Source organism: Poeciliopsis prolifica, unplaced genomic scaffold (genome assembly GCF_027474105.1).
Source record: "Poeciliopsis prolifica strain line A6 unplaced genomic scaffold, Auburn_PproV2 SCAFFOLD018, whole genome shotgun sequence".
Lineage (NCBI taxonomy): Eukaryota > Metazoa > Chordata > Actinopteri > Cyprinodontiformes > Poeciliidae > Poeciliopsis > Poeciliopsis prolifica.
In genome coordinates this window covers 7,077,213-7,185,166 of record NW_026562393.1, presented here as the reverse complement: position 1 = coordinate 7,185,166, position 107,954 = coordinate 7,077,213, and the positions used below count along the sequence as shown (strand labels likewise).

At 37.1% G+C, this 107,954-nt stretch overlaps 4 protein-coding genes and 1 long non-coding RNA gene across 7 annotated transcripts; 4 read left to right on the top strand and 1 right to left on the bottom strand.

Annotated features, from left to right (window-relative positions):
* Positions 1-25,881: 25,881 nt before the first annotated feature.
* LOC129368150 (melanopsin-A-like) lies at positions 25,882-56,886 on the top strand. The gene is made up of 11 exons (XM_055043009.1): positions 25,882-26,736; positions 36,853-36,995; positions 37,086-37,219; positions 39,725-39,928; positions 40,410-40,581; positions 40,697-40,858; positions 43,413-43,520; positions 44,925-45,096; positions 45,197-45,388; positions 52,351-52,422; positions 53,327-56,886. The coding sequence occupies exons 1-11, from the start codon at positions 26,614-26,616 to the stop codon at positions 53,525-53,527; spliced, it is 1,683 nt and encodes a 560-aa protein (XP_054898984.1). The 5' UTR covers positions 25,882-26,613; the 3' UTR covers positions 53,528-56,886.
* A 1,438-nt stretch (positions 56,887-58,324) lies between these two features.
* Positions 58,325-75,426, top strand: ldb3b (LIM domain binding 3b). Of its 2 annotated transcripts, XM_055043170.1 has the most exons (9): positions 58,326-58,620; positions 62,875-63,026; positions 65,024-65,099; positions 69,923-69,945; positions 70,766-70,963; positions 72,533-72,556; positions 73,988-74,157; positions 74,253-74,289; positions 74,836-75,426. In XM_055043170.1, exons 1-9 carry the CDS (start codon positions 58,525-58,527, stop codon positions 74,930-74,932), a joined length of 873 nt encoding a protein of 290 aa, XP_054899145.1. In that variant the 5' UTR covers positions 58,326-58,524; the 3' UTR covers positions 74,933-75,426. The 2 variants fall into 2 exon arrangements, with proteins under 2 accessions (XP_054899146.1, XP_054899145.1); XM_055043171.1 differs by lacking the exon at positions 72,533-72,556 and having other exon boundaries at positions 58,325-58,620.
* Positions 75,427-76,758: 1,332 nt separating this feature from the next.
* sncgb (synuclein, gamma b (breast cancer-specific protein 1)) lies at positions 76,759-88,904 on the top strand. 2 transcript variants are annotated; one of them, XM_055043172.1, is made up of 6 exons: positions 76,759-77,184; positions 81,489-81,530; positions 82,585-82,712; positions 84,526-84,543; positions 85,422-85,463; positions 86,772-88,904. In XM_055043172.1, the coding sequence occupies exons 1-6, from the start codon at positions 77,064-77,066 to the stop codon at positions 86,778-86,780; spliced, it is 360 nt and encodes a 119-aa protein (XP_054899147.1). In that variant the 5' UTR covers positions 76,759-77,063; the 3' UTR covers positions 86,781-88,904. The 2 variants fall into 2 exon arrangements, with proteins under 2 accessions (XP_054899147.1, XP_054899148.1); XM_055043173.1 differs by lacking the exon at positions 84,526-84,543 and having other exon boundaries at positions 76,763-77,184.
* Positions 88,905-89,624: 720 nt separating this feature from the next.
* glud1b (glutamate dehydrogenase 1b) lies at positions 89,625-107,502 on the bottom strand. The gene is made up of 13 exons (XM_055043169.1): positions 106,948-107,502; positions 100,543-100,623; positions 100,325-100,380; positions 99,878-99,941; positions 98,904-98,998; positions 97,532-97,711; positions 94,811-94,948; positions 94,581-94,718; positions 94,411-94,491; positions 93,724-93,847; positions 91,882-91,973; positions 91,603-91,665; positions 89,625-90,491 (listed from the first exon to the last, which is right to left on the bottom strand). The coding sequence occupies exons 1-13, from the start codon at positions 107,342-107,344 to the stop codon at positions 90,372-90,374; spliced, it is 1,629 nt and encodes a 542-aa protein (XP_054899144.1). The 5' UTR covers positions 107,345-107,502; the 3' UTR covers positions 89,625-90,371.
* Positions 92,450-93,732, top strand: LOC129368267 (uncharacterized). Its single transcript, XR_008606829.1, has 3 exons — positions 92,450-92,490; positions 92,940-93,021; positions 93,212-93,732. It is a non-coding gene; the product is annotated as an uncharacterized LOC129368267 (long non-coding RNA).
* Positions 107,503-107,954: the final 452 nt, after the last annotated feature.

The window sequence follows — 107,954 nt, the reverse complement described above, 5'->3', positions numbered from 1 at the left end:
ATGCTTCTTTCTATTGTTTCACTCTTATTCCACCATGTCTCACACCCATATCTTTTGACGTTTATCATCCTCCCTCTCACTCTTCAGGTATTACATTTGATGGAAAATATGAGACCAGATTACAGTGACTGCTAATCAATATCACAAATAAAGGGCTTTTTATGCTTAGTTCCTCCAATATTTCTCTGAGCTTCTACTTTCGTCTTTCATTTCTTCACTTTCTACCTCTTCATTCCATCATTTTGCCGTCTCCTTGAGATTTGAGGTATTTTCCATCATTTCTCAGTCCTATCTATTTGTCTCCTTGATGTTCTGCTCGCTTTCAAATATCTGCTTTGTCTTTTTCCTCTCCAACATCTCATATCTTTTATCTTTATCCCTTGGGATCAGTTGGCTTAACTGTTCCCTGTCATTTGTGTGACACCCTCAGCCAGAGGATACAAAATTATTATTTTACTGAAGCCGTAGCCTAAAGTCTTATCAAAACGGACTACTAATGGCATTTTAACGCCAGACAGTATGAGTAGGCATGTCAGGTGGCACCAAAAAGTCAATGTGATTATTAAAAACTAGAATTCAACACCACGAGTTGAATTAGTAAACCCAAAATGTGAGAGTGTTGTGCTTTAATATATTTTATGAATAATCATTTTAATTTCCTGTCTTCCCTTTAGTTTAAGCCTGTATTGGTTAGAGTTTAACATAATCAGATAAGTCAGCTGGTGACTAAAAATCAGATGATTTCCAGCTTTATTTTGTTTTCTTTTTTAATCAGAGAAGGCTTCATGAGTAAATAAAACCATGTCAAGCTGTCAACAACACTCTTTGGTGTGGAAGTTGAGGGCTCAACATCATCTAGAGTTTTAAATTGCAGTGATGTAGGAAAGTCTTTAAGAGTTAAAATTTGTTTTCTACGACATGTCAGAATATGTCTGCACTTTCATTCAGTAAGAGAGAGAGACTTCAAACATAAACAGCAAAGCTGCTTCTTCTTCTGCATTTCAGATTTAGAAATCTTGGTAAGAATACATTCTCTGGGGAATACATAAATACAAATATTGCTCTTTGGCATTTTATTTTAGGAATCACTGCACCCGATGTATATAGGATTTCCAATTTATGGAAGAAGATTAGGAACACAAAAAAAGGATTGTAACTTTAATGCTGATGGGGATTTGAGAACAACCAGCTTCATCGACTGAGAAGTGAGTTGTGCAGGAGGAGAACTAACTTTCTGTAGGAACATGTCGGATTTAAGTGATGTTTTATGTGGCTGATTAAAGTCAACATTTAGAGAGTGAATCTAGCTATTTCGTCTTCAGTTTCCATAATCCTCTTTTACACTGAAAATAGTTTAAAAAGGCAACTTTGTAAAGATTTAGATTTTTAGAAACTGGGATTTAAAAAAAAAAATTGTTTCCATTTTCTGCACATCACTTCTGCTTCTAATACAAGAGTTAAGCTCTCAGCGTGAAGACTCAATGAGGTGTTGTTCCTGCATCTAATTATAAATAGATTATAATATTGAAAAGTTTAAAAAGTGATAACCTTATTGGCAAAACATTTTTCTATTAGACAGACTTGACTTACAGATAATGAAAATCCAAAATCGAGTTTCTCTGTGAATTGTACTATTTCTGTTGAATTTATAACCAATTTCTGACCAGATCACAAAACAGTTGTGTTGCCACACAAAAAACTCTTTAATCTCAAATGATGTGTCGAGGAAAAGCTGCACGAAAAGAATGGCCTGTTTCTCCATTACAACATTGAGAGAGAGAAGAAATAATCTGTCTTTTTCTTACATTCATGCGCTTCGATAAAACATTCTGTCGGCTTCTTCAGCAATAGACTTTTGTCGTTGAACCTCCTTGTGGATCGTGTCAATGACTCTTTTGGACAGCTGTAAATGTCATATTATAGGAAATAGCATGGCAATAATATTTCTATGTTACTAATCCTTCTTTTTGGGTTTTTGCTAAGTTCTAGAAACTGTGTTAGAAGTAATCAGCAAAACTCATCAGAAAGTAAAACACAAGCTACACTTTTTAAATTTAATCTCTTAAATAAATTTTTTTTATATATAATAATCTGATTTATTGACATGCAGCTATGTTGAAGCTTTTAAAGACAAATCAGAATGAATCATAGTTCAAGGTTTCACCCAGAAAACTTGCTAAGCCTGGTGGCTGGGTGCTAAGACAGTCATTCATCCAGCAGTCCGTCGTGTTTTTGAGTTAAAAAATGTTTGAGGTTGACAGGAAAATTGAAAATATCATTTGATAATTATGTGCTATTGAAAGATTGGAAAATTAATATCGGGAGACCAACTAAAGCCTGAAAAAATGCAAACATTTTAAAAAGACTTAAATAAATAAGCACCAGGCACAAGTAAAGCCTGGTGGCCCACCAGGCTTTTAATACACGGGGGAAACCCTGTGTATTATAAGCCAGGGTAGTTGGATAAAGTTATAATATAAACATCCTAATTATTGTCAACATATTCTAAATACCTTTTCTTTCTAAGCTGTTTTAACCACATTATGAAAAATAATAAAAATATTTTATAGGACTGAAAAAAGAAAAAAAAAGTTCATAATGTCATTGCTTCAGATAAGTTATGCATCTTCATTCAACAAATGACATCACTTTCTCTTTTGATGGTCTCATCATCCTGAGGCTGCCAGGAGTCGGTGACACTTCCAGCTGGCTGCTTGCATCAGATAACTCCTTCTGCGTTGAAACACTTTTGCTCTGTTGTGGTTTGGATGTGAAACTGCCAGTCAGCCACAGCATGAGCTGGACGCACGCAGAAATTGGAGACATGAACCAACTGAACAGCTGGTTCACCAGTTTCAAAATGTAGATGAGATACGGACGGTCATGGCTGCTAGTTTTGTTTAAATTTTGTATGAAATTTGTTGCTTTCTTGACTCACTGTGGTCTTCAGGCTCAACATTAGCCCATGACTAATAATCTACTACTACGCTTTTTTGTAAATTTTTTGTAGATATTTGAGACCAAACTATGGAGACAGAGGCACAAGTTTTTCTTTAGTTTTTATTAAACAAATTACAACAATTTATTGAAGTTATTTCCACTCTTTCAGTGAAAATGTTGCACATATCAAACGTGGAAGAGGTTGTTTTGACTTGTTTGAATCAGCCCACTGAGTTTGATGGGTGAAGTTTGAAGATTTAAATTAATTGATGATGTGATTCAACACAGGAACATACAATAATTTGTAAAATCATAAAATAATTACATCTAATTTTTAAAATGAAATCAACACATTTAATTGAGGCATATATAACTACTTCTGTACTTAATAAATTTTGTCTCCTTTTATTTCTGGTTTAAGTTTTTAGGTATTAGGCCGACGCTAATGTTTATTTTCTTGGGATGGCCCTAATACTCTATCATATATAAAAAAAAACCTAACATTTAAATAACTGTTTTATAAGTTATTCTATCAATAGATCTATAAATCAATAGCATTAGATGGGTGAGGAATCCCTCATGGACTTGCTGCTCCTGCAGCATGAACTTGTTTAACTTTACCGCTCACTGCTGGCATGTCTGTGATCATTTTGAAATCATTTCACCAGCAAATGCATTCAGGACTTGTACAATATCCAGCATTTCCATACATGACCAAAAAACAATACATGTTATGACTCTTAGCTGTTTTTCTATCAGCGGCAGTAAGTTATGGATTTGCACCCTGCAGGAAGGTTTTATCCCTCATCTTTATCTGAGTCACTACCCCTCCCAGTTACCATTTTCTATTAGGAGAGAGATTTATCTCTCTGCCTTGATCCTTCATCTTCCCCCCCAACTTTGCTGACCAGCTGAAGTGGCCTCATCTCAAAATATTAATTGAATGAACAGTAGGCACCATCAGGACTGGACATGAGTCCCTCGGCAGCATACAGACCTCACACAGAGACTTACTATGACCTAAATAATCTCAAAACATCTTTGTTTAGGGAGGATGCAGTTGTGACGTCTTCTCTTAAATTACAAACTAATAATTGGGAATCTCTCTTTTCTTACTTTCAGATGTGTCATCCAAACCCCGTGCTATCTTTTATGATTTTTAGCTCAACTTTCCGTAACTGACTTTAATGGTCAGATTTACCCAAAGGGACTCAGGGATTCTGGCAGACTTCACCCACGCATTATCTCAACTTATTACGTAACGATGCACGAGGAACCTTCAGTGTCACGTTTCTAAGGCGAGGGACGATCTTTCACTTCATTTCTGCGGTCACGGAACTCCCTTCTCACCACATCGGATGAGAAGTTTAGGGTTGCTTAATATCTGCGTTTGGAGAATGTGTTTGTGGAGGTTGAAGGTCAGATAGGGACTAACTTCAGTTAAAAAGTAGAAACTGTAACTTAGGATTTTCTCACAGTTTTTCAGTTGTTCTGTCACTGTTTGGTCAATCTCAAAGAACCCAGCAGCACAGAAAGAGGAATCAAAGTAAAGTTTATGTCCTGACATTCAAAAGAGTTCACACCCTTTGAACTTCAGTTTTCCAGTGTAGTCATAGATTCCCTATTGGACTTAGGATTGTGCTTTGATAGTCTAAAATCCAATCCAAATATCTTTCCTTTCTTACTTTCCAATCTGTCATTCGAACTACATGTTATCGTTTATGATTTTTAGCTCAATTTCCATACAAGATATTCCTCTTTAATCATCAGCTTTGCCCAAGGGCATTCAGGATTCTAGCTTGTATGTTAGAATGCTGGGCCATTCTAGCATCTAAATATCCATTTGACCCAGTCAAGGACTGCACAATATTGAATGAAACTGACATTGCGATTTTTTTTCTAACCATTTTGATATTGCGATATGACTTTTCAGGAGATTACTTTGATGACATATTATGTTGCAATCTTGTTGACCTATGCTGATCTTAACTCTTTTGGTGATCTTTGTCAGTATTTGAGAGTTACTTTGATTATCAGGGCTGTACAGTATTAGAAAATATGTTTATTTTTGACTTTCTCTGTCTCCTCTCGTTCTCATGTGTGCATCTGTCACTCTGTGACCTTTAGCATTTTGAGGCAATGTTACTGTCCAATGTAAGCCTTCGCTTACATCTGTCCACCTGGTAAAATATTGCATTAGTATGGAAAATGCAAGTTCATAACATGTGGAATGTAGTAGATAGTTATTGCACTGCACAGTGTCCTTTGAAATGTGAATATTTCAGACGATGAAGGTTTGATGCTACATTCAGCGTTTCCCCCTGTGTATGAAAAGCCTGGCGGGCCACCAGACTTTACTTGTGCCCCCACCAGCCTTAGCATTGTTTATTTAAAAAATAAATAAATGAATTCATTAAATGTTTGCATTTTTTAAGACTTTATGGTTGGTGTTCAGATATTAATCATCCAATGACACATAATTACCCAGTGATATCTTCAAATTTAACTCAAAAACACGGCAGGCTGCTGGATGAATGACTGCTGAGCGCCCAACCTCTGGGCTGAGCAAGTTTTCTGCTTGCACATATTACACTTAGGGAAACCCTGTATATGTTTACTGTGGTTTTCCTGCCATGTATTATTGTGTTTTCATGCAGATGTTTTGTTATTTCAAATGTTTGTTTTGCCTCCTTTTTGTCTTGTAGAAAACTTTGAACATTACTTCTTACAGGCTTTACTTTTAAGCATAGCTTTCATCATTCCATTCTTCAATAAAAGTCAGATTAGAATCAGAGTGAAGAGGGCTAAATACATATGTATGCCACATTTTCACACAAAAAGTGTTAAATCTTGTGTCCCTGCTTTTCGCTTCACATTCAAAGCATTAACTTTTGGTTAATCGTTGACATTAATAAAGATAAAACGCACTGAAATTTGTAGTTTCAATATTGTAGAGTGTCGAAAAGTTCAAGGGGCAGCGATGATTCAGCAAGGGTTTCTTCATTATGGAGCCAATAATATCAGCTCTTTTAGCACACACTCCTGAGTCAACCTCAGAAAAATCAGTCCCATGCAACATTTAAATGTTAACAGGCAGAGGTATTGATTCGCTATTGTAAAAGACAGCCTTACTTTTAGAATCAATGCACCTGAGGTTCAACAAACCTTTTAATATCGTGATATTAAAATAAAAAATGCAGTTCGGATCAAGTAACTAATATGCTTTTAACATAAGTAATAAGGTTTTACTCAAGTGAGAGTGGCGATACTTCATAGTAACATTACTCAAGTACAGAGTATAGCGTAGTAAAACTACTAAACAAATTTTTTCAAAAAGTTATTCAGTATGAGAAGGATGCATAAAAGGATGGAATATTTTATCTTTAGTGTTATTTAAACCATAGCCAAAACACTTTGACCTGATTTGTAGAAACCTTGTTTGACAAATTGTTCTTTAAAAGTAACACAGTAGATCACCTTTAAACTGGGAGTTTTTGATTTACCGAACAACTAATTGCAACCTGGAAATTGTTCACCCAACCTGATATTAATGTCTCACAGTAAAAAAGGTTAAAGTGTCTGCTTTAAAAGTTGTGAGGCATGGCTGCACACTGAGATCATCTCACTACATTAACCTCCTCTGAGTCAGTTATAATTCTTCTCTTTCCTCAATATTGGTTGATTTTAATCCACGCCTGGATAGTCTGAGTCACCATCTGAGTTGTTTTAAAGTTTGATTTGCAACATACCGTCTGGAAAAACACAAAAGATGCCATTGATTCTTTGTGGCTCTACCTGCAGCCGTCATCTGATTTGACTGTTTTCTCTCTTTTGTCCTCATCCACCTCCACACTGCAGGATTTTTTTACTGGGATGCTGTCAGTTTTGTGATGCCTGACTTCTGTGTCCCTGCCATCAATCACTTCAAACAGCTCTTGACCTTCATTTTGTTGCCTGCGCCATCTTCACAGAAACGCGAATGTCTGCTACTTCAAGGCTTCCTTTGTGAGCTCTCAATTACTCTCACACCTCCCCATTTGAAACCAGAGAGGAAGATACGCTGTTGCATCCCCACTTACCTCAGATTTAAATGGCATGTCAGTGTGATTATTTTCATAGATGAATCCATTCCACATACTGGATTTATTTATTTTTTAAACATCAGCCATCACTGAGCGTTGATACATAAGGAGGCTCATTGGTGGGCAGGAGGGTTTTGCAGTGGCTGCAGATAATAAAAGTGTGAAACATGTCACACTCCTTCCCTGTGTCAATGTAAGAGCTGCAGTCGGACCCCAGAGGATCAGCAGGATGCCGATGAGGTTATTGTCTGTGCAGCGGAGGCTGGATATGAGTGAGAAGGAGTAAAACTCCTGCAGATGCTGCACATATTAGGAAATCCACTCACTGGCCACTTCAATTGTTTGGTAAAACAAATAGTGAATCAGCAATCACTAAGCAGCAGCTCCATGCGTTTAGGTATCTGAATGGGGGAAGAAGACTTTCTGAAGTTTAAACCAAGCATGAGAATGGAGGATGCGAGTGCCTTTTGCATCTGTGGGGATAAAATTTATCTACATTTATGCGCCATACAGTACATATTCCTTCCATTTTCTGGACAAACTCATTCTTACGGTGGGTTCACACCAAATGCGTCATGCATGCCGAAAACCATTCTGACATTTCTGAAAAACAACCTTATGGTGCATTCACACCAAACATGTTTGGAGCATCTGGTTTCCATTTGAAGCCAAACGTGGAGCGCTTGGCGCTCGACGCATCAAACCTTAAAAGGTTCAAATCGCGCCGCGCTAGACGCTCATAACACGCTGCAACGGCCCTCCACGTGCCTCTGCACAACACGTTTGTTGTGAACACACCATAAGGTTGTTTTTACACCTGATGGTTCAGTAGACTCATATCAACTGGGGACCAAAATTGCAAGATTTGTTATATTTTCAACTCGTGTGGTTCGCGTTCACGCTGCATTCTCTCAAACAAACCAAACTCTGAAAAAGTTGTTTACCATCCTCGCCTGGCCTTGCACCAAGAATTACTGAATGAAACGACATGGAAATGTAAAAAAATACATCAGCTTTTAGCGGTTGTAGGATTGTTCTTTTGTCTTTGGCAAAAGACCAGGAGCTATTTCTCGAGGGCTGGTGTAAATCCATCTATAGATAATTAGATTTTATTCAGATCAGTTCTGCCCCTGAACTCTGTGTTTACACAAAGTTTTACAATTATTAACCTTTAGTATTTGTGCTTAAAGCAATTGAGCAACGATCATAAATTGTTTCTGCATGGCCAAAAACTGGTTGCAAGTCATAAACATTTCTTTAACTTTTATTGCTCTGGTGTTTTAAACTGCGACCCGTTCTCACTCCCTACAGCAGCTGTGTTGTTGTGGTTGTAGCAACTGGATAATAAACACAAACAATAAATGCAGAATTTGTACCAGAGAAGATTTTGTTTGTCCCAGAATGATGCAGGAGAACAAATAGTTGCATTTGTTATTCTCATACAAAAATATTCCTTGCATTATATTCCTGCTTGTAAAAAAAATACCGTGCCGATGATCCTTTCTGCTTTGACCGAATTACTTTGTTCATCAGTCCCACTCCGGCTTTATGTGTTGAAGGAGATTTTGTTATGTTTTGCTTCTGTAGTCGTCAGAAAAGAAAATGGAACAAACAGTTATTTTTAAATCATGAGGAAGTTTGAAAAGTCTTTTGTTGCTTCTAACAAGCTAATTTCTTTCATCGCTAATTTTGAATTTAGATATCTGTGCCAAACATCTGTGTTGTGTTGTCTGTAAGTCGCACCTGCGAGTGCTGTTTTCTCTCACTCTTTTATATTTAATGATTGCACCAAAACATGAACAAGATGCCTAAACTATGGTGGATATACGAGTGTATTTTTGATGTAGAAAAAAATGTCAGTCCTTCACATCACAAGCAAAGATGTTCTGAGCTTAAAGTTTGGCAAAATGTGAAAATCCACAAGATCAAAATAGCACCTCAATAAGACCCAGAAGTGGTTTCTGCTTTTGTTTTCTACCACAAATGTTAAATATTTTATTGACGGCGAGGCTGAAACAGAAGGAAAGCATCCAGTGGCTCTGACCAAAAGAAGCATCTGCCTTCTAATGTTACCTACTAAGACATGGACAAAAGTGTCAGTAATTTCTTTTCAAATGCTGTGCGGTCAGCACTTTTCTCCAGGGTCTTGTAAAAATTTTCACTCTCCTTGAATTAGTTCACATTACGTCAAATTACAGCCACAAACTTTTATGGATTCTGTTGGGATTTAATATGCAAGGCAACAAAACAGTCCAGGGATATCATGTGGAAGAAAAATGCTACGTGGGTATAAACAGTTTTATTTAAATAAAAATTCTTAATGGTGCGGCTGGTACCTGTGCTGGGCTCTGAGGTTACAGATACGAGTCCATGGGAGTATTTCTCTTCCAAAGCAGAAATGTTCTTATTTGCAGAATCACTCAATCTCAGTCAAGTTGAACTGAGAGCATTTTTAAACTTTCATTTTCAAGCCATGCCACATAATATCAAATGGATTAAGGTTTGGACTTTGACTGGGACGTGGTAACACAGTCATATGCTTTCATCTAAAATGGCAGTGTTTAACTCATCTCCTCAAGAGCCGGTGTTGTTTATGTCTGAAACATTTCCATCTGACACACCAGAACCAATTTACCTTCTCAGCAAGTAATGCAACTTTGGACACTAATCTGGTGTCCAAACATCACATTTTGTGAAAACGTTTCACATATCTGAACTGTTCACTGTTTGTTTTAAGTTAGGAGTTTTAGATTTTTATTTATAAAGCAAATTTAAAGCCACGTCCTCTCCCATTTCGCAAAGATGCTACTTTGTGTCAATCCATCAGCAAAACACATGGAAGTTGGTGTTTCTAACAATGTGACCAAATTTAAAAACTTCCTCGGTGTACGAATATTTTTGAAAGGTAAAATTAGGACGAAATCTTTTGTAAATTTATCACATCGTTAAAATGTTTGGACCAATTTTAGCTGCCGTGTCTCAGGAACTGGGTCATTACCAGCTGTTTGTTGTAAAACCGGTTATTTTGGAGCAACTCCAGCTCCTAGAGCGGCTTTGTGGTGTCAGCCTCCACCTTCTGCCTCTGCCAGATGTTTTACACAACCAGAGTAATCACAAGAAACTCAGCAGCAACCTGCCGCAGTTTGGCCTCACTGTTCAACAATCAACAATGGACTGAAAGTTTTAATGTAGAACGAAATGACTGTGCTTCAAACATCCACGATGGATTTCTAAAGCTTGAACTTCAGCACACGTTTTCGACCCAGACTGAGGACGGCATTCAGAAAAATGTCAGATTCAGCTTTTATTTGTAGCCTATAATTAGTGCATGATCCCTAAAGTCCCAAATAACTGAACCAATCCCTCTCACTGCTTTGCATGTGATAAATATACAGTGGCTGTTGCATGAAAATCTGTCCTAATTCAGGGTCCTAACTCAGCACTCTCCAACAGCCTGACTTGCTTTGTGCAAATCTGATTAAAATCAGATTTAATAACAAATCTGAAAATACAGTTTTAGCATAAAACTACTTTAAAAAGACAGTTGCAAGTAAAGTTAAATAAGCTACAAATATATATATAAAAATTAAAAATCTTTTTTTTTTCTACATTTACTCTGATGTGAAAAATGTATTCTTAGACTATTTGCTTGGGATTTAATAATATATAAAATAATATATTATTAAACAAAAAAATGATTAAAGTTGAGAGAAAATGTCAAGATATTATTTAATAGTTACGCGTTATTGAAAGATTAATATCTGCACACCAACTATAAAGTCTTAAAAAATGCAAATATTTAAAAAGAAAACTTAAATAGACAAAATTGGTTTCAGTCAACTCGACTGGTTTGTGCAACAAAAATTTTTATTTATGCTGCTTTGGCTTTGAAGATATTAATAAAAGTTTAAAGGTCAAAAGGTCAACCAGCCTCTTCGCTTTTACAAAATCAAAATGACCTTTAAACTTTAATTCATATCTTCAAAGTCAAAGCGACGCAAATAAAAAAATTTGCCACACAAACGACGCTTATTTTAAAATGATGACAGCACAAACAAAACTTAATCTTTTGACACCATTTATGTGATTTGAAGAAGGCGGGGGGCCAACTTCACTCAGGTCGTGCAATGTTGTCTTACTTCACAGCTTTTGCTTCTGAATAAAATAATATATTATTAAACAAATGAGGGGATACAAAGACACAAATAAACGTATTGTCACGAGGTAAAAAAAACAAACAGCCAAGTATTTAAAATTGCTCCCTGCAGTGCAGCTACACATTAACTACAGTATATTGTTCGATAGGCGACATACATAGACGCTGTGCATTTTCGTAGCGCCATGCTATAAACCTTTTGCAGCAGCTTTCTGTACACATGCAGCTCCTGGGGATCTGGGGAAATCCCCGGCACAGAGCCATCCGTTTTCACTGTCAGCTCCTTCAGTTTCTCTAAGCTGAAGCCGCTGCCCCCAAAGGATGACTATGAATACAAAGTGAACTTCCTGACTTTTTTTCCTCATTAACATGTCTCACCACTATAACAAAATGTTACAATAAACTTAAAACTCATGTTAACTGACAGGTCATGACTCATTTGAGCTGTTCTGGTGTTTGTTTTGGATTATGCTTCGGTCTTATTTGGCGCTCTTTGGATTTGGTTGGCATAAATTGAACATAATAAAAACACAAGATGTTCTCTTTAAAATCAGCCCCTGGCAAAATGCACGCCTAACTTCTCCACTCACACCCTGCTGTGTTAGCTTCAACTTGTGTGTCTCTTCTTCACGCTCTGTTTGTGACAACAGGCGGGAAAAAAATCAATGTCCTGCTGCCATCCACAACAATAAAATTATCATAAAGTCTTGAAAAGCTAAAGTCATTTAATGTGGATGACAGGAGATGCACGAAACTATGCATGGGTTTGGAAAACAGGACATACATTGTTAAACTTGTAATTTATTTTGAGATGATTGTATAACTTTTCTTACTTTTTTAAATTATGTATATAATAAAATGATCTGTAACTAAAGGTTATTAAATGTAACATCATGTTTGCAGAAACACAATTGATTATACTGTATTATTAAATATGAGGAGAAAATAAATATGTTATTTTTTCTTCCATATGTTGTAAAAAGGGAAGTAGCTTCCATGTGCTACTAATTAAAACTCAACAGGTGTCGGACTAATAAATAATAACCTTTGTGAAATGCTGATCTGATGCACATGGAAGGAAAAACACCAAAAACGACGTTATAGAAGCAGTTGGTGCTGATTGTCAACCAATTTCTAAATAACTTGAAGTCTGTTATGAATTGGAGAGAAAAGTTATTCACAAGTAGAAACATTTTAAGGCCTTTTACCTTCCCGAGAAAAACATTTCTGCAAATTCCCTCCAAGGACAGTCTGTGAAATCCTCAAAGACATTGGGAAAAACCCCAGAGCTTTATCTCCGTTAGCATGTTAAATGTTGAGCCGCAAAAGGACTGAACGCGTTCACCGAGTGAAATCTGATAAAAGATTTACTTTGAATATCAAGATTTCACTTGGTGTCACTTTATTTTAAGCTGACTAAATAAAAGAATTGGCTGTAGTGACGTTCATAAGACTCAGGAAATGGATGAAAACATGCAGCAAATTTCCATGATTCGGGAATTAAAACCAGGATGGCAGCGTTGAAGACCAACTGCCCTAAACCAGGCACTGGTACCATACCAGTAACAGCTCAAAATAGTTTAATGAATGGTTGAAATGCCCTTCTTTCTAAAAATCAATTTGGTAGTTCTGAATGTTTGATATTGGTAAGAAAAAGAACAAAAACAACTCACTGGTGTGCTGGAAGTAAAGAGAGCGGTGAACAAACAAATGCCTGCAAACATCTGTAAACTAAAGTAAAACTGTGAAAAGAAGAATGGACCGAAACTCCCCAACAGCGATCATAGACGCTGATAGAGTCATGACTTCTGAGATTTATCGCCGCTAATCTTTGTTTTACAAATTACTGAATCATGGGGGTGAACTTAGATCTTTCCATGCTTTCTTGTGTGTGTGTGTGTGTGTGTGTTGAGGGAGCAAAGACTTCTCCTTCAGTACAGAATCATAGGGGATTATTTTTTATGTTGATTTAAAAAGGTGGTGGATGAGAACTGATGTGGCTGTGGATTTCACGTCAAGCCGTTTTTAGAACCAAGTAAAGACCAGAGGAGGTTTATTATGTCCTGATCCAAAGGAGTAATTATTAAGAACGTCATTAGTTTTGCTATTTAAATTCTTTCACTTTCCCCCAAAATGTTTGGTTATTCTCTTACAGAGAAAAACGGTAAACAAATTTACATTCAACAAACTTAAACTTAATGGCATCAATGTGGCTTTCTGAATAAGCTTTAGGACATTTTCTCTCAACACAAACGTCCAGATAGACATCATTTCTAAAGTGACTCAAAACCACAATTACAGACCGAAGCAAAAACATCATTGTAGATTCAGACAGTTTACAAAGGCATCAAACATGCCAGACAGACATCTGCAATTCAACCAATACAATATGAATAGCATTTGGGGAAAATTGGCTTGCAGGAAATGAGTGATTGGTTATTTTAGACTGTCATACATTCATCAAAGACAAGTCTGAAACACTAATCTGGTTCGTTTCCTCTGCAGAGACGAACTCTGTATATAAAACATCTCGTGTCTGTGTGGGTCTTTATGAACCTGAATTATCAACCTTTTCCATGAAATTATGTATTTTAAAACCAGAAATGATGTTTTGTCTCTAAGCTGGTAAAGAGAACAGGTCGACTCATTTGACCTGCAACATGAACCTGAACTTTCAGCCTGGTGCATCAGCAGCCGTTTCTTAGAAAATAGGCCTTTTATATTTCTATACCCATTTATTTATTTATTTATCTTTTATCACCAAGGCAACCACTGCAATATTTTGATGTTGCAGCAACAAAATGACAGTTCAAAGTCATGCAATGAAAGGCTTTACATTGCAAAGGAGAGATGGATCTTTTTTCCTTCGTCTTATTTGGTTGTTTAGGGTTAAGTTATAAAACCATTTCAAATGCCTTGAACATCTCACAATGCTCTGCTGTTACTTTGGATGAATGGTGATGGCAGCATCATGCTGTGGGAATTCTCTTTTCAGCAAAGACAGGAAATATGGTCAGAGCTGGAACAAATCTGCTTGATGTGTGACGGCATCTTGTTTGAACTGAACATTAATTGAACCAAATAATAGTTTTACGTAACTGCATATTTATTAACTCTGTTGACCAAAATAATTTTTTACATAATTTAACTGGGGTTTTTTTGGCAAAAAAACAAACTATTTTAGGAAGGAGGTGATATGAAAGAAAGGAGTCAGGTTGAGCTATGTTTATACTTCTGTCTGCCTCTTTTTCTAACAAATAGTCGTCCAAATTTATATCATGGCATTTGAATTGTTAATGAAACTTAATATGCCATAATTATCATTTTGAAAATCCAGGGGTAAAAACAAATTATAACTGGAATTTTTTTTCAGAGGACAGACAAAAAAAAAATCAAGCGCAGTTATTTGTCTAAATGTCAAAGGTTTTGTTTGTGCCTCAATGAAAGCAATGGAGAGAGAGAGTGAGAGAGAGTCAGGCAAGAGAGAGAGAGAGCGATGTCACTAACAGGTTCATCATGAATGTCTGGTGGGATAAGATGATTTCAGGGCAGGGCCAAAAAGTACGGGGGGCAAATGGGGCCTGTAGCACTTCACTCAACAAAATAACAATAAATACAAGGGTTGAAGATTCTCTGACTTTTTAATAGCTTTTATTTTGTAATCCTTAACGTCCTGTTCCATACATACAGCCTGTTCAATATGGGAAAGAAAAGAGAACATTTGAGAACATTTTGTTCAGATAAAGCAAGTCATGAAATGGCTACAAGAAAATAGCTACTGGTCTAAAGTTGTTCAGTTCTACAGTGAGACGAGTAATTAAAAAAACTGGTGATAGTATGATAAACAGTTTAAATGATTTTTTGTTTTGTTTTTGTCCATATGAGGACAATATTGGTGATTTTATGTTTCAGTAGAAACATAAAGTGAAGACTATATTGAAATGTTAGTAATAGCAGAGCATCTAGTCTAAACTGTGGTTAAGAAAGAGAACCTACATCTGCACTAAAATTTCATTTATTTCTCCGCTTTTCTATCCTCTGTTAAGATTTTTGTTGTCCTGTTCATGACTTCTCCCCAAGCCCTAACTAAAACAAAACCATACAACCAAGACATTATTAAAAAAGAAAATAGACATAATGGGTTGGTGACAGCAAACGGGCCTGATTCAAAAGCAGAAAACTGCTTTGAACCACCAAACAATAAAAAAAATGTCCTGCATTTGAATGAGATCCAGTTTGTTGGGATAATTTCACACCTTATGGATGTTAATTTTACACCTTATGGATGTTAATTTTACACCTTATGCATGTTAGTTTTACACCGTTTGCATGTTAATTTTACACCTTATGCATGTTAATTTTACACCTTATGCATGTTAGTTTTACACCTTATGCATGTTAATTTTACACCTTATGCATGTTAGTTTTACACCTTATGCATGTTAGTTTTACACCTTTTGCATGTTAGTTTTACACCTTTTGCATGTTAATTTTACACCTCATGCATGTTAGTTTTACACCTTATGCATGTTAGTTTTACACCTTTTGCATGTTAGTTTTACACCTTATGCATGTTAGTTTTACACCTTATGCATGTTAGTTTTACACCTTATGCATGTTAGCTTTACACCTTATGCATGTTAGTTTTACACCTTATGCATGTTAGTTTTACACCTTTTGCATGTTAATTTTACACCTTATGCATGTTAGTTTTACACCTTATGCATGTTAGTTTTACACCTTATGCATGTTAGCTTTACACCTTATGCATGTTAGTTTTACACCTTATGCATGTTAGTTTTACACCTTTTGCATGTTAATTTTACACCTTATGCATGTTAGTTTTACACCTTATGCATGTTAGTTTTACACCTTTTGCATGTTAGTTTTACACCTTATGCATGTTAGTTTTACACCTTATGCATGTTAGTTTTACACCTTATGCATGTTAGTTTTACACCTTATGCATGTTAATTTTACACCTTATGTATGTTAGTTTTACACCTTTTGCATGTTAATTTTACACCTTATGCATGTTAATTTTACACCTTATGCATGTTAGTTTTACACCTTATGCATGTTAATTTTACACCTTATGCATGTTAATTTTACACCTTATGCATGTTAGTTTTACACCTTTTGCATGTTAATTTTACACCTTATGCATGTTAGTTTTACACCTTATGCATGTTAGTTTTACACCTTATGCATGTTAGTTTTACACCTTATGCATGTTAGTTTTACACCTTATGCATGTTAGCTTTACACCTTATGCATGTTAGTTTTACACCTTATGCATGTTAGTTTTACACCTTTTGCATGTTAATTTTACACCTTATGCATGTTAGTTTTACACCTTATGCATGTTAGTTTTACACCTTATGCATGTTAGCTTTACACCTTATGCATGTTAGTTTTACACCTTATGCATGTTAGTTTTACACCTTATGCATGTTAGTTTTACACCTTATGCATGTTAGCTTTACACCTTATGCATGTTAGTTTTACACCTTATGCATGTTAGCTTTACACCTTATGCATGTTAATTTTACACCTTATGCATGTTAGTTTTACACCTTTTGCATGTTAATTTTACACCTTATGCATGTTAGTTTTACACCTTATGCATGTTAGTTTTACACCTTATGCATGTTAGTTTTACACCTTATGCATGTTAGTTTTACACCTTATGCATGTTAGTTTTACACCTTATGCATGTTAATTTTACACCTTATGCATGTTAATTTTACACCTTATGCATGTTAGTTTTACACCTTATGCATGTTAGTTTTACACCTTATGCATGTTAGTTTTACACCTTATGCATGTTAATTTTACACCTTATGCATGTTAGTTTTACTCCTTTTGCATGTTAATTTTACACCTTATGCATGTTAGTTTTACACCTTATGGATGTTAGTTTTACACCTTATGCATGTTAGTTTTACACCTTATGCATGTTAATTTTACACCTTATGCATGTTAGTTTTACACCTTATGGATGTTAGTTTTACACCTTATGCATGTTAGTTTTACACCTTATGCATGTTAGTTTTACACCTTTTGCATGTTAGTTTTACACCTTATGCATGTTAGTTTTACACCTTATGCATGTTAATTTTACACCTTATGCATGTTAGTTTTACACCTTTTGCATGTTAGTTTTACACCTTATGCATGTTAGTTTTACACCTTATGCATGTTAATTTTACACCTTATGCATGTTAGTTTTACACCTTATGCATGTTAGTTTTACACCTTATGCATGTTAGTTTTACACCTTATGCATGTTAGTTTTACACCTTATGCATGTTAGCTTTACACCTTATGCATGTTAGTTTTACACCTTATGCATGTTAGTTTTACACCTTTTGCATGTTAATTTTACACCTTATGCATGTTAGTTTTACACCTTATGCATGTTAGTTTTACACCTTATGCATGTTAGCTTTACACCTTATGCATGTTAGTTTTACACCTTATGCATGTTAGTTTTACACCTTATGCATGTTAGTTTTACACCTTATGCATGTTAGCTTTACACCTTATGCATGTTAGTTTTACACCTTATGCATGTTAGCTTTACACCTTATGCATGTTAATTTTACACCTTATGCATGTTAGTTTTACACCTTTTGCATGTTAATTTTACACCTTATGCATGTTAGTTTTACACCTTATGCATGTTAGTTTTACACCTTATGCATGTTAGTTTTACACCTTATGCATGTTAGTTTTACACCTTATGCATGTTAGTTTTACACCTTATGCATGTTAATTTTACACCTTATGCATGTTAATTTTACACCTTATGCATGTTAGTTTTACACCTTATGCATGTTAGTTTTACACCTTATGCATGTTAGTTTTACACCTTATGCATGTTAATTTTACACCTTATGCATGTTAGTTTTACTCCTTTTGCATGTTAATTTTACACCTTATGCATGTTAGTTTTACACCTTATGGATGTTAGTTTTACACCTTATGCATGTTAGTTTTACACCTTATGCATGTTAATTTTACACCTTATGCATGTTAGTTTTACACCTTATGGATGTTAGTTTTACACCTTATGCATGTTAGTTTTACACCTTATGCATGTTAGTTTTACACCTTTTGCATGTTAGTTTTACACCTTATGCATGTTAGTTTTACACCTTATGCATGTTAATTTTACACCTTATGCATGTTAGTTTTACACCTTTTGCATGTTAGTTTTACACCTTATGCATGTTAGTTTTACACCTTATGCATGTTAATTTTACACCTTATGCATGTTAGTTTTACACCTTATGCATGTTAGTTTTACACCTTATGCATGTTAGTTTTACACCTTATGCATGTTAATTTTACACCTTATGCATGTTAGGTTTACACCTTATGCATGTTAATTTTACACCTTATGCATGTTAGTTTTACACCTTATGCATGTTAGTTTTACACCTTATGCATGTTAGTTTTACACCTTATGCATGTTAATTTTACACCTTATGCATGTTAGTTTTACACCTTTTGCATGTTAGGTTTACACCTTATGCATGTTAATTTTACACCTTATGCATGTTAGTTTTACACCTTATGCATGTTAATTTTACACCTTATGCATGTTAGTTTTACACCTTTTGTATGTTAATTTTACACCTTATGCATGTTAGTTTTACACCTTATGCATGTTAGTTTTACACCTTATGCATGTTAATTTTACACCTTATGCATGTTAGTTTTACACCTTATGCATGTTAGTTTTACACCTTATGCATGTTAGTTTTACACCTTATGCATGTTAATTTTACACCTTATGCATGTTAGGTTTACACCTTATGCATGTTAATTTTACACCTTATGCATGTTAGTTTTACACCTTATGCATGTTAGTTTTACACCTTATGCATGTTAATTTTACACCTTATGCATGTTAGTTTTACACCTTTTGCATGTTAATTTTACACCTTATGCATGTTAGTTTTACACCTTATGCATGTTAGTTTTACACCTTATGCATGTTAGTTTTACACCTTATGCATGTTAGTTTTACACCTTTTGCATGTTAATTTTACACTTTATGCATGTTAGTTTTACACCTTATGCATGTTAATTTTACACCTTATGCATGTTAGTTTTACACCTTTTGCATGTTAATTTTACACCTTATGCATGTTAGTTTTACACCTTATGCATGTTAATTTTACACCTTATGCATGTTAGTTTTACACCTTTTGCATGTTAATTTTACACCTTATGCATGTTAGTTTTACACCTTATGCATGTTAGTTTTACACCTTATGCATGTTAGTTTTACACCTTATGCATGTTAGTTTTACACCTTTTGCATGTTAATTTTACACTTTATGCATGTTAGTTTTACACCTTATGGATGTTAGTTTTACACCTTATGCATGTTAGTTTTACACCTTATGCATGTTAGTTTTACACCTTTTGCATGTTAATTTTACACCTTATGCATGTTAGTTTTACACCTTTTGCATGTTAATTTTACACCTTATGCATGTTAATTTTACACCTTATGCATGTTAGTTTTACACCTTATGCATGTTAGTTTTACACCTTATGCATGTTAGTTTTACACCTTATGCATGTTAATTTTACACCTTATGCATGTTAGTTTTACACCTTTTGCATGTTAATTTTACACCTTATGCATGTTAGTTTTACACCTTATGCATGTTAGTTTTACACCTTATGCATGTTAGTTTTACACCTTATGCATGTTAGTTTTACACCTTTTGCATGTTAATTTTACACTTTATGCATGTTAGTTTTACACCTTATGGATGTTAGTTTTACACCTTATGCATGTTAGTTTTACACCTTATGCATGTTAGTTTTACACCTTTTGCATGTTAGTTTTACACCTTATGGATGTTAGTTTTACACCTTATGCATGTTAGTTTTACACCTTATGGATGTTAGTTTTACACCTTATGCATGTTAGTTTTACACCTTATGCATGTTAGTTTTATACCTTTCGCATGTTAGTTAATGTGTCTGAATTGTTGGCTCTGATTTGTTGAACATGCATTGAAATGACATGTGAAATGTCAAGTATCGTGCTAATTATACACCATGTCATATCAAATTAAAAGCGCTGGCATTGCCCTCACAGCTGTTTTCTCTCGCCGTAATAATGGACACAAAATGGCATAAAGGCCTCTCAATGGATAGGAAAAATCAGTGGAGTCGAGGGAACAAAACCTTTTCTGAAAACAAACCAAAAAAAAGTAAGTCACGAGGCAGGATAGTCATCAGAAAGTGTCATTTTTTTGGCGTCAATATCCTTTAAAAACTGACGTTTCACTCGCAGGAACCAGAGCATTTGAAATCAGAACAAGCGGCTGATCTTTATTTTATCAGGCAGAACCAGCTCACACTGTTGTAAATGAGCCAGACACCCTGTCTACGTTTAAAGGGCAGGATTAAAACCTTCCTTTACCATGTTTTCTCACTCAGATATATCCATGGTGCCGTAGGCTCAGACTTAACTTCCTTTATTCTCCATTTCTTTTATTTCCAATCTTTGCTACCAATAAATTTGCATCGTCTATCTGGGTTTTTTCTTAGTACTTCTGACCAAGAGCAACTGCTTGACTTTGTTCCTCCGCTTTGCCTCTCGACCGACGCGTTCCCAAATTTCAAAGGTTAGAGTCACTATACTGGAAAAAGAAGAGAAGCAGCAAAATGTTGCTCTTGTAGGTAAGAATTGATCCTTAGGTGGTTTAAGAAGTATTAGGGCAATACGAAGGAAAAATAAAAAGTAAAAAAACTCATTTATGTCATAAATTTTAGCCATAAAATTATACAAACTCAGCCATTGCAATATGAGAATGAAGTCATAGTATCATAAGACTACAGTCGAAAAATACAAGCATAAACTTGTATTATGAGAAAAAGGTTTTACTGCAACTTTATTCTGGTGATAGTATGATTTTATTTCACTGTAGTGAAGTCCAGAAGTAGTTTGCACCGTTTTACATTTGGGAAAAGCTTAACATGAAACAACCAGAAACGCTGCGGTGCAAAATGGCGTTTTGATGAAACAGAGTTCTCTTCTTTCTTTTTAGCGCAACTAAAAGTGCTTCATCAAACTTGAAAATAAAGAGAATTTGTATTTCCAAGAAAATGGTGCAAAGTTTTAAAGAACCAGTGGCTGTTTCTCCGGTTCCCTTCTTATTCAGAGGGCAGCCGACGCCATCTGTACATTTAAATTAAATCACGTTAAAGCCGATGTCATTGAATTAATGGAAACTAAATTATGTATCTTATATATTTCTGCCAACAGCATGTTCGCCAGTGTCAGAAAAAGAACTTCAAACTTGATTAGTGTTATTGGTATTCTCTGCACCCTCTGATGCTCTGGTGAAGAGCGAGTGTTTAAGCCCAAATAGTGTTGAAGAGGATTCTGTTTTTGCTGAATCACTTCACAGCATTTAAGAGGAACCAATTATGCTTCCTTGACCAGGTTAGGATGAGTCTATGGTCTGTGCAAAACATGCTAATTAAATTGTTTGTACAAAGTCATTCATAGATAATGACCTTTTAGTTCTGGTCAGTTCTGCCTATTATGAGCTTGTTTCTGAATGAACTGCTTTAGGGGCTCTTGTCACTTTAGATCCAAATAATTCAACATTTCCACTCGCACATAAAAATGGATTCAAACAGACGCACTAGTTTACAACTCTACACCTTTAAAAAGCAGAAGTGGAGGCTCCTGCACAACCTACAAGAATGTAGCAAGCAGTTTCCAAACGGTAAGCCAATCATGCAGCCCATCTTCTTCTAATCAGACAAAAAGTTTTTCAAACGTTTATGCAGCAAAACTTTTTGTTTGTGCCGCCGTCATTTTAAAGATTGTTAGAATGCTCTCTTCTTCAAATCAGACAGAGTTGGTGTGAATCAACTCGACTACAGTTGTGCAGCTTTGGCTTTGAAGATATTAATGAAAATGTAAAAGTCAACCGGCTCCACGACTTTCACAAAATCAAAATGACCTTCAAACTTTCATTAATGTCTTCGAAGCCAAAGCAGCAAAAATGGAGTTGAGTTGATTGACACCAACTCTGTCTGATTTGAAGAAGGTGGGGCGGCTGGTTGACCTTTCATAACCTCTGGAAACATTTCTCACTATCTTTAAAATGATAGCTGCAGAAACGTTTGGCAAAGTTTTGTCTGATTTGAAGAAGGTGAGAGCTTCACTCAGGTCAACCCCTTTAATATTTTGCCAAAAAGTGGCTTGGTGTTTGTATTCAAGCAGTTGAGTTTGTTTTAGAAGCTGTTGAGACCCACTTGGAGGAACAAAAACATGTAAAATGTGATTTTTTATTTTATTTTTTATTTTTAATAATGGGTTCCATTTAAGAGATCTCATCTGGCATTCAGCTGGATCATTCCTCCAGGCTTTGGTTTGTTCAGCCACAAATATTTGTGTGTTTTCATTGTGTCAACATACATTCTCTGAGGAATGTTGTTCTATCAGCTTCTTGCACCGTTCCAGTGGATATAAGGTGTTTATTGACATGTGAAACGACAAGCAAACATAAAACATCCTGTACAAAATGAACAACTCGGCCTGAAGGAGCTCGGCCCAGTTGGGTGAAACCTGGACAGCCCAGACCAGGAATCAGGAACGACGAGTGAAAGGACAGGAAGGATCATTCCACACAGAGTGGCATTGTTTTCTTCTTTGTATTAGTTGTTCTGTTTGTATAATGCTTGTTAAGTCCAGACCCAGATTCTGATCCTCTTAATATCAGCCAGAACGCGGCATCATGGGACCAGTTACACCGCGGGTCTCTCTGCTGCAGCTTTGTAAAAAATGTCTTAACAAATGCACAGCAGCAATGCAGGAAGGACGGGTTTGTTAGTTAAAGTGACGTAAACGAAGAACGAAGCGAACATCAATCTGTTGTGTGTTTGACTCATGATTGTTGTGACAGAAGCAAAGCTGCAATGTCTCGTCTTTGAATTCCTGTTTTAACACAGAGCAAGAAACTGATTTCCCACTGGGTTCAATTTAATCCACTGTTAGTTTTTCAGACCCAAGTCATCGCGACTGAATTTAAAGCAGCAATGGAGACATTTTTACACTGCCTTACAAAAGGATCACTTTTTCTCACTTTGTCTCATTACAACCAGAAATGTTCAAGTATTTAGTGAATTACATATAAAATGTAGATGCGCATGTGTATGAATCCAACTTTATGTGGTGAGAGAAGGACAAAATGCAGACAGGATATTGGGAGGTTTAACTACAGAAGCAGAAAACTCACAGATCTTGCATAAGGAAAGCTGGACATGCAACCAACTAGTCAAGCACAATGGAAACCAGTGAGTTTAAACACTGCTGGGAGAGTGCAGAGTGACATGGAATGCAGGTTAACTAATCAGGGGAATGTGGAGCAGCTCAGAGCAGAAGCACTGAGGACGCAGCCTTCATCCTGCATGTTTCTGATGTTCCTCTGCTCCAACACAGCTGATTTAACGGCTGGATTACCTCATCAGTAAATCATGAAGGTTTTTTTTTCAGAGACCTTGTAATCTGCTATTTATTGCATTGAAGTGTGTTGAGTTGGGGAACATTTAAAAACGCAGGACGCTGCCGATTAACGCAGCGTGGAATTGATCACCGTTTAGCTAAAACAATCATATTCATGTGTTTGACTGGCCCAGATGTAATTTTAACTGAGTATGTAAAAAAGAAATAAAAACACGTTTCAGAATTTTTTTTCCCCCCAAAATATTAAAAAATAAATTTCCTTCCCCTGCACAATTGTCTGTAACAAAATCATTCACATTGTGCTAGCTACAAAGGATAGAAATGCTTTTGCAAAACTGTGCTTGCTTTAAAATTGACCTGTAAGCTTCATGAGAGCGTTTGAGCTTTTGAGAGACTAAAAGTAAGTGGACATTTTGGATGGCTTGATGTAAGTAGAGGTTTATGTGTCACAATGTGCAAACAACAACAACCAAAAAGATAAATGGAAGTAGGCCATGAGTTTGTGACTTCGAACAACACCCAACAGGATGGTCATGCTTACGTTCTTTAAGAACGACTGGGAAACATCAGGGGCGAAATGATTCTCTGACACTTAAATTAGTAGATTATTGGTCTTTCTGTCCAGCAGAGGGGATTGAGCATGTTGAATTTAATAAATTTTTCACTGTTGCTTTCTAATTCATTTATTGTAGGCAACAAAAAACTTTAACTAGAAAAAAACACTGAGTTATATGTATAATTACCACATATTTAAAATGTGACCATTTGTGTAAAGTTGAGTGAACATGCGTGTGTGTGTTGGTCTTTCTGCTACGTTGTCATTTGGTTTTATGTGCAGATCTGGCACAAACTTCTAGAAAACAGTAAAGCAGCTGAAACACTGAGTTCCTTTAAATCTAGACTGAAAACCCGCCTGTTTTGGATTTGCTATTGAGCCACAATAAAGGAAACGCTCACCAACATTTTGATTAGTAACAATCGCACTTGGCAAAATGTAATGTTTTACTTTTTGGGTTTGTATTTTTGTGTTTTTGTGACATAAAGCCCTTTGTTGCTGAAATGTTCCATAAAAATAAACTTGATTGGTTGATTGATGTATCAGTGTGTAGTCACATAAAAAAAAGAAAAAACATTTGTGTCGTTTTGCTCTAAAATCAGAACCCGTCTTCCGTGCATTTCACCTGGTCCATGTTTCCTCTGTAAAATAGACAAGCTCCATCTCTGCCTGTTTTTCTTTAAGCTCGATGCTTTATATAGTTCATTTGCATGGCTGATTATGTGTGTTTTCAAAGTATTTTGTATTATTATTATTATCATTATTATTCTGTGTTTGTAATTTTATTGTTTTTATGTTTTCTGTGCGGCATTTTGGTCTGTTTGGGATAAAAACACTTATTTTCTTTTGCTAGTTCGTGGTAACACTTTATTTGAAGTGGTGTGCATGAGGCTGGCATGACACAGTTATAAACTGACATAAGACCTGATATGAACATGAAGGAGTCGGTGTTGTCATTGGGTAAACAATGACACTCATATGAATACTTTTTGAAGACTCCTTTATGTTCGTAACAGGTGTTATGTCATGTTTATGACGATGTCATGACAGTCTTATTCACAACCCGTCAAATGAAATGTTACCAATATTTCTAAGCTGTGAGAGTGATGTGTAGAATTAGTCTGCATTGAAAATAAGTGCTGTGAAAAGGAAACTCCTGTTTCCTTTCCCATGTCCACTTAGAATCATTGTTTTTTCGAAAGAGACGACATGGAAACAATATCTTGAGTTCTGCATTTCTGTTAATACCTCCTTCACTCTGTTATCCCTTTTCCAACTCTTTTCCTCATCATCTCTGTTATTGTGTGGGATTAGAATATTAGATGCACATCATCTCAAAATCTGTCTAAATCAAGCCTGAAGTACAAACTCTAATCCTTCCTCTACAATCCATTTCTTAAGCTGTGTCGCTGCGCCTCAGATGCATCTCAAACTTATCTCTGTCACAAGTCTTTCCTTTAAACATTTCCATGAACTGTTGCCATGTTCATGACATACCTGAATAGATTGTGTTTGGATTTAAGTTATCAGGTTAACCCAAAGTCGTGTACGGCTGCAGAGTCGAAGGAAAACGACGCTTTTTATTTCATAATTGAAGCTAAAAAGAGTGGCATGTCAAATATCTTGAACTTTGTTTGAAAAGAAAGTGTAAACTTATTTAATCATGCCCTCTTTCTTTTATGTCTTACTTTTTAGACACTATTCTTTAAAGAAAATTTAAAAATATGCAAGCGTATTAGAAAACAGTAGCCAACTTGTCAGTTTAGATGAATGTCCATGTCCTGAGCCACATAATTGATCAGATGTTTATAGAGTTTGGGATATTTGTTTATAACCCAACCACTGCATGCCTTGGTGGCGTCTCAGCAGATTTGACATAAACATGCAGCATACTTTTCAGATTATAGATTTATTTTTTCCTGACCATGGATCTACGGATCAATGGGGATGTTTGTAAATTGATCAGCAGGGTTTGGACAGTCAGGGATGAAATTGTGGCACAAATCAAGAAAGAACTGCTGATTTCTTCAAAGTCCAATGAAACAAATAAACAGGACAAAGGTTAGATCTATTTGTGCACACAGCACAGGGACCCACTAACAGTCTGAGGATTCCCCGGAGCGGGTAGAGGATGAGAAACGGAGGAAGAGACAGACGTAGAGAGAGAGGAGGAGAGAGGAGGAGAGAGAGAGCGCGCAGTGTTTCCCGCCGCTGCACAGCTGTTGCGCTCCAGTTTCTCTGAGGAGGATGTAGGAGCCGGATGGAGAGGATGACCGGCCGCTCGGACTCCTGAAAGACAAGCTCAAAACATCTCAAATAAACTTCTCTTGCACATTTAGAGGCTCTACCATTGTTTGGTCCGCGGATGGACTCCAGGCTCCATATCGGACCGGTGGTTCCGACACCGGACCCGACCGGCAGCGCGCCTTGGAATATCAGCTCCATCAACCCGCACCGGCTCATGGAGGTGTCTCCGGAGGCTCCAGCTGTAAGTGTCTGTTTCCTGTTTCCAGCCGATTTGAACGCAACAGCTGCCTGCGTGACCGGAGAGCCGCTGTGCGCCTCTGAAATGCGCATCAGAATCTGATCCAGAGCTGCCAAGTCCAGCTCAACACAGCTGGAAGAACCTGGGGAAATGTTTCGTATTGATAACATTTTGTAAAATATTTTACTATTATTGCAAGAACACAATCAGAATTTCGAACTGATCATATAGAAAGTGTAGGAATAACCAGAGTGGATGAATGGATACTTGAATGATTGACGGATCTTCCTTTTCATTCATAACCGCAGCTGAATGGAGGCAGGATGCGGGTGGTTCCTCCATGTCTTGGAAAAAAAAAAAAAACAACAAACAGAAAAAAAGCTGTCATGTCTGCGTGCAGTTATGCGTGACTTACGTTCCCGAAGAGCGCATTTCCACACACACTCTCTGTTTTGTCTGCTGTAACTGATAACCTTTTGTTTGTCTGCATGTCTGAAGTTCATTGAAGAGAGATAAGTGACACAACACAAGCCTGATAATCATTTGGAAGCATAAAGAAGTGAAACAGGGATGAGAAATTGTAAATTGTCTTAATGTTTTTGGTCAATTTAAACCATTTTGCTTTTTCTACCTTCGGATCCTGTCAATAACTCTCCATTACTACCAGCTATGAGTTTAAAACTTTAAAATGTCATAATTTTTATTTATCAGCGTTTAAGACATTTATAAACCTTTTTAATTTAACCTTTTGACATTGAATTCATCATGAAAAATAGTGCTATATTTTGAACATGGTCACATTTATCCATGTAGAAATGAGGATTTGAGTTCCAGGAGCAAAAAGTGTTGAATTTTCAGAATAAATCCCACAAGCTGACTTTTATTTAGTTATTGTAATGAATCTATGTTATCATATTGTCTTGATACTGAACTACATAGTTTTGAGTTTTATTTCTTTCTACTATGCAGAAGAGTTTTAACAATGTTTTGCCATAAATCTACATTTTAAAACATTGTTTTGAACATTAAGCATGTTTAATGTTTTAGACTTTTGTAATTTGAGCCGTGGTGAGTGAGGCACAGCGTAGTGAGTTATATATCTGAATAAAGAGCACAAGGTGTGCTTTTAAATTTCATAATATACGTTAAATGATGCAGCTAGCTTTGCAGCAGGAGATGTGGAAGGCAGTAATTTAAACATATTATTTCAGAGTAAAATATGTGCATACATCACAATTCCTGTCTGTAATTAATTTCACTATTAATTATTTGAAGAAAAGCTTGTTTATAAGACTAGAGTCTACAAACTACAAGTGTATCTCGAGCCACAAGCCTTTCAGTCACAAGGTTTAGTCAAGTCTGAAGTTTTTAGTTTTGCACAGCAACTTGAGACCTAACCTCTCCATCTGTCTGTGACTGACATTTTCAGAATACACCGACTAGAGGGAGATTTTGAAGCACTTTGACAGCAGATGATCTGTTTTTCAGGGTCCACTGTTTTAAAAAAAAAAAGCTGCTCTTTGACACCAATAAAATCTATTTTATTACAAGAACTCATTTTGTCTTAATCAAGGCTCATAACCTCACACATTTCCTAAAATCTGACAGCTCCAAATGCAGATTGAAATCCAAATAGTTGGAAGCAGAGAATAACACAAAGCTTTCATTTGGGTGCATGTGAGATGTGGGTATTTTTTTAACCATTGAAGGCCATGATTTATAAAAATACTTGATTAAAACTAAAAATACACCCTGGTTTGAGTTCATGGGTTCACAATTGTTTGTTTGCATGAGAGAAAAGACAGAAGGGAGCAGCAAAATATGAATGTGTATCTCTGAAGAGGAGATCTGAAAGGCAAACTGACCAGGAGCCAAATACAAAATGGCTGATCAAATGGGAAAACATTAGTTGAGTTCCCAAATCTTTGCTTTTTCTGAATCAGGAATAATATTTTGCTTCCAAAAGTAACACCTGGTTTTCTTTCGTTCTTCCCATGATGCATCTTGGCGCCAGGTTTTCCCCATTTAAACCGAGTACGCAGCTCCAGCTGCGAAAGAAAACCAGAACAACTTTTACTTTCTTACCTCTTCTGGTTTCCACAAACCCTTTGTTGGTGTTTTAGGTGGTGGAGACTGTTATGATTTTGTGATCATTTTGTCGGCTCCCATTGCTGAATATCTTTAAAGTCGATCAATGGATCGCTCCATTCATTATGCTGGTCAACGACCAAAGAATTGTCTGGTTTTCAACTGTTTGACGGTCATTTTGATGGGCTGAATCCAAAAATCATGTTGGTTTTGCTCAATCGGGTCAACTTTCTGAACAAAGCTACGTATTAGTTTGGGATCCAGTCATGATGGCTGATTACTGGAGGAAGACATTTCTTCTGCCGTTCAAAGAAACAGAAGCTCATGCTCTGAATTTTGCACAATGAAGACGTAATGTTCAATTTACACGTACTTACCATTACCTCTGTTTATTACCCAAATTATAGCTGCGACAGACTGACGACCTGTCCAGGGTGAACCCCGCCTCTCGCCCGGAACGCAGCTGGAGATGGGCACCAGCACCTCCTGACCCCGTTAGGGAGAATGGTGAACAGAAAATGGATGGATGGATGTATCAGTTAGAAAAACAAATTTTTTTCTCCTAAAACCTTTTTGGGATGAGAAATCTTAACGGAAATTAACTGGTAATGTCACAAAAATGTCATGAATTTAGTCAGAAGATCAGATTTCTCTAAATCAAATTAGAATAAAAACCTGACCCGATTGAGAAAAATGGATGTCAGTTTTGGATTTGGTGGTGCAAAAGAGTCCTAATTCAGTTATGAAAAAACAAAGACAACTTCCAAAAATGTTTTTTTGTAACCAATGTTTTTACTTCTGCAAACAACGAGCTGTTGTCACCGTTCCACTGCGTGTGCAAGTTGTCTTTTTCTAAATCGTTCACACAGAAGTCTGACTGTGGTCACTTTTAGTTAGTCGTTTGAAAGACAAGGCAAAAAACAAAAAAGCAAATCTCCAAACTGAGCATCAAGACCTGCTAAGTGAACAATCTGCTTCCAAAATGTGACTCAAGATGAATTCTTAAACTTTTCCAAGCCAACCAGCGTTAACGCCTTCAGCGATCAGCCCGACGGCAGGATCAGGCCATGCTGGCCAGCCTTCAGTCCCCATTAGCAACAATTAACCTTTGACCTTGCCGTTGGTTCAACACTGTTCCTTTTCTGGGCAGCAGCAGGCTGGGAACTCCCCTTAAGAGCTGCAGTTTTCAGAGACACTCTGACTATTCTGGCTTTCACAATTCGGCTCCTTTCACTCGAATCTTTATGGATTCCCATTTCCTGGTTGAGCACATTAAATTTGATGACATAATGAACTTAATTAAGCTCTGATGTTATTCATGTCACCTCTCACTGGTCATAATGTCATCAATAATTGGTGTATTTTTATAGACTAAATAAAGACAAAATAGTCCTAGAAAATATGTCCATGATATTTATTATTAGACCAATAAGGGAAAATATCAAATGTTTGCTGAGCAGGAGCCCAGACACACATCACATATGAGACAGATATAATTTTCACTGCAACTTCTTTAAGGACAAGTTTGTATCTTTTCACAATCCACTTTCAGGCCGGACTCTATCCACAGCGCAAGAAGAGAGTTCAATAAAATATATATGGGGTTTTCAAAATCTATGTTACTGTAATGTTGTATTTTTAGCATTTCAGCACATTTCCCGCTCTAAGGACTAAAAAATTAACTTGAACTTGAGGTCTGGGACTTGAGTCTTCAATGTAATCAGAGTGAAACAGTGAATGGCTGCAAAGAGCTAATCAAAAAATACTGGTTACCCATCATTAATTTTTAATTTAAAGGGGACCTATTGTTCAAAAATTTAAATTTTTTTTATGTTTTCATGCTTCCATTTGAGTCCCAACTTTGGCTGATAACTGAATCCTTTTTTGTTTCTGAAAAATGAGCCGTTTCACAAACCTCCAGGATGTGACGTCACAAATCAGCAGACGCATCTCTGTTACCTAGCAACCCCAGCAGAGCTCAGCTCTGTTACCTAGCAACCGAAGCGGCGCCGCAGCCCGTTTGGTCGGTTGGTTTCACCGCTGTATGCGCTGCTCAGCTGGTGCTGGAAAAGTGTTTTGTTGACTTACCATCTAAAAAAACTGCTTGCAGCATTCTTGTTGGCTGTGCAGAAGGCTATACTTATGCTTTTCAAAGATGTATGGTTGCGTAGCTGTACATCTGGTTGCAGCCATTTTCATGTGTGAGTGTAAATGTTGAGTTGGCGGCGTAGCTAGGAAGAAATGACCAGACTAAAATCTCACTATCTGAGAATGATTCTCTACAAAAAATGCTTTGTGTAGTTCATAAACTAATTCTAACCTGATTGAAGAAGCATATAGGTTGCATTTAAGACATGGACGTGGAGTCAAAACTTAATTTCTGCCCAATTCGATTAACCCACAGTTACCAGTTCGATAATGAATCATGTCATTTCTGAAAACTTCAGTCTTTTCTTTCTGCCGTACAGGTTGGCTACTTTAGGCCTTGCATTCAAGGAGTGGCTGATTCTGTGGTCATTGGGAGAGCAGCTCATACACTATTCATTACCCTTAATGAGACAAATGAAGAACACGGGAGATTAATATATGGAGAGAACAGAAACGGGATGGAAACTGCAGGGATGGCTGTAGCATCCATTCTGAACAACATAGTTGTTCTTTAAAAGAATGAAATAATTACCAAAAAAAGCTTTTATCAGACGACCACTTTGCTGCTGGTACTCCAGAATTTCCCTTCTGAGGAACAACAAAGGGTATTTCTGTTTTATTCAAATAGTTCAGGCTAATAGATTTCTTAAAAGTCTCCATTTTCACCCCTTTAGGTTTATTCTTCTATGTCTGCATTCCTCCCATTTCAAACAAGCAACCCACACTGAATGAGTGCACCACTCAGAGAGACCTCTAGTGGCTAAGTTAGGAAGTGCATGCAAAGTTATTGATAGATTTGCTCAGAAACAAATAGGGATGTGTGACATGTGATTATTCAAATTTAACTGTAAAGTCTTTTAACATCATTTATTAGTGGGGCACCTTCTTTTTAAGTTGGCAGCTCCTCAACTCAGAAACATTGTGTGAAGTTAAGTGTTTCTCTAGTCAGAGTCCAGCATTTGTGGCATTTGAAGCTTTTCAAACAGCGACTGGACGCAAAAGAGTGGGGAAAGACTGTCATCGCAAAGCGTCATTTACTCTTTTAATGCAAAGTTGACACTTTTAGCAGACTTTTAATTCAGTATTATGTCAGTCTTATGGACATCCTTTCAAATGAAGTGTTGCACTGCTCCTTAATACATTTTTTGGGAGTTGTTTTTATCTGCATTCAACAGGCAGAGAAGTGAACTCTTCATGCTAGAAACAATTGAAAATGTGAGATTTTAACTGAGCTGAGGAAGTCAAACAAAATCTTGACTGTGTGTATTTTACTACTCAGAAGTTATTTTTTCCCATCCGTGTTAAAGATGATCTGGATATTAACCACATATTTGTTGGCACTGCTTCATTTCACCCATGCCAAAAATCCCAGAATTTTATCCGATTAGCTTTCTGGACAGTTTTAATTTAAATGTCTGAATCAAAACATTACTGCGAGTGTTTGACATGAGTGAAAATCAGTTATAGATGTGATTTTCCAAGCAGACAGTTACATGATGACAAGCCACAAGAAACAGCCTGAAAATGTAAGTTTTCTCAGAGGATGTGAGCAACGGCTTCTTGAATTGAAGCCGTGTTCAAATGTCGCTGGGAGAAATTATTATTTGCATAGTTATTAGATTGCAACATTGTGGTTTTAGAAAGACAGTGACAAACCTTTAGAAAGACAGGTTTGTCACTGACAGCTCGTCAGAAAGGAGAGGAACCACCAACATTTTTCAGATGAGAAAAAAAGAAGAAAGAGAAGGTCTAAGCTTGAAAACACTCTTAGAGGAAATTATGGCGCAGCTGATTGAAAGATGTTCACTTGGGTTCATGCTTTCTATTTTTAATCAATCAGGATGAATCTGATGGAGTCCTTTCATTTGACCTTCATCTTAAGATTACATTTGGTTTCTTTTTGGTCAGCATTGGTTCTGGTTTGGAGGTTTGCCATTCTGGGTCAATTGCTAAAACTTGTACTTTGACCTTAATAGAGGCAAGTTTAGAGGTTGTTCTGGTTTTGTGACCTTCTGGTTGAATCGTTGATGAGCTCTTGGAGTAATTTTAGTTCATTTCTCCGGTTGTGGATTATGAATCTCTGGCTGGTTCCCCGTGTGCCAAAGTTTTAGGGTGTTTTCACACCTGATAGTCCAGTAGAGTCGGGTTGATTGGGGACCAGAATTGCAACATTTGCTACATTTTCAGCTGCTGGGGTTTGCGTTAAATGATGCAAACCCTTTGAAAAACCTGTCCCTCCCCTTCCCTGTGGTGGCGCCACACCAAGAACTACTGAAGGAAACAACACAAAAACCACAGAAGAAGACATTGAGCTCAACTTCCTTTTTCATAAAATGTGAACAAAATGGAGAAGAGTCTGATTTTAGAAGTTATAGGGGTTTCCTCTCTTGTTGTTGGTAAACAAGCACAAACCATTTCTCTCTCACATCTTTGTTTTAGTTGTATTTACCCAGAATGCAATTCTTTTTAGCCCTCTTCCTGATTTTGGAACTGTTGATGGTCCACTTCGCAGACACAAATGCATTCGAACTGCAGCAGAGTTCACTTCAACCTGACGGTAACGTTGGGTTTAGGTGGACCAGAGTTCGATTACGAATTCACACCTTCCCCAGATGAACCGGACTTTCTAGACAAGTGGACTAGAGTTTGACTAAATCGCACTGAACCGGACGGGAGAGAATGCTCATTTAGAAATAACTTTGTAAACTTTTCCAGATTTTTAGACATCAATGACTTTTTGTGTTGACAGTTTATTATTTGGATGATGTTGCATTTTGAGGTCTTTTAACTAATTGCTAACGAGTTGTTAACTTTTTTTGCATTTCATTCAGTAGATCAAACAATAATCTGACAGCGGCTATATTATCTCTGTTTGAAAAAAATTTGCTTATTGATCTGAATTATTTCAGTTTGATACAAAAATAAGGAAAAAAATCTGTACATCATGGGTATATACTTTTTCACAGAACTATATCTCACTAAAACAACCCCCTCAAACTGAAATACTATCATCTTTGCATCACCTTTAGCAAATAAGCCTGTTCATTAGTGTAATTACTCAGCTGTGTTCTGTGTTTTCAGGAGTCAAAATAGTGTCTGAGTGACAACAGACTGTGATAATGAGGCCAAGTTGTCTAAATAAATCAGAATATAATCAGGACTGTTCTCAATTAGAAATGTCCCTTCAGCTATACAGCTGGGTCAAAACATTTCCATATGCAAGAAAAAGACAATAAACACATTACTGTAGACTGAATATGACCTTTATTGGTCAACTAGGGAAATTATGTCTATTTACACAGACATAAAGATTGACGAAGAGAGCGGTTGTAGACTGAGATTTCAATCCCTGTAAATGATTTGGGAAAGCTGAGGTGACGATGTTATGGCTTTGAAGCTTCTGACAACTTTTAAAGGGGGAAATTTGACGCTTTTTCACCTTCAATCATTTTTACAATGTTATTCCCTCCTCAGAAACATTCCTGTCAGTTGCTTTGACTCATTCATGGTTGTTTGTTTGAGAAATCCTTGAACAAACTGAGATTTTTTTATGAGGCTGTCTTGTGGTATTTGGCCAAAATGATCAATGTTACATTTTAGCAAATAGGGCGTCGTTTGCAAACCTGGGAGCACCATCCCAGCTGTGAAGCATGAGAGAGGCAGCATCATGATGTGGGGCCGTTTTGCTGAAGGAGAAACTGATGAAAACATGTGAAAAATAAACTGAACTTCATCCAGTTCAGTTTATTCCATGACAAATGTCATCGCAATACAATGAAAAAAAAAAATTGTTCAATTGAATTACACATTTCAATTAATCATAGCATTAAATTAATTATACTTTTTCTTATTTCTTAAATGTTTTTTTAAATATTTTTTGCAATATTTGCACTTATTTATGTCAGCAAATGCAACTTTTTATTTCTTGCTGTGTTGATAGTGGACAGATACAAACTGCATTAAGTTTATTGATAAAATATTTAGAGTTCAGACTAGAACCGACAAACTGGTCCGCCATCACAAGCCATGGCGGACCAGGTTTGGCCCACAGGCCTTGAGTTTGACACATGTGAAATAGACTTACAAAAGTTACAAAATGGAGTGTAAAAATGTAAATGTTTCCCTTGATCTCAGTCCCAAAAGGCAGGGAGAGCAGCGAAGCTTACAGCCGTTCTGTCTGAAACAATTTGTCAAAATTTCAGAAAATTGAAAAATGTGAGAAATGTATGGAGTTAAACCCAAAAGATTTGACGTATTTGAATTACATTAAATACTAAGAAAATGTATGGAAACTTTTGAATCTGAAGGAAATTTAAAAATCCTGTAAGTATTTCTCTATAAGATCGCTTTCTAGTTTATATTTGCTTTAATTCATTTATGTCGCCTCATGTTTTCTCTCATCCTCTTGTCAATATTTAATCTTCACCATCTTTCTTATCTTATTTGTTTATCCTTGTCTGTTTTAATGTCACTGTGCATTAAACATCAACCAGATCATTTATATTCAAATTACAAGAGGCAACCCCACCCCCAGAAAACATAGCGGGACATTACTTCCCACCATTTTCTTCAAATCCCACAGAAAACAGAGAGGATTTCACCCTTTCCGCCGCGTCTGCCGTGTGATCGGAGTTAATCTGGTCCTTAACTGCTGGAGCTGAGGCAACAGGAGAGAGGAAGCTGAGGTAGAGCAGAGAGAGAAAGAGATTTCAGTGGAAAAGCTAGGAAATCATCTGGAAAACCAAAAGATAAAGAGATCAAGCAGGACGAGTTGTTTATATTCAACACACGGAAACAACATAAATTTAAAACTTGTTCTTTCTTTCCCTACAGCATCCCATGACCTTTTCACTCCCTGGCTCACACAACCTGCTACTAAATGCCCTCTTTACGCTGTGTGCATGATGGTGAAACTCTAGAGACGTAGGACTGCTGAAACAGATGTCAAACACAGAAATCATGGCGAATGCATCCAGGATTAAGCAGACAATCTGTGTGTGTGTGTGGGTGTGTGTGTGTGTGTGTGTGTGTGGGTGTGTGAGTTCCCGTTAAACACCGGGCCCAGCTCAGGTAGTCTTGGTGATGATGTGTGACTGACTGTATGTGTGGGTGGCTGAGCATCTGCCTGAAACGAGCTCAGTGAAAGACAAAAGAAAAGCAGTCAAGGATATAACATTGTGATGCCTTCAGGTGAAGCGACTCAGCTGGAAAAAGCAACTTCCTGTTAGAGGGCAACCCTGCCCTCTGATATGGTATAAATAAATGTCATAAATGTTTTTCCTAAATGTCAACTTTAAACAGGAAGTGACATAAAGGTGGTAGAAACAACGCATTGCTGCTCTGAGCTGGTTTATCAAATAAAGTCTGAAGTCTATGTCAGCAAATGTATCTATCAAAAAAAGGGACAGTTGAGCTCAGAGCACCAGACTGAAGATTTGTATTATTCAGAGAAAGCAATAAATCAAGAATTATTGATCGATTAATTAATTTATTGTTTATTTTGACGGGCCTATTCATAATTCATTATCACTTTAAGAAAGAAAATTGTTGGGTTTTCGGGTAACACTTCGTTTGACGGATGTGGATAAGCCTAAATAACACCTGTCATCAAGATGAGGGAGTTTTATGAATGTTTACGTTATAAAGTGTCACTCTGTAAACAATGACACTTTTAACAAAAACTTGAATTAAAATGATCAACTTTCCATTAAAAGTGACATTATTAACCGAAGCATCCTCCGAGGGTGCCTTGGTAACTCCATGCAGAAAGACGCCGGGCCGGGAATCGAACCCAGGACTTTCTACCCTCAAAGCGGCAGCTGCCAACTGCACCACTCACTGTCACTTTATATTTCCTTAAATCTCTGGTTTCTCTTTGAGCAGGACCAGGACGCCATCGTCCCAGCCCACGCGTTTCCGACGGTAAACGTCCCCGCACACGCACACTACACCATAGGCGTCGTCATCCTGGCTGTAGGAATCACAGGCATGCTGGGAAACTTCCTGGTCATTTACGCTTTCAGCAGGTATTCGAGGCTTTTTCATCCCTGATGAATATTGTCCAATGAGCTAATAATTAGAGGTGCATTTCAACCACTCTGCGTGTGTGTGTGCAGAAGTCGGAGCCTTCGGACGCCGTCCAACATCTTCATAATCAACCTGGCAGTCACAGACTTCCTGATGTGTCTCACACAGACGCCCATCTTCTTCATCACCAGCATGCATAAACACTGGATCTTTGGGAAAAAAGGTGATGTTTGTTCACGACACTCTCAGAAATTCATCTTTAATTTCCAGCAGCGTAAAAAAATTAAAAACAATCCAACTGGATAGGACATTTAATCATTTTGAGATCAATTCAAATGAAGCTTTTCAGCAAATCTGATTATGTTGGAAACTTTTCAAATTAAAATCCTAAAGTCACTGATTGTAGGTAAACTCCTAACTGGAGAGTAGTAGGAGAAATAAACAGTCAAATCTTATAAAATATAAATTTTTTAAAGGGATTCTCTGTGAATTTGTGAGAATTAAATTAATTTCTTAGCATATGAGTTTCTATGGAAAAACAGCAAAAGAAAATAAAGAATCTGTTTCTCAGGTTTTAGTGTGAGATGCCTCTTTACCCAGGGCACAAATAATTATAAAAAGTGTATCATTTTATAGAAATTACATATTTTATTCTAAAACTTAAGAAGATCCACCTGATAAACTTGAAACACAATACAAGATTGTATTTTAAAACTCGGTGTGAGAGCAATATCGCAAAAATATCATATTATGTTATAATATATTATATTATATTAATATCCTGTACTTTTAACAAAGAAATTCAAAATTACAATATGATCACAAATTTTCTACAGTTCTAGAAAAAAATAAGACTTTAAATGATCAGTTTCTCTAATTTTACTTTTTCTAGTTTTTATTCTATGATCTACTGACATGTCTCTGAAATTCAAACAAAAATTTGATATTCATTTGTAGAAAATGAGAAATTGTCAAAATAATAAAAAAGATGAAGTGTTTTCAGACCTCAAATAATGCAAATAAAACAAGTTTATGTCCACTTAGAAACAACAAAACTAATGTTTTAACTCTGGAGTTCAGAGATCAATATTTGGTGGAAGAACCAGGAGGATTTCACTGGGGTTCAGTGCATCAATGTATCTAAATGTATGTAAAATATGAAACATTTTCTTCAACAGGGCCAGAATAAAAATCCTCAGGCAGCCAGTCCCACCCACACTTAAAGATAAAAATGAATGAATCAATAAAAAAGAGTCAACATTAATGAAACGTGGGGTTTGTTCTGGAATAACAAGTTCTCAGTGTCTCGTATCGTTTAGCATTTTGTTTGTGTTCCAGCCATCATGGAGAGTAAGACTGTGTCACAAAGAGCCGCGATTAGTGCTGACATTTTCGGATGAATCTGTAAATGCCATTTCCATATTTGTGATATTGGGGCATCTCTGCAAGGATCCTGAGATTAGTAATGGGGTTTTAGTTGTCAAACTGTCTCCCTGCTCTGTGATCCTCCACAGAATCTAAAATAAAGCTGACAAAGGACCAAAAATGTATTCAAAAAGTATTTACATGGTGAAATGATGCGACACAGATCTGGTATTGTTAATAGTTCTGTTTTAGGACCAGGAAGGAACTGGTTTTAACCATGGAAAGAAACGCTTTGAACATTTAGATTAAAAAAAAAACAACAACTATATTGTTGCACTGTTCCATCTGTGCAATTTTCACTTCTTCTGTCAAATTCAAGACATGTGCATTCAGTCTGAAACGCAAAGAGTGCATTTTTATTTAAAAGTTAAATCAGACGAACAAACCTGAGAGATTTAAAGTGAAAACATGAAGGTCAGCAGAATGTTCAATTAACCTTCTCCTTTTCTGTCTGACCTGATTTAATGAATATTCTCCAGACCAACCAAGAAACCAGATCCATCTGCCTCAGAAAACAAGTATATTTGTTGAGAATATATTGCAATGTGGCTCATTAAACACATTTAAACTCTTGTTTGGCCTTGATGCATTTCTGAGCTGCTTCAGGATCTTTAATAACCTCTGCAGGCATCTTTAAGGTATCTGTCCTTTTGAAAAATACGAATGTGTTTAAATACCGTCTTCTTCTTAACTACCAGATCCAACCTTCCAGATGTGATTAAGGTTCTTTTCAATCAACCACGTTAAAGTGTTTAAAGCTGCTTTGAACATTTTGCTGTTTCAGGAATGTTCATTGTTTCCAGTTTTCATTTCCCCCAGCAGGATTTTGAATCACAGACAATTAAAGCTCAGCATTGTAAAACATTTGAAAATAAAACTCCACATGCTGAAAATGCAATTTATGTCCACAACAAAATTGTGTCAAAATCTTTGTGCTTTTTTAATTTCTTTACATACATTTTCTCTTCTTTAGGATTGATTTTATGTTTATCTTTATTTTAAATCCTACAAAGTAGAAATAAAAATGGGGCCATTTTAAAAATAACACAAATTTCCTATAGTAGATATTTGTCTGCAATTCTTAGTGGTTTTTCATCAAAAAGTTTTGTGACATTTGCACTTTTATTTTGCGTGGTTTGGGTGAAAATGCTCTTTAGGTTGTAAAGATTGCAAAGCCCTGAGACGGAGAAATAAATAAACAGAACATAATATGGGGAAAAAAAGTCACTGTTTAAAGCAGTAAATTCTTAGTACTGTGATTTATTCCAACATTTTCTCTTCTGTTGTCTTCCTCTCTTCCCAGGGTGTGAACTGTACGCTTTCTGTGGCGCACTGTTTGGCATCTGCAGCATGATGACACTGATGGTGATCGCAGTGGACCGGTACGTTGTCATCACCCGGCCGCTGGCCTCTCTGGGAGTCATGTCTCACAGGAAAGCTCTGTGCTTCGTGGCCGCTGCCTGGCTCTACTCCGTGGGCTGGAGCCTTCCCCCGTTCTTCGGCTGGAGTGAGTAGAAACACAGACAGACGGCTGGAAACGTTTCCTCTGGAAGCTGGAGGAGAGTCAGGATGAAGCTACAGGGGCTGTTTAGGTCATAATGAACCTGTCTGTCTGTCTTACATTTTTACGCATTTTTATCTCTCTGTACATTTATCAAAATTTTTATCAATCTATATCTTTGTATCTAATTTTTTATTTGTGAAAATAAAAATATAAACATTTCTTTTGCTTTTAGACACTGGGCACACAAAATCCAATCCATAAACAGATGCAAAAATCAAGCAATTATTCAATCAATCAAGTTTATTTGTTGAGCAAATTTCAGTAACAAGGCAGTTCGAAGAGCTTTATGTCATAAAATCATTAAACCTTTAATGTTCAGGAACTGGCATATCGAAGGCAAAATGTCTCATGTATTCAACTTAAAGTTCTTGAAAATAATAAATCTGATCATATAAAAACCAAATTGGTGTTTTTCCTCTCGCAGGTGCCTACGTCCCTGAGGGTCTGATGACTTCCTGCTCTTGGGACTACATGACCTTTACCCCTTCGGTGCGCTCCTACACCATGTTGCTCTTTACTTTTGTTTTCTTCATTCCTCTCTTCATCATCATCTTCTGCTACTGCGGCATCTTCAGAGCCATCCGCCACACAACACGGTTGGTACATCTGCATTTCTTCACGGTCAGCACCAACATCCTCCCACAGAGACAAACTCCTGTTTGGATTACTCAAAAAATACAGCAAAAAATGTTAATCTTGTGTGGTTGGCAGAGCGATAACAAAGATCAACTGTGAAGGAAGAAGAGACTCTGCAAAGAGGTTCCATAAAATGAGGAGTGAATGGAAAATGGCTAAAATCGCCTTAATCGTCATTTTGCTGTTTGTCATCTCCTGGGCTCCGTACTCCTGTGCAGCCCTCACTGCATTTGCAGGGTAAGTGCCTGGATGTGTGCACATTTCTGCTTAAGAGAAATTATTTACTATGTTGCAGGACTCAGACTCAGTGAAGCACTACATTTGTGGTGTTTTTTTTTTTATAATAAAGCAGTCTGGACATCAACTAAGATGTAAAAAATATCAGTAAAGCTGCTTCATGCGTCATCCTGTTTTTTACTGACTGTCATTGTAAAAAGCAGTATCAGTAAGTGAAATGATATTTCCATAAATATTAAGTCAAGATAATGCACTTCTTGAAATATTTGCTGAAGTTTCAAGTCTCTGCCTGCTTGCCTTTTTTCTCATAACACATAAATCTTCTAGATTCAGTAAAAGGTATTGAAGATTTTCTAACCATTAAAGTTACAGCAACATTAACTTTCTCAAGCTCTTTCTTCTGTGTATTGATTAGCTTGGTTCTTGTCTAATTATTTAATCTGTTTAAATAATTAAACATTAATCATTTAAACAAATTAGTGTTTAAATAATTTGCATAAAGCAGATATTTTATGTTTTCGAACAAATGAAATGGGGCAATTCTTCCCTGTTTATTAATTTATTCATCCAAATAAATTTGTAAAGGTTACATGGTAGATATGTGAGCAAAAAAAAAAAAAGAAATCACTGCGACAGCGGGATAATGCTCCCTACGGTTAACCTTTAACACTCTGTCACATGAAATAAATAAAGCTCTGTTGTTTCCAGCAGCTGCACTGCAGCAAATTTAGAAAATCTGCAGCTTTCATCACAAAACTACATCCAGATACATCTAATGAAATTTCCCAATAAATATGTAGAGTTTCTGCAAGAACCTTGATGGGTTTCAGTACGAATGTGAAGGAGAAAACAGCGTCAGTGTTTTGGTTTTATACCAGCACCATAAGAAAATGAATATACGTGGTTTTCTGTGTTCCCACAAATCGTGCTGCTCTGTTTTTGTTTTCTCAAACTGATTTCTTTTCATCTCTAAGTACAATGTCACGGTTTCTCTCAGACATTGGTGTGGCTACGTTTTTAATTTGAACTGAAACCTGAAGCGCTTCCCCTTTGTCCCCAAGTGTACTAGTACATGCGCAATTTGGAGGTGAGTGCTTCAAATCAGGAAACAAATTTGAGAAGGAGAGAAGCTGACACCCCACCCACGTGAAAAATTGGTTAGTGCTCCATTACTGCAAGTTTGTGCCGTTAAAGTTTTCGTTTGTGCTGTTTTGGTTTCTGAGAAATAAAGTTATTTTTTAGGTTGTCTAGAGGTCACCAGTCCCCCCATCTCGCTCCAAAATAAACCCCCTGGGCTACTTTTTTATTGCAGGTTTGTGCTGTTAAAATATTTGTTTCGCTGGAGTTAATTATTGTGGAGAGAGCTTAAAATATTGGTGAGAAAGATAACATTACCTTCTAAAAACATTATTTGAAATGAGACAAAGTCCTTCCTGTTCTAAATCTTTGTTGAAGTGCGAAACAAAAGGAGGCACACATTGTACAACAGCTGCAAAATCCGCCAAATTTAACCTCCACGATAGCATACGAAATGAATAACTGCTGCTTTGTGGTGCTGATGTCCAGCGCAGACCACCGACGTCATCAGTTTAGGTGGAGTCAGTTATCGCCTGAAGAAAAATGATGAAAGATCTCAAAAACAAAAGCTGCATAAATGACTGTTTGAACCTGCACTAACCTGCATCCGGCTATTTGGTGGGTTTTTTCATGTGGGTGAGAATGCAACCAGATAGCAGCACTAATGTCAATTATCACAGCAGATTTGCTTGTTTGGAGCATCATGAGCAGCTTTTCGTCTTGGCATAAGATGATTTATTTATTTTATTCATTCTGTTGATTTCAGTTTTATGACTCCTCTTTCTTCTTGACATTGTTTAAATCACTGATATCTTAAATGTTATTTCAAAATGTTCACAACCTACAAATACAAAACTCACACACTCTGAAATGTACACACTGTAATCTCTTTAGTTTTTGTTCCTTTTGCTTCTTTTCTTTGGATATTTCTCATCTCTTTCTTCGCCTGCAAATTGTCCCACATTTTTTCTCTTGTTGCTGAGAAAAATGCTTTTATTTTCAAAAGAAAGCAAGAAAGAAAATTATTGCAAAAAAGGTCAAATGTATCTTTTCTTGGGGTGTAAATTCTTTAGTGAAACAGGATCCTGTTTTGCCTATTTTACAAGCACAAGGGAATCACGTTTGTTGTTTTTTTTTACTTTGCATGAAATTGTTTTTGTGATTGTATTTCAGGTCAAGAAAAATGACTCGCCAACAGAGAAAGAAAATGTTGCTTTATTATCTTAGCCACGTCCTCACTAAAAAATTCAACTGTTATTTTTTCCTCTCAACAAAACTGTCATAAATGTCAGCCAGTCGGATAAATAAAAAAGCTGATATAACGTATGAAAACGTGAAAAGGACCAGAGTTTAAGCATTATGTAAAAAGTTTCAGGTCTTTTGCTCTTTTTAATAACTCCCATCATTCACTTGGTCCTCATTTCCTGCTCTCATTCTTCTCCCTGTCGCCTCACGCGTCTCATTGTTTCTCTCCCAGGTACGCCGACTTACTGACTCCTTACTTGAATACAGTTCCTGCTGTGATCGCCAAAGCTTCAGCCATTCACAACCCCATCATATACGCCATCACGCATCCGAAATACAGGTAGGATGTGAGTCGATGCTGTTTCTCTTCCTCAGATTATAAAACAGAAATACAGCCGAACTTTAAGGTTTCTTTTGTTTTGAGTTTTTAATTAAGAAACTTCTGCATGTCTGTTTGAAGAATGCAGCACAATAAAACAGTTATTTTATTTTTTAGTCATCAGGAAAACATTTTAGTTTCACACTGAGAAAAGAAAAATAATTTTCAAAACGATTCATCATGGTTTTCATTCATTTAAAACATCGATAGGAGAAATAAAAACATGCTTAGATGTCATTTTCAGTTCTGGAAAATGGCATTTTGCAAAAATTCACATTTTCCACAGTACTTGATAAAAAATGTTTAACAAATTGCCTGTATTAGTAACCATTGTAACTATATAGCTTTCAATCCCGTTTCGTTTATCTGTAATTACCATCATGCTGCACATATGAAGCTGGTTGATAAGTGTCAGAAATAGATCATGAGTTGCTGGCTGTCAGATTTAATGAAGACCTGATGAATTAGATCTAATATCGAATATAACACTGTAATTTCAAGGAACATAAGGTTGTAATTCTGCAGGTTTTGTCAGATGTTTCTTTTCAGTAACAATGACTGGTTGCTAAAAAGTGCAAAAAACGCTTTAAAATACAAATAAATTTTCATCTTTCCTTAATTTACAGTCATAGTTCCTACAAAAGGTCAGTTTTTGGAAAAGTCACAAATGTAAAAACTAGTCAATTTGATCAACAATAAAATAATCATTGATAACAAACAGCTGTAACTGTATCAAAAATGTTCTACTTTTTCTGGATTCTTTGTTTGGCAATTGCAAACATGCTTCCTTGTAGCTTCACTAAAGCTAAATGTACTAAAGCACAGCTTCACAAGTTGAATTGGATTTCTCATAAAATTACTGCTTTATTCTCACTATATTTACTGTGTTCTATTAACATTATGACTTTATTCTTGTACCGTAATTTAAAAATAAATGGGACTAATATTACATTATATTTGACCTTAATTCAAAGACTAAATGAACAGAAGCATTTAGGCAAAAACGAAAATAAGCCTTAAACGCGCTGACGTCGCTCTAAACCTTGGAAACCAACGGAGTGCTTTAGTGGGAAAAAAATTCCAGATTTTCCAAAAATAAAATCTTCAAAATCAAAAAGATTCTGCTTCAACTTTACGGCTGGACATTTTTGCTCATTTTAATTGTACACAGTCTTTTAAATGTCCTGTGAGTAAATATATATTTACCCATTTATCCATAACAACTGGATCTTTAAATATCTAGGAAGTTATTTTTGTAATTTATCGTCTGTTTCCAAACCGAACGATGAAATCGTGTCGATAAAATCGTGTCCTTAAAGTGAAGTTGCCTCCTGAGCGTGTTACCTGCGTCTCTTTCTGACTCAGATCGGCCATCAGCAGATACGTACCGTATCTGGGCATGTTGCTGTGCATCGCCGGCAGGGACCGCTACAGCAGCAGCAGCCTGCAGTCCACGCGCCGATCGACGCTGACCAGCCAATCAGAGTGCAAAGGCCCCGGCAGGCACCGCGCCTCGTCCCAGTCCGAGAGCGAATCAGTGAGTGTACCTCATGTCTCATCTGGTATGTCTGTCTCACTCCTCCATCCACAAAGCCTTCCAGTCGCAAGTCACTCATTTCGGAACCGAATCGTCACAGGCGCACTTCTCGGACACCGAGGAGGATTGCTCGTCTCGGACGCCTGCCGGTCGCCTCTTGTCCGCTGACGTCAAACAGGTGCGCCATGCCAGCCAGAGGTCAAAGGTGAGTGGTCACAGCGCAGGAGCGTTTGAGAGAACCGCTGCCCTCAACCCCACTGACCCGGCCATTTGTCACCTTTCACAGCTCACCGTGAGTACACGAGGATGACCCATATCCATACAGAGCACATTAAATGTACATGTGAATCACACATTCTGCACATTCTCAACAAAACGCCTCTAGTTTTGTTGAGTTTTATCTCATACCTGTGGTTTCAGATTCTTTTCTTGAAATTACGTCCTTCTGTTTTGTCATTATGTCAAAGTTCATTTAGATTTTGCTGAATTGAAAAGCGAGGTCATATTGGCTGAAGGAGACATAATGTGCAAATATTAATATTTTTCTCAATGTTCTACTTTCTTTTGAGTTTCTACTGCTTCTAAAAAAAACACTGAAGTTTTTTGGCAATAAGTTAATGTTTTCTTTGGCGTCTGGTAAATGAGCCGTTTCAAAAATCTATCAGCAGGCACCGCCATGACCTGGCAACCCCAGCAAAGCTCAGTCTGTTACCTCGCAACCCAACCAGAGTTCCAGCAGATTTAGTCAGCTGTTTTTTTCTGCTGAATGCTCCGTACAATGGCTGCTGGAAAAGATTGTTGACTTACCAGTCAGAAATCCTTTGTTGCTTGTGCAGGGGACCCTACTTATGCTTTTCAAAGATGTTCAGTTGCATAATAGTGCATCTGTTTGCAGCCATTTTTGTGCGTTTTGTATAAATGCTAATTTTGGGAGGCGTGGCCAGCAGCTTATTTGGATTTAAAGTGACAAGAGACCCTAAAACATCTCAATCTGAAAGGAGCTCAAAATAGGCAGAATGATTATCAAAAATTGTGCTGAACATGTTTTGTATCCTTACCTGTTCGTAGAAGCATAATAGGTCACTTTTAAAGTCAATAGATGGTATTTTTTCTTCTTGAAACCATAAAGAAACAGTTTTAGGAGTGCTTCTTTGTCTTTGTAGCTAATTTGCTATTAATAAGAATATCTTAGACTAAGATCAAATCTTAGACTCTCTTTGTTAAGCAATGTTCACTTTCTGGAGAAATACTCAACATCTCATTAAACGGCTCCTGTTATGCCCTTACTGAGAAGTCTGGTCAGCCACTCTAAGCACTTGGGATGATAAAGACATAAAATGTTCATTGGTACATACAGAGTGGCTGCATACCTTAGCATGAAATCAAATAATTACAGTGTAACCGTGCCTGTTTGGTTAATTTGTGAATTCACCTATTTGTGAATTATTTGTTGGAGGAAATTCCAAATGTTTGCGGTTCACAGATTATATATATTTTTTATAGAGCAAAGAAAATGCAGATTGGAAGCTGAAATACTTAGACACCATGCTACTTGACATGCTGTTTGTTGGCATTTGCAAAACAACCTGACATTTTTCTTGACCCTGATTTGCTGAACCTCAAAGAGCAGAAATAAGGAAGATCATGAATGTTAGCTTCTATGCTAACACAGTTTACACTGTACATGTTGATGCATGTTAAGGTATATTTGGTGTCTGAACTTATTCATGGATTTTGGCATTTTCCTGGTGAGTCATTGTTGTGACGTTTGAGTAGCCACATGTTAAATTGTGCAAATGTAGAGCAACAAAAACTCAGGAGTTCAACAAGCTTGTATTCTTGCAACATCCAAGTGGAGCTTAATGGACTGTGAAATCACCCAGATCACAGAATTGCTTAAAAGTGCTAAAACAAATATAAAATTGACTCCAAACCTCATCCCCTGTAGACCAGTTCATGTCTTAAAAGCAAAAAGTCAGATGTAGGTTAGAGCGCTGGCGCTTCAAGGGTAGAGTCATCAGAGCCACAGTGTGCGAATGTGTCTATAGCTACATCATGTGTGCGAATGTGTCTAATGCTACATCATCCTCTGCAACAAGGAGGGAGACAGAAACAATCTCCTAAATATCACAGAGCCCCACCAGCGAGGGTCACCTCAGCAAGTTTGGACACATGTGCGTTTTTATGCACCATTACCTGGAGAAAGGTCACCAGCAGGGGAACATCTGCTCACAACATGTGGAGGAGTTAGCTTGAAGTGAGATGACTAAAGTGGATCTCACCTGCTGGTCGTGGCCGCCCAGTTTGGGGTACCAGCAGGAATTATTACCAGAAGGTTAAGATTTTAACCTCAGCAGTTCAGTTGCACTGCTGAATTTAAGGTGAACAATTTTGTCTTTTAAAAATCTAATTACTTATAACTCTCTAATTTCAAATGTCACTCTGAATATTTTTGTTTATTTTAGTTGTACGTAGTTATTTACATGTACTGTGAGTAAATATATTTGCTCATTTATCCATAACTACGAGGCCTTTCAATATCTAGCAAGTTATTTTTGTAATTTACCATCTATTAAAAGAGAGTTTCATCAAATTAATCCAACTCGCTGCAATGGCGGGGGTGAAATTACCGTAATAACCCGACATTGGCTGGAAAGCGCAACGTCTCCCCTTTAAGAAACCGCTGGAATTTTCCAGAAATGTTGCAGAATTACGCCTCTGTAAATTTGGCTTCGTTTGGTCTGAAAGGGTTAAATATCCATCCAGAAATCCTCACTGCTTTATTCAAAAGTACTTCCCAAAAACCAGAATATCCCTCCAATGGTTGAATTCTGATCCATTTTCAGAGTTGTGCAACAGATGCGATTTCAAACAGGGCATAGATCGTCATCCGCTTAGACCTAAAAGTGTTTTGGCATTCGCCTTAAAAATAAGGAGTAGCAGCCATCGATGAAGCATATTTATATGTAATATATTTAAATAGGTTTCATTTAAATAATTCTAATAAACATTGAATTTAATTTATGCAAATAACAGCATTTGAGTGGGTGGTTCTGATGATATTATTATTTATACATTGCTTGCTTTGTTATTACCATCTTCACTCTGCATTATCCCCTCCAGTGTTGCCTTGAGAAACTGTTTAAATCCCCTGAACTGAAATACGATCGAGAATCTGATAATATCTAATAATTTATCTGTACAAACCAGCATTTTATAACTTGATTTTTAAAACAGATTAACAGTATGTGCTGCAGAAACTTAATTTTGTTGGCTTAAGTTCAGTTTTATAACTCAATTAGTAGCATTTAATCAAGATTGCTCAGTCTGTGATTCTCAAAAGAAAAATTAGAATCAGAATAAAAGGTTTTATTTTTGTTTTTAATACGAGAATAGAGTTTCAATAATGAGAGAATTAAGTTGTAGTTTAGTATTTCTATGCAATTTCTTTGACAACACTATTCCAAACTCCTTTGAGGAAAACTGAGCTTCTGGTAAAGTTATGGTTGGTTTTATAAATTAACATATGCGAGCCGTAGGACTTCAAGCGACTAGAATCATTTAAGATAAACATACAAGTCAAATCTTGATAACTCCATTGAAACATTTTCCTCCTACCACATCCACTTTTTAACACTATTTAGAGCAAATTAAAGAGGTTCGAACGTTTTCTGTAAATGAAACAAACCAATCCTGTTATTTTGTCTGTCTTAGATAAAACTTTTCAAGCAGGAATAAAAACTCATCAGATGCTCCACTTCTTAATTTGCTTTCTGAGAAATTAAAGTGCCTGGAAAACATTGTGGAACAGATATAAAGCATTTCTGTCCGTCTGTAATCATGTGTAAAAAAGAATAAAGTGCGAATAACCTATTTAGATTGTCACACAGACTCTCACAGATGGGCTGCCTGCCATTCAGGTCAGGTTTACCAAGGAGTCCATTGCAGAGAGACCGAGCGCTAATCCAGTAATCTGGGACTTTCAGTTTTAATCCACAGTGTGCATGATGTAATTTCATGTTTCAGCATACGGCAGCAACTGATAGATGAAGGCGCTTGGTTCTTTAATCTCCACAGCAGATGACGAGGATAGATTTTTTCCTTGAATTCAAAATCCGGATTGTCATTTCACAAACTATAAACTTCTACACCTAAAGTTTTTTTTTTTATAGATTCACATTAAAAATTCACATTTTGCATGTTTTTGTACTTCCATTTGGATCTCAGCTGCTTCTAAAAACATCCCAGGCGCTTAGAAAAAACACAAAAACACCCAGCTGTTTTTTTTTTCTTTTATTTCTGTAAAAGGAGCCGTTTCAAAAACTTTCCGAATTTAACGTGACAAATCAGCAGGAGCTTCCTGTTAACTAGCAACCCCAGCACATTTGGGCAGCTGGTTTTATCGCTGTATGCCCCTTACAATGGCTGCTGGAAAAGGCGAGTGTTTTATTGTTGACTTACCATCCAGAAGCAACTTTCTGCCTCCGTGTTTGTTGCACAGCAGGCTCCGCTTCTGCTTTTCAAAGATGAATGGTTGTATAGAAGCACTTCTGTTTGCAGCCATTTTCACATGCGAGTGCAAACGTTGAATTGGACGTGGCCAATAGCAGCTTATTTGGATTTAAAGTGAAAGGGGCCTCTAAAACGTCTCATTTTGAAAGGAAGTGGAAATCGACTGAAATCTCATTACCTAAGAGTAATTTTGTGCAAAAAATCTACCCTAACCTGTTCAAGGAAGCAAAGTAGGTCGCCTTTAGGAGTGACGTCAGTAGAATAATATCTGCAACAAACCTAAACAGGTCAGATTACAAATCAGATGAACACCTTCACTGGGAAACAGAAGTGTGAGAAAAGGTTGTTTGGGGTCAGTGCAGACACCTGAGGCTTACAGCTGCTGAGAAAACATGCAGCAGAGGCATTTTGATCTGTCACAGAAATCTGTACAGAGTGTTTGAGATTCAGCCAAAGGTTTTTATCACAGAGGCGTAAAAAATGAAACAACTTATAAATTGACAAGGCAATTAACCCAGAGCCTTGTTGGTTTTGATAACTTTTATGCCTGTGTAAAATTGTTAACTATTCTAGAGCTGCTCCTGTGTATTCAGGTTATCTGGGACTTATATGTACATTTTGTTATCGCCTTAAAAATGTAAGTGTGATTAAAGAACAGAAACATAAAAAAAAATCTATGAATTCACCACCCAATATTTGTTCACCAACCTTTCAGAATTTTTTTTTAGAAATAAATACCATTTAATATCATTGCATAATAGGGAAATATTTTAAGCTGAAGGTTTAAAGTACATGACTCAACACTGGCTACAAATAGCTAAATGTAACTCATTTGTGTAAATTTATGTTAATGTTTGCCTTTTAAATTGTTTTCATTGTTGTGTCTCCCGTTTCTCTCCACTCTGCTTTTTTTCTGTAAATTGCCATTACTTTATGCCTTTTTTATGCTTTTAGGATCCTCAGCCTGCTAATGTAACACAGATGTAGCAAAGTTCAGATGGCATCTAAAAGTGTCAATTTTCAAATTAAAGCTAAAACTGCAGGAGCATTGTATTAGTTTAGTAAAAAAGACAATGTGAAGCAAACCATCAGCCCAGCAGGCAACAACGAACAAACTACAGTGACAGTAACACTATTGACATTTTTTACAAAATTTTTCACCTTTACCTTTTAGATTCCACTCAGGAAGGCTGCAGTATGTGTTGTTTGTCAGTAGGTGGCGACATTATCAACAACTTCAAATTTCAATAGAAGAAGCTTCTCAGCACGGCTAAAGCAGATCTGGGTCAAATAACGCAACATAGATATTGTAGCTGGTGTTTTTTTCCCCTTTCTGTCGCTTTTTCAGTCTAATGGAAACAAAGTCAATAAAAAGCAAAAAAATATGTTGAAATTCACTTTTGGGGTTTCTAGTGTATAATATCAGGATGGATATCTGAAAAATGGACATCTGATTATTTGTTTTTAGTTGTCTTTGAGTATCTATTCCACACATAAGCACCAAAAGACAAGAGTTTTTTTATATATATATTTATTTTTAAAGGCATTAAAACAAATTTTATGAGTGTAAATATTGTTTAAACTTGTTCTGATATATATCTGTGTTTGTGTGGATTCAAATCAAACAAACAAAACATCTGAGAGGAGGTGGAACTAAACCAAACTACCCAACGTAAAAAACAAGAAAAACAAACAAAAGGCTCCCAGAATCTCTCGCATCATGAACACAGTAAACATAATTTCTCGTCATCAGCAGAAACTATCCTTCCTTTGAACAAAAGGAGCCGCATGGTTTGCCTCGTAGTGCTGTTTCCCACATATCAAAGTGTTTTGTGATGGCAGACAGGAAAGGAAACACAAAAATGGAAAACACAACTGTGACAAATTGCTGTCACATTTCTTTCCTCCTCTTCCTTCCATGTCTGCAAACGCATTCCAGAGTTGTATTTGCAGACAAAACTTGCGATATCGCTGCAGTGCATGACATTTTATGACCCTCATCTTTTTTTTTCAATTAAACCCAAAGTTTGCTTTTCTTAAGTTGCATCTGATTATGTAAACATTTGTTCAGAGAAATTTCAGCACAAAAGTTGCTAGAGTTTCTATTGTACTTGAATATGAACTTATCAGCTGCGTGTGAAAGAATATGTACACAGGATTCAGTAATAAATGCAGCCAAAAATCAATTAGAAATAGAAGTGTCACACTGCTTGTAGATGTTTAGGTCATTTTTGGGGAGCAGTGCTGGTCAGAGTGTCGCAAATATGTAAAAAACAACAACATATTTTATAAACGTTACAACAGTTTTAATACAAACAGGAAGAATCGGGACAATAACAAATATCTATTTCTTTTCATTAATTAATGTTGCCTGACTTTAATGTGTTTTCTAAACTCTCGCAAGTTTAAAAAGTTAAACAAATTCAAGTGCAGAAATATGAGGAAAGTCCTGCTTCTTTTACTTATTCATGTAATCTAGCACTGTATTTCTTTAGTTTTCCATTTTAACAGACTTGTTTGTTTTCCAGTTAAAAACATGAAAAAAACTAAATTTTTGGATTATCACTAAAACTGTGTAGACTTTTTATATATCAAATTTGCTGTAGGTGAGAATCCGAGTTGAAACATTTTGAGCTTTGCATGCTGATTTCCCCTAAATGAAGCAGGTTTCTGTCTGATCCTGACTTGGAGCCACAGAACATCGTTTGACACTGAAACTGTTTTTATTTACGTGTTGTTCAGACTCTGACGGAGCCTGAAGACATCTGCATGCTGGAGATCAGCCGGCCGCCGACCAGCCATCTGCCTGCTACTGTAAGAATCCACTAATTGTTCATGACAGACATTAAAATAACTAAATCATCAACAGATTCACGCTGCTTATGCTCACACAACGATGATCATCAGATATAGTTTAACTTTTGCTTTTGTCTCTGTCCTGAGAAATTTCTGTTTTTATTTCATATTTTACATTTCATGGTTGCATGCAAAATTATTTAATTCATACTCTGTTTTATCGAATTACAGCACATATTACAGGACGTTGTTTGTTAGTAAAGAAGTTAAATTTAAAGTACATTGCTGTATGAGATGTAAATACATGCTGTTCTGTTTGCAAGAAAATGCTGAAGCATTAAATTTCTAATTTATATAAGAATAAGTGACACTTTTAAAAACAATATTTATAATAATTAACTGCATGCACTTGGTTCATCACAAAAAAAACATTTTAAAGACACTTAAGTCTTTTATTTTGTCTTCATTTAATTCCAACCAGTCCTTAAATGTCTGCTGTTTATATTGAAATGTTTTAACTGCTGCTGCACCAAAAAAAAAAAAAAATCTGTTTCCACTTCAGTTCATGTTCCTCTTGATTTTACAGCCAGACACAGCAGAGTTTCCTCCCATCAGTCAAAAAAAGGTGTGAAGTGGTTGTGTTTAAGATCTGCTTCAGTTTGGAAACAATAATGATAATAAATAATAAATACTCTCTGATATGGAGAGTTGGATCTTAAACTAAAACTTTTCCTTCAGTATTAACGAATTATTGACTTTAAAAAAAGCCTCAATTTCTTGCTAAAAATTACTTGTACGACAGTTTTGTCTTATTTCAAATGTACTAAGATATTTGCACTAGAAACTAGACTTGGTAAGATTTTTTTTGCAGTGCAATCACCGCCTCTCCTTTATAAAGTTTAGTTTACCTAATCATCCACAGCTGGACAGCATGACGAGGGAACCGGGACCAAAGACGGCGTCCAAGAACCCGTCGTCCATCATCGTCACCTCCATATCCACCCCGTCCATCCTGCACAGTCCTCCCGGTTTCCACGGCAGCCTCAAAGTTGCCAAAACCGTCACTCCGGTTAGTAAGGAGCTGCTCGACATCGCCAGACTGGAGACGACGGCGTTACCGTGAACGTCTTACTACTGCGTCACCACGTCTTCCTTCTGAGGAGTGACCTGTACCAGCATGCTGTCTGATCGTTATGGCTCCCTTTGCATGCAATGAAAATATGTGAGCCTGAATTCCCAGAAGATTTAGGTGATGTGTGTTCGAGCCGGTCTTAATGAATCAACGCCACGGTTTTTAAAAGCCACTAAACTCGCCGTCTTGTTGTTGAAACTCAAGGATCGTCTTGGGGTTTCTCTGTTTGTTTGAGCCGCTTTCTCGCCCAGCTGTTGCTGCAACCTTCAGTATTAAAGTCAAGTTTTCAAGAGGCGCCGCAAACAAAGTCTGTGGGCGTCGCCATGTTGAATTTCCCGCTTCTAACTACGTCGCCGTTACCTCGGGTGTGACGTCATATCCTCATCCTCACCTGCTTGGACAGTTTTTACCTTAAAGGTGTCTAATTTCTTACAAAAACTTCAGAAAAAAATACAAATTAAAGTCTAGTGAAGTCGATTTTAAGCAAAGTGATAGTAAACACTCATTTACAGGAAGTGGCTGTAGTCTTATAATGGAAAATGTACAGGAATATTTAATGAATTAGAATAATTTTAAATTTAAAATGTTTTAAATACCTCAATTCACTAAAGTGGATAAATAATTAATCTAAGTATAGATTAATTATCTACAGATTGAGGTTTTAAGCTTTAATTTCTGTTCTAGTTAATGAAGATTTGAATGTTACATCAGACCAATAAAAATTAATTTAATACAGAAATATGGGCTTAAAGAAAAGTACGCTCATTATCTGCTTAAAGGTTATTTTCAGTCCTCATCAGAACTAATTTATTTAATTTTGCTGCATCATTCTGTGATTTTATAAGAGTATTTATGTTCATATGATTAAAGCAAAGCATCTAGTTCATAATATTTCTCTTTGTTGTATTGTTTTTCTTAGTTCTGATTATTTTTGTGCATCGTTTTGCACACATCGGCCCATTTGCAGGAAGGTGGTTTTCATGTCATTGAAGATGATTTACCTCAAAGAGGAAAGGAACAAAATAGCCTTAAAATCACTGTGTCGAGTATTGTGAAAAATGTTATTTAAACATGGAGTTATTTAACGAGTGATGCATTTCTCTACTAGTTTTATTTTTTTCAGATTATGTTTCCTGTATATAAACTGAGTGGCTGTTAAAGGTTTTTTTTGTGGAGTTTTTTGGTAGGAAACATAATTTGATAAATAAAAATCTGAAATCCGATCATAAGTTTTGCACACAGTTCATGACCTGAACTTTATATGAATTTTCTAGCTATGTACTTAAATATTAACATAAAAATATGCAGTATTTCCATAAAAAATAAGCAAAAAGTTATGTAATTTCCAAAAGCAACTAATGTTCTCAAGCCAAACTTTTATTTTGCATAATTTTAATGACAAAATGTCAAATATAAACGGAAGATAATAATACTTTAAAAACACTACAACTGAAATACGAACAGTACTTCAACTGCAAAACAAATAAATGAAGATAAAACATAAATTTCCATTTATTTAATAATGAAATATGAAATTGTGGCAAACAATCAAAATGTATCACTAACAGTATTGGCATAAAAATTTAATGAAAGTAAACAAATTCAAAATACAATAGAACTAAGCAGAAATAAACTTGAATTTTCCACATTATTCAAAGTAAAGAAGATGAAATTACATTACATTTGGTGTGAAACGGCAGTAAATAAACAGAAAGCGTATATTTCACAGCAAACATCCACGTAAAACCAGTTTTTATTGCTTTGTTTTGTCAAACAAACTGACATTAAAACAAAATCAACTCTTGGCTTAAACTGTTGATAATGTTAAATGCTTGATCGTAAATTTGGACCAGTAAAAATTGAAAGTGTTTTTTATTAATTCCCCAATAACTTTAATGCTATTTGCTGGTGGATTAAGGCCTTAAAACTCCTTGAAGTGTTGAAAATATATTGTGCACACATTTCTTTTCTAAGCCAATAATAATTTTGTTTTGCACATTTTGTGCAGCTCCTTTGGCTCCAGAATGTAAACGTGTGCCAACAGACGTGGAAAAGTTCCCATTACGATCAATTATGACAGGTTTGAATTGAAACTGAGTCTGTTTATCTGCCTTCTCTGTGAGACCAAACTTGTGTTATTACCTAAATGGATTTTTTTTTTGACATTTAAGTTTTCAGTAACACTTTATTTGAAGGGGTGTCATAAACATTCCTGTTATGAACATGAAGGAGTCTTCATGAATGCTCATTGCTGTTGTCAAAAAGTGTCATTCAGTAAATAATGACACTTATTTTGCATTAAAAGAGTCATTATTTACTGAATAATGCAAATTTAACACTTTTAATCAACTTTTAATGCAATGGCTGCCTGTTTCATATTGAATAGATTATGAAATTCTTTTAACGACCTACAAAGTTTTAAAGCTCCTCCTTATCTTCTGGATCTTTTTGAAATTTAATTCTTTGTCTAGAACTTTAAGGTCAAATATTCGGCTGCTACTGAAAGTCCCTCGGACTCGATAGAAAAGTGATCGACCTTTCTCTGTTGTTGCTCCTATTCTCTGGAATAATCCAGATTAGATCTGCCCACAGCATGGATCATTTTAAATCGCTTCTTAAAACTCATTTTTATTATTTGGCATTCAATTGAGGCCTGATACTGTAGCTCTTCTCTTATTATCTTAATACATACAGATTGCTTTCTTGTATTATTTCTCTTTTTCTTTTCATCAACTTACTTTATTAATATTTTACAGCACTTTGGTGCAGTTTTACACCTGCTTTTAAATGCTATATAAATAAATTTGACATTGTCAGCTTTTAGTATACCTTTGCATTAAAAGTGTTGTTATTTAACGTTATATAACATTTCAATCATGTCATAACAGGAGTTGCATCATGTTGATGTCAGTCTTATGCAAATCTCTTAAAATAAAGAGTTACCTAGTTTTCTTTCTTTTCTTAATTCAGTTCAGGTTCAACATTTCGAAGCTTTTTATCTCCACTAATGTACATTTACATGGACGTCTTTGACTATGATTGTATTGTAATTGTTTTCTTCATACATGATGATAAAATCAAATATTATATTGACACTGTGGTAAAACAATGATCAAACTTTTATCCCACTTGTTGCTTTTTTTAAAAGCATTTTATCAGTAAATCTGTAAAAATAAAAATAAAAAAGAAAAGCATATATTATGAGCATTACTGGTAAATTATTGTCAAATTAAGTATTAGTGTTTTAGATGTGTTGAATTTAAATTCTGCTTTACTGAAGTGATGATTTCTGTGATTTTGTTGTCTTTGTATAAAATGTTTGTGTTTCTATTTATTTTTTTATAAAAGGAAAATGATGCCAAACTCTGCAGTGTTGTTGGAGTCTTTATGTAGGTTTTCATATTATTCAGATTGTTTACAAAAAGCAGCGGTGCTTTCTGATACGGCGGTTACCCAGGGCAGCATCAGAAAGGGGGGCTATCACAGTAAGTGCTCTGTTGGTTTTATGTTTGCATGTCTTTGGTTGTTGATACTGAGGATAATCAGAACGGCCACTGTTAGCTTCAGAGCAGGAAATGTGTTGTTGAGTGTGACGTGTCTTAGAAATGATGGAGCCATTTTCACCATTTCTGTCCCATCTTGACCCCGGTGCATTTACTTCCTGTCCTTTTAATGTCTGGATTTACCAAATTTACCAGGTAGAGTTAATTGGCAGGAGATTCTGGAAGTATTTTTATTAATTTGCCTCATATTTGAATTGGCAAACGTTGTTTCTTTAGTGTTTTGGTCCAAAATTAGAAGAGTTAAATCACCGAAGAGAAGTTTTGGGTCTTTGTCCTTCAACTTTGCTCTGGTAGAAGAAAAAATGTAGCAAAAGTCAAAAGCTATTATTATCTTCTTTGTTCTGTATTTATATTGGAATATAAAGAGCTGAAAATCAAAAGCATAAAAAAATCTGATTCACAACATCACACCTTTGCACAGCCTTTGATTTTAAATGTGTGGCTGCAGGTGACTGGTTCCTAGAAACATCTGGAGGTGACATTTAGAAAAGGGCAGCTTGTAACCACCCATTAAATAATCAGCATTTTTTCCCCTTCATTTAACCTTAACAGCTGTGGCTGACTGCTAATTAAACTGCTCCAAATGACAAACGCACAGATCTACGGCGAACAGGCGGCAGCAACAGCCTGCCAGGTTTGTTTCCAAGATGTCAGTTTGTTGTTTACTCTCTCATGCAGAATTAAACATCGACGCACCAAAAACCTGATTACAGATAATAAGGTGCTGGCAGCGTGAAGCGATAGCACTGAGAGAGGAAGAATGTGTTGCAGTAAGAGGGGTCTATATTAGCGACGTGAATCGGGCAGTGAAGCATTCTGGGGCTTCGTGTTACAGGCCTTATACGGGGCCCAGGTCCCCGTGTCTCTGTTGCTATGTCTCTGCTATTCTTAGCCTGTGTGTCCCTCAACCTCACCAACCCTGCAGGCAAGAAATCCTCCTTCACCTCAATTTTGTGTTAAAAAGTAGCTTTTTAAGCTCCCAATCCACACAGATTCTGTGTTTCTCGGTAGTTTTTGGTTTCAGGCTGAGACTCTGTTAATCTGGAGTGGCTCAGCTTTGCTTTGCACCCTGTTATCTGTGTGTGTGTGTGTGCGTGTGTGTGTGTGTGTGTGTGTGTGTGTGTGTGTGTGTGTGTGTGTGTGTGTGTGTGTGTGTGTGTGTGTGTGTGTGTGTGTGTGTGTGTGTGTCTCAGAGGTTCACAGCACCTGACCCACCCACCTACCCACCACCACCACCATTCCCTGTGGCCTTTGTCCTGAGAGCTGGACTCAGACGAGGAGGGACGGCTGTGAAGCCAGTAACGGGCGGTGGAGGATCCTGCAGCCACCAGGGGACTGAGGCCCGGGACGGAAAGGATAACCGGCAGCGAGGCATAAGGGGGAGAAAGTGCCGTTCGCAGGAGGAGTGCTGACATCAAGCAGAAGATGACTACGTACACAGTGACTCTGAACGGCCCGGCTCCGTATGGCTTCAGGCTACAGGGAGGAAAGGACTTCAACATGCCCCTCACCATCTCCAGGGTAAGAAGAGTTGGGAATGAAAAGAAAGCAACAAGTAAGGCGTGGTTAACAATAAACTGCAGCTAAGCATCTTGGATGTTCTATAAAACCTGGCCAATCAAACTTGGTAACTCATAAAACCTACATTTTTGTACATTTGCTGTGTCTAAATGCATCTAGTAATTGGTTCAATTGGAAATAGGTCAAAGCTAAATCTACCACCTCCTATATTGTCCAGTACGTAATCTAGAACAAAGTTTTCAAGTTTTATCCTTCACAGCTCACATTTATGCACGTTATGCTCGCAGTAGGTAGATTGTGCGTGCAGAAAAGTGTGATTTGCGTGTTAAGGAGGAGCCAGCCATCAGATTATGTAATGTTACCTTATGGGATGAAGACAGAGAGGCTCCGCTGTAATCTCAGGAGAGATTTCCAGAATAGAACACGACTTGTGAAAAGTCAGGAATATTTTTGCAGTGATGCCAACTTTCTATGCAAAAAAGTTAAATTCATTTCTAAAGCGCATTTCAACACAATGCAGTAATGAAACGAGCAATAAATGCCACATTTTGTCATCAAGTACATCAAATATTAATCAATGTTTCAGTTACAATTAATTGAAGACAACGCTCAGCAGGTGGAGTTTCAACTGTTTTGCAGTTTTCTGGAAGTTTGTTGCATTAAAGTGGAGCATATTAAGTAAGTGCTGCTTCTCCGTACTGCTAATTAGCGCTGCAGCGTTTTAGAAAAACACACTAATGTGATGTCATTGGTCAAAATTGTAATGGTGATAAAATTCGCTCACATGTCCTCACTCTACTTTTACATTACCTTCATCAGGATGCCTGCACCACTCTCTGTTAGCATTAGCATCCCAGCCTCTAAGATCTACATCAGGTGTTAGCATTAGCGGTAGTGTTTACTGTCAAATACTTAAAAATGCTCCGTAAATCCAGAGCTAAATTACAAATTGTACAGTTCCCTACAGGAACATTGTACTAAAAACCAATATGTTTATCAACTAGTTTGGTATATTGTTGTTGTTGTTTTACCTGAATTACCTGGTCATTCAGCATGTGACTCTTCTTCTGCACCCTAAAAATATTAATTTGTTTTATTTATATTTTGAACTGTATCAAAACTATTTCCCCCATAGATCATTACACGGTTTCTCCAGGTGTATTGTAAGCCTGGCGGGCCACCAGGCTTTACATGCGCATCACCAGGCTAAGCTCTGCCTATTTACTTTAAGGTAAATAAGCAATGCTTATTTATATGTATCTTGGATTAGAAACATACACTCTTTAATTAGGAATTGATTTCTGGAAAAGTTTTGAGTCATTAGCCAGGCAGAGGAGCATTTCATTTAAACATTTTTAAGGATGTTTACACTGGGAACAACACAGAAATACTTCTCCAAACTGAACGGACGAGTGAAATACAAATCAAAACCTCATTAATTGTAAGAATAATAACCTTTATTTAATCAGACAAAAAAAAACTCTTCCAGATCTACAATTTATTTTTCAAGAGGCACCTGGGAAGATAAATGTATTGTTTATGCAGCAATGAAATATTTCAATCAGAGAAATATGTTTGTTGAGTTTTAAAAACATCAAGGCATAAAATAACAGAAACAGTTAATAAATCTGGTGCTAATCTGACAGTTACCTGTGCTGCCCCACAGATTATGGCGCCCTGGGTGGTGACCTTAACAAAAAAACAAACAAACAAAAAAACACCACAGGAACCTCAAATTCAGATTAATTATGTGAGCAGGACTTTAGTCACTGTTTGGCATGTCTGCTGCCGTATGAGCAGCATTAGCTTTAAATAGCATGAGAGGAGAGATGGATGGAGGGGCGGGAAAGAAGTGAGGAGGCTAATGACAGCTTGTGTTACCTTTAGTAAGCTTAATTCCTCGCTGCTCGTCAGTTTCATGTTCAGCCTCTGGAGCTGCGCCTGCAGGCCAGATGGCTGAAGGAAGTGGGAAAATGAAGGTGGGACACTCACCTGTTCTCCTGTCTCCACATTCTGCAGCTGCTGACATCTGTTTGTTTATCCTCTGATCTCGGGCAATGACGGTTTTCAATGCTGGCCTTATGACATTGAATCGTTTTATCTGTGCTCTGTGTCCCTCCCTCCTGCAGGTTAACATAACATAAAACACTGGGGCTTGACATGATGGCTCAGGGTGGCCTTACAGTTTGACGTAACGCTGCTGAGCTTGGATTTCCTTCTGCTTTTGCCAAGAACTAAGAAAGGAAAGAGACAGTGGATTCCTTACATACTGTTAGCTAAAGCACAGAATCCGGAGCACAAACCGCTGATTTAATATTGAAATATATCATTTGGCATCTCTAAATCTTACACTCTAATGTTCCTAAGTGCATTAATAAGCTTTAATTAAATCAATTCTATTGTCACTGAGGATAGCTAATGAAATTAGCTAAAATATGTGACCATGGAATCCATTTTGACTTTTGAAAAAGCACAGAACATTTGATATTCAGGCACAATAATTCAAGATACAATAAAGTATGTTTAATCATCTACCCTGCTTTGACTTGGGCTCTAGTGTATATGAAGTAATGTCTTTATTTAATGTGTTTTTTTCATTTTTTCTGTTCGTCACTGCCCACATGGATCTAATCGCTGAAACTCAGATAGCAAAGGATGAAAGAGGAGTGCAAAAAGCAGATCAAAGCAGAGGCTGCACAGCACGATCAAGGACATGTGATAGTCATGAAATTGAGTGAAAAGGTGGCTAGTTTTAGGAAAACATGGTTAGTATACAAATCAGACAAGACTCTTTTACATGAATGTCAGTAGCAGGTGTTTGTGTGTCGGGCAACGGAAGCAGAGTCAATCACTACGAAGCCATAGGCATCAACAGCATTGCTTATTTTTAACTCTTTAACGAGTTGACTGTAAGTCTAGACCAACACTGTACGGCTCTGGATTCACTTAAACTTTTTGTCCAAACTTTACGATTTATCCAATTCATTGCACAACAAATTCGTTCATTCAATCTGCCATAAAATCAGACTAAATATTTTGTGTTTTAGGTCCATTTTAGGGCAATTGCCCAAATAATTTAGAGTAGCTTCAGCCAGAATAAAAGGATATTTTTGGCTGAAACAAATAGCCTCAGTGATTTGGGTCAAACATTTTGGACACTTTCTGGCCTATTCCTCCTGACAGAACTGGTGTGACTGAGTCAGCTCTGTCGGCCATCTTGGTAGCTTTGAACACATTCTATGGCATAGAGTTCAGGACTTCTATGATGGCTGCTCTGAACCGCTAATTTGTTGGTTTTCTGAGGATCATGCTTCACTTGAAGACCAATTTGTCCTCTGAGCTGATATCCTGAAATTTGGATCTATTTTGTGAAGCGCACCGGTTCCTCAGGCAGCAAAAGATCCTGGAGTTATGGCTTCATCCTCACTTAGTGGCTCTTCAGCCCATGTCAGTACAGGACTTGTTTTATTTTGTATTATGGTGCCATTTTACAGACTGTGGCCCAACAGATCTGTTGCACCTTTAAGCAGCTGCAAATTGTACCCAAGTATAAATTAAGCATTTTGAGGTCCTCAAGTCTCTTCCTGATAGCTTAGTTTGTTTCTTTTGATTTTCACATTGTCAGGCAAAGATGAAGTCTTTTTGAGTTGAAGCGTTACAATCAATCTCCATACAATACATTAAATATAAAAACCAATAAGATGCTTACAACGCAGTGACATCACCCTCTGACACTACCCAACTTGTTCAAAGCACTCCTGAATCTTAAAGTGATAAAGTTTTCTCATTTTTCTGGCATTTATCTAATAGAAATGTAATTTTGGTGAGATTAGCTGATTTAAAACAGGACTCAACATAAATGTCAAATCCCAAGAAAGAAATATTACTCCCAGTAAATTCAAGTGTGAAAAAAAAGTTCTGCTACATTTACAATGAAGTAAATCAAGAAATTGACAAAAAAAAAAAAAAAAAAAATTGTGCCCCAACCGAGACAATATATTTTTGTTCCTGAAATATCTTGATTGACACATGTCATTTCATGCTTAATTATTTAGTGTGTGATTTTTTTAGAAATGCCCAACTACTTTGAAAATAGCATGAAGTGTTTGTTTTTAATACTCAAAGCCTCCAACAGAGGGCGCAAAACAAGTTTTTAAGTGAAATAGAAAAATAACTTATAAATTATTTTAAACAATGTTCAGACAAAGCAATGCACCTGATGCATAATCTGCATTTCTAAACCTTCTTTCTCAGATAACTCCTGGCAGCAAGGCAGCAGGCGGCAGCCTGACCCAGGGCGACATCATCTCATCAATCGACGGGGTCAACACCGATGGGATGAGCCACCTGGACGCCCAGAACAAGATCAAGTCAGCAATCAACAAACTTACGCTCACCATGCAGAAGTAAGCGAGCCTGCAAAAACAAAGCAACCACTCAAACAAATAGGTGTGAAAGTAGAGCAATATCTTCAGTGAAATAACTTTGAATTTAAGAGAGAATTTAAAAGGATGGAAGGGAGTGTTGGTATCTAATTTGATACAACTTTTGGGCTTTTAGGCCTTTTCCGTTGCTTAAAAAAACAGTTTTTCCAAATCAAATTGTGCTTTTGTCCATTTTTTAAAAATGTAATTAAAAGCATAGCATGTTCTCATTAATGGCCTAAAGTGATGGTGAAGCTACTGGTATGAGGTGAGGTAACAGACAAAAAAACTGGAGAGAAAAATGGAGCATGTGCTTTTAGTTTAGTGTTGTTGCCAAGGACAGACATGTGAACGCTTCATTGTCTTCATCACCCACCTCCAGCACATCGCCAGCGCTTCCACCAGATTGGGAGAGGAAATTTTACCTTTAAAAGAAAGATGCTTGGAAACCAAAAACTTCAGATTTATTCATTCAAATGAATTGTTTTTGTGTCCAATGGTGTTCATTTGAAACCATTTTGTGAACTTACTGTTTTTCTTTAGGTCAGTTATTAAACCCTAATTAAACCCTTTAAACCACATGTGTCAAACTCGAGGCCCGAGGGCAAAATCTGGCCCGCCGTAGCTTTTTATGTGGCCCTTTGGACTCCAAATTACATCAAGTCCCTTCAGTTTTTCACAGTTCCACAAAATTCATACAAAAATCAACAAAGTCCCACATTTCTTCTGCAAATTATTTTGAAAATTGGTCAGAAACATTGGATTTAAGTGATTGCTGACTCAGTACTACTTGATATAAAGTTATAGTAATGGTAAATATTGTAAATATTGTAAAGATTTCTTACAAATATTTCAAAATTAACACCACAAAATTTGATTTTAATTGAAAGAAAAGAAACAATCAGAAAATCCTGAGGGGACTGATTACTATGTAAAGGTGTTCAATATTTAACACAAATAATCATTTTGTAACAGTCCAATGGGCACAACCAGCCCTTTCAGAGCATTCTAATTGTTGACATGGCCAAAAATGTAACTGAGTTTAGCACTGCTGCTTTAAACAGTGGAGAATGATGACGACGTCTTTCTAAGGTTTTTCTAAAGTTTACCACAAACACGTTGCTTGTTTGAGTTCCTGCACAACCTGGTTCATCCTCTGGTTCCACGTCCAACTGTTCAGACATTTCTATGTACGTATTTCCAACCACCATATTATTCAGGAAGCAGGCCTGTTTGTCACAGAGCAGGTTACGTTCAAAAGCAAAAGACATTGGGAAGATCCAGGCAGCAGTTAGAACAATAGTGAAAAGGAAATCCTGTCCTGACGTTGCCTGAAAAGCCGCTCAGAGAGGAAGAAGCCATAATATTAGCAGCAAACTTCTGAGTTAAGATTTACTTTGGATCTGATGTTTTTATCAGATTGTAATAATGCCTTTTAATACCTTATGTGACCTATATGCACATTTTATTTCTAGTATTTAGAGCAGAACTGGCTTTCATTGCTTTTTGCCACTCACAATATGGAGGCGATCTTAGTGTACAGTATCTTTTATGATGACGGATATTGTGTGTAATATCCTTGAGGAAATCTAGCTAAACTAGAATCTACATTAATATTTAATAATTAAAAACAAATGAAATTCTTATAAATCAATACAAAAACTGACTAGATATCAATAAAACTACAGATATGCTTCAATTTTGCTTTTTAAAATACACAGGGAAGGTCTCAGTTGTTCTCAGATATTTGCTAAAGCTGCTCCACAGGTAATAGAAAATGTTTAACTGTGAGTTTTTTACCTTTAAGTATTAACAAAATACATTTTCAGATAATCTTTAATATTTGGATGACTTATACAGCATAAACAGTTAAAACTGTTCAAGTTTTCCTCTCCTTTCTGCAGCTCAAACTTCCAAACAGAAACAAGTTTCTCAGTCAAGTTAATAAATGTTTCATAAAAATGTTGATATATTTGTAGATCCAGACGCCCTGTACCAGTTCCCACGGCAGCTCCAAGAATGGATTCGCCGATGCCCGTCATCCCACACCAGAAGGTAAGCAATGAAAACAAAATGCTGCCAAGGAAAAAGCAGACAAATCGACAAGTAATGTTACAATCTGGGTTTGTGTCTTTGTGTCTGTCCATGTTGAGGAGAAAATCAGAGAACAAATCCATCCCATCAGACTCATGGTGCCCTCTAGTGTTAGAAATCTGTAGCGCACCTTGAAAAAGCACTGCAAGGAGGTCAGAGGTCAGCAAACACAAACAGGAGACAAGTTGCTATAATTGGGATCCTTCTGCCTGCAAAGCTCGATTCTCTTCAGCTTTTTAAAGAAGCAAAACAAATGATTAAAAACTAAAAGCAATATGTTTGCGGAGTAAAATAAATCAGTTACCATCTGCAAGGTCTGTAGCTGACCTTTGTTCACCTTTTCATTAAATTACAAAATGCAACTTTGAAAAAGTGCAGGCCAGTAAAACATGGACTGAGAACCTTTAAGTAATTAAAACCGTCCCATTTTTGGTGTCTGAGCAAAACTTTAAAAACAATTTTAACCAAAAACTCTTCCAGTTACACTCCAAGTTCCCTAATGAGATTAAATTAATAAAATAAGGAATTATGTTACCATTTTTGAACTAATAAAACTTCTGAGCTATGGCTGAGTGCTTTTAATTGGATTAAGCTCCATCATTATCGATGTAAATAAAAAAAAAGCTCCTAAGCGAGTCTTTCCTCCTGAACTGGGGCTCTAACCTTCAGCATGGGTTATTACCAGTTTGTAATAATGATCCCAGTTTGACTGAACTTCTATCTGCTGCTATTCTGTTACCTGGTTTGAGGCCAGACGTGTTTATGTGTGCTATCTTCAAATAGCGTCGCATGTGAGAGGTACGAACACTGGGACCAGTACGAGAACTTCAGAGAACATTTTCTTCTCAAAGACCAGATCATGTCTGGTCCAACTGGATGATGTCATTTCCTTCCACAGCAGTTTCAAAACATCAGTTGTAATAAACCGGTGCCGGCTTCAAGAGAATAAATATTTCCCACTTTGTATTTTGTAAAATAACTAGAGCTTGGTAAGAGTTTTGACTTTGTCATTTTGTTCAATTTAAAACTTCCCAGTTTATGATTAAAGTAAGTTACAAAGATCTTCCAGAGAACATTCAAGATGTATTCAGCAACAATAAAATAAGATTTAAAAAATGCAACGTGCACACGACAAGAAGAACGTGTGTGTCCATGTGTAGAGGGGATTTTTGGTGCACGCTAAATGTTGAATTGAATCAATGTGAGGACTCGAATCAGTGCAAAACAAAACATAAAAAAGTGATTTTAATTGGCTGTATGGTGGGATGGAGTTTGATGGTAGAAACGAAGTGAAATCAACTCCATTCTTACAAAGTTAGTTTTCAGTGGATCGATCTTTGATGGCAACAATATTGCTGCTGCAAAAGACATTTTCTCATTTATGTATTTAGTTTTTCTTCTGTGTTCTCTAAATAAACAGTAATGTGTAAAGCAAGACATAAAAAGGCGCAGGATCAACTAAGTCTTCAGTCCTGAGTTCTTTCAGAATTGGACTTTGACTACGCCATTCTAACATACATGTCTGAAAACCATTGTCCTCCTGCAAGACGAACCTCTGCTTGAGTCGCATCTTTCCTCCAGCGTATCTTTTCAAAATAATTCCAGCTTTATCGAGCTTTTGACTGACAGCTGTCGGATGTCAGATTCTCCTGCCTCAGTGTTGGATCTCTGCAGCTCCTCCAGAGTTTCTGCAGGCCTCTTGGCTGCTTCTCTGGCTTATTTCTCCCTGACACATCTGCTGGGGTGTTTGGTCTTCATATCTGCTGTTTGCAATATTCTCCAACAAACCCATTGGTTCTTCACATCACAACTGGATTTACCTGGAGATTAAAAAGCATGCAGGTGTTTGACAATAAGGTGACATCTGAACTTAATTTAGGGGTGTCAGTAAAGGCAGTATGTCACAGCAATAATCATTAATATATTTGGAGGATAGTTTTGACCTTATAATCCATTTTACTGATAATTTTGGTTGATGTTTTTGTTTTATGTTGGATTTTTTAATATATCTCCCACAACATTAAGGTTTATTAGTCTTTATTAGCAAACATGCATTATTATGCCATCGTCCAAACATTACCTGAAAATGGCTTCAAAACAATATTATCATTTATCACGATAATTTGTGGGACAATTTATTGTCCAGTTGTTGAACTTGTATTATTATGTCATTATCGTTATATTAACTAAAAATGGTCTCAAAACTAACATTAACATTTATTGTATTAATATCTGGGACAAAATTTGCCATCATGACAGGCCGAGTGTCTAAACGCACTTTTAAAATGTCTATTTATAAAATATAATGAAAGCCATGGGCCGTTTTTATTCCACTTAGCAATTAATACGTACTTTCTGTAGGTTTTTCTCAATAAAATAAAATACAAAAATGTTAGGGAAAATTAAGACTTTTGCAAGATTGTATGTCCAAAGTTCAGCTAAAACTGGTATTGAGTACCTTTAGTTTTTTAGGGTTTTTTTTTTTAAGTGGTCCCTGCTGGACCTCCAGCATATCAAATCCAGATATCAGTCTCTGTTAATGTGCTTCCCTTCTGGAGCTGAGCTGGTTTACAGTGACAGCCAAAGGTACATCAGGCGTCAGGAACCAAGCCGGTGATCTCATTCATGCCAGTGGCCCCACCTCTCAGAGGACACACACACACACTGATAGGTCGGAGCAGCTGTTGAGCTGGGTAATGGAACTTTCCACTCTGGTTTCAAACCATCATCCTGAATCCCCTGAATGCTAACCCCAAGATAGATAGGGCACCCCCCGTCTGCAGGGAGATGTCTCATGTATTGCATGTTTTCTACTGTACACACAGCAAACCCACGGTCTGCAGAGACCAGTCAGTTAGATCACCAAACCTTCCCAAGATTAGGTAAACGCATTTGGCGCAAAGTGTTGCTTTTTGGCTGCTTAAGTATCTAAAATACTCAAAAAAATAAAAATAGAAGGGATTAAATTGTCTAAGACAGATGTTTTCTCATGTAATAAATGCAAAATATAAAAGCTTACAATCAGATTAGACAAGTGATCTACCAATTACTGCATTATTCTGTGAAATACCTGAGGTCATAGGTCAGTGGACCATGAAGTACATTTTTGGTAGCTTGATCAGGACACCTAGATTTTGTTTTCCCTATGGGATCCCAAACTTCTCAACAGATGAAGTCATTTTCTTGAATTTATCGTAGGAATTTAACACAAAACAATTACAATAAATTTGCTCAGGTTAAGTTTTTTTCACAGGCTTTTAGAGTGGGCACTTATTAGGAAGATGTTGTTTATGATGCATTGAATTTGTTCTCTGTTGATGTAATTTCTGAGTATTATGGTGGGATTTGAGCTTTTAGATTGGCCATATCTCATCTTGAAAAAGCCAAAGATGTTTTTTGTTTTCACAGCTAGATTGGCTAATAGTCACTTAATGGTGTTAGCTTAATCCCCTTTAACAGAACAGCACCCAATTTATTTCCAACATGGTAATTAAAATGAGAAAATGTTGAATAATTTAAATCAATTTTTGCAATGTTTTAAAAGCTTGTTAGTTGTTGACACCAAATGCTGGTTTTTTGTTTCTACTCTGAAGTAGCTGATGTAAGCTAAAAAGCTAAAACACTTGCAGTAAACTTGTTAAATTAAAATGTTGAATCTATTTCTATTTTTAAACCAGGTCTCAAATTTAACATTAGCTACCATAGCCATGACGCTAACAAGTTAACTAGAGGCAAGTTAGCAATTAGCATTGTCTTTTTCTCAAACAAAAACAGTGAAAGACCTCATCAAGATATTTATTCAATTATTAAATACATATTAAATATTTATTTAATTCATTTCTCATAGTAACCCTGATTTCTAAAGAAGTAACACTTACTGAAAAATGTATTTGAAAATAAAACAGAAACATCTGCATTCTGTCTAAACAACATGAATATGCTCTGCAAATGTAATATGAAAACAAGTACATAAAAGGGGCTATTAGTGTTTAAATGTGATTAAAAGACTACTTTTAGAATATTAGTTTCTGCAGTCAGACTAAATTCAGACTTTTTACTAAACATAGAGGCTTAAGAAGAAAACAGTGTTGATCAATAGTTGATGTGATTGACGCTGTAAAATTTAGTATCAATCACAATACAATAATATTTGTTAGAATACAAAATGATTATTGTACACAACCAAAGATTTTCTTATAATATTATGACAATAAAATGTTTGTTTTGTGCTGGATGAAAATCCCACAAAGTGAACCAGACTGACTACAGATTTGATTCGACCAATCAACAGGCAACAAACCATGTAACCCAATTTTACCTTTTTCTTTTTTCCACACTAGTATTTCTTGTAATAAAATAGAAAAAAATACTACATTTTGTTGATTGTGACTCCTACTAACCTCTTGGTGGTGACAGTTTATTAAGAGATAAATCCTTTGTGTCTCTTTGTAAGGGCACAGGGCATCTGCAGAATTAATTTCTAGTTCTGACATAAATGGATCTGGTACTTTGTGCTACGTTTGTGTATATTTCTGTCTGTTCTGTGCTAAATGTGTCCTGCATCATGTGCCTGAAACACTTCTGTTCTTGTCAGTCATTCCTGGCGATAAAAAAGGAGCAGAGAAACATCACACTGATGATAAATGGCTGCTATTCTGACCTGAACATGGGACTACTGAAGAACATTGTTGAATGCAAACATAATGTGATATTATTACCGTTACTGAATTTAACTTTCTCCTTTTTGTTTCTGTGTGTCTGTATGTTGCTCTGATGTGTTTCAGGTCATTGCCAACACAGCTGCAAAGTGAGTATCTGAGTATTTTTTTCGTATGGAAAAAATTACTCCGCCCCGTTACTTCTGCATGAGGGCGGAGCCGGTGACATATCAACTCCTCATATTGCGGCCCAAAGTGACCCAATTCCATTTTTTTTTTTAACGTAATGTATCTTTTTTTTTACGCCTGTGTCTGATCTTTTCATGACAGTCTGAACAGCACAGGTTGGATTCTTTTCGAATGCGACCCAGGCCTCTCGGATATCCGATACGTATCCGATTCAGATGCAACCTAACATCCAGGTGGCTTTCATCCCACCTGGACGTCACTGATACTCGATAAATATCACTATTCTGCATCCTGATACGCTGAAGCGGGAAGAAAAACAGCAACCATGGTGAACTATAATGAGGATTCAGTTGTTAAAGTGCTGCAAACACTCCACCGTTTGCATCCATGTTTACTTCTGCAAACGCTGAGCACTACTTCTTCTTCATGCTGTCATTATTGCGCCCTCTACTGCACATGTGGGAAACTTTCAGGTCGTTTGCAGTTCACACTGGAGATCAGACACAGATGGCATTTAAAAAACTAAAATCTGATTTGACAAAAAAAAATTGGATTCGGGTCACTTCAGGACGCAGTGTGAACGTACATTAAGAATTAAAATGGTGAACCTGAGTGTCTCTGTTGTGAAATCAAACAACTGGACCTGAGGCGAACATGGAAGATGAACATGGGGTTAATGACCTCTTTGGTCAAATCATGACCAGTGACCTCGCGCGTCTTGAATTTCTGCCTCTGATCCGGATCTGTTTCCTGTTCCCACGCTTCCCTGTGGCCTGACAGCGTGGAGTACACCCCCAGCTTCAACCCCATCGCTTTGAAAGACTCTGCCTTGTCCACCCACAAACCCATCGAAGTGAGGGGCCCGGGCGGAAAGGCCACTATCGTTCACGCCCAGTACAACACACCAATCAGCATGTACTCACAGGACGCCATCATGGACGCCATTGCAGGACAGTCGCAGGCCAAAGGACACGACAGGTGAGACCGGAAACCAGAATAAATTCAGTGTTTCATCTCCCATCCTCAACTGATGATTTGAGATTTTCATCACTTTCGGTTATTAACACTTAAGCTAAAAGCAGCAGATTTAGCAACATAAACACAGTTACATGATTTCAGTGTGGGCAACAATTTTATGTTAGATTTAAAAGATTTAAACTAAATCAGGAAAGTCTCAGGCAGAAGAGGAAGTACTCTAATATTAAACACAGTATATTAATCTATAGATATTCTCATAAATAACTAATTAAATGCTGGAAAACAAGCAAATGGATTCTGATTTGCTGAATGCATTTGATTGTTGTTAAAGGGTGAACTGGCCCTTTAAGCCAAGCAGTGGCGCTTTTGAGTCCATAATATGTTCACATGCAGGTTTTAAGAGGCATTAAGACAAAATAAGATATAAAAAATACAAAACATGGTTCATGTGGTAAAGATGCTTTCAAATTCCAGGAACCTTTAGTCAGTTCCTGTAACTATTCGGCACAGTTATCTTTCTATTGTTTATACATTACAGGAACTAAAGTTTTTCTGAAATGTTCATATATATTTTTTGTTTTTTCAGCAGAACCTTTCAGGACTAAAAGTACCTTTTACAACATGTTGTCTTGGCTTCTGAATCTTTCAAGATGTGAAGGCCGATATTGGTTCTCTGACTGGTTAGAAACTGTAGTTTAAGTCAAGTATTTTGTTTTCTGAGGTGTGTATCGTTTTTGAGAATAAGTTCATGTTTAAAACTTCCTGATTGTTAAGTTACATTTGACAGACACTGTGCCGTCACCCAACAACCCCAGCCCATCACCTAGCAACACAAGCGGAACTCTAGCATAATTGGTCAGCTGGTTTTACTACTGTATGCCGTGTACAATGGCTGCTGGAAAAGACAAGTGCTTTGCTGCTGATTAATTATCCCGAAACCACTTTCTGCATTCTTGTGGGTTGTGCAAAACGCTCTACTTCTGCTTTTCAAAGATGTACAGTTGTATTATTATGTGTCTGTTTACAGCCATTTTTATGTGCGAGTCTAAATGCTGAGTTGAATTTTTTGGATTTAAAGTAAAACATTCTGAAAGAAGCTAAAAAATAGGCAGAACTGACTAGACTGACTAGACCATAGAAGTATCGTAACTTGTTTAAGGAAGAGTAATAGGTTACCTTTCAGAAAAAAACAGGCATAAAAAACCCCAAAATTATGAAATAAAGGGAGATTTTAACTAATAAAAAAAACATAAAATGGCATTTTAGGCACTAAGATGATCATTATAAGCCCTCTAAACTTAAGAGATATTTTGCATGTATAACAATTACATTTGAAAAGCTGTGGCAGTGTAATATTGCCTCTCAAAGCCTATGCTGCTGCAAATATGCAAATAGTATGCCAACAGTAGATTGTTTGGCTTTTCTTTTCTGGCTAGCCAGTGGCTGTGCCATGTTCTCCTCTGTTCCTTTCACCCACTCTCCTCTGCTCATTCCATCCTACAAACCAACCCCACCTGTGATCTGTCCTCCACCCATCTCTCCCACCCTCCCTTCCTGATCGTGACCCAGCGAGGAGGCCAGCTCTCCTTTGGCGTGAGTACAGCAGCGTCGCCTTTCCATCCTCCTCAGACTCATGGCTTCTTTGTGCCCTAACAGCTTGTGCATTGCTCCAGATGCTTCACTTATATACAGATATGTGCATTTATTTGGTAATAATGGGTTATGTGTCATTGTGTTTGAAGGACGAACCGTCTAACTGTGACTCTTTCATGAACTCGTTAATGTTGAGAAGTACTTCCAGGTACTTCGGGAAAAGTGTGAGACTGCAGCTTGTGTTGAAGATCTCGAGCATTACGTAATCTGGAACCTGTGATTTCATCCGAAAAGATGACAAAAACTGAAACTCACTTGCCTAACCCTCTGAGGAATGCGGTCATGTTGCCTTATAGTTCCCTTACTGCAGGACCTCCACATCTGTCTGTTAATAATAGAGGAGCAATAAATGTGTCTTTATGTCCACAAATTGGATCAAGTTGTGCTTCAGGAAATTTATTGTCCCTTAATAGCTTTTCAGTGACAGTGAGTTTGTTTTTGTGGTGCATCAGAGATTTTAGAAAGAATGAATGAGACACAGAATGGATTAATCAAGAGTTTAGTCTTAAAACAATACAATTTTCAAAATAAAAATGATGACAGTGAATTTAAAAATCATTAAATGTTTGACCTCACATCTTAAAAATATGTCTATTATCATTTTTATTTGGTACATTTCTAAGGACATCTAACTGATCATTTCTGTAGTTTAAATTTACACTTTTAATTTTTATAGCTAGGAATAAGAAACTCAATGTTACAACATAAAAAGTACAAATTATTTCATAATCATGGCTTTAAAAGTTTAAATTATAACTAATTTTCTTTACCATCATTCCACCTTGAAAATATATTTATATATTATTTTTTAAGTGGGTGAAATGGGCTTTCATAATATTTTTATATTTTCTTTAAATTGTTAATTTTTTGCTCTCACTGAACTAATTTTGTGTTTTATAAGTCCAAAGTCAGAATTATAACTTTAAAAGTTTGAATCTTGAATTTGTGAGTCACAAAATGAACATAAATTGTGCCAATTTCATTTTAAGTGGTAGATATATTCATATATCCAAAAATGTCTGCGATTGATACCTTTTCAGTCTAAATTATAGCTCAGTGTCTCAAAATTGATTTTATCATCAAAATTCTAAATTATGACTTTTAATGTAAAAATGATGACTTATTTATATTTTACTTCGTAAAAATAATATTCTAAATCACATTTTAAAACAAACATATGTATTGTTACAAGTAGATATTGTGTTTATTGGATCTGTCACAGATGTAAAATAGCTTATTAGTGCCCCCTAGTGGCAGTAGTTAACCTGTACATCAAGAAGGCAGGACTGTTCCTTCCAAAGAAGAGCAAAATTATAAATATGGGTATAAAATGTTTCCATTTGTGACCTGAGTTTCCTCTCTACCCTGCAGTGGAGCTCTCCCGATCAAGGAGCCTGTGGTGGATTGTGCTTCTCCTGTGTACCAAGCCGTGATCCGGGCACCAGACACAAACCAGGACATGTCTGAGTGGGCCCGCCGTGCCGCCAACCTGCAGTCGAAAAGCTTCAGGATTCTGGCTCACATCACTGGCACTGAATACCGTCAGTACCATGCTCACCGAACGTTTCCTCTGCCCTCTTTTTGCATGCTCTGATTTGATTTTTCTGATTATTTCTGTACCTTTTTGTCATCACAGTGCAAGATCCAGACGAGGAGGCACTGCAGAAATCAAGGTGAAGGTTCATCTACTTTCCTGGGAAGCAAATGTTTTTTAATTTTCTTTAGACTTTTGTCTCAGAAATAAAAATAAGAGTCCAGTAACGATCCAGTCAAATACATTCAACATAAACAAGTGTTATGTGAGAGCAAATTAAAGTAAAATTAACTATAAAATATATATATATATATATAAAAGAGAGGATATCAATCAAAAGAAACTAATTGTATGATTATGAAAAATACTCTACAAAAGAATATTAGTATCTTACCAGAAAACAATATAATATGACAGTAATGGTTGTTTTCCTTCTTAAAGCTGTTTGAGCCAGCTGGATGGGTTTTCTGGGGTAAACCCTGCACAGGATCAGTTTTATAAACATTTATGATTTGATTCTGAGCAATAGTTTTAGAAAACATCCTTCAAACGCCACACTATATTTTTTGGGGTTGAATGCAGTGTTAGAGCAGAAGCTTGCAGCTTACATTAGAACAACGCTAACGTCACCTGCTTTGCTGCTTCTCCTGATGTGACCTCCTTGTCCTGTCGCCCTCGCCAACAGAGAGCGATTCGAGTCAGAGGTCAAGGGGCCGCGCTTTGCCAAGTTGAAGAACTGGCACCACGGATTGTCTGCACAGATCCTCAACGTCCAGGAATAAAGAGGAGGCGGAAATTCAAAGAGAGGGAAGAGTCGCAGGAGAAAGGAGGACATATAAATGTGGGAAGAGACAGGAAGTATGAGAGAAAATGAACAAGAGGAGAAAAATGAGCTATAGCCGTTGCCTAGATCAGTAGAAAGTGTATTAATGTTAGTATGAGAATGCTATGTGTTTATAAGTTAAAGTGTCAAATATATCTGTCTCCTATTTAGATCTGCTCTCATGATAGGTTGTTTCTTTTTTCATGTCCTGATTATTGGAGAAAATGTACAACAAAAAACAAATATTGAAGTGAAACTGCAGAAATGTTTCCTTTTTTTTTGCTGCTGGAGATAAACCGTAGATGTATGGATTTTAAAAAAACTATATGAGCACGTTTGTCAGATGTGACAGCAAGAGGAGTACACAGTTTATCTATATGCACAAGTACAGTATGTAAAAATGCACTCAGAAATGTACTGATATCAATGTGAATAAATGTTTTATTAAATCTACAGATGGTGCCGTGTTTTGAAATGACTTGAGGAAAGAAAGATTAACAATAATGTGATGAATAATCTGAAGAAAAAACAGATTTTTTTAAACATGTTTTCTAGTTCTTAGTAAGCATGAGTAACAAAAATTGTTAAAATAAATAGATGAAACATTATTGGCATTTCCAGACTTTGTAGTCCCAAGTTTTGTGTGATTCCCTGCATCGGTCATCTGTGGTTAGAATGAATATTAAAAAAGAAATGTATACATTAATAATATATGTTAAACATTTGTACTTATACGGTTTTCAGTGAGTTCCTGCCACTGAAAGATGGGAAAACTAAACCATGCAAGACACAAATCAGGTCCCCATTAAAAACTTGTAAGATTACAACAAAATCACTATTCCCTTTGTGAATCATGGTGGTGGCAGCATCATGCTGTGGGGACTCTCCTATGCACTTGGGCCAGGGCAGCTGGAAACAGACCAGTTAAAGGTTTTCAGACTGGGATTCCAGCGTGAAAACGACCCAAAATATGAAAACTGAGTTTAAATGGAAAGGTTTCGATCAAAGGTGTCCAAAGTGTGGCGCAGGGGCCATTTATGGTCCCCTGAAGGACTTTAAAGTGTCCCTCCAGGATGAAATCTGGCCATTTGTAGCTGCAACTGCAGCAAAAGGTGGTGCTGTAACATCCTCACACCACACCTTTCAGATTTTAATTTGCATGTTTAAAAACTCTGCATCGTTTTCTTTCACAATTATGCTCTACAAAAAAAACATTAATATTTGTGTTTTTAAGTGTGCCAATTGTTTAGGGGGTCAGAATAGTTTTGCAGGATCTGCTTACAGTTGAAGTCAAATAAAGTTTCTTGAGCGTTGCCACAAGGCTGGTCACGATTAACGAGACTGAGCAGAAAACAGTCTGAAAGACTAGCTGCTCTTTTTCATCACTAAATCTGGTGACATAAAACCTGATCCGTCGCTGCATCAGTGTCTGCAATGGCGCCAAGTCAGCAGAGGAAAGAGGAAGAGGAGGAGGAAGAGGAGGACGAGGAGCAGGAAGCTGGCTGTGACTCACTCAGGTGGGGATGACGAAGCACTTTTAAATCTCTTCACAACAACAAAATGGCCGTGGGGGCTCGTCATCTTTGCATTAATAAGAAGTAACTTGTTGCAGTGAAGCTGATGAGGAAGAGGAGGAAATGACATCACACGTCGGGATTACATGACAAAATGTCAGCTGGTTGGCCGGTTATATAACATGGGTTTGCATCCAGACCAGAGTCGGTGTGAAGGTGCAACCAGAGAGGCGGTGAGGGGCGGGGATGCTGCATGGGGGGCGGGGGGAAATGCTGCGGCATCCAGCCATCTCTCTTCCTCCTTCTCCTCTTCCTCCTCTCTCCATCTCGTCGGTATCTGCTCTCTCCTCCTCCCGTCTCTCCCTCAGTCTGCGTGCTGTGGTCCTGCTGTGAGCCGCGATCAGCGCTCTGCCAACCGGAGGAGGAGCTAAAAACAGGCACGCGCACTCTCAGACATCCCACATCATCATCACCATCACCACCACCATCATCATCATCATCCTCTGCTGCACGCTCACTGTAAGCACCAGCCAGGCCTGTTCAGAGCAGGGGAGCCCAGCCGATCCGTCGCCCACAATGGATGTACTGATGAAAGGGTTCTCCATGGCCAAGGAGGGGGTGGTGGCCGCTGCAGAGAAGACCAAAGCAGGGATGGAGGAGGCAGCAGCCAAGACTAAAGAAGGGGTGATGTATGTAGGTATGTAGCCTGAAAAGGAAGAGGAGAGGAAGATGCATTGGATGTTGTGTAATAATTTCTTTTGGTTTTCTATCTGGGTGAAAACAAGCGAGAGACGCAGAGGGAGGAGGAGGGACTAGTGAGGATACCGCTGCAGGACTGCTGCAGGACTCAGGGTGTGGGGCTGGAAAACGATGATGACAGAATCAGACGGGGTGAAGAAGTTGCATCTGGACGGGAAGCGGTGGAAATCTGGCGTCTGATGGGCAGAAATAAAAAAAAAAGTCATTTGAGGGATGGGAAAGGGGGGACACTGCGGAGTCCCGGGACGGTGCTGCAGGCTTTCGTAGCACAAATTCAAGATCAATCGAGTGAAACAGTGGGACGACAAAATGCTGAATGTCGCTTTTTGAAACCGTCTTTAAACATTTTTCAACCCCTCTTGCTGCTGTTTGCTGCGATTTTAATTTTAGCTCCAGCAGAGACTGCGTCACATCTCAAGGTTACCACCTGAGAGGAGGAGGGGGGCAGATAAGGAAGAGGGGTGATAAAGCAGGAGGTGGGTGAGTGGGCCTCAGTTGTTGGCCGCAGTCCGTCCCTTCCGCATCGTCTCTGACGTCAGGTTGCTGCTGCAAAGTCTTAATGGTGGCGTCCGAAAGCAGGAGTCAATGTCAGGAGGTGAAAGAAAAGAAGAGCGGTTCTAACTCTGCGTTGTTTGGTATTTGTCTGAAAAATCGTCTTTTAAAAGACAAGAACGGGATGCTGCAGATACTAGGGGGAGAAAAATAAATGTGGATCTGAGCAGGGGGAGGAAAGATGAGGTCGCTGAAGTGAGAAGGGTCGATAGCTGTGATGAAGACGACAGTATCCGCCTGCAGTCGAGTGCACATGCACTAAAAATAGACAGCAGCACAAGCAGTGGAGGTTGTTCATCTGGGTTATGTGGCTCTTTACCCAGAGCAGCACATTCTTGAGGGCAGCTGAGAGCATCTGCTGGGATTTGTTTTGCAGTGTAAGTTCTGTAGCATCCTGTCACACTTTAGCATTTCGGCCTTTTGTTTTCATTTTTACAGCAAACTCTATACTTCTGTCAAGTTATTGAAACTGAGAGTGAAACTGACAACATGGCCAACTATCGGAGTAATTTAGCTAATAATGATTTGATCAGTAGAGGAAAAGGCGGAGTATTAAAATTTCTTGCCCCGATGGTGAGTCGATTCTTAAATCTGGTCTGTGAATTTCATACTTTGGATACCAGTAAACATTCTCTATTCACACCATATTTCAAAGATGTCAGGACTTCATGTATGAAGAATATGGTTTACTTTCTCAGTTTTCGGCAATTGTTTTTCAATTGGGGAAAAAGTTACAGAAATATGAATCTCCAGCTTTGCTTGATAAAGTCGTAGGTTTTGATTGTTTTAAGGAACTGGAACAGCATTTGATTGTCTGAAGCTCAAAATCTTCAAACCTGAGCTAGATATCAAATATTTTAAATTTGATTTTATTGTTTTACATGTGTTAGTGCTTTAATTATCATTTTACTTTAAGACTTACATGCAAAGTGCATTATAAATAAATCATTAGATTATTCTCCACCGAACATGGCACCTTTTGAGATTTAATCTATTAATTTGACTTGTGAAAACATAAAAATGCATTTTTACATTTTTAAAGAAGAAAACTGCGAGAGCAGCCATTGGTTAACGAGATTTGCATGCAGGGCAGCAGGACAAGTCCAAATGTTAAGATGACTTCATTTGATTAATTTTTTTTTTCTTAGTGTGAATAGAAATAAGCCTGAAAAGTTCAAAATAATTTCCAGGAAATATTCAAGTCTCAATCTGTCTGCATTGTTCTCTCACAGGCTACATTATTCAAATTTTATTTTTCTAATAATCACGTTTTAGTGGATCGGTCGCAGCTTTCATCAAATCAGGGTCACTACAGAGCAAATCCTCTGCTGGAAAAAAAAAAACGATTAGAGATCCATATTTGCATGTTTAATATTAAAATTTCATAAAAATACCCCCTTTAATCCAAGCAATCTTCATTTATTCAGGCAAGACTTAGATTGGGATTATCATTTATGGTTGGGATTATTCCTTGCTCTGATCAGTCGAGTCCTGCGCGTCACCTTCTCCTGATGGTCAGTTGTTTATAATTTAAAAGCTCTGAACATTTGTGCAGCTTGTTGTGCAGCGCAGGGACAGACAGCGCCACTGTGGGGCTCCTTTAGTTAAACTGAGGGAAAAGTGTCTGTTTCACTGCAGTGTGCATGTGTGTGTGTGTGTGTGTGTGTGTGTGTGTGTGTGTGTGTGTGTGTGTGTGTGTGTGTGTGCGTGTGCGCGTGTGTGTGTGTGTGTGGTGTCCTGCAGCACTGCTCCGTACTCAGGCACGTGGATGGCGTACCTCGGAGAGCGTGCAGGGCGAGCAGCAGGCGGGGGAGGGGCGACGTGGTGTGGATGCATGAGGCAGCAAATCGCAGTTTCTGCATCTGTTCCGACGAGCCACAGAGAAAAGAGGCTCGGGTTGATGCTACTGACAATGACCTGCAAAGTTTTCTCTTCTTCTTTCTTATTTCAGCATAGATATTTTTCCCCATCCATCCGTCATTTCTGCAGATTATATAACTGGAGTTTAATCTGTCCGGGATGATGCTGCAGAGAGCACAGCGCTGGGGAGAGGAGGGTGGGGCAGGTTTTAATTGTTTGGGAGTTTATTGGGAGAACCGAGCTTTTCAAAGATCCAAAATATAAAAGAATCACTAATAACTAACCGCAAACTGCAGGACAAAAGGAGGCGAGGAGAAGAAAATACTCAGAATATTGAACAAACACAATCGGTCAGATTACAGCCAAACCTCACTGTATTTTATTGTAAAAGCACAAAATCTACCAAGTATCTAGTTTTAATGTTTAGTCTAGTTTTGTCTTGAGATAAAACAAAACTGTAGGAGCTTGTTTTAAGTAAAAAACCCATTAATATTGATGAAAAACTATTAGATCCACTGCCATATTATTTTATGTAAAACGAGATTTTTTCCCCACATTATTAGTGACATTATTTGCTCGTGGAATTACAACTTTTTCATCGATATTCAGAAATTATTGTCTTAAAATAAGCTTATAAGCTTATATATGGAAACTATTAAGAGACCACTTTAAATGACCAGTTTCTTTGATTTTACTTTTTATAGGTAAATGTTTGAGTAAAATTAACAAAGTTCTTTTATTCTATGAACTACTGATAGCATGTCTCCAAAAATCCCAAGCAAAAATTTTGTTTTTATTTCCAGAAAATGAGAAATGGTCAAAATAACGAACAAGGTGCAAAGAAAAGAAGTTTACATCAATTTAGAAACAACAATACTAATGTTTTAACTCAGGAAGAGTTCAGAGATCAGAGAATATTTGGTTTAATGACCAGGAGGTTTTCAACCACAGTGGGCTCTTCATTTTTTTTCCAGAGTTGTATTTTTGCTAAAAAAGTTATTTTTGTTCTTTATTTCAAATGTACTATGATATTTACACAAGAAACTTGACCAAAAATAGAACGATTTTGTGTTTTTGTAATGAACCCAATAGAAAACATAAACGGTTTTTAAATGTTTTAAAGATAAAACTCAAAAGTGTGGCATGCTTTTGCATCCAGAGCCCTTTACTCTTGTATCTCTGAATAAAATCCAGTGTAAACAAAATGCTTGAGGAGGAAACCGGATCTCTCAGTGTAATCTCCAACAATCTGACATTTATTAAAGATTTGCAGGAAGAGAGCCGTTGCTGAAAGGAGAGTATAAAAAAATCCTGCTTGTTGTTTGTAACAAACCATTTAGAAAAAACAAATCAATCATTAGCGATCAGATCAATTAATTGCATTATAAAGAAAAACAAGCACGATTGTTTTTCTCGTGTCTCTTTCTGTGAAAGTCTGGATGACAAAAGGCTTCAGTTTGGTGCTTTTGTCTCAACCAATCCATTTTGAAATGATACAGCAGACATGGAAGAAGACGCTCTGGTCAGTGGCTGAATACATCATAAACACACCACACTTTTCAGATTATTTTGGTAAACAATATTGAAAATTAATTCATCACATAATCGGTAAAATACTCCATTAACAGCTCTAATATGGCAAAATGTGGAAAGCTTGAAAAGCTTTTGCAAAGTGTCTTATTTTCATTTAATTTCTCCATTATTTTCAAATCAAACCAAAATGAAAACAAAAATAGAAATTTGAAAACAATATTCTTTAATAGAAAAACAAAAAACTGTGAAATACGTCAATTGTGAAGGAATGTAATTTTTATTTTCTTTGGTCTGCAGGAAGCAAGACAAAGGAAGGAGTTGTGTCATCAGTAAACACAGGTAAGAAAAGCTTCATCTGACAACAAATTAAGTCCTTTTATTAACCGTACTGATTTCCAGTTTAAAACCCACAAAATTAACTAATTAAATGCAACAAATATTGACAATAAACAAAAAATATATATTCTGCAGTTTGTTTAAGTATAAGTGCAGCAGAAAACAAAAGCTTTGAAACTGTATCCCTGCCCCACAGTTTGTCGCATATATTATATATTAATATATTAAAAACAAAAGTTTAAAAACACAACAAACAGCATTTAATCCACTCATCTGATTATAGTCAAAGCTGATTACTGGAAACGATCAGTGGGTCAGTGACACAAACTCTTAAATTGAAACTGAAGTTCCCATTCTTGAGATGTTCTAAGAGTGTTTTCTGTCGTATTACACAAAGAAATGTTTAATAAGATTTTTTTAAAAAGCTTCAATGGCTCCATATTTCACAGAAGACCAGACTATAATCCAGATGAAGACGTCTCACCGTGTCGCCATCACTCAGATCAGGATTACCAACTTTTTCATACGTTAAATTTTTAATTGTTTAAATAATCTCAGATTTAACTGAATCAATAATCTAAATCAGAGTCTGACTTGGTTTAAATATGGAATAAAGAATGAGAAATGCAACGCCTCTTTTTTTAAAGATATTTGAAACATTTTGTTTCAAATATTGATATAAATAGATTAATGTATTGAACAGAAATCTTGCAGCTCTTATTATATTCAGATTACATGCATGGATGAAGGCAGATGGAAAAGCTGCAGGTTCACTGAACATCTCATCCATTGAGCCATTTTGATTATTCATCTCTTTTTTGCAAAGATGGCGGTCTTTCAAACACTCAAAAAATTGCTCTTTGGATTGTGAAGATTAACAATAATCCCAGTACTGTGGGCTGTGATCGCTGTCCTGCTAATGAGAACCCAACAAAACCCAATTAGCTCCAGCTATCACTAAATTATCTGCGCTGCGTCTAAAACGTGCGCTGAAGGAGTGCGTGGGGAGCCTTCCCACGGTTGTCCCACTCACCCGTGTCGTTCCTCCCCGTGTCAGTGGCCAACAGGACCGTGGACCAGGCCAACATCGTGGGAGACACGGCGGTCGCCGGAGCCAACGAGGCGTCACAGGCGACCATCGAGGGCGTGGAGAACGTGGCTGCGTCAACCGGGATGGTCAGTCAGGTCGGTTACCATGGAGACGCTTTACGATTCGACAAACGTCACCTGCTGTTTGGTTTCCAGCCGCCAGAGGGAGCTATTTGCACCGTTGTGAAAACGCAGCGTTTGTGTGTAACTCTGCTTAGTATTATGTGCTTGTTTATTTAGATTAATTTCTGAACTTATTGTTAAAATGTTTTTTTTGGAAAACAAAAACTTATTCTGGGTTTGTTTCATCCGACTGTAAATCTGAATCCATCTAAAAAACTTCAAGGATTTTTTTCGATTCATGTTATTTTTACAAGAGTTTATTCTGGCTAATTTATAGTTCATGAGACCAATTTAAAAAGTTCTTTGTGATGCAAAATGTTAAATTGTGGTCCACACTATTATGCAGAATGTTAGTAACTTTACAGTTACACAGCAGAGACTTACTGGAGGCACAAAAGGGAACTGGTTGTTCAGAGAGATCTGGATCCAAGCGTATCGAAGGAAAGTTAAATGGAAGGAAAAAGTTTTCCATCAGGGGTTCAAAGTTTTTAAATTTAACCAGTAAAATGAAAAATGCTTTTTAGGAATAATGTAATTTATTGCGATTAGACGAGGACCAGAGTCTACTGAGTTTCCTCCACTCCTCTATGTTTATCGTTTGTGTGTAATATTGCACAAACACACTCTGCATTTAATGAGGGATGCAAATCTGTGCTGTTATATATTTTACTTGCGAGCTCCTGACATTTGTTCACCCTTTCTCTGATTTTTCTGTTAACTTTTCTGTCAGACGTTAAATGTTCTCACATTTAACTCTTGTGACTTTTGATCTTGAATGCAAGAAGTTATTTTATTTTATTTTTATTTTTTTGTGGTGTCAGTGTCTCCTGTTTTGTGTGTTGTTGTTGTTGTACTTCAGGTCAATTTGTCCCTTTGCCAATTTGCCATTTCTTCCCACCCACATTCACAATGTACACACAGATATAAACATTGCATACTCATGTACAAAACCACTTTAGTTCTGAACTATTGAAATGAATTGTGAATTTTAATCATCCACATATACTATAAGTAGAGGATTTTATTTATTTTACCTGGAATCATCTCAATAAGATCTAAAATGTCTTATTGGCCAAGACAACAACATAAACGTTCCACGTTGAAAACACAAGTTGAAATATGGATTAATTGGATTGGATTCATAGCATGATTGGAGCTTAATAAGCTCCAAAAATAAGAACTAAAACCAGAATCATTTACAAATCATATTGCTGCAGATACACTAATATTTTCAAGTGAAATATTTTCACTGTCTCTGTAGTCATTTGTTGATTAAAGAGACACTTTTATAAATCTTTTTTCTCTCACTAAAAAAATTGTTTTTGAAGTTACAAAGTACATTTCTTCTTAGAAAAATCCAAGATATTAGTAAACAGATAGCTGCCTAATCAAGGGCAAAAAATCAAGCAGAAGTTTACAAAACCCACATAAAAGTGAAGCTTGTGTCAAAATGTCTGCTACATTTTAACACAATTTACTTAAATAATAAGGAAAAAGGAGCCAAATATGGGCCCCTGAGGGACCTTTCTGAAAGAGCAACGATCAGGAGGACAGACAAAAACTGTAACAGTTTGCGTTTTACCAAACCTTCCAGTATTGACCAGTTTACAGCATTATGGAAAATAGATTCTTTTCAAACCTGAAAATCTGGGAACAAAAACACCAACATTCAAAATGGTGAAAGGGCTGAAATGACCAGAATTTGTTGTTGTTGTTGTTCTCATTGTTTGTTTTATTTGTTTTTCTTTTTTATGCTGTTTGTGTCTCATCTGTGTTTCTCTGATAGGAGGAGCCCATATATGAGGTACAGCAACATGGAGGTTTTAGCCCCGCATGCTAACTAATAGCTGCTGGTCTAATCTATTAATTTAGATCTAAGGTTTCTTGCTGCTTGCAGCAGGTGAGCATCAGGAGGAATGGTTGGAAAGCTGCTGGTTACATCACCGCATTTTGAGTTCAGAACAACAAATAATGTAAAAATGTAAAAATACAGTAAAGCTTTTTGAAGGTTTGAAAGCATATTGATGTGCTTAATTTATAAGGATTACAAAATATTCAAATTACAACAAAAAGAGGGAAGTTTTTTTTTTTTTTTAATGCCTTATAAAAGTATTGAAACCCCATGAACTCTGATTACAGTTCTAAAAAAATTACTGGCCTTTTGTCTGTAGACAAATGCACGCCACACTTTTCAGATTCTTCTTCATATAAGGGAATAATCCATAAATACTTTCACCAGGTATCATATTATGCTTCTTTTATTTTCCTTCCTGCTGCTCACATTGGTGTCAGGCAACGTTTTACTAACTAATACAAAATCTTTTCATTTCTAATCGTTGTGTCTCCTCCAGTTTACCAGATCAGGTAGTTAATGACACACAAAGTATTTCTTGATATTTTTATTCCCCCTTTCAACTTTTGGTTTGCAAACTTAAAAACTGTAACAAACTAATAGCCTAAAAATCCCAAAGCATGTTGATTTGTTCCTCCCAGCATGTTTTTCCATTCAAACCAGTTTGTAGAACGACGTCTTAGTGAAAACAAAACTTAAACATTTGTTGATGCTGAGATCGTCGCACTGTCACTATCTCACTCTTTCATTGTGACAGACAGTAATAATCAACTCAAAATGTGTTTTTTTAAAATGTTTATTCACCATTTATGCTGTTTTCTCCTCTGCAGGGAGAGTATGGAGGAATGGAGCAAGGAGGGGAAGGAGGAGAGGTAAGAAAACAAACCATCAAATGATGAGCAACACTTCAGCCTCAACAGGAAGTCAGAGTCAATTCATTTACATATAACCTAATAAATTATTTGGTTGGTTACTGGACCAGAAGCTGCAGAGGAATAGAATAGAATAGAATAGAATAGAATAGAATAGAATAGAATAGAATAGAATAGTCTTCCATAAAGTGGGGGAGCGGAGTATCAAAGTATCCCCCATTTAACATAAAATACGTAAAATCAAAATAACTGAATATTAATTAAGTGCCTCCTGATAAAAATAAGATCAAAATTTAGCAAAAACTTAATTTTAATTTATCTGAAGTTACTTAATTCGATTCAGACAATTTCTGATTACTGGCTTATTGATAGAGATATATAAGTTGCACAGCTTTTTCTATTTTTTTCATCTGTATTATCAACTGTGGAAGTTTTTCTTAGGACAAAAATTGACAGAACTGAGAAGAAAAAGAGGATCACTGCACAAACACAAACTTACAAAATATTTTAAGTCTAGTAAGTTTCTAGTGGGAATGTCTTACTTTACAAAAATTAAGAAAACTAACTTACAAGTAACTTTTCAGCAATTGTAGAAATTTGTATTAAATTTGTATCTCCATAATATTAATGAAAAGGTGGTAGATTCATTGGCATATTATGGGGAAATTGTCTAGTTATGAGTGAATTTATCTGGAATTAGAGCTTTTCAATAATTATTAAGGAATTATTTACATAAAACGAGTTCTTATTGCTGCTGCAATGTTACTTGTAAATTAGTTTTGTGTATTTTCAAGTGCAATAAGATGTTTTCACTAGAAACACCTTCTTCAAATCAGACAAAAATGGTATCAAACGTTTGTGCAGCAAAATATTTGTTTGTGCAGGTATTATTTTAAAGATATTAAGAAATGTTTCCAAAGGTCATGAAAGGTCAACCAGGCACCTGGTGTTAATCAACTCAACTACAATTGTGCTGCTTTGGCTTTGAAGATGTATATTAAAGTTTGAAGGTCATTTTGATTTAGTAAAAGTGGTGGGGCTGGTTGACCTGTTGACCTTTCATTAGTATCTTCAAGGCCAAAGCGGCACACGGCATTTTTTTTGCGCCACAAAAACCAGCACGATTGCAGTGGAGTTGATTGCCACCAATTTTGATTTTTTACAATGTAGGGGGGAGATTTGAAGACTTCACTCATCCTCATTGACATCTACCATTGATACGGACGACCTTTGTGAAAAGGGGTGTTTAGAAACAGCTATTAATTCATTTCTAGCAGTCTTTGATGCTTCCATTGTTCTCATTTCTAGGGGTACTAGTCTCCTTCCGGACCCTCCAGCTGCCCCTCGCCTTCCTCGCCTTCCTCGCGTCGCCGTACCAGACTCCAGATGTTCAGCATATTTTTTTGTGACTTTTCGGAACCAAAATCAGAACAGACTCTTCCAGACGCCGCCCCTCGGCTTTCCCCTCACCGTCTAACCGCCCTGCAGCCCGTAGCGCCCCCTCTGCTTCCCCGGCCTCACCTGTGTGTTCGTGTAGGTGACCCCCTCCGCCCTCGTGTCGTTGCCACCCGACTGAGAAATTTCAAGAATCACCCAAACACAAAAAGACACACCTCAAGAAGGTGCCAGCATGAGACATGCACATACAGAACATACCATAAAAACCAGCAGACCACACACAGGGCAAACAAGTAGCTGTAGGAGATTACAACAGAGAAACCTGTCTTAATAGAAGAAAACGAAGTCATTGTGAAACCGAAGGAGCTGCATGAGAGGTTGTGCGTGTGCTGCAGGCCGTGTGTCCGTGTTCAAGCTTGTGTGCATGTGTGTTCAGCAGGGATCCACGCATTAAAGAACTGTGCTTCAGTTTGTGGCAGTAGGATGCATGAGCTGACGTTCCCCGTGGTGTTTTCTCTCTCTATAGGGCGGCTGTTATGTGTTGCAAAACGCCGGCTTTGTGCGTATGTGTTCGCTTCAGCATTTAGAAACAGGGTTAGCGCAGTAGAAGTGATGAGCAACGTGACGTTATGCATGAGCGTTTTCAGATGTCTGTACACGCCGTGATGTGTTTGTGTCCGCAAAGTCGAGGTAGGAAGAAAGAGCGTTCAACAATCGGTTATTGTTCGTTCGGTTGGGTTTGGGTGAGGAGTCCCTACAACAGCTGGACAATCTCTGTCTCACCATTAATGTGAACATGAAAACCAGCAAGTGTCAAACGATTACCGCCTGAACGCTGTAACTATTTTACAGTTTTCACTTCTCTCTGGAAGCAGTTTCACAAACCAGAACCACCTAAATATTGAACCAAATGGAGGTTCAGGTCCGCAAGTCGTGTTGTTGTTCTGACTGCAACGTAAAGACAATAAAAGCTGCTTCCAATGAACTAAAGAAGTCTTTAGGATGAGAGGTAAGACATTCTTTAAAAAAACGAGAAGTCCAGTTGCCTTTAGATTCAACACTTACAAATTTGCACCAACGAGAAACAATTGGATTTAAAATAATTTTTTTTCCAAAATAATTTAAATTCTTTGCATCAAAAGTTGAATTGTTACTGTCCTCTTCTTTACTTTCACCAAGAGGAAGTAAAAACAGAAACTATCACTGAACCAGGGTGTAGCACAAATCTGCCCTTAACGTTTCTGCAAAATATAATTATTTAAAAGCTAATACGCAACAACAAAAGTTATATTATTGGCATGATGACTGGATTTTGAGTGTTAATTTAATCACCTTTACAGACAAATACAATTTTTGACAGGATATTTTTGTGTCGGTGTTAAAATCACTTTGGCAGAGGAAGGACAAAATGCTCACTTCTAGACATAGATTTGCTTATTTCAACAGAAAATACTTTATGGAAAATGCTACAAATGAAAGAAAAAGAGGAATATTCAGATTTTCCCTCGTGTGTGAGTTGAGCTTTGGGAAACCAGTTTGCATGGAGTCATGGAAAACATCCAGCTGAGTTTCTGTGTTCATCTAAACCAGTGAGTCCAGTTTGATGAAAAGGAAAGGAATAAATGTTTAAGTTTTGTTTTTAGCTAAGCTCTGTGTGGTTATCTACGCTGAATGTGTTCCCTCTCTGCTGTCTAGGCCAGTCGGATAGATCCCCCCCGCTGAGTGTCACACCATCAGTCATCGCTTTAAGAGTGTGTGTGTGTTCAACTAGAGGAGGTTCAGCCAGAAGAGTGTGTGCATTTCTTTTTTTTTTTTTTACTTTTTCTTTGAGGTCAACTGAAACAGACTGCATGTTGCCTTACAGAACAACGACACACCCATAAAAACGCACACAGACACTTCAGAGAAAAAGAAACGCAAACCTCAACACAGCACACAACTAACCTGAGTCACGCACTGTGTTTAAGTTGGCATCACATCAAAATCGCTGATTTTATAAACCGTAAATGTGAAAATAAAAAAGGTTTTGTTGAAATCCAACAATGGTGTTGACGTCTTCATTTGGTGTGGAGGAATAAAAGGAAAGTCAACAGACTTGAAGTATGTTTAATTTGGAGCTGCAAGCAGGAATGCAGAAATCCATTTCTGGTAACCGTTTCCTTTAACAGGATGGGCATGTCATTTCGAAAGGAGCTGTGTGGAGAGTTTATGTGCAATCAGTATCTTACACAACACCTAATCAAAGGCAACATCATTGGATAAACTTGGTTTCACAAATCAAACAGCTTTAGTGTCTAAGAAATGGTAATCAATAAAACGGATTTTACTGTGAGGGAAACACATTTCTATTACAATTACAATTAATATGCAAAATCCGATTTATCTCAGAAAAATCCCAATTTTTGAAGCTTGACAACTGGAAAACAAAGTGTAGAAATATCATTTTTCCAGACTTGGACATTTTCGTTTGGGATTTTCCTACTTTTGTGATATAACTAGGGATTGACCGATTTAAAAAGTCTGACCTAATTCCGATTTTTCCTGATTTGACTGAAATGTTAAATATAGCAAGAAAGTCACCAAGTTGGCAACAGGGTTTAGTAACGGTGAACATGCAGCCACAACCTGGAGTGTTTATCAGTCAAAATCTCACAGCAGAACAAGAGGACAATGATCAATAAGATCGACTTCAGATGCGAGTTTCGGCTGATCAAAGTAACTCTCTTCCTGTAAAGGTGTCGGAAAGAAGTTTAAAGAAATCACTCGCCTTTTTAAGAACATTTTATTTGTCGTTTCCAAAGAAAAAAAGAAAAAAAATTGAATACAATAAAAATAAAAAGCAGTTTCCTCCAAAAAAAAAAAATAAACTTGTTTCAATGCAGCAATAGGACGGTTAAACTGATGAGGACTAACATGGTGCTCGCGACGCGCTAGCCAAACCTCCGCTCCTCTCTAGTAGGCGGCGGCGGGAGAAGCTGGGTTAAGCTAAAGCAACAAGGGAAGCAGAAAAATGAACAAATCCTTAGAATTTAGAAACGCTAATCTTTTCACCAGAAAGATTAAAACGACTAATCTGACTAATTCACATGGAGTTAAATCTAAATCCATTTTAATCAACGTCAGACTGAAGTGGTCGGCTCCCTTTGAGGTGCGACCTCTTACTGAAATAAGGCATCAGAAATGGCTGCAACACCAAGGTAACACATGCATTCAGCTACTACAATAGGAGCACCATGAACATGGCTGCCACAATATAAGTGCCTACAGGGCTGCAGTGGGAAGGAGAGTCTTCTCTCTCTTCACAAACACCGACGTCTGCTCCATCCCCGAGAACAAGGCGACATCTTTACAGCTGCACAGATATCGCAGTGGAAATGTGAGGCTGCGCGTGTGGGTGACTGCGGTAAACGGTGATATGTTCAGAAGGCTGTCTGAGGAGGTAGAGGGGAGCTGGAGAGAGGGATGACTAGCAGGAAGAGCGGAGGAACGGAGGACAGTGCAGGTTGGTGTTTATGTGAAGGTCAGCCCAGCTTCGTTGTAGACCTTGAAGACCTTCTCGATGGCGTTGACGTAGGCGGCCGTCCGCAGGTCCAGACCCAGGTTGTACTTGCTTGCTGTGCGCATGATTTGCTGCGAAGTCAGATGTTAGAAAAGCTTATTTATTTTTAAAATGAGAAAAACAAAATCCTCTGCAGTATTATAATGTTTTCATTGATTAACTGATTTAAAACCAACTAATAAGCAGCTTTAGAAAAGAATATTTATTTGAAAACGCTGCTCTCTTGTACTGGGAAACAGCAGATAAGCTATATGTTCTAGCGAGTCCTACATAGTTTTACTTCATATATCAGGGATGTCCAGAGTGAGGCTCGAGGGCCACATGTGGCCCCCAGAGTGACTTTGTGTGGCCCCCTAACTGCAATTCATATCAGCTTTTACTCATTTCAAATGTGGCAAAATATAGCAAGCGGTTTGAAAGAAAATGACCCAAATGTATTTTTATAAAACGGAATAAATTTGTTCAATCAAGCCGGAAAAACTTCAAAAACTAGATTTAAAAAAATAAATTAAAACAGAAAATCCTTTTTAATGCATGTAAAATGAATAATATCCCTTCTCTACATAATGAAAATAAATCAGGCTTCTTTTTTTGCTTAATTTTATTGTATTTTTGTTCATTTTGATTAGTTCTTTCCTCAGTGCTCTTGGCCTGTGAGTACTTTTGACTCACTTTGGCTCAAAATGTAACAAAATGTTTGGACATCCCTGACACAAATGACTTGTCTCAAATCTCCAGATTCCTCAGTTCATTTCCAAGTTCACCAATAATTTACAGCAGGTATTTCTATATTGTTGACGCTTTAAAACATGCAAGCTGGGAAAAAAAAAACTAAACAAAACACACAAAGTCAATATAAGGAGGCGAGAAAGCGCACTAGGAATAAGGGAAGAAGGAAAACTCCAAGGCAGCAAAGAAGGAATCCATCTTTACTCCTTCAACTTTAAGTCACGCTGGATTTACTGAACATTGTAAACTGAAGCCTGTGTGGTCCAATAAACAAATTACTCAGCGGTATACTATTTAATGCTGCCTTAAATTATGTTTTAAAAAGTTTTCTTGCAATTATTTAAGGTTTTATGACGCTGCAGCAAAGCATTTAATTTAAAATCCGTTTTGTTTTTTTTAAATTGAGTTTTTAGTTCATAACTTCAGCCTTTGTAACTGTGGTGCCAAACTCACCCGGGCGGACCGCTCCATGGTGTAGGCCAGACCAGAGTGAACAATGTCCTTCTCTGAGGCGCCCTGCAAATTAGGATTATTAAACGCTAAAACATGTAGAAACTTTGGAAACAAAACAAACGTATCAGTTTTTTAAACCAAAAACATTGTAACAAATGATTATGGTTTAGAATTTGTTAGCTTGTGACGATGTGGCTGTTTTCTGGAGGCAGTATTTCGTGGTACAGATCTTTTAAAATATCTACGTTGCTTTAGCTTAGCAGAGCAGACGTTACTCACAGCAATCCTGGCCTGGAAGTCGGCGGTGGGAACGATGGGGATGGGTCCTCCCTGCTTCCCAAACTTCCTCTCTAAACTCTCCTGCACAGACACTGGAGGGAGGCAACAGGGAAAGGAGAAAGATTAGAAAGATTAGTTTTAGGGCATTTTAGAAGGCCTTCATTACAAGGACTGTATGTAAGACATGTTACAAAGACTGAAAGGTAGAAATGACCAAAGATGCAACATTTTTCCCTGAAAAAAACAGAAGAGTTCTTAACATGCTTCACAGTAGAAACATTTGTCCCACATTGCTCACTTTGAAACCTAAAATCAATACAAATGTTGGTAATCTCATCTCCACATTTTGATTGACAGATGTGAATGTGGAACATCTGGTCACCCCACCCAGGGCTGCATTTTTTTGTTTCATTATATCTTCATTTCATATCTGGAAGTTCAAGGCAAACTGGTTCTACAAAGTACATTTTATTCTTCTCCATCACATAGTGAAACATAACTTTACCTCTATATGATTGGCTGCTGTGAAATACAGAGAAGGTATAAATAAACAGAGAAAGGCAGAAAAGAAACACAGACACTGTGGAGCTACCGCAACCACTAAACTGGGTAAGCAGATTTCCATTTAACATGTACAATCAACAGGTCTGTACCTGTGTTCTTGCTGTACAACAACGCAGGTATAGACCAAAACAAAACCATAATTTAAAGAAATAACTTTCAGAACATTAAACCATTTAAAAAGTAATTATAATACAACTAAATGAAATAAGTAACCAGTTTTGCTTTTAAAAATACCTTAAAATTTGAAAAAAATTTAATAAAAAAAATAAAAAATAAGAATATGAAGTTTTTGAGTGAAACTTTCTCACCATACCAGGGAAGCAACAGCAAAATATTTAATCACCGTTTTTCTCTTCAGAACACAGTGATTATTTACCACAACAACAGTAAAGGTTCATATTTAAATTGCTCATATGCAATTTAAGTATTGCATATGAGCAACTTATATATGAGCAACTTAACTTATATTCTGAAGTTTTTCTCTGTGTTTTCAGGAAACTACTGATACAGCGATTAGTCCGTTTTTCTTCACCACAAACTACTTTGAAACATAAACAGTAAAAGATGGACGGACAAGTAAGCAAAGCTAACTTTAAGTGTCATCCAAAGCAGATGCAATCTCTAACGGTTTGAAATGACCTGGTCCAAATGCATCATACACTATGTTACATAGAAAATTAAACTGACTATTTTTAGCATGCCAAAGTACCACTTCATTTATAATACAAGTCTCTTGTCTATTTTTTATTTTTTTTTATATATGCAGATGCCTAGAACATTCACATATCCCAATGGAGCATCACAATGGGCCAGAAAAAAGGCACGGAAAGCACAACTGGAAAATGCCCCAGAGACGCTGTTTGTCACTCTCAGACAAGAAATGGAAGACCAATACATGTTTTACACTCAGAATCCTAATAAATGGCTTAAAGCTATAAAAAAAAAATTCTCTGAACCAACTATTGTTTGCTATCAATGGAACACAGAAGCAGGCACCATTATGTTATATCCTACAACTGGAGTATGTGTGATACATGGCCAAAGACAAAAAAGGGTCACATTTTTGGACTGGTTTAGAAGAATAGTTGGTCTGCAAAATCGTGAACCTTAGCACACCATGACAACGGGTGTGCTAAGTATCGTATAAAGTTTCTAATCATTCTTCTTCTAATGACTTTTGATTAAATATTCTACTGATCAGTCATCCCTCAAGTTTTTTCTCGCCCCCCAACCATATTCTGGAGGTTATGTTAGGATTGCGGAGCGTTTTGTACTCACTGAGAAGGTGGTAGTTTGAGTCTCTCTCATACTTGAAGGTCAGTCTCCCATAGCTGACATGATTGAGATTCTTCAGCCACTCGAAATACGACACAGTCACACCACCAGCATTCAGGTACATGTCCTGCAAGGAAGAACATCATCATCATGTAGCCCTGATCGCTGTTACTTGTTGTGAACAAAATGTCTTCTGCAACCAAAAATGTGCTTCAAAATTAATTTGATTTCTGTTCAATAAAAATTTTTCTGTGACATTATTGTCTGTAAATTATTGACAACTACAAACAGGAGTTTTAAACGAAAACACTCTGCTTTAAAAAGTAATAAATACTGTTGTGAAAAAGTCATTTCTTCAGGAGTAGGTAACTTTGTGTGTTTGTCTCTCTAAATTGTCTCTCAAGGCAGTGGCTTGTGATTTGTTTGAATGTTTAGAGAAACATGAGAAGTGAATGAACTCATCAGGTTAAAAAGGTGTTAGTTGCAGAGAAAGAAATCTGCCCATTTTAACTCAAAACTAAAAATTTTAACTGAAGTCTATTCTTCAATGTGTGCAGATAGAGACAATGTGACAGACACTCTTCGATAAAACATGCATCAGTTAAATTTGACTTCATATATGAAGGCAACATTTTTTTTTCTTTTTTGTTTAATTTAAATCAAATATCTGTGGATTTGAAGTCTGCTCACAGGAATGACCATGACGTTGTTCTCCAAGAAGATCTTGTCTGCGTCTGGGGTGGTGGGTCCATTGGCTCCCTCAGCAATGATCTGACAGAAACAAAAGTTCTTCTTTAATGCAAATTCAAAAGAAAACATCAAATATCAGCCACCTTCTGTTAGTGGACTCAAATGTTCACCTTCGCCTTGATCCGGCGGGCGTTGTTGCGAGTGAGCTGCTTTTCTCCAGCGGCAGGAATCAGGATGTGGCAGTCCGCCTCCAGGATGTTCCCATCGTAGGGCTTGGCTCCAGGGAAGCCCACAATGGTGCCATGTTGCTGCAGAGAAGGGAGAACAGATATATTTTAATGTTTATTCACATTAAAAAATAAATCTAAAGTAAAGGAAGGTAAGGCGGCGCTGCTGGTACCAGTTTGTAATCCTCCAGCTGCTTTGGGTCGATGCCGTCTGGGTTGTAGATGGCTCCATCAATCTCACCAACACCCACACACTTGGCACCAAACCGGTGCAGGTACCTCATGGAGTGGAGACCCACATTACCAAAACCCTGTGGAGAAAAATTATTAACTGACGGAAACAGAGTTATGACACAAAAAAAAACTAAAATTGATTCTCTTCAACAGAAAACTAGCTTGAATCAGCCTAACTAAATTCAAATACTAAATACTTTGGTGCCCTCTTGTGGCCCAAGTTGGTTCCAAATTGTTCTACTGCTTAATATATTTTTAAATGTAGCTTCCAGCTACAATACAAGTAATTTTTATATAGCATCTCAAACTGTTAGAATATCAGTGAAAAGTTATTTATTTTAATAATTTTTCATCTGGCACAACTCCATTCAAAGAGCCACAGATAATAAATGACCCGTAACGTCCAGAATCTATTTCAGTCATTCTGAATAGATTGTGCGCTGCTTAGCAGTTTTCAATCAAGTGTTTTCATAAAATTACAACTTTTGTGCTCTTGTCTTTTGTCAGGAGCAGAACGAGGCGTTTGTTGCCCATCCAGCCTCTCTGCTGTGCATCCAGATGTTACTTTTTCTCAGCTTTGGATTAGTTATGTAACCACTGAGGAAGGCATAGAGCTCTTCATGCTTCCTTTACAGAAATGCTGATCTCATTTTCCTGCAGCACTGGCACATTCCCATACTGCCAATGGTACCAATATGGCGACTCATCAGGAGGAAGAGGAGAGACGCCACACCCACAATATTTTGAGAAATACAAAAGAGGCAAGAATAGAATTCCCAAATTATATAAAAAAAAGAGAAAATGAAGAATGATAAAGAAAAACATTCACTTAACGCAGCACAAGAGATCTGCTCTGTTAATTCTCATGTTAAATCTCTAGGAAAACTAATCTAAGAGTGAAGTAATCCTCAGACACAAACAAGAGGATTAGGTTTTTAAATAAAATCCACATCAGGATTCGGCTGTTGTCTCCACGACTTCACTCTCAGCAGCCTCCTCTCCATTATTCGTCACTGAGACAGATTCTCTGCAAACATCATCCTTCTTCACTGATGTAAAAATAAAAATGTAAAACCTGTCGAATCTATCAACCAGGTGACTGATATTTGAATGAATCCATAAGTCTACATGGAAGAAGTAAAGCTGCAGCCCCTCAGCAGACATTTTGCTGAGTGAAATGCATCAGGGCGGCGTATCGTGTTGCATTGTTGTCTAGAGAGCCCATAATTATAGAAAGCATTCTGGGAAAACAGCAGAGGCCACTGCTGAGGGGTTTTCTACCCATGTGTTGATTTTTAGCAGGACTGTGTGAGAGAAACCCTCATTAGACGAATAAAAGTGGGAGAAAGCTGCTCTTTCACTGTTTCATCTGCAGAAACTCCTCCTTTCAGACCCGAAACAACGGTGTGCGTTTCAGACAGAGGGCTGAGATTAATGAACGCATTTTAAACTTGATGACTTTTCAACCAAAGAACAGATTTCTAACTCAAATTGAGTTGCAGAAAATGAAGAGGGATTCTCTTCCTTCTGTTTACTCATTCCTCTCTGACTGAGTCATCGTTTTCCATGAACAGAGAAGGGAAACTTCTGACTGTGGTTTTCAGTGATCCACTGCCTTCACTGCCTGCACAGGCATTCATTTAACCAGAAAGTTCAATGTGCTTCAGCACGAAGCAGCACAAGGTTGTAAAGAAGGAAGAAAAACCTCTGTTCGTTTTTAAATCTTCTCACTCATAAAATCCTGGATGCTGTGGTGCATTTGTGTTCAGACAAAGATTTGTTCAGACTATCTTTGATAGTGGAAGATCAAAGAAACTGAAAGTTTCTTTGTAGAAACTTTGTGTTTCTACAAAATTTTGTAGAAAAACTGTCAGCTAGAGACTGAAACTTTTCCCCAGTCGGTAATGAACTAAACTTCAGCTCAGACTGGATGGAGAACATCGGACTCACTGCAGCACCTCATTTAGATTTAGGACTTTACTTTGACTAGACCACCTTAACACATAAAAACAGGCCAATTCAAAAGAGTAATATATTACTGAAAAGTCCATTTATTTCATAAACTTTATCACCAAGTGAAACAAATTATTCTGATTAATCACACAGATGGATGTTTGAAGGTAAGCTTTCAAAAACTTTTCTGGTAGCACACTTTGGTGATAAAAAAATACAAATAAAGTCACAAAAAAAACTAAAAAATGTTTTCTGGCAATTAACAACTATAAATACAATTGGCAATTCTAACTAACCTAAAACAAGACAAGTTTAGTCTGACTTACTTTCAAATAAGGAGAAAAAAAATGTGTATGAAAATATTTGGTTTCAACAATAAACGATGTTTTCCAAATTTAGGCTTTTAATCAAACGTTACATTTCACTTTATTACAAAACTGAGCAGTGTGAATATCAAGCACTTTCAAAACCTTGAAAACACCAAATTTAAATTCAAGCATTTTCACAGATTTCACCGAACCCTGTGGCAGGCTTCTGAATTTTATTTCAACTTCCTGCATTAGAAATATGCTTTTTGTAAAATCATAAAATCATAAAATTTATAGTTATCTCACCAGTACCACAAACCATCACAATAAAACTATAAGTCCACGTCGCCCACACTAACTAACATTAATAAAACCCCTAAACGGTGAGCCTCAGCGTACCTGGATGACGAAGGTTTTGTCCTGGAAGCCCGGCGTGAGGCCCAGAATGCTCATGTAAGACGCCTCGTTGATGAAGTTCTCGATCCCGTGGAAAACTCCACGCCCGGTGGCAGAGATGCGGCCGTGGATTCCTCCCTGACTGATGGGTTTTCCTGTCACACACGCATGAGCGTTGATGTCCTAAGAACATATGCAAGGAGGATCCGATTACATTTCCTTTTTACACACAAACACCACACAGATATGGACCAAATGTTACAGAAGTTAGAATGACTGGTGGAAACTGTGCAGTTTTAGGATGTTTTTCTGCAGTTTGGGGATCGGCTCTGACTTTGGTGCCGCATGCTTGACATACTGAGGCTGCAGTTCAAATTAATGCACTGCCATCTGTGCAGAAAGCATAAAGCTCAACAAACATCAATACAGGCTACCCACAATCCTCTGCTCTCAGTTACCCTGCCCAGGAATCTGTCACCTTTACAAACTCAGTCAAAGGAAACTGGACCAAAGGGGACAGGAGTGCACTGGCTTAAAGGAGAGGAAAGTTAAACAGTTTGTCATAATTCAAAGTTTAAAAGGTTTTGCTTGCTTATTGCTACTTACAATTATTTTTGACATATTAATGAAAAGAGTGAGTGATTTCTATAAACTTTCTTTGCTATAAATGTCTAAGTTTTGCTAATTTAAATGTTAGAGAGGGAAAAGTTCAGTAGCCTCCGTTCAGCCAGCTGTCTCTAATTACTGGTTTTATTTTGCAACTTATTAGAAAAATACTTTATAATTCCGGAACAGTTTTATGAGGTATGAAACTCAAACTCTTAAAATTATAAAGATGAACTTTCCTGTGATGCTGAAACGTGAATACATCATTTAAAAAAAAAAATAAAGCATGTATAGTGGAAGATCAAATACTTATTGAATAGCTGTAAACTAAAGTTTGGGTGGCTTCAAGTATGTAACCTCTGACCTGAAACACTGCAGCTTACAGCTTCTAACATGCAGTAATGTCCATCATACATAAACAAGATCAATTCTAGGAGAGCTCAAAAACTTTCTGATGCACTATTGTTTTCAAGTATTTAAGAAACAAAAGGAAAACAGAAGATTTTCTTTGACTATTTCTAGTGAGACGGTGATAAACGGGAAACAGAAAAAGGCTCTGGCTTCGTTTTCAGAAGCTGCTATGAAGAAAAAGAAAAAAAAAGAAAAGAGGAATGTGTCTTTGGTGAGCTGGGAAGGGAGGGGCAGGAAATTAGCCCTCATGGTTTACATGTGACTCATTTCTTGTTTTTAATTTAGCCTATTTTTAAAAGGTTTCCACCACTCTCCGTCCAAGTCAGACCGGGTCGGTTGTGCATGTTTGAGAACTCACAGTGTGCGCGATGGTGTTGGCGTAAGTGTCGGCGATCCAGGACATTTCCCTCTCTCCGGTGCTCATGTCTGGCGCCGGGACATCGATGCCAGGCCCTGGCGAGCAGAGAGGAAGGAAGAAAAGGAGGGAGGGAGAAGTGGAGTTTCAGTAAATGGTGCAGGAAGACTCCGGTTCACAGAGTCACGGCGGAGTGGAGAAAAGATGGCCTGAAAACTGCACAGTGAAAATGATCACATTTAAAACTGGATGCAGACAAAAAACCAAGAACAAAACACTCCACTGTGTTTGAACTGAACATAGCAAATATTTGCCTGTATTCAGTGAAGCTGAGTAGAAACAATCACCAGGCTGAACCAGTGCGCCATATTTGTTTGTATATGTTGAAGCTAAGGACATTTTAGAAGAAAAATGTATGCATGTTTTTCTTCTTACCAAATTCTTTCCTTTTGATTTGTTTTTCACTTTTGTTTGAATCTCTGACTCACAGGTTTGTGATTTTCTCCACTTTGACCAAGTCAATTTATTTGCCATACAGGTCCACCTCATTAAACGTGACCGACCATCAATGAAAACTCGATTCATTTTAGTAATTTTATTTAATTAAAATTAATTATTCAGTATCTCCAGGTGTTGCAATGTTTTTTTATGGTTGTTGTGGCCTAAAACTACTGATTTAAGCACCTTTTTCAAAAAGTTGCAGTCCAAGTTGTGACTTTTTTCACTTTTATTTTCGGTCTTACAAAAAAGTTGTAACTCATGCAAAACGATGTGAATTTACTAGGCAGCATCTTTAAGAATGAGCTTCTGTAAATATTCTGAAAATCTAATTGATGTTTTTATTAAATTAAACAAGAATTTAGAAACTTAGATTTTATCCCAAATAAGCAGAGAGAGAAGAAAATTATTCACATCCTTCACACTAAGATTGAAACCCAGTATGCCTTAGTCCAAAGCAAAAGATTTCAGAAACTTACCAATAAAACCCTTTTTGGCCAGTTCAATGGTGAACCTCCTGGTTATCTTCTCCAGCTCATTATCCTGCACAAAATGTTGCATTTACATCATTTCCAGCACACAAATTGCAGTACTATCACTGCTTTAGGTCACCAAGATTTGCTTTAAGACAAATATTTGAGTCTTCACCTGATGAAGATTTGACATTGTGCTACACTGTCAACTTTGAGTTTCATGTTTCTAATGTGACATCATAACCCTTTGGCAAGTTTATGCCACACATTTGCAATGTATGTTTGGAAATGTTACGCCCGTCACTCCTTTTTCAAATTTTTCTTTGACAAATTTCTTGACTACATTGAAATTACTTCATCCTTTATGAGTCAACACCCTAACAGAGGTACATACAAAAAGTTGTAAAATTTAAACACTCTATACATAAGAAAGTGAAGTCTTAGCTGCCTTACAGAATAGTTCTTGGTGTTGATCTTCACTCCAGCTTTGGCACCTCCAAATGGCACATCTGGAAAACCAAAGAAAGTGTACAATGAGCAAGAAACAGAGCACACCAACTATGTACGGAGCAGCATAATTAATACAACCAATGATAAATTGCAGTGATGAAACATTTGCCATGTATGGCGCTTTAGGCGATGATCAGCAGAGGTTAAACTCAATCTCTTACCAACGACAGCGCACTTATAGGTCATCAAAGAGGCCAAGGCTTTCACCTCGTCCACAGACACGTCGGTGCTGTAACGGATACCTGGGTAAACACGACAACAAGGAGAAAGTTACAGAAAGAGCCACCAAAAAGAGAAAACCTAACAACACAAACCATCAGTAGAGAAGACCAATATCAGTTCTTGTGCTTAATGAGAAGAAACTGTTTCGAAGCTCTAAAAAAAGAAAATGTATTTTATTTTTGTTTCTGAAACTTTCTTTTAAAAAAAAGGGCAAACAGATTTGATAGGAAGCTGTGAAGGCAGAACCCTATGCTATAATGATCACACAACACCAGATAGGGGTCAGAAATCAGTCGACACTTGAGCGTACTTTGCTGCACGGGTGGAGATTGAGGGAACCAATCACTGCCCTCCGTTCCGAACCCATCCCTCAAGCTGCAGTCTTCGCTTCCTGTTGTCTGGCGTTTACTACTGTTACTACGGCAACAAGTGCCCTGTAATGAGATCGTAAAAACCAGGGTGGATGTTTCTAACTACATCTTACTGGCACGTTGCCTGTGTGAGTGTAATTTAACAGCAGCTACAGAAATAGCACAACCAGAGCGAAATCCAAGGACGTCCAGCATGAACAGGAGACAGCGCGTCGTTTTATCAGGATTAAAAGAGTTGAGTATGTGTGGTCAGAATCAGAAAAGGCTTCAAGTAATTACATCTTTATGTGCTGCTGCTGTGGAAGCCTCTCTTTTCTTGTGTCTCATTACTGGAAATCAGTTTAAAATCATAAGCATGAGAATGAAGAGGATCAAAAGCAAAGCACCATCTCTCAGAGCACAGCAGCTACAGCTCTCCCTCTTTCTTCTTTTCCATTTATCCAAAGATCAGCAGATCAGACTCAAGCCAGAGGACAATTTAGAGATCGCTGACCAAATTATATAGCAGAAGAAGAAAAAAACATGGCTCCCACACATCCAACCATCTGTTTAACCACCCAACATGCAGCCCACCATCGCAACAGAAACCAAAACAAATCTGAAAATGCATTCTTCTAAAATAAAAAACAGAATCTGGCGGTTAAAAAACATATCGTTTCATAATTAATGCTTCAGTACTTTGATGAAATTAATTTCTATAGTTAAGACTCTGACATCTCAGTATATTTATGTGTTGACTCCAACATTTTATCTACAGATTATTGTGCAAAAGGATTCTTCATTAAAAAAATAAAATTACCTACAGACTTCAGTAAGAGGCTTCTTCAGATATGATGCAACACAGATTGCAACAGGAGATCCTTCATAAATGAAAGCAATTGAAAACTTGCAACCTCATCAAAGAGGTCAAAATCTAACCAAGTCATTTTATCTTCCAGTATTTGGTTCTCCAGACGGCGATTCGACACAGAAACCAAAACTCACAAACAGAGCAAGAAGAGGAAATAAGAACTTCAAACCCAGAGAAAACAAATTCACTTCTCTATGAGTTACAACATTTAGTTTTCCTCTGGGATTAACGCAGTATCTTTTAATTAAACATAATTTCTCACTGTAGAATTACTTCATGTGAGGTTTTTTATCACTACTGCTTCACTTTCATCATATTCTTGCAGCATCACTTTTACCAAATGTAGTTATTACATTATCAATTTTATATTTCCCCCACCAATGATATGGAAAAAAAAATCTTATCTTGGGTACATCAAAGTTTATGTTTTAGAGGGATTTTTTTGTACTTTTTCCACATTGATTCTGTTCTTTTATTTGTTGTTTTTTTTAATTAAATTCCTGTTGAAAGGATGATGGTTTTATATTGTCTACAACTTTAGGTGTTGTTCATAGTTGTGGCACAATAAGCATGAAAGAATGTTTTATTTAACAAGGAATAATGTACCCAGATAAAGCTAAAATCCTGACATAACTTATTTTAAAAGGGTAACACTTGTTCCAGACTAACTTTGATTAAATTGGAAGTAAAGAATGTTTTCTGTCTCTTTTGAATTTGTCTTCTTCTAAATAGTGAAGAAAACAGGAGAAAAAAAATTAACATATATCCCCAATTTTTTGGGAATAAACTAGCTTTGTAGCACTTACTGGTCAGAAAAATCTAATTCAGATTTTGCATGCCAGATCAGCTCATCCAATCCTGATCTTTGATACGTTTCTAGATTTACTATGTTTTTTTTTTTTTGCAACCTATAATAAACCCACTCCTCATGAGCAACAAATATAAAACATTGCACAGAGTTATCGATTGATGATCATTTTCCAGCCCAGGTAAAACTGAACATGCACCATCCGGATCCCTACAGGTCTGGTAAAAAGCAGCTTTGTCCAGTTTCACCGTGGATCTTAAAGGGGCGGCTGACTGCATGCATTCACCTGCATTGAAGTGCAAAAACAACCTCTGCACTTTGTAGTTCGCTCTGAACTTAGCCAAGGGTCTGCACAATGCATCAATCATTAAACCACATGAAAGATAACAACTGCTGCTTATGTTCATGCTATCACATCCCAATTTGGTAATTAGGAAAACCAGAAACAATAAACTGTCGGCTACTTCACGGGAGTAAAAAAAAAAAAAGTTTGTTTAGATGATGGAGTCCTACATAAAGCATAGGATTTATTTCCTGGTTTAGTGATGGCAGGAACTAATGTTCTGTAAAGAAAAAAAAAGAAAAGAAAAAAAAAAAGCTTTGATAGTTCAAAAGAAATATGGAGGAAAGTTTCCACACTGTCCAGATTTTCTGTTGTTCACTAAGTCTTGCTCTCTCACAGCCTGAATGAACCCCAGAAATGTCAACTTGTTGTAGAAAAAAAAAAACAGTTTAGGATTTATTCTTACATATCCTTCAACTTTATTTTTGAAAACTTTTTGTTTATCAAAAATGATAAACCAAGTTTTTAATCAAACTTCCTCAATAAATACAACTATTGTTATCTTTCCTGTAAATACTCACTCTGAGAAACAGCCTGAATAGATCACAGAAATGTGTCAACATGAGATTATCACATTTTTATATTTTCTCAAGCTTCATCTTTATACATCTCACTGATGCTCACATGTCTAACTTCGGGTCTCCCAATGCTCAATAGTGTCAGTGTGGCCGGGTGACACTCAGTATGGTATTTTCACTGATCAAGATAACGCATTTTTGAGTTCCTGGCCAGCCAGTGGCCAAATTCTCTACATATCTCTAGCAAATTGGTGAGAAAGGAAAGTTAAAACTTCTGGGAATTGATTCAACCTGCCTCTGCAACCATTAACTGTTAATTTACTGGCACACGGGATACAGAGAACCACATATTTTGCTTTAATACAGGGGTCTTTTAATGTAAACCAGCTAACTGTAGGTTTTCACAATACAGACAGATTTATTCTAACGTCACTGATTTTTATAGACTACTTTGAGACACAGACAGTCTGTCTACTTTTCAAAAGGATTGCTCAGTCATTTAGTAGAGAACAACATTAAATTTCTGCCTTCTGGCATTAATGGTTAAATGGCAACTTAAAACAGCTTTGATACTAATGCTTTATAGAGTAAATCTGGGAAATTACAACGCTTTAGGTTCTCTCCCCAGCAATGATACTTTTACTCTGAAAGGCTGATTTTCCCAGCCTCCCCTCCAGTAACTCTGCTGACAAATAGGAGTGCCTATAAAAACACCCACCCCCATACGTCAGGGCTCTTCTTTCAATTAGTCCAGCTCAAATTACTGCTGCTTTGAAACTCAAAATTCAAACCACAATGCATCCATGAGGCAAAGCATACACAAACAGAGCCACTTGGATCACTATCAGTACTTCACAGTGAGTCATGTATTAACATGTTAACACATGACTCATCAGGCATTTCACTGATCCTCTATTAATCACATCATTGTGCCTGATTTCACAGAATCATGGGCCAGCATAAAAATATGCAACACTGTAAACTGGTGTTAGCAACAAAACACATTGGTATAACAATCCAGGATGCTTGAAGTACATTTAGTTTATCTTTCCAGTATTAAGCATAGCAATTCAACAAGCTGATATTAGCTGATTTATTAATCAGGTCATTTGTTCTTTCATCTAGCCTGCAGCTAAACACAAGGGCTGCTTGCATTAGCTTAAAAAGGGCGGTGCTTTCGTTTCCACTGCATGACTCTCTGTATTTTTGAACCTGGAAAAATTTCCAGACAGCCAATTTTGTCCTTCTAGTCAGAAGTGCAAATACGTGAGCTCCCTTTTAGTCGGCAGAGCAGCATTACTTTATCTTCCATGCAGCAGGACAAAACTCCAGACACTGGCATTTTGTTAACAGGATTTTAAGCCATTATGATGGAAATGTTTTTAACAATAATGAGTTTTTAAAACCTCATTATACTTTGATACATGCAACTCATACATTATACTTTTGATACATGCAACTCATAACTGCTCACAACCTTAATATGCATCTGCCTGAAAAGATTCAGTAGAAGATTTTGACATCTTAATGTGCTTACTTAAAATCAGTTTCAAATAAAGTTGCAATGTAGAAGAGGGCTTTGGTAATGCAATTCTGCTGCATGTTGAAGTTAGTATTTGGAAGACATTTTATCATCTTTCATCTTTATACATCTCACTGATGCTCACATGTCTAACTTCGGGTCTCCCAATGCTCAATAGTGTCAGTGTGGCCGGGTGACACTCAGTATGGTATTTTCACTGATCAAGATAACGCATTTTTGAGTTCCTGGCCAGTCAGTGGCCAAATTCTCTACATATCTCTAGCAAATTTTTTCATAAATTTTTAAATTTATGAAAAAAGAGGCTTAATATGTGATATTAATGACATTATCAATAAATACCACCTGTGTTTCTGCAGCTCACGTTTTTGTTCCAGTTGGAGGATTTATGACTGCAACTTATTCACGACCAGTTTTTTATTTGCTGATGTGGGTGGAAGTTTTAAAAATCCCCATTGTTTGAGTAACACGCCCAGATTTCACTTTGTAATCTATTTTATTTACTTTGTGTTGCAGGCATAGCCTAAAAGTCAACTTTTGATCTGACAAATTAGGAATGCCTGCTTTATCTGGAGTAGAAATAAATGTCTGACCTCATCTGCCATGAGAGCAGATGCTTTTTCTACCTGAAAAATTGGATTCTGACATGCTAAACATGGAGAAAAACTCTAAATGAAAGCAACAATTAATCCCCCACCCCCAAAAAATATTTTTTAATGTATTGACGCCAACAGTTGAGATTCTCACTGTTCAATTGCAGCAAAGTCAACATTTTGGCTCAATAAAGATAATTATCAATAACATTATTAATTCTTAATATTTATTCCACCCACTCCTATTTATTGCATAAGTAATTTTACAGGACCATACGTTTTTTTAACTCCAAGTAATGTTATTTCAAAGAAAGACTTGAACTGAGTGCACTTCCTGGATACTCTACCCACACAAAGTTCCTTGTTTTAGTCAAATATCCACCAGATACACATCTTGCAGTGAGATTTACTATCCATGTTTATAAATACGGTTGTTCTAATGTCATTGTCATTCTGTTCACCCGGTTGTGCCCTTTGAAGGTCAAGTGAATATATAGTAAATTGTAGATAGTCACTAGAAAAACTAGATATATTTTATCTATTGTAAGTCATGGATTCTGAACTGACCGTATGAAATCTGCTCTAAAACATAAAGTTTGAAGCTTCATGTTGCAAAAAATGTATTCTATCTGAATTTCTTAATTTGTAATGATCCAATTTGTTTAATACTTTTTATTTTATTTTATTTTAATCTCCAAAACGATAGAAGTTGCACATTATCTTATATTGTTGTTAGTCTGATAACAATTTTCATAAATTAAATAAGATGTTCAGATCAAATATTTACTGTGGAAATACTGCAAATTGTCATGGCAACATGTAAACAAATGTAGACATTACCCTAATTTTTAGTGATTCTATTGTGGGATACAGCTTTTAATTTTAATATAAAGTGAAGAGTATAAATTACCCAAGAATCTCAAATTTATTAATGTGGCAACAGTGTTTAATTTACTTAGATGATCTTGGTATCATCTGAAATGTGTTTAATGCTCTTTAAAACAGATCCGATAACTTATTATATAGATATTCAAACATGTTTATAATAGGAGTTAAAGTTCAAACTCATCCACAGCTTGTTGCAGCTACATATAAACAGAAAGGACACTGTAAACTATGACCCTAGAGAGAAAACACTGCTAATTCTCCTAAAAACTGCTAATATTTTATTTATTGAGATAGTGAAGCACTATGAACACCTGCTGCATTATGATAAAGTTTGTTGAAAAAGCTAACGTCACTGCTAACTAATGCTACATAGCCTGCTATAGCTAGCCGTCAACAGCGCCAGAGGAGGAGCGGGTTCTGACTCGGTTCTTACCTCCTTTGCATGGTGTCCTGTGCTGGCTGTGCTGGGCGCGGTACCCCTCCACGACCTCCCACTCTCCGTTATCCCTCTTGATCGGAAACGACACGCTCAGGACGTGATTGCACGGCTTGATGATGCGCAGAATGCCGCGAACACGGTGTCTTTTCTGCTCGGAGCTCTCCCTGGTCTTCAGGTCCTCCACCAACTTGTCCTCAACGATAGTGGCACCGCGATCAAAGAACCCTTCGACCATCTTGAAGAAGTTCGGGTCGTCGGGCTGCTCGGCCGCGTCGGCATAACGGCGGACCCGCATCAGCGAGGACGACACCGGGAGAGCGGAGTCAACGCATCCCGAGGCCAGGGCACTTCCCGCAGAGCGGCTCAGCAGCTCTCCGAAATAGCGATACATGACTGGAACAAGCTAACTATGCAAACAAACTGCTACAGAATTAAAGTAAACAACGAGGACGATGGGGGCGACGGCAGGAAGGAAGGGGTTGAATGAAAGACACAGGAGCTCCGCACCGCGTCCCGTCGTCTGGCCGAGTGGGAAATAGCATGCTGTGAGTTTGCTTTAAAAGGCAGCGCGAGCCAGGGGTGAGGGCACAGCGAGGCGCGCGCACGCGGAGCGCACGCATGCGCCCACTGACAGCGCGCGCTCCCGCTTTAAAAGAGTCATAAATGCCCCAATCACCTACACCAAAGTCACCAGGGGGGAGCTTTTGTTAAAAGAGTGAACAACATTTCATCATTCTTTACACAGGTGTCAAACTTAAGGTCCGTGGGTCAAATCCTGCCTGCTGTAACTCTATTCTAGACGGCCACATATAATTAACTTTAAGATGACAGTGACGTAGTTTTAGTTTATATAAGATCAGGGGTGAAAGTAAGATTTAGCCGGGATACCTGCGAAAGAGGGGAGAAGCTGTTTGCTGTGAAAACAATCAGTGGGTGCACCCATTATTAAGCCGTGACTGATTAGTTTTTCTGGAACTAATCAGTTCCAGCACTTAAACAAA

Coding starts and splice junctions, on each gene's coding strand:
- LOC129368150 (XM_055043009.1), top strand. CDS start 26,614: ATGGACTCCAGGCTCCATATCGGACCGGTGGTTCCGACACCGGACCCG. Junction 39,929..40,409: donor TCCCCCGTTCTTCGGCTGGA/GTGAGTAGAAAC, acceptor TTCCTCTCGCAG/GTGCCTACGTCCCTGAGGGT. Junction 40,582..40,696: donor GCCATCCGCCACACAACACG/GTTGGTACATCT, acceptor TGTGGTTGGCAG/AGCGATAACAAAGATCAACT.
- ldb3b (XM_055043170.1), top strand. CDS start 58,525: ATGACTACGTACACAGTGACTCTGAACGGCCCGGCTCCGTATGGCTTC. Junction 65,100..69,922: donor CCGTCATCCCACACCAGAAG/GTAAGCAATGAA, acceptor GATGTGTTTCAG/GTCATTGCCAACACAGCTGC. Junction 69,946..70,765: donor ATTGCCAACACAGCTGCAAA/GTGAGTATCTGA, acceptor GTGGCCTGACAG/CGTGGAGTACACCCCCAGCT.
- glud1b (XM_055043169.1), bottom strand. CDS start 107,344: ATGTATCGCTATTTCGGAGAGCTGCTGAGCCGCTCTGCGGGAAGTGCC. Junction 94,949..97,531: donor ACAAAACCTTCGTCATCCAG/GTACGCTGAGGC, acceptor TTTTCTCCACAG/GGTTTTGGTAATGTGGGTCT. Junction 91,666..91,881: donor ACTTCCAGGCCAGGATTGCT/GTGAGTAACGTC, acceptor CCTAATTTGCAG/GGCGCCTCAGAGAAGGACAT.
- sncgb (XM_055043172.1), top strand. CDS start 77,064: ATGGATGTACTGATGAAAGGGTTCTCCATGGCCAAGGAGGGGGTGGTG. Junction 77,185..81,488: donor AGAAGGGGTGATGTATGTAG/GTATGTAGCCTG, acceptor TTTGGTCTGCAG/GAAGCAAGACAAAGGAAGGA. Junction 81,531..82,584: donor TGTGTCATCAGTAAACACAG/GTAAGAAAAGCT, acceptor TCCCCGTGTCAG/TGGCCAACAGGACCGTGGAC.